This window comes from Anoplophora glabripennis, unplaced genomic scaffold (assembly GCF_000390285.2).
Source record: "Anoplophora glabripennis isolate ALB-LARVAE unplaced genomic scaffold, Agla_2.0 scaffold42, whole genome shotgun sequence".
In the NCBI taxonomy this organism is placed as follows: Eukaryota; Metazoa; Arthropoda; class Insecta; order Coleoptera; family Cerambycidae; genus Anoplophora; species Anoplophora glabripennis.
The window spans coordinates 1,570,688-1,684,018 of NW_019416219.1; the positions used below are offsets into that span (position 1 = coordinate 1,570,688).

At 32.4% G+C, this 113,331-nt stretch overlaps 9 protein-coding genes across 15 annotated transcripts in view; 4 read left to right on the top strand and 5 right to left on the bottom strand.

Moving 5' to 3' along the window:
• The first annotated feature begins 1,809 nt into the window (after positions 1–1,809).
• LOC108905369 (ectonucleoside triphosphate diphosphohydrolase 5) lies at positions 1,810–7,503 on the top strand. 2 transcript variants are annotated; one of them, XM_018708200.1, is made up of 11 exons: positions 1,810–1,856; positions 2,591–2,613; positions 2,773–2,893; positions 2,948–3,106; positions 3,165–3,244; positions 3,298–3,553; positions 6,051–6,338; positions 6,467–6,694; positions 6,770–6,826; positions 6,880–6,986; positions 7,113–7,503. In XM_018708200.1, the coding sequence occupies exons 2-11, from the start codon at positions 2,599–2,601 to the stop codon at positions 7,182–7,184; spliced, it is 1,383 nt and encodes a 460-aa protein (XP_018563716.1). In that variant the 5' UTR covers positions 1,810–1,856; positions 2,591–2,598; the 3' UTR covers positions 7,185–7,503. The 2 variants fall into 2 exon arrangements, with proteins under 2 accessions (XP_018563716.1, XP_018563715.1); XM_018708199.2 differs by lacking the exons at positions 1,810–1,856; positions 2,591–2,613 and adding an exon at positions 2,141–2,454.
• An 808-nt stretch (positions 7,504–8,311) lies between these two features.
• On the bottom strand, positions 8,312–9,878 carry LOC108905393. The gene is made up of 4 exons (XM_018708227.1): positions 9,350–9,878; positions 8,920–9,288; positions 8,801–8,860; positions 8,312–8,739 (listed from the first exon to the last, which is right to left on the bottom strand). Exons 1-4 carry the CDS (start codon positions 9,731–9,733, stop codon positions 8,482–8,484), a joined length of 1,071 nt encoding a protein of 356 aa, XP_018563743.1. The 5' UTR covers positions 9,734–9,878; the 3' UTR covers positions 8,312–8,481.
• Positions 9,879–10,753: 875 nt separating this feature from the next.
• Positions 10,754–12,141, top strand: LOC108905385 (60S ribosomal protein L27a). Its single transcript, XM_018708217.1, has 5 exons — positions 10,754–10,807; positions 11,010–11,073; positions 11,277–11,374; positions 11,546–11,698; positions 11,977–12,141. The coding sequence occupies exons 1-5, from the start codon at positions 10,805–10,807 to the stop codon at positions 12,103–12,105; spliced, it is 447 nt and encodes a 148-aa protein (XP_018563733.1). The 5' UTR covers positions 10,754–10,804; the 3' UTR covers positions 12,106–12,141.
• Positions 12,142–13,132: 991 nt separating this feature from the next.
• On the top strand, positions 13,133–19,233 carry LOC108905364 (cyclic nucleotide-binding domain-containing protein 2-like). The gene is made up of 10 exons (XM_023454034.1): positions 13,133–13,165; positions 13,475–13,660; positions 14,546–14,650; positions 15,104–15,359; positions 15,586–15,752; positions 15,897–16,059; positions 16,287–16,626; positions 18,061–18,109; positions 18,830–19,174; positions 19,228–19,233. Exons 1-10 carry the CDS (start codon positions 13,133–13,135, stop codon positions 19,231–19,233), a joined length of 1,650 nt encoding a protein of 549 aa, XP_023309802.1.
• Positions 19,234–22,623: 3,390 nt separating this feature from the next.
• LOC108905458 (vascular endothelial growth factor receptor 1-like) lies at positions 22,624–40,683 on the bottom strand. The gene is made up of 26 exons (XM_018708329.2): positions 40,602–40,683; positions 37,850–37,977; positions 36,660–36,837; positions 35,848–35,987; positions 34,864–35,026; positions 34,466–34,611; positions 34,222–34,381; positions 34,031–34,157; positions 30,538–30,722; positions 30,338–30,483; positions 30,090–30,231; positions 29,119–29,295; positions 28,901–29,053; positions 28,147–28,271; positions 27,929–28,091; positions 27,766–27,872; positions 27,258–27,408; positions 26,962–27,186; positions 26,673–26,841; positions 26,431–26,576; positions 26,216–26,376; positions 26,042–26,164; positions 25,372–25,583; positions 24,876–24,981; positions 23,431–23,638; positions 22,624–23,261 (listed from the first exon to the last, which is right to left on the bottom strand). The coding sequence occupies exons 1-26, from the start codon at positions 40,666–40,668 to the stop codon at positions 22,990–22,992; spliced, it is 4,080 nt and encodes a 1,359-aa protein (XP_018563845.1). The 5' UTR covers positions 40,669–40,683; the 3' UTR covers positions 22,624–22,989.
• Positions 40,684–41,485: 802 nt separating this feature from the next.
• LOC108905431 (vascular endothelial growth factor receptor 1) lies at positions 41,486–62,084 on the bottom strand. Of its 2 annotated transcripts, XM_018708275.1 has the most exons (26): positions 61,906–62,084; positions 61,433–61,554; positions 59,595–59,781; positions 58,750–58,883; positions 55,841–56,006; positions 55,284–55,420; positions 52,924–53,086; positions 52,740–52,869; positions 51,192–51,376; positions 49,454–49,599; positions 49,187–49,328; positions 48,302–48,478; positions 46,705–46,857; positions 46,370–46,494; positions 46,149–46,314; positions 45,986–46,092; positions 45,395–45,545; positions 44,391–44,615; positions 44,100–44,265; positions 43,865–44,019; positions 43,520–43,632; positions 43,341–43,463; positions 42,784–42,995; positions 42,453–42,558; positions 41,985–42,192; positions 41,486–41,724 (listed from the first exon to the last, which is right to left on the bottom strand). In XM_018708275.1, the coding sequence occupies exons 1-26, from the start codon at positions 61,979–61,981 to the stop codon at positions 41,642–41,644; spliced, it is 3,858 nt and encodes a 1,285-aa protein (XP_018563791.1). In that variant the 5' UTR covers positions 61,982–62,084; the 3' UTR covers positions 41,486–41,641. The 2 variants fall into 2 exon arrangements, with proteins under 2 accessions (XP_018563791.1, XP_018563792.1); XM_018708276.2 differs by lacking the exons at positions 61,433–61,554; positions 61,906–62,084 and adding an exon at positions 59,853–59,889.
• Positions 62,085–64,880: 2,796 nt separating this feature from the next.
• On the bottom strand, positions 64,881–87,186 carry LOC108905430 (vascular endothelial growth factor receptor 1). 5 transcript variants are annotated; one of them, XM_018708271.2, is made up of 26 exons: positions 87,040–87,186; positions 75,155–75,276; positions 74,849–75,038; positions 74,627–74,769; positions 73,280–73,421; positions 72,387–72,529; positions 72,138–72,297; positions 71,959–72,085; positions 71,125–71,309; positions 70,923–71,068; positions 70,675–70,816; positions 70,327–70,503; positions 70,103–70,255; positions 69,856–69,980; positions 69,634–69,799; positions 69,476–69,582; positions 69,238–69,388; positions 68,930–69,154; positions 68,670–68,838; positions 67,781–67,935; positions 67,543–67,703; positions 67,365–67,487; positions 66,567–66,778; positions 66,332–66,437; positions 66,022–66,235; positions 64,881–65,809 (listed from the first exon to the last, which is right to left on the bottom strand). In XM_018708271.2, exons 1-26 carry the CDS (start codon positions 87,098–87,100, stop codon positions 65,427–65,429), a joined length of 4,188 nt encoding a protein of 1,395 aa, XP_018563787.1. In that variant the 5' UTR covers positions 87,101–87,186; the 3' UTR covers positions 64,881–65,426. The 5 variants fall into 5 exon arrangements, with proteins under 5 accessions (XP_018563787.1, XP_018563789.1, XP_018563788.1 ...); XM_018708273.2 differs by lacking the exon at positions 73,280–73,421 and adding an exon at positions 73,591–73,756 and having other exon boundaries at positions 67,781–67,881; XM_018708272.2 differs by lacking the exon at positions 73,280–73,421 and adding an exon at positions 73,591–73,756 and having other exon boundaries at positions 67,781–67,884.
• Positions 87,187–89,897: 2,711 nt separating this feature from the next.
• On the top strand, positions 89,898–101,918 carry LOC108905384 (phospholipase A1 member A). The gene is made up of 7 exons (XM_018708216.1): positions 89,898–90,105; positions 91,967–92,096; positions 95,546–95,768; positions 97,686–97,875; positions 100,150–100,341; positions 100,665–100,833; positions 101,337–101,918. The coding sequence occupies exons 1-7, from the start codon at positions 90,021–90,023 to the stop codon at positions 101,446–101,448; spliced, it is 1,101 nt and encodes a 366-aa protein (XP_018563732.1). The 5' UTR covers positions 89,898–90,020; the 3' UTR covers positions 101,449–101,918.
• A 6,498-nt stretch (positions 101,919–108,416) lies between these two features.
• The window catches only part of LOC108905365 (vesicular glutamate transporter 1), a 13,592-nt gene continuing 8,677 nt past the window's right edge, over positions 108,417–113,331 (bottom strand). Inside the window, exons 8-9 of the mRNA XM_023454041.1 lie at positions 109,513–109,686; positions 108,417–108,713 (exon numbers count right to left, since the gene is read on the bottom strand). Coding sequence (XP_023309809.1) covers positions 108,417–108,713; positions 109,513–109,686 — 471 coding nt within the window. The remainder of the gene's footprint in view (positions 108,714–109,512; positions 109,687–113,331) is intronic.

Genomic DNA, 113,331 nt, shown 5'->3' on the forward strand with positions numbered 1-113,331 from the left:
ATGGCATTGGGGATTGAGTAATATTTCTTTTGAAAGCTCTTATAATTCTCTTTACAACAGATTTTAAATTTTATAATTCCGCCCAATACTTTGAAAAAAAATACATTTTAAAATTTAAATTATGTTTAGTTGCTTACTTACTACTTAGTTGATTAAATGTTCAAACTGATGACCGCCCGCTTCCATACAAGAATAAAGATTTTGTTCGAAACGTTCGCGCACATTCCGAAATATTTCCGGAGTTATTCGACGGCATTCGTCGACGATTCTTTGACGCAAATCTTGCAGCAACGCTGGCTGTGTTTTATATATTTTACTTTTTAGGTAACCCCTCAAAAAGAAATCAAGGGGCGATAAATCCGATGATCGTGGAGGCCACTCAATGCTGCCTCTTCTCTCAATCCAATTCCGTAGAAAACGTTGGTCCAAATACTGACGGACAATTAACGCATAATGCGGAGGAGCACCGTCCTGTTGAAAAATCAAATGGTGTTCATCATACTCTGGAACATTTTCAANACTTCAAAGTGGAAAACAATTTTTGTCCATTGAAATAAAGAATATAAAAATTCCTGATACACGAATCCTTACGATTCAAGTTTGATTTTGACGCTTTGTATCTACCGGCAGAGAGCAATCTACTAATCTGTAGATAGAATGAGTCAGCAAAGAATGTCCCCCTTTCATCTAAAATCGACGGGTCTGAGCGTTTTTCTACAATCTTGACGCAGTTCCTGAAAATAGCTCTGTTTCGTTTTCATTTGGCCACCCTGTATTTATTCGCCGTTACAAAGTCTAACAAGCATAATATATGTGTCAATTAATGTGAAACCTTTAGACAGAATAATAAGGGTATTTTATAGACCATTTAAAGTTTTATTTTCCAGTCACCTCTCAATATGTAGGTTTAAACTAAGTGCACATCATCATGGCTAATTTCGTTACTATTAATAATAGAAAATAAAATAAATTGTAGTGACCCCTGAGATAGAAGCAGTCAGTAGCCGATTTATTTTGATAATCTTTAATAATAAACTCCATAAAAAATTCTTCGAATAATACTATAAATTATAAACTGTAATTTCCATGCGTACAAATATGCACATAGAACGTATAACTGGTTGCATAATATTTAAATTTTCAATATTTTTTTAAATAGTGAAATGAGGTCTCAAAATTATAAATTAAGGATTAAGGATATTAGATCTTATATGTACTTATATTTATTTATATAGGATGTATTTACAACGAGGAAGTGTACCAGATAATCTTGAGGCCAGGATATGATCATCGGGTCAAATATGCCCTTGTTCAAGGGTCAAAAAGATCTTATATGTACTTATATTTATTTATATAGGATGTATTTACAAAGAGGAAGTGTACCAGATAATCTTGAGGCCAGGATATGATCATCGGGTCAAATATGCCCTTGTTCAAGGGTCAAAAAAATTATATTTGTTTGTAACTACTAAATTAACGAAATATTTCTGGGCAAAATTTCCTATATACTTATTTATATATTTATATTTTAATATATATCAGTTCTAATATTTTGCGTTTCTACAATATTTGATGTAAATAAACACGAATCAATGTGAAAGAAACTTATTTATATATTTAAATTTTAATTTGATATTATTGTCCCATGTCCAGCCAAGGCGGTATACTTATTACTTAGCCTTACCTATTATGATATATTTTGGCCTCAAGATTCTCTACTAGAATTCATTTAAAAACACTCTGTGTAATAAATAAAAGATTTATTGGTATTGACACTAAACGCTAATACCAGTAAATCATTTATTGTAGTGTAGGTATATTTCTAGTTATTGTATTATTAAGAAAGTGTCAAGTAGGTAGAACCTTTTGTTAGTTTTGTTGCCTTCTCCTACCTCACAAGATAGGTACCTAACATGATTAATTACAAAAGATTACAAAACATTGTGTTTTGCAGGTTATTCATTATACTATTGCAAATTCACATGATTACAAAAGGTTACAAAACGTTGTGTTTTACTTGTCATTCAGTATATTAAGCATTTTTTATTTTACATAATAAAACCCATTTTAATGATTCCGATGATTCGCCAAATACTAATTAGTTGTTATCTTTTCGTCACCGATTGAGATATCTAAAATATTATAAAGATTGTACTTAAGCCATAGAATAGGTATTATTCTATTTTGTGTCTAAGCAAAGCAAACTATTTAGTTTTGGCTTTAATGTTTTATTTTGATTGTCATCATTCCATGATTATTCTATTGAGTTAGTTGAGTGTTGAGTTGAATCAGTTTTGGTGGTTTCGGTTGTAAGTGCGCGAACGCATCATGCTTTAAAAAAGTTTAATCAATAGTAATTTATTTCGCCTCTACCTACAGTTTTATTGTATATAGGTTGTAGGAAAAGTCTGATATTCACCAAACATGAGCAACAGTGAATTACGCAAACGAAAGGTATATCTAATTTCACATTTAGTAAAGCTAGTTTTGATGTATTAAAGTGGTAGTACATATCTTTTTTTACCCATATTTATGTTGTAGTTTTTATTTTTTTGATAGCTCTATGATAACTTTATTTAATTAATTTTAGGAAGTCACATGCATTACACTTTTGTAAGTTAGTTTTTGTAACAGATTTCCATTATATTAATTCTTACATAACCTAACTTTTTCATTTAATTGCATGATATGTGAAATGAACAGAGTGTAGCTTTAATTATGCAATGCAAAATGATAACCAATGTTTATTTAACTTATTACGTATATTTTTAGAATAAAGAACACAATGAAAGGCCAAAGACGAGTAAAAAGCGAAAAGATAAGGCCGCCTCTTCAATACAGACTTCTTTACTATGTTTAATCCTTAGTGGCACAATTCTGACATTATTTATAAGTATGAATTTCATTTACAATACAAAATAAAGTGTCTATAAAGCATATGTTTTAGTACTCTATACTGACCAAATTCCCTGGCATATAGGACATAGGGTTTTAGATAGCATTGCAAAGAAGTTTGGGTATCACAAACCAGTACATGCAATTGTTATTGACGCTGGAAGCACTGGGTCCAGAGTTTTAGCTTTTACCTTTCACGAGTCATATTTAGGTAAAGTCAGAACATTAAAAAATTTGCAATTTTCTGTTACTAATTTTATCCCTTTTAGATGGACATTTAGTGCTAGATAAAGAATTGTTTGTACACACGAAACCTGGCCTTTCTTCCTTTGCTAAGGAACCAGAGAAGGTAATTGCACATACATATAAACATTCCATAATTGTTACGTTGTCAAATTTTAGGGTGTTGCTACTCTAGAAGGACTTTTGGAGCAGGCTAAGAAGGAAATTCCAGAGGAATATTGGTGTAGAACTCCACTAATATTGAAGGCTACGGCAGGTCTCCGGTTATTACCCGCAGAGCAAGCCGAGAAGTTGTTACAGTCTGTTAAGGAATTTTTCGAAGATGCGCCTTTTGTAACAAACGACAAGTCTGTGGAGATTATGGATGGCGTCGATGAAGGAATCTTCTCGTGGTTTACTGTCAATTTTTTGCTGGGTAAGTGTATATAATTCATTGAAAGCAATAAAAAGCATGATATAATGTTTTAATTTTTAAATACTGTTGAAATTTATTACTTGTGGAGTTAATTGCCCTGAAAATTGTATTTCAAAAGAATCTGCTCCCTTTCTTGTTTTCTGGATTTTAAAAAATCTAGTGTAAAGGTCATTTTTCCCTTAAGTATTATAATATTTAAAATTAATATTGTTTTGCTTCTTTAAACTGTTGTCTATCTAGAATTTTTTATTACAAATTTTTTTATGATAACCGTGAAACTAGAGATGATTCTTGTATAGCCAAATGTGAATGTAAGCTTTATTTAAGAATATCTTTTTGTTTTTTTTTTCTTTTGGTAGATTTTTTGAGAAAATGCAGGTGTGTTCTGAAATATCACAAATACTTATTATTTACTTTAGTGCATCATTTTTAGAACAGAAGTACAAAGATACATTTTATTTAAGCAGATTTAAATCGAGATAAAACAAAAATTTTATTGAGACTGATTTCAAATGACTAAGCAACAATATATATTTACACAACTCGACAACATATATTATACAATTTTATGTAATAACCTTCAACATGTTTATATATATCTGGAAAGATAAGAATTTCACATTTCGATAAGTATGTGTGTCTGTATTTCATACTTCAAAGTGGAAAACAATTTTTGTCCATTGAAATAAAGAATATAAAAATTCCTGATACACGAATCCTTACGATTCAAGTTTGATTTTGACGCTTTGTATCTACCGGCAGAGAGCAACCTACTAATCTGTAGATAGAATGAGTACAAAGGTCTAAAATAGTATCCCAGTAGGCGAAATAAACTTTTTAAAGATAATTAATAGTCATGGGATTCGCGATCCAAAATTGCAGATGTGGTAGTTGAAAAAAACCAGCTAAAATATACAGGGGTCCCACTAAGGTCGGCGAGGAACGATATTAGAGAAAATATAGGCCCTAGAGCTTCGGGAAAAAAATTTTGATTAAATCAACCAAGAGAAATCGCTGGAAATAGTTTTTAAGTAACACAAATATGGATAACAGGATTCATTGCGCATAACTTTTGTCATTGAGATTTAGTTCTATCTCTCGACAGAAAGGGTGGGGGAAGCCTCTAATGTCTGATCAGAAAAATGCATTTTTATAAGGATTGGCTCATCAAAAGTCCATAGTGTTATACCTCGTTGGAAAAGTCTTTTCATGCTTTATCTCGTGGTGAATGCGTAATGTTATTTACCTCAAAATAGAAACCTATAGATGGCATTATTTCAAAAGAATGCCATTTTATGGATTTTTCTCAAAAATTTTAAATTCAATGCTATAGTTTTCTTTACATAAATGAATTCAGCACAAAAAATTAATAGATATAGTATAAGTTTGAAATTTCTAACGAAAGTGTTGTTTATTTATTGGCGCTATTTATCCAAGTTTAGGTTGTTTCACATTTTCCTAAAAAAGTGAAATTGCAGCGTAAAACTTTTTATAGGTTAGTTTGAAGAGCATAAAAATAGCTACATTTTGACGCCAAGGGTTCGATATCTTTTTTTTGTTATCAAGTTATTCACAAATTAGTTGTAAGATGCGTTTATAAAAGAACCTACCTAAGCATGCAGAGAAGGTTAAATTCCTACACTGAAAATAATTGTATGCATTTCGAACATTTATAAACATCTTTACTTTTGTTGAAATTGAATTGTTCTTTCGTTACATAATATCCATATCTGTTTGTTATTGTTTTTATTATTTTCAAGATTGTTATTGACTCACTCATTTGTGTGGGTTTGGGTAGGTTCTTATATAAACGTATTTTGTCAATAACAAAAGTTATGCGCAATGAATCCAGCTACCCATATTTGTACTATTTTTAATATACCTCAATAGGAAACATTTGTGAGAAACATTCAACTCTATGTTTTGATATGTAGATTGCACCCAGCGGCCGAGCTACGAACTTGAAAACTATTTCCAGCGATTTCTCTTGGTTGATTTATTGATCAAAATTTTTTTCCCGAAGTTCTAGGGCCTACACTATTACTTTCCATAATATCGTACCTCGCCCACCTTAGTGGGACACCCTGTATAATAGGGATATAGAATCAAGAATACCCAAGGTGTTCTCATGTAAACAACTTACAACATATCTTATCAAAACTGTACTAAACAGGACTTGTAACTTTTTTTTTGTAAAGAAATAACTCGTAAATTATTTGCGTATTAAAAACTGAAATTTTTATTTTAATTTTGTTTTTGTAAAAGTAGTGTCAATAAATTAAAAAATGTATTCCTCAAAAATGTAGGATGCTATAAATAGCAGTTACTCAAAATTTATTTAAAAAATTGATGTTTTAAAAGTGGGGTTTGGATGTTGCCGATAAATATTTCACTTGGATGATGCCGAGTTAACTAATGATATTGTGGGAAACAGTTACCCTGTATAATATATGCCCTTCCAAAATTGAATTACACTTCATTCATTCTTTTATTATAGAAAGAATTAATGGTAATCCAGCCAATACAGTGGCCGCCCTAGATCTAGGCGGAGGCTCAACCCAGGTTACATTTTCTGCTATAACTCCAGCTAGCCTTAAAGAAACACAGTATATACATCAAGCCGTATCCCCAAGAGGTCTTATTCCAGTGTACACACACAGTTTTCTAGGTCTCGGACTAATGTCGGCGAGACAGGCTGTCATTACGTTGAACCAACCGAATACAACGAAAGTCATAAGTGAATGCGTAAATCCCATAATTAAGAATAAGAAATTCCACTATCATGGTGAGCATATAATTTTTAAAATACAGGGTGTTTTTTAAATTGAGTTCACCTTGATTGTGCCATAACATTTAAGAATTTAAGAATAATTTATAAATTCTTAATTGTTAATTTTTTCTTCACAATTGTAGGTACCGACTACTTTGTCAGTGGTCTTCAGGAGAATTATCCGACCTCTAGAATTAAAGGTACCGATATTCAAGTCGGGGAAGTAGTCCCAATAGTGAGTTTCCAGAATTGCTCTCGAATCATAAACAAATATGTAGAGGGTAAAGCGAAACCCCCGGAAGAGTTACCTCTGAAGACTATTTTCGCTTTTAGTTATTACTTTGATAGGGCCACCGAGGTTGGACTTATCGGTAAGTACTTGTATTAATGCGGCAGCCCTGGTTTAATATTGTTTACATGTTTCGATTAATATATTTTTTTTACAGACGAAAAGACAGGGGGACAAATTCGAGTGAAAGACTTTAGAACAGCTGCTGAGAAATGTGAGAGTACTGTATAATAAAAAATTGCGAAACAATGTTTTGATTTGTTGTAGCTTGTCACGAGGCCAACGCCGAGCAGCCATTCATGTGTTTGGATCTGACCTTTATCTGGGTGCTGCTGGAGAAAGGTTTCGGATTAAAAGAAGACACGAAGATATTCGTAAGTGTAAAAATTTGAAAAATATCATCGGGAGTTAATTAAAAATATTTATTTTAACATTAGCACAACCAAAATTACACAGTTTACAGATGGTTACTAAATATTACATTTAGAATTTTTTTTTAGCTTTACAAGAAAATCGATGGTCATGAAATCAGTTGGGCATTAGGAGCGGCCTACGATTTACTCAGGGGATAGAGTAATGAATAATATTAGCTGTTCCAGATTAATTGTATTAAAAGCACATTTTATGTAGGGTTTTATATTTTTTTTTACTGTAAATGTGCCTTAACCTCGTCCTTTGTTTAGAGGCTGTGCAATAATTTTCACTTGATTGTACTGTCGTTACTCGAGAAACTGAATTTATTCCACTTACAGATTTGACACGTAAAAAATTGTTTCTGTCTTAGTTGTATAATATTGTACACGCAAAATATGAACAAATAAATTCAGTTTTTCTGTAATCGTAATATTTATCATTCCTGCGCAAGTCACCAATAAAAGTTTCTATTTTTAACTTGTGTTTTAATATCCGTTAATAAAATATAAGAGATTAGATTAATTTATCGTTTAATGTAAATTTTAGGTATCAATATTATAAATTTTTACGTTGAAACATAATTGTAATGAATAAAAAATAGCATAATCATCAAATCGAAGGGTGTAGCTACAACTTAAGCTACAAAAAAAAAAAAAAAGGTCGCAATTAGCGACACAATATCAAAAATAACGCAGTCACCGATTTACCGATATGACAAATCCCTGGCTACGCCCATGAAAATCGTAACTGTTACATTGTCTTAATTTGTAGAGATGGGCACTTTTCGGAAAAGTGGGTTACGGACATGTCGGGAAAAGTACTTTTGATCTTGAATCTAATAAGGCACCTATGAGTGATGTCACGTTTTCATATACAGCACTATCTAGTGCTATATTTGCACAGGTCACTGCTTGTGGGTACACAAAAGCAAAATATTACATTTATTCTAATGAATATGTGTCGATATATTTTACTTAGTACCTACCTTCAGATTTGTTTATAAACTGGTTTCTAATTTTCCCCGGACAGCCAATACACGTATTTAAATGTTTTTCCATCCTACTGGAATTCTTAAAAATTGTTTTTGAACAGAAGTTACATTTATAATGATTTTTACTCAATTCGGAAAAATATAACCAAACTGTTGATTTTGGCGTCATTCTTCATTTATAAACTATTTGTGTAAAATAATTAAATTAAGAATCAACTGATTACTATTTACTAATCGTTAACTTTGCCAAAAATAATAAAATATGGACATATAATAAAAGAGGTTATATTTTTATAATGTCAGTTTCAGTAATTTAATATTTAAAACTACTTAAAAGCATAAAACTGTACAGTGTTTCTTAAAGCTCAGGTTTTTTAAACAGCAACCTTTCGAGATGTAAAAGTATATTGATGCAATATACAAAAATACATCAAGGATCAAATAGAAACAACCTACCATACCACCTAAAAGCCATGGATAGTTAATTTACTAGCAGCAGTCAAGTTTTCCATTTGGCCATGATACATTACTTCATTGATCAATCTTTCTGCGTGTATTCTCTGATCATCGGTCATATCTCTTAATTTTCTTGCTACATTCTTGCCAATTGTATCATACAGATCGTCGAAATCATTACTAATATCTGTCTCATTAAGGGACTCGTTTCTCTCCATTTGTATATCATATAAATCTTCATCGGTGTCAACCTCTTCTTTGACATCCTAATAAATAGGAAGTTGTTAAAGTACTAAACAACAGTAAAAAAATAATAAAAATCCTTACTTGAAAATCATCAATATCCGAATTTAAAGAAGGATCTGTTTTTACTCGATTACTTCTTCTCTGCAAAAGATGAATTACAAAAAGGTAATGTTATGACACCAAAGTATTTTATACCATACCAAAGAGTTTTCGGAATTATTCGAAGAATAACATTTATTTTTAAAGATATGTACATGCCCTTTCAAAAAGTTTAACATATCAAAACACCATAAGTTGGGTTTGTACGGATTTTTTGATTTTGATCTCTTGCTTTCTTTAATTCTTCTGCACTCATATCTATATTGTCCTTTTAATAATTGGATTTTTTTTCGAATATCATCTGCCGTAAATAATTTTCCAGTGATTGTGTTCATATCTTGTGTGATTTTTCTAATAGCTGCATTTCTTTTAGCTAAAGTACTAGGTTTATCGCTAGCATATAAATATGGCTGTTTTTTCAATAAATTAATCAATGCTGTTGTGTATTCTCTACTCCAAAATAACACTCTCTAAAAATAAAAAATTGCAAATGAATGCACAACCTCAACAGTACAAACCGTTTGGAATTACCGATGTTTCTTGAGATTTAAATTGATCATCAGAACATTCTTCTCCAACAGTATATAACAACAAATTGTAATACCATAGGCTAGGCTTATGTATATCTTCTGGCCGCTCAGCAGATGCTTTAGAAAGACAAACTTTATTCCATTCCTTCCTGAAGCAAGCTCTCATAGAATCGATTTTAAGTTTGACGAAATCTTCATCAGCTTCTGGAAAAAACTCTCGACATTTTTGCAGCAACACATCCAATGCTTCGCCTCTTTCTGCTCTATTTCTATAATGGGGATGATTCTTGTCCCAGAGGACAGGATACTCTTTATATAAAGCCAATAATTCCTTTACAAAACGAGTTTGGTCAGTTAAGGGATGCACTGGTTCCTCCATTGCCATTGTGTAGGTATTTATCTTTTTCAAATGTATAAGTTTTACAAAACTTCTAATAATTATAAAACACTTTCATTGAAAAAATATTTATATTTATTATTAATTTTCTTTATCTTTAACCTAACCTCAAACACACAAAATTCAAGATCAACAAAATCACGAACCACATATAAATAGAAGAAGTAACTAAGCAGCCATGGACTACTACTACAATCCTAAGACTGGAAATTAATCGATTGTTGAGCATAAATCATTTACTCCGAGCACAAACCCAGAAAAAAATATACTGTCAATAGGAAATTATGTAAAGCGACAATAAAAAAAAAGTTGTAATATGAAATCCTTATATCTCATCTGCAAATCCAATTGAAACTCAGAAAAAAATTTTTACTACATCAGCTGCAGATGGCCGGCATCCGCAAATTTAGGCTAAAACCAGACAACCATGGCAAGAGGAGGTCCCTCAAAGCGCCTACACCGGCCATGCTTGTGGTCGGTTGCTGCCCAGGTCTATAAAGATAAGGCAGGGGCAGGACGAGGGTAGTTCCCCTCGGTTCCAAATTATAGAGACCACTTTTAACGTCAAAAATAACGGCGGGTCTAACCAAGAAAATCTTTGTACTCCCTTTTCGTGCCGATATATGATGATTATAATTACTCACAAATCTAGCTAGGGGTTAACAGTGTTAACAGCATAGATTGGAGAAGTATCGTTCGTCGTTTTAACCAGGGATACTGTGTAGTCCCCATGGTTTTAATCTGGTTTTAATGTTGGTTTCTTTGATCTCGAGGTCAAGAATTTGTTTTCATTATTTTTTTTTAGATGACCACATCCAAAATTTAGAACTCGTTGCAATTTTGTAGTATTAACATAAAACATAGTTTATAATAGCTAATAGCTAATAAGAGATAGCAAATAATTTTATTTGCTTTCTCTCTTGCACGTCTGTTCGCTCATTTAGCATTGAAAGCTGCCTCTAGTAGGTATATGCTCGAAGGTTCGTCCCATTGCATAATGATCATTGATTCTGTTTCAAATTTGTTCCGTCGTTTTTCGTCCTTCATTCTCTTTCCAAGATGGTGAGTGCTCAGAATTTGTTTTACTAAAGTTATTTGAAAATGTTTAAAGCATCTTTTAATATTTTGCACTTTTCTTTTTGATACAGTATCAAGTCCATTTAAACTTTTGGTATTAGTTAATATTTGTTGTTAATTTTGTTTGGTAAAAATACTTTCAATTCGATTTTGTGGTTGTGTTTTCAATATCCAACATGTTTTTTAGTCGACCCACAAAAAGAAAACAAGGAAGCTTAGGGGACACGTAAGCCACGGACATGGACGTATCGGTAAGATAAAAAGCCCGTTTAATTTTAATTGCTGTATTTTAAAAGGGAAGTTGTAGTGTCACTATTGAATCTCGTATCTTTGGTCGCAGTAGTTTAGAATAATAAAATTGTTGTATTTCATTAAAGATTCACAGTTCAGTGATTTAACAGTGGCACAATTTACAGAAAAATATTTTGTTTAACAATATATTTTGTCATTTAAGGTAAACACCGCAAGCATCCTGGAGGTCGCGGTAATGCTGGTGGTATGCATCACCACAGGATAAATTTTGACAAGTACCATCCAGGTTACTTTGGAAAGGTATGTAACCACAATATAATTAAGCATTTCTTTTTTCTTATAATTAGTATTTTCTTAAAAAAGTTTGTTATATTTTCACCGCATAATTACATCTAGACTTGCACGGCTAATAGTAATCTGCAGATTCAATTCTCGGAAATTGTGTATTATATGTATATATTTGTTTTCCAGTTGGGTATGAGAAATTACCATTTGAGAAAGAATTCAAAGTGGTGTCCCTCAATAAATTTAGACAAATTATGGACTCTTGTTAGTGAACAGACAAGATTAAAATACAAAGATCACCCAGAAGGAAAAGCACCAGTTATTGACATCGTTAAAGCGGTAAGTAATTCGTAATTTGAAAAAATTGTATTAATTTCAGAATTGACATTTTTTTATTATTTAATTCAATATTTAATTTACACCTAAACATACCTTTTGTAAATCTGAGATGTATATTATTGTGTGACTATAAATTATTCATCGATTCCTTAAAATGATGATTGATATGAACGGGCGGTCGTAACAATTTTGACGAATGTTCATTTCTGATTACAATATTTTACAAACATGTAACTTTTTTTATATAGGTTGTTTGTTTACTTAATTTTTGTTTTCAGGGTTACTATAAACTTTTGGGAAAGGGTCGTCTTCCCGAACAACCCGTTATCGTTAAGGCCAAGTTCTTCTCAAAATCGGCAGAGGACAAAATCAAATCTGTGGGAGGAGCTTGTGTTTTATCCTCTTAATTTTTATTATTAAGACCAATAAATTTATTTAAAAAATAATGCGTTTTTGTTAACTCAAATTTTATGATATTGATTGCGTTTTAAAAATTTTTTATAAGTTTCAATTGATTTTAAAATGAAAAAGGAAAACGGAAATATTTATTTGTATTTTCAAGCTACTGAGGGCCTGTATTTTTTTTATGATGAGAATATTTTAAAATATGAAATGAAATACCGACGTTTCTGACTACGTACTCTCATTTTCAAAATTCAGATGTGTAAATTATTAATGACGGGCAAATCTTGAAAATTGTGTCCAAACATTTACAAAAAATATAGGGACACTTTAAACAAGTTTAATGAAAATAATAGTACTTTAGATGCTTCTTTATACAGGGCGTTATCTTAAAAGTTTTTGTTATTCCTTGGTTTTTGAGAAATTCAGCTGAAATTTTGTAGACTTACTTTTTACATCAACTTTGGTAAAAATATTGGAAGTATTCTTATGATCCTTCTGTCGAGAAAATAATTAACTTTTTTTATGTGTACGGTTAAAAAATATTGCCTTTTTTGAAGATTAAGCATTCTCTTTGTGCTTGTAAAATTTTGATGTTGAACAAAAACATTGCAACTTTGGATGTTATGGGAACTTTTGTTGCTACGTTATACTTAGGGCTAGGCTTTCTTAAGAAGAAATTAGGGAAGGAAAGAAAATGGGAGAAGGAAGTGCTTGATTTAAGAACAATACATGTGAATCATAGGTACGCTAAAAAAAAAATTGTTGGGGTACTATAATTTCCATTCTTCCATTGGTCTATGCAAAATTTCCACCTTTTTGTAAATTGTGTCTTTGACACTATCCATCACCAAAAAGAGATTTCTAAATGAAATGGCAAAAGAGAAAATCCCGTTATTTACACCCGGTATATTGCATATATTAGACATCAGTGATACGACTTTCGTTTATTTTTTATTTAAAATTGAAGTAACTCATTGCAGTTGACATTTTTTGTACATCAGTGTTGTGTGTGAAAAATAATCTTTGAAAATGTCCAAGAAAGCAAAAAAGGTGCCATCCCTGGTAAGGTACAAAACATAAAAATAAAAATCTAGGCTCAGGTACTCGGGTATAATAAATAACAATTTTTTTTGTTCAGACTGAGTGTTGTTAAAGGTGTACAAAAATATTGCAGATGTACTATGCAGTTGATTATATATTTCATAACAGTAACTAAGTATTTCTTTTTTGTAATCTTCCAAACATGAAGTAAATATTTTGTAACTACAAATTAAGCTAACAAATTGTAGTAGAATTGAGTTGCCTCTGTTCACGACATAACTAAATATATTTATTATCTACTTGTTTGTTTCCACTTTTAATTTTCTCTAGACTCCAGAGGAGAAAGAAAAGCGACACATCAGGGCTATTATGAGATTCAAAGCAATTGTTAGGCTGGTAATAGAGAATCTTCCTTGGCTGCAAGATACAGGAGATTTCAAAATCAGTGACAACGTCATGAAGAATATTCAGTTACTGACCAGAAAAAAGGCGAAAACGAGTTCCCTAACCCTTCAAGTAAATGATAGGTTCAATTTTTTTCCCTTAATTGTTGTAAATTTACAGCAAACCTTTTATTTGATTATTTCGTGCATATTAGCACGGCTTAAAGTCTCTAAGCTGTGACATTAGGTATAGGAAATTAGGAATAAAGGTATAGGTATAGGTATATATAGGGTGATTCACGAATGGTGACCAAAAATGAAACAATATTCTTTGGATGTTAAACTTCAAAAAATATTTTTCATTTTTTTAAATAATTTAAAAACTAATAAGTGAAATATTTTGAAATTGAGTACATGTATTTATGTAAACATTGTCCAAAATCTGAAGACTTTTCCTAAATTTTACATGCTCCAGTGGCGGAGATACAGGGTATCGGTGGCATATTTTTCTAAATAAAATAGTACGCCACTGCTTTACGGTAACAACCATGATATTTTCGGATTCGTCTTTCAATTTTCTACAAAGTATCACTGTTTTATGTTTTTGCAAAAAGCCTGATTTTCGAGAAAAATGAACTGGGAGCACACTTCGATATTCGAATATAATGCTTTTCAAAATTACATGGTGGGCTGCGATAACAACTTTGACATTTTGAGCAGTTAGTTACTATTTTATTCAGAAAAATATGTAAATTTTAGAAAAAGCCCTCAGATTTTGGACAATGTTTACATAAATACATGTGCTCAATTTCAAATTATTTTACTTACCAGTTTTTAAATTATTTAAAAAAATTAAAAATATTTTTTGAAGTTTAATATCCTGTAGGTATCTTTTTAACGAAGCATCCTAGGCAAAAACTTCATAAGATTCCCCTTAAAATTCACCAAAGAATACGAGGTTTCATTTTTGGTCACCATTTGTGAATCATCCTGTATATATGACTGTTAATCACTTCAGGAGAAGGCAATTCTGAATAAACGAAAAGAAGACCGTACAGAAGAGGATAAACAAATACTGAATAGGGCCATTGGCGGCTTAAAGTGCTTCAGAAGATATCCACCGGTAAATATACCAATACATATATATTTTTGGTTTTAATACGAATACGTCCATAAAATTGTACAGACGGGCGACGTCCCAGAAATTGAGATGATAAATCACTGATTCTTAAAATCAAACAGATTGCGAACAAATTTGGGACATTAACATTCATTTTAATTTTAAACAACCTCACGATTTTTCTCCAGAAATTTAAATTTCCAATCTCGAACACTTTCATATTTAGAATATGGAAGTAATTTTTAATAAGTATTGCTCATTTTTTTGTAATTTAAATTTTTTGATATTTTTTTTTATTAAAAAAGGTAGTTTATCATTTTTTTATTAGTTGAGTCCTAATTTTTCATAAATAAAAGTGCATTATCGATTATTATTTAACCAAACATTTTATTTGCACGCTATACTTCAGTATAGGCCGCATATAATTAATTTCGGAATGATCAATTAATTTTTCAGTACGTCAAAGCGCAGCTTGCAGCAGTTACATATTTCTGCTTCATTCCTCCCGGTAGACACATCGTAAAGCAGGACCACAAAGCCCATGCCATGTACTTTATGTTGTCTGGCGAGGCTGCAGTAACTGTTAGGCGTTTCGATAAGGTCTTGAATGAAACGGTAGATCTGGATTCCGGACTTATTGAGCCAGGAACGATGTTTGGGGAGGTTGCCCTTATCCACGACATTCAGAGACTTGCCACTATCACCACCATAAGTTAGTACGAATTCGAAATGTTCCCAATTAAGCTCCTTCCTTTCGAATACATTTTATACGTTAAAACTGTAGCGTAAAAATTTTACGCAAAATTTTATTTTGCTAATCTCCTTCCCTTCCACCTTTCTTGGGTCTCGTTACGCCAGTGCCTTTTTCTGGTGATCATCGATCAAACATTGTACAAGTACCAGTTGTATGTATATACTCATATTTATATCGATTGTAGCGCCTTGTGAATTATTGATGATAAAGAAAGAAGACTTTGATATAGTACTCAAAGACACAGTCATGAAGGCTTGGGAGGAGATACAGAGAATTTTGAATAAGTTTTCATATTTCAAGAACTGGGATAACGTCGTGAGGAGGGAATGCAGCATCATGTCTAGGACAAAGGCAAGTATGGCATTGTATAACATCTGTATTACCTACACGTAAAGTAAAAAATAAAATAAGGAACTGGGGATAATATTAGAAATAAATAATTACAGACAAAATAAAGTTAAAATTAATGTACGCATGTAACACATTATTTTGTAGGTCTACTTACCTGAAGAAACCATTCTGGGAGATAGTTGCGGCTTGCCAGATTACGTCTATTTTATATCTAAGGGTTCTTGTTCGCTTATAGAACACATCAAGCTGAAAGTTTATTCTGCCAAAGGAATTAAAAAGTACCGAATATACAAACCCGAAAAATCAGGTAGGTATGTAATATGTGTAGAGAATTTTTATAGCGTTCAGCAGCAAGTGACCGACCGAAGGTATTTAGTGTGTGAAATTTAGCTGATTTTCTTCTAAAAGTTGCCTCTAGTTTACGAAATGTTTTACAAGGAATTTAAAATGGTGACGTGGCAACTTTCATATTTTTTTGTCGCCTGATGTTTGTCGTGGTGTGGACTCATTTCATTTCACAATATTTTCTTCTAGACAGTAGACTAGACCTAAGACGCGGTAAGAGTAGAAGTAATCTGGGTAAGAGCCTGGCAAGTTCCTCAGATCTCGTTAGAAAAAGTAAGCTGAGCTCAAAGCCCTCCAGTCTCATCACGCCTATTAGTTCGGAGTGTACTGCAGAGAAACCTATGAAAAGTGAATCCTACGTGAGCACTACTAAAAGTAAGAGTATTTTGCGGACGGCTACTTACAGGCAATATGACACGTTTCCGTCGGTTACCAGCAAGAGCAAAGTTGCACTTAATGTAGTGCCAACCGTAAAGGACGAGGGGCCCCTTTTTAGATCGGCGTCTAAATATTTGTCAAGTTCAAGTAGGTAAGTCCATACAGGGTGGTCTGGTAATGAATGAGACATAGAGTAACTGTGGATTGTCGGTATCATTACGCCACAGAGGCCTTAATAGGCCAGGAAATATAGAGTTGGACGCGACTTTTTGTTTCGGCAAGCTGAATTTATCACTATAGATGCTAAATATTATATACAATAACGTATTAGTTTCCACAGTCATAAAAATGGGGGGAAGATTGTTTACAGGCTGGTTAATTGTATAATTTTTACGTAATTTCACGTTTTATAACTTTTTTCCGTTCATTTCCACGAGAAAACAGTATTTTTTTTTCGTCTTCAAAAGACCTGCAAAACTAGCCCTCGAACGTCAAAAAATATTGATTGTATCAAAAGTTATAAACAGAAGAAGTCTATTTATGACTTTTGAGTTAAACATTTATAAACTGCGTTATTATTACCAGAACGTTTTGGCATTGCATCCTCTCATTCCTCATCACTGCCTAATAACTCACACGAAATCTGGAATCGGTAAGTCGAATAGTTTACAAGTTATGCCCTTATAAACAAATTAACTAATTATTAGTCTGGACGATCCCGAGGATCTCCCACAATCGCACTGATTTTCTTCATGGTAGATTTCATAATAGTACATTACAATCTATAATTTTTTTTTTAATTTCAAATTTGNGGCATATATTTAAAAATGTTCTTATACAATATTTAACTCTTATTCAATGCCAATTACGTTAATGTCGAAAATTTAGAATCACCTTGTAGCTCGAAAACGATAAAAGCATAAAAGATATCTCCTTGTATACAGTATGTTCACAGTTATAATGAATAAAAGAACTAACCTTTTTGCTTTGCATTTTACACGAAAAATAACACATTTGATAAAAAGCTTTTCTTGTATTTAAAGTTAACATTTCATATACGGAATATCCAGGAAAAAGTGTCACTAGGAAACGTTGTTGGGAATTAAAAATTACGAAAGGATTGCAATTTATGACAAAATTGATCGACTTTGGCTGTTTAGAAAAAAAATATGTTCACGATTGCATTGAACAGGGTGTGAAAATGTGGAAAACTGTTTTTGTTATCAAAACTATCTGCCTGCCGTACAGATATAATATATCATATAATATTTATTCTATTTTTACTTACCTTATCGTTGAGAATATTCAACCAATAGCAATCGAATTTAAGCAATTATTGGAAACTCGCCCTATCAGATTTCTTTTTATCGGAATACTTTTCTTGATCCAAAAATTAAAAAAAATGGGATCCTTTGAATAAATGAGCATCCTGTACAAAAGTCAAGAAGACAGTAACATATTTGAGGGTTTAAGAATAAGTAAGAAATGTATATTTTTTCATAAAGTTAAAAATAAAACATTTTTCCTCTGCGGGTCACAATCTTGAGATGCACTGTATATAATGTGTAAATATTGTTTTTTTTAGTTGTAAAATCAACACTGACCCTCCGGATGTAGAAACCCATTTTATTAAGGTAAGCCAGACATTTAAAATGTTTAAGGTTATTATTGCCACAATTTTCTGCTACTAAAGAACATAAGCACATAGGAAAAAATTAATACTTAGAATTGCTTGTTTGTCATATAGAATACATTTTAACTGAACCATAACAACTATTGCTCTATTAATACTTAGATACAAGGATTTTGATTATTTTTTTTATTGAAATTGAAACGAACTCTTCTACGTGATAAACACCATTACCATAAACTTACTGTCATTTCAGAAAAATCCTGTTTACCTTGAAACGCTCGTAATTCTTCTACAACTTTGCAACCATTACAGATGATTAATTTTGAGTGCAATTAAACATATTTTTGATTATATACAAGGTGTTTTAGATCCAAATACACAACATATATAGAGTTATGAAAATTCAGTTAAATTTTTAGTTGTAGTTGAAGAAAATTATCTTATAACAAAGCTAATTCCTTCCTCTGTCAAATTTTGTGTCGAAATTCAAAGAAATGTGGAATAGTACTAACCTATTTAAAAATAACATTGTCTATTAACTAATTTTTCACAAACTACTGGCTAAAAAGGAAACTTTCGACATTATAAAAATATAAGAATGTGCCATTTACAAAATATCTTTACTTCGGCACTTATTCAATATTTTTAAAATGTGGACCACCATAACCACCATAATGTGTCAAAATAAGAGTATAATGGTTCTAAAGGTTTGACCTTTTAGGTTTGTGATATGATCGAAGGAGCTTGCTTCAATATAGGCGAAAATTTCATAAATCGACGTGTCGTCGCGAAAATTCCCACAAACTGTTTGTTAATTCCAAGATACTGGATACTAAGAAACAACCAGGATAATATCTGGAATAAAGTTCAACAGTTCCTGAATCAACATATCCCGAACACGGAGAAAATATTTCAGAATTTCCTGCAAGAGCAGAAGTTCATCAGGTACAGGAAGAGGTTAATTAGAGACCTCTTGGCTGAGAAGAAGATACCCAACAGCAATTCAATCCATAATGTCCCTTACAGTATTCGTCTGAGGGAGGGTGTTGATGTTGACTACCAGGGTGTGAAAATGTGGAAAACTGTTTTTGTTATCAAAACTATCTGCCTGCCGTACAGATATAATATATCATATAATATTTATTCTATTTTTACTTACCTTATCGTTGAGAATATTCAACCAATAGCAATCGAATTTAAGCAATTATTGGAAACTCACCCTATCAGATTTCTTTTTATCGGAATACTTTTCTTGATCCAAAAATTAAAAAAAATGGGATCCTTTGAATAAATGAGCATCCTGTACAAAAGTCAAGAAGACAGTAACATATTTGAGGGTTTAAGAATAAGTAAGAAACTTTAAAATGTATATTTTTTCATAAAGTTAACAAATAAAATATTTTTCCTCTGCGGGTCACAATCTTGAGATGCACTGTATATAATGTGTAAATATTGTTTTTTTTAGTTGTAAAATCAACACTGACCCTCCGGATGTAGAAACCCATTTTATTAAGGTAAGCCAGACATTTAAAATGTTTAAGGTTATTATTGCCACAATTTTCTGCTACTAAAGAACATAAGCACATAGGAAAAAATTAATACTTAGAATTGCTTGTTTGTCATATAGAATACATTTTAACTGAACCATAACAACTATTGCTCTATTAATACTTAGATACAAGGATTTTGATTATTTTTTTTATTGAAATTGAAACGAACTCTTCTACGTGATAAACACCATTACCATAAACTTACTGTCATTTCAGAAAAATCCTGTTTACCTTGAAACGCTCGTAATTCTTCTACAACTTTGCAACCATTACAGATGATTAATTTTGAGTGCAATTAAACATATTTTTGATTATATACAAGGTGTTTTAGATCCAAATACACAACATATATAGAGTTATGAAAATTCAGTTAAATTTTTAGTTGTAGTTGAAGAAAATTATCTTATAACAAAGCTAATTCCTTCCTCTGTCAAATTTTGGGTCGAAATTCAAAGAAATGTGGAATAGTACTAACCTATTTAAAAATAACATTGTCTATTAACTAATTTTTCACAAACTACTGGCCAAAAAGGAAATTTTCGATATTATAAAAATATAAGGATGTGCCATTTAGAAAATATCTTTACTTCGGCATTTTATTCAATATTTTTAAAATGTGGATCACCATAACTACCATATGTGTCAGAATAAGAGTATCATGTTTCTAAAGGTCTGACCTTTTAGGTTTGTGATATGATCGAAGGAGCTTGCTTCAATATAGGCGAAAATTTCATAAATCGACGTGTCGTCGCGAAAATTCCCACAAACTGTTTGTTAATTCCAAGATACTGGATACTAAGAAACAACCAGGATAATATCTGGAATAAAGTTCAACAGTTCCTGAATCAACATATCCCGAACACGGAGAAAATATTTCAGAATTTCCTGCAAGAGCAGAAGTTCATCAGGTACAGGAAGAGGTTAATTAGAGACCTCTTGGCTGAGAAGAAGATACCCAACAGCAATTCAATCCATAATGTCCCTTACAGTATTCGTCTGAGGGAGGGTGTTGATGTTGACTACGGTATCTAAAAACCGCTTTTCCTAGATATTTCTTTTAAAGCAAAGAGTGATTCTTTTTTTTTTCCTGCTTCTTTACACCTTTTGCAGATCAGAAGAAATCAATTTCATTTCAGAAAGATTTATTTCAACATAATTTTAGTAAAATACTGAATCTGAGAATCATAAATTTAATTTCAGAAACGTACAGTTACATTTTAGAAAGCCTAAATTGTTTTTTAGGAAACATCATTTGTACTTTGAAATAATAATTATTATTGTCTAACATTTCTCGAATTTATTGAATGAAGCCATACCAATTAATAGTGAAATTTATTAAAGCGTTTATTCATTTTGAGAATTTAATTTGAATTAGATTAACTCTTTTAAAATGCAACTGCTGCTTGCTGAAATTTTTGAGACTGAAATGATATTAAAATTACGCTTTTTGAAATAAAATTGACTAACCTGTCTCTATGAAATAAAAATATTGTATCTGATTCTAAAATATTCCGAAATATATATAGAATATATCTACGTACTTCTCTAGTTGAAAAATTTTTATGTCTATTTTAAAATAGAATATCGTTGACGTTTTATTTAAAAAATCTGGGCCATACAAAAATAAATTTATTTAATATACTAATATATCATGTATAATTAATAATAATAATAAATTAACTAATTTCTAGTACATGGGAACTCACAGATTATGTTTACTGAAACATCTTTAAATTTTGTTTCCATTTTTATAAAGTGTGCTTTGGAAAAAGGTACCATAAACATACAAAAATATGACGATTTTTTCTTATAGCACCTCAAAGACAAAAGACGATAGGTTATTATCTACTGTCTTCTATTTTTGGATAGAGAGCTTCAAATACGACATTTTAAAAATAAATTTCAACCATATATTTTCCAAAAAACAACGTAATGTATTGAAATTTAGTACAGATAAGTTTTAGTCCAGTCAATGACAATTTTCCCGTATAATTTTGCCAAACAACGGCGATTTTCATAAAAATTTTGATTTAGGTTCTATTTACCCTCTATTTCAAAGTTGACCTTGTACTGGGGGTTGCTTTTACCCTGGGGGCGGATGCCACCCCCTCTCAGGGGTTGAACATGTTTCATTGCTAATAACTCCGTGAATGGATATATTCAGTAATTCTAAGCAACTTTGTTCTATAAAGTTTTTTCTGAAAGTCAATACTTTTCGATTTTTCGTGAGTGAAAGTGTAATTTTTTTAACCAAAAAAGTAATAAGTATTTTATCAAAAAAAAATAATTATAAAAAATGTAGTTTATAAAAAGAACAAAAAGAATGGTGCATTTATGGCGTCTGTAGACCCAATACAAGCGGAGTAATAGATCGTTGAAAGTTGGTTCTTATCCGTCAAACGCCAAAATTGAAAGTTTGAACGTGAAATAACCAAAAACCAATGCATTTTTCAGGGAATACTCATAGAACATTTTTTAAAGTGCTTGAAAAAACCTATTTTTATTTTTTATAAAAGTCCCTAGCATCAAACCTAAGCGAGTTATGACGAAAATAAAGTTGGTCCGTATTGTTTTCGGCGACAAAANTTTAAGGTTTGATAAAATAAATACATTACATTTTAAATAATAAAAAGATCGTATTATATTTTGAACTAAAAACAAATTTTTAACTATAATTGTTCGATTTTTTTTCCAAGGGGTGGTTTTTATAAGGGTTGAAACTTATAAATAAATAATAAAAAATGAAAACAGTAAAGAAATCTTAATTTAATATCACTATATGATTAAATTATTCCAAGTTGCTGTATAATAATTTTCAACATTATTTTTTAATCATTACTGTCATAGGGGGTGGTTTTTAGGGCTTGACAATTTTCAATTCATCATAATTACTTATTTAAAGATAATTTCAACCTATTACACGCTCGAATCTACAATTCTATAATTATTTTCGAATAGGGCTAGTTTTCACCCCTAAAAAATAAAAAGCAACCCCCGGCACTGGGTCAACTTTGAAGTAGATTATATAACTTTAGAACAAACAGTATTGAATTATACCAGCAATACCTAGACTTAGAGATAGAGAGATATACTAATTTCCGACAAAGAACTACATAATGTCAAAAGTGAGACAACAGATGAATGATGCAGCAATTTTTGATGTCTCAACTACAGACATTAGTATAGTCAGACGCTGCAGAGCACTACATCCACGTATTATATATAGTACAAATTATTTTATGTTAAAATGTAAGCATTTTATGAGGAAACAATTATTTCAGATTTTACACTGCCCCAATCTCATTCACATAATGTCCTTTGAAATTGTTTTTTAACTCATCATTTCCTCCTTACTTTGGGGTACGTTCACGTAATTGTCCTGCGACTTCACTATTTTACTCGCTGCGTTACTGCTGCCTTTGTCTTCGTTCCCCGCGTTTGGAATAATAAGGTAACTGGGATTCGAGACACTGTTTGGCGTCATAGGACTCTGCAGCGTTGTTTCGCAACCGGAATCGCTGTCTCTACGAAGCATTGGCGTCATTTCCATTGCGTTACCTTCTTCCGAATTTAAGTTCTTCACCTTGAAGTCGAATACGGGACCTACAGAAAGAAAACACCCATAATTCCGGCATAATAAAAGGTTGTTCAAACGTTACTACAAACTGTGGTAGCTCCATGTATACGAAATATTGGAACAACCTGTATAATTTATCCTTAAACAATAATTTCGAAGAGTGTAAACACCCAAAAAAATTGTTATATTGCAAACCTTCTTCCACCCGTGGACTGAATATGGTGTTGGGTCTCATGCTGAGGTAACCAGAGTCACCAAACAGTTCTTGGCCCACCATCTCGTTTACGTAATGAGGCGATGACAGTGCCTCAAAAGTAGGGGAGTTGAGCATTGCTAAATAATCAGTCTGACCCAGGCGTTGAGTGTTCATCACTAAGTATGAGTCGTTTAAATCAATGTAATGCTGAAAAATCAGTCAAAGTGAATTTTTTTACGTTTCGTTACAATGAAGAATGGAAATGTTTTTAACTATGGTACCAAATAATAGTGGTCTAAGCTTAAGGACAGTCACATACAGGGTGTATCGTGTAAAAATTACACTACAGCTTCCTAACGATATTTGTAATAGAAAAGTCTTATACGAAAAAGTTCTATTTTTGCGATTATTTGTCGTAAATTAGGTTTTTTGAAAAAAAATCTCATGCTCCTTGAAGGTGATTCTTAGAACAACAATTGTTTATACATATTTCCTGAGTCATTGATTTTACGTTGTATTATTAAATTGTTATTGCTGTTTGTTTCTCAATATTATATATTTATTGTGTATTACTTTGTTTGAAAAACTTAACCATTTCACAGGTAATGAAGAGAGAATAGAATAAACCGCTATGTAAAAAAATATATTAATTTTGATAAATTTCCAGTGGCGTAGAAATTATATTAAAAATAGGGGTAATCAGGGCCCCTTACGGACGCCTATGATTGATCTATTTTCACAATAATTTGTAAAATCGATAAAGAGTTTCATTCGTACACTGTATAATAAATATAAAACAAATGGCTTTCATAGTTTAAGAAAAAATAAAACCAAAAAAAATATTTTTTTTGAAGATATTATATCTCTAAAAGGAAGCCTTCGGAAGAAAAAGTGTACACTTCAAAGTAACATTATTTAGATAAAATCTATCGATGTTTCAAATCCAAATCATAAAAAGTGAATCATCCTGTATGTTTAACTCATCAAAACAGCAACTATTGTATAATACACTTTTCTGAAAGCTCAGATTTTTTTCCGGTTTTAAAATGGTGCTATGAGTTGCCTACGCATTATGGAAAAAAAATTAATAATCTATATTATCTTTAAGATTAAGAGGTTTTAAAAAAGTACACAAAAGTTGTTGCTTTTGATGAGTTAACCGCATGATTCAAATTTTGGTTCTTATTCCTGGAACACTCTGTGTTATTGACTGCAATAACTTTGTGAGAGACAGATTCTCCTAATTCGCAGTGGTGGAGGTGCTGGAGGTAATAGAAGATATTAATTCTTATTTAACAATTTTCGTTTTTCTTTTAATAATTCATAAAGAAGTCTCCTCAAATAAACATAATTTTAGTGGACACCGATAACTGCTTCATTTTAGGGAATTGCCAATAAATATTTGTATGCACTTTGAGGACAATTACATTTTTACTTTACTTACGTTTTTTATTGTGTCTTCTAAAAGACTTCCTAATCGCTCTGATAACTTTTCGAATGAGGGTCGGGCTAAGGGTGTAGAAGACCAACAGTCAGTCATCATCTTGTACCTGCAAAAATGTAATAGTTCAATGATCAATCCGGAAAACCAGTGGCTTTAAATCTTTCATTCACTCATTGGTTTAAATTTATCCAAAAAATGATCTTCTAAAACCCGACAACAATTCAACATAACTATCTTTGTTTATCATACGGATTTGCGTTAATCATTTCTTTGTCATTATAGCGCACTTTCCAGCACTGTAAAGCAACAAAGAGACAGATGATGAAGGTAAATATCATCTTGTAATTCGGAACCCAATTATTAAAATATCAACATTCTGGTATGATGTTGAATATGTCTTGGAAATCGAGATTGGGAATGTCTCTCTTGTACCTGCAGTGGTTTTTTTTATAGTAGCTGATTTTTAATTATATGGAATATTTTAACAATGACTTACACTTCCTTTGGAGCGTAATGCGGTGATTCCATCCTATATCCGTCCAATAGTTTTTGATATAATCTTTCATCTGCCTCCATGCCTGGATACGGAGTTCTGGCTAGTGAGAAAAATTCCCACAGGACTATACCAAACGACCACACGTCAGACTGAGTAGAAAACACTCGGTCCCTTATCGATTCTATTGCCATCCATTTTATTGGTAAGGGGCCCTGTTCGAGTATAAAATTACTTCTTTATGGATTCTTTAATTCAAATGTTTTATTTTAAATTAAATATTGGTTGAAAAAAGTGTGCTGTTTTTTATATGTAGATTAATTACTACCAAAACAAAAAATAATTATAAAGGTTGCCACACAAGGAAGTGCTCTAACTTTGAGAGAACATTCCTCAGGCGAAAATAAGCCCAAAAAAGATTTACACCTCTTCTAGAAATGAACTGAATGATTTTATGGCCTAGTTTGGGTAAAACTGGTGTCTAATATTCTTTAAATACCCAACTGAATACAATAAAAGTTTGAATTCAAGATTTTCAGGTTCAGTTTGAATGTCCAAGGACCAACAAGTTTTGAAAGTTTTAAGTAACAATAATTGTTAAAGACGTTATAACAATGTTGTTTTCGTTTAATTGTTTAGGAATTAAAAAGGTCATTAAAATAATTAAACCTACATTTCCTTTTTTCTTGTAATTGTCATTTTTGTACATGCTCTTTGCCAGTCCAAAATCGCATATTTTGACGACGTTGTTGTCAGCCAGAAGTATATTTCTCGCTGCTAAGTCTCCGTGAAGGACCTAGAAGGGTTTGCGTATAAATATGTTGTTAAATTTTTAACCTTTTACTACCTTTCTAGAAGCTAAATAGTGCATGCCTCGGGCAACCTGAAAAGCCCAAGCCAGCAGGTCCTTCGTGCAAATCGGCTTAACGTTGCCTTTGTAGTCTCCTTTGTAATTGGACCGCCAATCTGGTTGAACGCTGTTATTGCTTATAACTACTCCTTCCTCACCTATTGGAAAATTCTTGTTGTAGATTTAAGATTTGTAGAGTCTAAAAAAATTACCTTGCGATGATGTGGTGATGTCCGTTGTAGAACATGGATCAGAGTTAGCTTTATAATATCCATTTTTGGAAGGAGATAGAACTGTGCGATTAGTGATGTTGGAAAATGTCAGTGCAGCATATTTGAGCAAAGGAGATTGACCGTTACTACAAAAAAAGTAACGATGCATTCATCTTATCACATTAGAAGGAAGTATTAGTTTCCACATAATCATTGACCAAATGACAAGGACAATGTGTTACCTTCTGTCACTTGATACCGAGTAGGTTCGGTCAAAGAGTTCCTGGCCACTCGCGTAGTCTATTTTGCCTGTTTTTGGGTCTACCTGATCTATATAATTGTCCCTGTGTTTAAAGAGATAGTTCTGTAGGTTGCCAAACCGACAGAATTCCACAATCACTAGTAATTCCCCTAAAATGGAATAAAATTAAAACCTGTATACAGGTATGAGATACTCCAGAACTGAGAAACCATAGGCAAATTTCATTCATGTACTTTTATTGCAACAAGCTTCTTACTTTAAGTACTTACTTTTAGCAACATTTTTTGTACAGGCTCCTAGCAGGTTAACGACATTTAAATGTTTTCCGAGATGAATCATTATCTTCAGTTCAGACACCAATGCCTTTATGTAAATGTGATCTGTATTCTTCTTAACCATCTTGACGGCTACAGGAGTTTCTTCCTCCCCTTCCACGATTCTTTTCGCTACACCTTTCATGACTACGCCAAAGGCGCCTGACCCTAGTTGTTTACCTGAAAGAATATTATCAACAAAAAATAATAGTTTCCAATTAAGAAATAATTAGTTAATATAAAATTATTACCTAGTTTTAAATGTTCTATTGGAAACTCCCATTTTTGATCATACGGTAAAAGTTCAGCTTGTTCATCGATTCCGAGTTCAGGATTTATATTTTCTACGGCACCTTTTTGAAAATTCGCAAGTCCCAGTAATTTAAGCTCCCTTTGCAGTAGCTGAAAATTAATTTATTGGGTATACTGAACCACAGAATGTGCCACTTAACATTTCCGGTTTCCACTTAGAAAGTAAAAGTAGTATTTTAAATTACTATGAAGAACAGAAGGGGGATTTAGTAGAGACCAGATGTCAGAATTCATATCGAAGAGCAGTTCCCGAGAATTGGGGGAGCTACCATGATGCGGGATCGAACGTCTACTTTGGTAAATTGCAGTTTGATATATATCACCCTTTGCTATTCCCTCACACGTATTTTTAGCTTCTAGGGAAACGACGGTGAAAATTATAAGTGGCATATCCCATACTTTCACTGTTTGCACATTCTGCCGAAGAAAATAAAAAATATAATATACCTTTTCTTTTCTGATTTTAATGACGATAAATATAAATGTCCCAATGGATACCAAACTGAGCAGTATAATGATAGTAAAAAGCATGCTATAATCCGCTTTTAGTACATCTAAAAATAAAACATTAAGAAGTTAGTTGTTTTTTTTTTTAAATTATATGAAATACTTTTGAATTTTACAGTTCCTTGTTTCTGCGTGCTGCCCATCCTGTTTGTCGCTTCGCACTTGTAGGTACCTTGATCTTGTACTATAGTTTGCAAAAATGTAATTTCCTCGTTATTATCTGAAATCTGGATTCTTTTTGTTTCTGTGTGAAAAGCGACCCCGTTCTTAAAAAAAAGAATAAGATCTAAATGTGGTAACATAGAGATATCATCATTTTACCTTATACCATTTCACAACAGGTTTTGGTACACCAAATACCTTACAATACAACACTAATCTGTCGGGAAGGTTCATTTCTTTTTCATCTTGCAAAGTGGAGTTAATGATTTGTGGTTGTTCTGGATCTGCAATGGGTACATTTAGATAAAAGGGCACCTATGGTAAAAGAAAATCCGCAGGCCACAATATGATAAATAGGTCTAAACCGCTTTCTTTGGGAGTTAAAGGGTGCTTTACACAGTCCAAATAAAAGTTAATATTTTCGTATGAAGCTGCGAAAACAATAAACCAAGAACCAATTATCTCTTGACATGTGCTACAATTTTTTTAACACAAAGTCTTAGTCCAATACGTAGTGAATTGCTAATCGCAAAATGTTACGCTGCAGACCAAAATTACTCTAAATTACTGTAAAATTGTAACTAAGAAAATTAAGTAAAATTTTTTAGAAATTGGTCTGATGATAATAACATGTAGTCTGTCAGTGGAGCTACATGTTAAGCTGAAATTTTATGGTGTGAATGATTATACTGCGCTATTTTTAGTAGTAATATGAATGTAAATACATATCTATAATAACGGTAGCTGTGGTTTAATTATCGCTACATTGTATTTCTATTTTATACAAGGTGGCCCAATTAAAACACTGAAATATTTTCAATGCAACAGGTTTTTTCGGAAAACCCCGAAACTGGTCAATTTCGCTTTCAAGCGGGGAACATAACATAAGAAAATATAATCAAGTAAAACTCACTTGCCACATTGAAAGTCATATTTCGGTATAAGTATTTTCCATTCTTATCGAGAACTCGACAGCTATACAATCCACTGTCAGAAACATCTGTCTGTTGCATTTGTAGTTCAAGTTTGTTGGAATATCGGGTACTACTATTTGTAAGTCGGTATCCTAAAATTGAAGAAAATATCGTCTCCGATCTACCTACTTTTTAAATAAAAGAATAGCATACATACTATCATTATTTGTTAATACTTTATTTTTAAAGAACCAGGTAACATCAGAATAATTCTGGTCTGACGCTCCACATATTACTGAAGTTGTGTCGCCTTTTATGATGGTTACTGAGTTGTCTTGTTCATTTACATCCACATCCTTGTCCAAACTAAATACGGCGAAACCATTGCTGATGTCTGAAAATAAGAAATATAAGATAATTTTCAAATGAATAAGATTGTAACGACAGAAGAAGGAACATTATCAAAGAAAGTTATTTTCAACCAAAACTTTTGAGCTTCTTAAGTTTTCCTAAAATGCACTGTTTTCGGTTAAAAGTCCGAAAACCATGATATTAGAACCATGCACAGCAGTTGAAATCTAGTTAACTTATGTGAGTTTATGTTAGTTAGGTTAGGGTAGGTTATATTCGTTGTGAGTGGACTAATAGCTAACCCTCCAATGAGACCTTATGACACCGTCAAATGAGTTGGTAGTTCTTGGCAGTATTCAAGTGCTGTTCTCTCCAAGTCAGGAAAGCTGTTTTGGCAATAGCCGGAGCTATACTAAGGATTGGATCTGGTCTGATAAAGTTACAGGCTTTCGCTAGAGAATCTACAAATTCATTCCCTTGTTGGTCTGAATGACTAGGTCCAGAGTCACCTTGTTATTATTTCCTTCACGTTAAAGCCTTCTGACCGTTCAAGAAAAACACCAAATAACATTTGAATAAGATTCAGGAGTTTTTTTTACCAACTTAGCTGTTGGTAAAATCATATGCAAAATTCTATTCTTCCAGGAACAATTGTTAAAACAATAAAAAAACAATAAAAGTAACTGTGCAATCTTTAATCTTTGAAAGATCTTTATGGAAATACAGAAAAAATATTAATCTCATGTTCATCAACATTTTAGTGATTGATTAGTTTAAATATGAAATCGTTCATATAACAATAATTGTGTGAATTGAAAAAAACTGTTTCGGACTTACCCGAGACGTGAAGTCCTTTTATAATCGATGAGTTTCCTTGGTAATTCCTTGCGTGGCATTTGAGATATCCAGACTCGTTGGCGTTGATGGTTACTTCAGACACGAATTTGAATTCTCCGATTTTAGAATTTTTTCCATTTACCTGAACAATCAAATTTAAATCGATTAATTGTTGTCACGTTTTCGAATTTGCAATTTCCAATTCCGATGTTATTTACCGACGTTTTATCTAGGATAAAGTAACTTACTGGAACATAATCGCAGGTAGTGGACTGACATGGTTTGAAATACCAATGGAACTCCGGTTCTGGATTAGCGGAAGCGTAACACTTTACGGTACTCTGCGTATTAACTGGCAGAAACGGCTTTATCTCTAGCTCTACTTTTGGCTTGTCTAGAATAAACTTTTTGTTCCACTAATAATAACTACACTTTTTTTTTTACCTACCGGTTACATTTAAGAAAAATTTCTTTACTTGGGTCCTCTTATTCACGGTCAATAAAGTAAAGTTACCGAAGTCATTGATAGTAATGTCTTTTATTTTTAAAAACGCTCTATTTTTGGCAGAGTTATAGTATGCTTCATATTTGGTTCCGTTTCCCATGTATATTGTTTTGTTTTGAGTGTCCAACCTAAGAATATAACAATATCTTTAAAAAGTCAAACGAAAGACATTGAAAATGAGTTTATATTAAAGTTAAAAAAAATTGTATAGGTATTTATTTTGAAGGAAAAATACGTTCATAGTTAAAGTTTTGATGTTAACGAAAGAATAGACTAACTTTTGGGAATATATAAAGAATTAGGATTGATTTATTGCAGGGATGCACAGACTTATAGGGAACAGGGGCCACTCGGGAAAAATATAAGCCAAGGACGGGCCACTACAAACAATATTTATTAACACAAAATTTTTTATTTTTAAATAGTATGAAATACAATGATAAAAATAAAATAACCTTCAAAAATGTTCGTTGTAATAATTATGTAATCATTACAATGTACTATTTCATGTTTTATTATTTTGATGCATGACATTGCATTGAACTAACAAGTTTTTTTATATTTGGCTCCACATTACTTGTAGCCACACGTATAATTGCTTCCAAATTTTCATTTGCCAGACGGTTTCGGTTTTTCGTTTTGTTAAGTTTCATCACTGAAAACGTTTGTTCACAAATATACGTCGATCCAAATAAGCTTGCGCATTTCAATGCATTTATTCGCAACTCTTTATAAACGTTTTTATCAACGCAACGGTAGAAGTTGAGTAAATTACCTTTACTAAATTTGTTTCTTAAATTATCATCGTTTTGCATGTCTATTAATTCCAGCTGCATTAATTCCGGCGCATTTTCGGGTGAAATGTTGAAAGGATTGCTGAAAATGTCCAATAGCGGTTTAACTTTTTTGAAGTCTACAAAACGATTTTCAAAAGCTTATATCAAAATATCAATTTTTTCAACATGAGCGAAATTGACGTCAGTTTTATTGAATTTCTCCATAATTTTTTTGTAGTTCGGAAAATGGCCGTAATTGGCTGAATTGATTTGTGTCCTGAAAATACTCAATTTGCATTGAAAGGACGAAACATGAGAGTATAGCTGCGAAATCAATTGATCTTTGCCTTGGAGTCGCGTATTTAAGACATTCAAGTGATTTGTGATGTCTACAAGAAACGCTAAGTCACACAGCTAATCAGGGTTGTCGAGTTCGGGGACGTTGTTTTTCTTTTCCGCCAGAAATAGTTGGATTTCTTCAATCAAGTTAAGAAATCGATGTAGTGTCAACGCACGACTTAGCCACCTTACTTCAGTGTAAAACAGGAGATCACCATATTCGCTTTCAATATCCTCGAGAAATTGTTTGAATTGTCGGTGATTGAGACCTCGTGATTTTATAAAGTTTACGGTAGGTACTACAACTTTCATAACATTTTCAAATCCCAATAATTTTGAACAGGGGGCCTCTTGATGTATAATACAATGAAACTGCATTAATTCCTTGGTATTTATGTTTTTAGTTTGTAAATATGTTTTTAACAGAGTTACTATCCCAGATGAACTTCCAACCATTGAAGGTGCTCTGTCAGTTGTAATTCCAGATAGTTTCGTTAAATCCAAATCCATTATAGAACATTTTTCTAGAAGAGCTTTGAGCATGTCACTTCCCCTGGTTTGACTTGTCAAAGAACTCATACCAATCAGTTCTTCACTCACTTCAAAATTTTGCGTTACACCTCGTAATAATATTAATAGTTGAGCAGTTGAACTTATATCTGTAGATTCGTCGAGCGCTATAAAAAAATACTCAAAACTAAAACGATTTCGTAGCTAATTGCTCTTCTATATTATCTGCTAATGCGGTAATTCTTCTTTGAACAGTCATCCGATTTAACTGAATTTTTTTAAATTTCTTTACATTTTCCGGACACATTTTTTTGCGGCGATATCCAAACATTGCTTAACAAACTCACCATCTTTAAAAGGCCGACAAGTTTTCGCTAATATTCGAGATATTTCAAAGCTAATTTCAGTGGCTGTTTCAGCATCTTGAATTGGCTTTGTAAACATAGATTGCCGGCCTATTAGTTCCCGTTGTAAAGTGGAAATTCTTTGCGTTCGATTTTCGTCAGTTAATTTGGTAAAAGTTGGATGCTGGGTTTCATAGTGCCTTTTCACATTATATTCCTTCGGAATAGAAACACTACTCTTGCATATTAAACAGACAATTTTGTTATGCGATGAAATAAAAAAGTATTTTTCGGTCCAAATATCATGAAACTGTCGATTTTCATCTTCAACCTTACGACTACGTTTCTTACTGGGGCCTGGTTTATCCATATCAAAATTAATATTATATGTTACAGTCGGTAAAAGCCAAGTTCGAACGACGAAATATTTACTCGTCACAGATTACAGTTATCAAACAATAATAATAACGTTCGCTTATCCGTAGTCAAAACTTAACTGCCCCGGTAGCCGGCGATGCGTCGTATTTATACGAGTTACCAAACATCGAGAACCATCCGCTTTGTTCGGGGATCGACGTGTTTCGCGAATCTGTAATCTAGTTGATGCGACAGATTTCTAGTCTCGTAATAATATGTTTGGACCGGAGCGCGGCGAGTAGAATACTTTTAAAATTCGTTGGCGGGCCGCATAAACATCGACAGCGGGTAGATGTCTTTTTCTTTTCTGTTTTTGGCTCGTTTTCCCTGGGAAGGGAACAACAGAATCATAATAAAATCCCATATTACTTGGTACCGACGATTCATTTCGTTGGTATCTTGCTGAAACCGTCCACTCTGTTTTTATATAGTCTCTAACATTCTCCGGAAAGTAGTCAAGATGTGAGTTAGGAAAAGTAATTTCAAGTTCATCAGGCAACTCAACTGTCTGAAGTTTTCCAATTCCTCAACTAAATTCTGGTAATCCTCACTTTTATGATTCCTCAGGAAATTCAGACTGACTTTCTTGAAACTCAGCCATGCTGCTTCTTCAGTATCATTCATTTTTTTCATAAATTTTTCGTCTCAACATCGTACGGATTTGAGAACACCTTCTTCGAGTAAAGCATCACGTATTTCCGGAAACAGTCGCCATCTTTGTCCAAAGCTTTAACGAACTGTTTTATGAAACCAAGTTTGATATGGGTAGGTGGAAGCAGAATATTTGAAGGATCAACTAAGGGTTTGTGATGTTTTTCAATCCTAGATGGAAATCTGTCCGTTTTGGCCACATTATGTTCCTAGTGATTCTTTCTGTCTCTACAATCCCATAGTCATAAGAAAAAAGGGGGGGGAGGAGGTAAAGATGAAGTTGGACTCACTCCAGTTTTGAAAATATATTTTTTTTGTATTTAAGGGCGATTTCTAAGTAAGTGGTTAGAAAAACAGTTTTTTACTACTACAGGAACAAAATATACAATACATACGTACCATGTTACATAGGGTTTTGGGTGACCCTTAACTGTTACGTCCCACTGAACTGATGGATCTCCCGCAGATGCTAGGACTGAGTATGCCTTATTCTCTTCTTCCACAGTAAGAAAATGCTCATCCACATCTAATGATGAAGTCACTCTTATTGTTAGTCAAATGATTATACAATTAAAAGATACCATACTTACCAAAAATGTTGACAACCAAACTGCCCTGAGAACTATGCTGCTGGTTATCCGTAACATTACAAAAGTAGCTTCCACTGTCTAACTTTGTAACATTAGGTATGGTTAAAGTGTCCACCAGAAAGTCCCCCTTTTTTTCGTAATGTGGACGCATTATGTTCTTCTAAAAATTAAGTACTGGTAAATTTATCAAAATTGTACAGCCTACCCTATGTGTTTCAAAGTTGACTAATTGTTGACTACTTACGTTTACTTCTTTGGGTGTTCCCCAATGAAAATGTACATCATTATTTATCATTTTTATGATACATTCCAGAACTAAGGTCTGTCCAGTTACACTATGACCTTCGCTTAAATCTCGTATATGAGGTATTGCCAAGTGGCTGATGGGTCCTAGAAATAAATTAGATTTAAATGTAATACCTTTCCCAAACCACGTAAAAGTTATTGTCTGCTTTTTACATCATTTCTTTCAATTTTAGGAGAACTAGGCAAGAATAGTATTGATGTAAAAGACATTAAATCTTTTAAGGGACTTAACAAACTGAAATTTCAAATTCGTAGTATGTGCTTATAAACTACTAATATGCAGGTATTTTGCTGTTATTTTGTAATTCTGTTAATAATGTAGAAAATAGAACTTACTTTCAACAACCATTTGAACATGTGCCTCTTGTATTTCACCACTTCTCTGGAATTTGCATAGAAATAATATTCTGTTCAGAGTTTTTGTGTTATTTGTGATGAATCCATACTTGGGGTCATAACGGTAAACAGTTTCATCTGACGATTGAATGTCCATTTTTATCTAATTCGGGAAAAAAGACATATGAATATCCACTGCAATGATAACTACTAAAACTGTGAAATATTTAAATAACCTGCTTTCGGTTAGTTTATTGAAATGTAAATGATTATGAACGTTGGAAGGGACATTTTGATGATAGGACAGATGAGTCAAAATTTAGTAACAAAGGTATTTTTAATAGACACAATCGACACTTTTGGTCATCAGAAAATTCACATGTCATACCTTAAAAACTAGAAGAGTTAGGTATAAGGAACCATTATACTATTCGAAGGAGAACAAAAGTGTTCATCAAGTTGCGCAAAAATATACAGGGTGTTCCATTTAAAAAAAAAAGCTAAGATGGTTTAAAGTTGACTAAATTCGGTATTAAATTTCTACCACTCTGTATGAAATTAAGTCATTTTGGCAGGGGGGCATGTCCCCTATAAATTTTATTGCTCTAACTACACAGTGCTTTTTAAATTTTTTTTGAAAAAAATTAAATACATATATCAAAAACGGTTAACTTTAAGAATAGGACACCATTATGAAAGTTCACCTAAAAACTGACATAGAATCTGAAATTGCAATAATATACAGGGTGTTCCATTTAAAATAACGAAGATGACGTCAACTTCCGGTATAACCGGAAGCATTAGGTGGACGCCATTATTCTAGTTGAGAAGGGCATACCCGAAAACATTATTGACCAAATATTCAAAATTAAAATCGAATTAGTCTCTGAAATATGTCTTGTCACTGTGGGACACCCTGTACGTAGGTACATACAGAGATAGAGTTACCTGTTACTTGCAGATTATTATTATTTTATTACTTACATCATCACCAAGAGCATTATCACATAATGAAACACGTATGTCGGGTGAAGTAGGTTTGCAAGGTATAATAGCTTCTTGAGATTGTACCACGAAAACACCCTTGACAGTGTTTAATTCCAAAATAGTTAAATGATCGGGGTCTGTAAAAGTATATATTTTAAATTTAATTTTTAAGTGACATTGCGGTAATACCTAACGTTATTTATATTCATCCTTTTTTAAATGATTCTGCATTTGCTATAAAAAGGAAACTAAATTATCCATTATCGGGAAATTGCAACCGATTTACAAAAATGATTTGTAAAGTAAAACCTTTTTTATTTAGAATTGAACGTAATTTAATAATTTCCAGTTAAAAAATTCAAAATTGTAAAATATTAAAAGTTAGACATATTTTTACATTACAACTAGCGCCCCACTATTTGCGTATTCGTATTTGCCGCCTCAAAAATCGTAAAACTACAAATTTTTAAAACAATCGGTACATAAAAACTTAGAATATAGCAAAAAATCAAAAATATTTTTTCAACTTGAAAACCCCGTAGAATGAAAAGGAGCAGCAATTGATTAAGGTATGTTTGGCTCAATCGCTATATTTTGACGTTAAAAATCTGCCATTGAGCTGTGTACCATTATTAATTAAACACCCTGTAGGTATATGCGATAATTTTTTTTAAGAAAAAAATAACTTAATGAGAGAATATACCCGTAATGAATAAGAATCTAAAGTCATATTACGATCAAACATTGTATTAAAAACAATTAAAAGAAATAAAAGAAGAAGAGAGAACTACAAATTAGATTGTACTTACCATTAACATACAAATATATACTTTCGTTGTCTGTATCTGAATCATTATACTGACAATAATAGAAGCCAACAAAAAGATAAGTCATGTTTATAATTTGAAGTTTGCTGCCGTATTGGTAGCTGCTGTTCATCAGTTTCTCAGATTCCCAAATAAATTTGGTCCAAGACTCTTTACCTTTCTAAAATTGAACATTACTTGAAATATTTGTTATATACGATTTAAAGACTAGCAACTTTTTTATTTATTGACCGATTTTAACGAACTTGTTTTTTTTTGTTAAATAGACTCTCGGAAGCGTTTCTATTCACTAGGATTCTTGTCGAGGAGACCAAAACACAAATGTACCTACCAATGTATGTAGTGTCAGTATACAGTGTGTTTCAAATAATTAGGGACATGTTTTTCATCCACAATATATGTTTATAGGCAAACACCGATGTTGATTGTTTTTGGTCAACACTTACTTGACTTGATTTAAATTAATTTGTATATAACCATTATTATAATTTTGACCAAAGTAAAATTTCTTCACATAAACATATTCCTGATTTTAAGTTGTATTTAAATTTTTTCTAATTGGCTTTAAAAAAGTTGTTTAGACCATTCAATAAAAATTAATGCAAGAGTTGCTGAAATAATATTCAAGAACTTTAAAAATATGTTATGGACCTATATTATTATTTATTTGAAACGTACTGTATACTGGTATTACGAAATTTACCGTACTTGAATTTTAGGTCACTTTGAAAAGAATTCGTTGGAATTTTTTCGTTAAAATATCCTTAAAGGAACGCACTTTCATGCCATTTATTTAATAAGAAAAATTAATTAAAATATTTAAAAAAATAAAAAAGTTACGGAGGTGGCTAGTTTTAATAGCAACAAATGTAATAGTGGTTTAAAGACCGCTGACATTTAAAGTAAGTACGCTGGGTTTTCGGGTTGCTATCCCTGACCACCGCTAGATAAAGAATTACATTGTACTACCTGCTGGAGATCTTTTACCTGCCTGTTCTCGCGCAAGGCTCTGTGGGGTCAGACCTGCAATATTCATTTCAGTTCTTGTTGGTTCTAAAAACAGCTATTAATTTTTAGTACTTAGACCATGACATAACAACCCAAAAAACCTTCGTGCTCTTACCAATTAATTGAGTTAATATTTTCCCATAAAAAAATTGTAATTTTTTCACCTGTATTGGAGGTGTCGTCCATTTTAAGGGTCTATTTCCCTGACAGAACACTGTATGGTTTTCGTTTGATTCAATTATTGTCTCGAACGTTGATGGTAAGATTACAGGTTTTCCAATTCCGGATGCGACTGAAAGTATAATTGTTATTAAATTTAAAATTGGGCTTTTCACCTAACAATACTTCGCATTTTGCTTAGTGTTTGTGATTTATTATGTGATTCATAATTATAAGCTCATTATTTATTTAAAGCTCTGTTAAATTGTTGTTATTATACATTTTTATCTTTTTAAAATTAATGTGAAATTGGGAACGCCTAAATTTGTCATCCGTATTTCAGTTACAATGTACAACATGTAATAAATCATACTAACAATAATAAAAAGAGTAATATCACAGATAATATAGCTTATCGCCTCAGACCCCGCTTTAAATGTTGGAAATTGGCAACCTAAAAAGGATGCATGGTAAGAGTTAGTCAGCATCTAGCAATAAAATTTAGCGTGGTAACTCTTCTACTTGGTAATAGGAGGCAGTTCTAGCGGTGGCTTTGTTGCCAAAAATAATAACTGCCAAATAAATTCAATGCATTTAGTTACGTTATTGAAGAGTTATATGGAACTTATCTTTTATTTGGCAATGACATTTTGTGTTAAATGCTAAATAAAATAAATCAAGTTAAAATTAAAACTATGAATTTACCTAATTAATTATTTATTTCAAAGCAATTAAAAAATGTAAAATATCCTTAAGAACAGTACCTTAATTCTTTATTTAATATAATTCTTAAAAATAATTTTTCTTCTAAAATAATTCTTTTATTTAATAAATTGCTGGAACCTCAAGGGGTGATTGATACGAAATTTATTAAAAAAAAAACAAAAAATCATCAATCAATGAGAGACTTCGCTACTGCTGTTGCAATTATTGACTAACTTTTTTGTTTTTCGACAGACAGACCTCAGACCTTTTCCATTCAACGCAGACTGGATAATCACAACCTGGGGTGTGGGGAGTTACGAGCAAAAACCGTTTTTTTCTCATACGTTGTGACGTAATAGCTCGATGACGAAGGTTAAAAAGGCCACGCGCTCTACCCCACGCTCCCTCCCTAGGTGTCCTGAAGATGCTGGTGAAGTCCCAGAGACTCCTGAAGACAGCAGAGAGAGAGGGAGAGAGAGAAAAGTCCTCTATGAGGACAAAGTCTCTCTGTCTCTATCGCACACAAACAGACAAAAACGACAGAAACGAACCTTCCTTTAAAAATACACGGGATTTATTATTATCAGGATAACCCATTTTAATTTAAAAAATTAAAAAAAAATTAAAGTGGGTTACTCTGATGACGAAAAATAAAACATAGTTAAACTGTATTATTCAAATATCAATAATGTGCAAAAGTTCTTCAGGAATATCGGCAAATTTATTTTGGTGGATGAATTCCGTCAACGAACACCGTAAAAAATATTATTAGAATCCTTAGATGGCCAGAAAAATTCGTCATGGTGATTCGTATTTCCTAATCAAGCAAAAACTTTTACCAAGAATACTTTTTTTCGTATCTTTCTTTTTCTGGTCCATTGGTCCTCTTGAAAACTCAATCCGCCAACATACTGTATATAATTTAATGTTTTTCAGTTTATAAGAAATTTTCTTTTCATTTTGTATGCTATATTTAAATGATTAACACGGTTATATTTATCCAAATATTTTATTTACTGGATTGTATTTAGATTAAAAAAAAAACAGGCAGATATACCGACAGCTGATAATTGCAACAAAGGATATCCGATTTTGGTTAAAATACTTTGATAATATTTAAGAAATTTACATAGATATTTATTTAATAGAGTGTGGTTAAACTTCATCCTGTGTTATTTATTTTGCAACATGTTCCATGAAAATCTCATAAATAACTCTGATATAACTAATATTGCAGTTTACTTATATCACATTTTTATTAAGGCCGGCATTTTATATACAAGAAATCGCACTTTCGTAAAGATCTCTTTAATCGATATGTTCATATTCGTGGGAGATTTGCAGGTCCATTATCGCCCAAAGTGATTTATTATTACTACGACTATTTTCTGCGCAGCCCTCATAATCCTCATTTAAACATGTCATGCAAATACCTCTCAAAAGTGTTAATTGTCGGTCTAACCCTGGGGGACAAAAAAAATTAAATTTTTGATAACGACCTACAGCGACTACTTTCTTTTCTATAGTACCCAAACTAAAGAAATGTTGAAATGCAAGTATTTCTTTAATTTTTCGTTGTGAAAGATCACATAAATCATGTAAATATCGAAAAATATTTTCTAAAACTTCCGACAAACAACTACTTCAGTAGAACATCAATTGAAAATTACGCATGAAATGCCTCTCTTAAGAGCTATCTACGGACGATTTGTTTTAATCCTTACTTTCTTAAGGTTCAACCAAAAAAGTGTTTATGGATAACATTTCAGTGCAAATCACATAAGCTTACAACTACGCTATGTAGTTAAAACAGAAATAATGTTTGAAAGAGAAAAAGCAGAAGCAATGAGTAAGTAACAAATAAAAAATGAATTGTTTTATTTGTAACTGATGCAAAATCGTTTTATATGAAGAATAAACGTGATTCAATGAAAATAATTTAATGATATACCTAACAGCGCAATATCTTTCTTTTACGTTATTCTTATAATTACAAATTTAAAAGCGAAATTAGAAAAAGTCATTAGTAAAATAACTTTGTTATTTACTTACCCACTTTGCTGTCTGCGAACAACGTGCAAATATAAAGAATTGAACCGAATTTGAGAATTAAATCCATTCCAGTAAATTTCAGCGACTACTGCTGTAGATATTCTGTAAAAGCTTTTAACGACGGTGGTAGGGGCGTATTTGTTTAAATAAATTATAAATCTAGATACATGCAACCTGCAATGCATCATAACCAATAGGGATATGAAGCTACCAAGCATGTAAAAGATAATAAAATTCTATAGGCCTACAAAAAAACAAAAAAATGTTTTGTTTGATGTTTTATATTTTGGCCTAAAAATTTCTGTATTCACACATGCCTTTAGATGAGCACTTTAATTTTTTGACAATTTTCGATTTTATCAAAAATTTTTAGGGTTCAGAAAAATCTAAAAAAATTCCGGTAGGCAATAACGGCCTTGAGCAATCCAAAACTTCATTCAGTTCTTCTGTAGCTCGTTCTGGTTTTTGATATTTTCGTTTTTTTCCTTAACGGAAGCACTTGCACAAAAACAGACCGTCCCAGCGTGTTCGGCGAGCTCAGGTGCGTATGGTAATGGCTTACAATTAGATGAGTCGCATCTAGAGGTTAGTGCAGTCGATGCCGTCAGATCTAAGGAATGATGCTCCAACAATTTATTTATTTATTTATTTATGTATTCATTTATTTTCCTTTCATGACTATAAAATTATTGTATAGGAATGACCATAAAAAAACCTTAGGTCTAATACTTAAAACAAACAAAAAAAACATAAATTTAAAACACATTGCACACATTACACATTACCTTACATTAAAATGGGCATTTGTTGCTTAAATTGCCATAAAAGTAATAAAGTGAGTTTTTTATGTATGTAGGTAGATAAAAAAATAAAAAATCTCGTTTCAGAATAAATTTATTAATCTCAAAATTACATGTAAAAATTACTGGTTGCTCTATAATTAAATGTACTTTAAAATCTACTATAAAATAATACTTTAACATAATAGATGATTATGTTCCATCATTGATGAAATTTTATACTGATTTATTCTACTACTGCTAGTTCATCGCTGCTGCATTAGCAGCAGTTGTATTTCCTTCCTCAGGGTTCAGCTTGGGATCACTTAGTTCGATCATTGGAACTAAACAAATAATTGTATTAATAAAATTACAGTTTGGAGAAAAAATATTTTTGTCTCTGTTTTATTAAACTTCTGATTAGAATAATGACTACTAATGAACTACTAACACGTATCTAAAATTATATACTCGCATATACTTTTTGTAAAATTTTGAATCTGAAATAGCTTTAAGTTAATGAAAATTTTTTGAATCAGTCACCATTTGTCGAGATGTGATAACAATAACAGTAAAAACAATATTAGTTTATAAAGTTACAAACCGTCTTCCATTAGGCCCAATCTTGCATTGGGCTTCATACAGACGTAACCTGAATCTTCGGATAATTCTTTGGTCGCTATTTCATTTACATAAGGAGATGAGGGGGTCCCAAATGTAAGAGGTCTTAGCATAGCTAAATAATCGCTCTCACCATCTCCAAGACGTTGAGTGTTCATCACCAGGTATGGGTCGTTTAGGTCAATGTAGTGCTGAAAATCAAAAGTGGTGAGTGAGTGAATGAGTAGAAAAATTAGAAAGTAGTTTTTAAGTGTAAATTGTCAATAATTTTGCACGAAATAAGTATAAAGGTTCCATTAGTAGTAGTGTTGATGTTATCGATACTCTCTAGTTGTGCTATCTCAGTACTACTTGGAATAGCAATATAATTTTTTTATTACATCATATTTTACCCTGTTCATTTTATTATAATATGGAAACATTTCAAATACGACAAAATAATTCAACTTACTTTTCGCACTGTCTCTCCTAGTAAATTCCCCAACAATTTCGACAATTTTTCGAATGAAGGTCGATCTTCAGGCTTATGAGACCAACAAGCTGTTATTATTTTATACCTACGAGAAAATATAAGGAAAATAATATTTTGTAGTACAAACCATAACATTAGTTATGTTTAAATTAAAATATGTATTTTTCGTTAATATTCAGTTCACAGTCAAATTGTCAAAATTTCCTTCATGCGTTTTAAAGTCTCTTGGATAAAATGGAGAGAGATGGGCTAATTTAAGACGAAGGAAAAGACAAAGTGAAGCTAATTTTTATTGAATGGAATGTCTTACACCTCTTTGGATGCATATTGCGGCGATTCCATCCTATACCCATCCATCAATTTTCTAAAAAATATTTCATCTGCTTCCATGCCTGGATAGGGAGTTTTGGCCAATGAGAAGAATTCCCACAGGACTACACCAAATGACCAAACGTCAGATTGAGTTGAAAATATTCCGTCCGTTATCGATTCCACTGCCATCCACTTTACTGGTAAAGGACCCTACACAGAAGCAAGATTATTCACCCATTGTTTTTAAAAAATCCCAATTGCATTATCTAAACATTGCGTCTTTTAGAGTGGATAAAAACGTAACCTTTACATTGAAGCAAGTTATCCAGTTACACAAGGATACTTGTTTTCTTGACATGGATGAACGAATCTACATACAAAATCGTTTGTGCAGACAAAAAGTATGAAACCATTGATTGATAGTGAAAATATTAAATTACGTTATCTGAAATACAATTAATACTTTGTGAAATACATCTATAAAGGGTAGAGTATTGCTTCAGTTTTAACTAATATTGATTAAATAACTTAGGTAGGATTAAGCAATGAACTCACATCGCATTGTTTTTTGTAATTCATATTTTTGTACGTGCTTCTTGATAGACCGAAATCGCAGATTTTGACAACATTGTCATTGGTCAGAAGTATGTTCCTCGCTGCCAAGTCTCCATGAAGAACCTAGAAGAATTCAAATTTAAATAGCTTCCGATAATTGATCAGTACCAACGAATTACCTTTCTCGAAGCCAAATATCCCATGCCTCTGGCAACCTGAAAAGACCAAGTCAGGAGATCTTTTGTGCAAATTGTTTTGCCAGTGTCCTTGTTAAGAGTTATTCCATCTTCACCTGCATGAAAACGAACTAATTGATTTTGATTGAAGCAACTATTATTGTCGAAAATGTCTTGGTAGTTTTATTTGAAAGTCATATATAATTTCATTAAATCATATTTCTATGCCACATTTTAAAAATTTAGAATGCCTAATAATGATGATTTACTTTACATTTTCAATTATTCAGAGGAAATCTAGCTTCAGGATACAAGAAGAAAGACAAAAGATAATATTTAGATACTTACTTTGGTATATTTCAGCCATATTTGTTGTGGGACGTACATCAATATTAGGATTAGTTCGATAATCAGTTATATCACAAGAAGTTGGTACAACTGATTTCTTATTATCTTTGGATAATCTCATATCAATATATCCGAGTGAATTTAACTGGACGTTACTAAGGAAAACATATTATCAACCAACTACACATGTCTGTATGACTATGGATAAAAAAAATATATAAATGCAGATTCTTACCCTTCGTTATCAGAGTCTGAAGTCCAATTTAAACATTTCTGGCTAGTCACATAATTTATCCTACCAGATTTTGAATCTACTTGGTCTAAGTAATTTTCTCTATGCTTAAGAAGATAATTATGCAGGTTTCCAAATTGACAGAATTCGACGATTACCAATAATTCTCCTAAAAGTTTGTATTTGTTTGCCATTCCCTTTCGTATTTTTTTAAATGTGTATTTAATTGAATATTTTACTGATCTTCTGCAATGGCGCAGTTGTTTTTTGGGAAATAAACCAAAAATAACTTACTTTTAGCGACATTTTTCGTACAAGCTCCTAGCAAGTTGACGATATTTAAATGTTTTCCTAGATGGATCATTATTTTCAGTTCCGACGCTAGCGCCTTGATACAAGCATGGTCGGTATTCTTTTTAACCATTTTAACAGCCACGGTAGTTTCGTATTCTCTTTCCACAATATTTTTTGCCACAGCTTTCATCACTACACCAAAAGCACCCGATCCTAGTTGCTTATCTGTGAAAGTGAGCAATTTAGAGGATAAGGTTTATGAATTTATTAAAATATACAAGGTGAAACCTATGTTGGACATTTTTTGTAGGAATGTGTAGATCTGAAGAATAGAAGATATTTTTTTTAGAACTTCTTCCCAGAAGTCCAAAAATGAAAGAGCAATTAGAGATCCAGTCCCTTATTGAATTAAAAATAAATATATAAATAAATAATGAATATGCAGCAGCTCGACTGTAGAAATGTTATTGTTATTATTCATTTTTATTTCATGATTTCTCAGCAACATGGATTTGCCAAAGGCAGCATTAACTAACCTGCTTCATTTTCTAAAAGTTAGCAGTGATTAGAATCTGGTAGAAATAATTTATCTTGATTTTTGACAGAGTTCCGAATCGTAGTTTTTTTTATATAAACTGAAATACTGTGATATTTGAATATTTGACAGATAGATATATTAATGACAGAGTTGACACGGAATTCTCTGAAGGCCAGTAACGCCACAGGGTTCGGTTCTTGGCCCATTGTTGTCTATTATCTATGCCAGTGATATTCAACACTGCCTCGAATTCAATACAATTTTTCACCGACGACCCTTAAATATTTGCTGACCCTACAACTAATTAACGTTCAGAACAACATAGATCCTTTCTAGCGATGGTACTCAGAACCTTGAAAATGTTCCGGACCTCGCCCAGATCTAGGGATCTACACTTTTATTATGTCCACCACAAAACAGATCCGCTCTGGTCTATTAATAAAATGCAGAAATTTAAAATTCTCACCCAGCTTCAGATGTTCCCTTGGAAACTCCCATTTCTGATCATAAGGTAGAAGATCAGCCTGTTCATCGATACCAAGCTCAGGATTGATATTTTCCACAGCACCGTTTCGAAAATTAGTCAGGCCTAAAATTTCAAGTTCCCTTTGCTGTTGCTGTAAAATGTGAATAAAGTTAACAAGGAAATTTGAACTGATGAAAATGTAGATTTAATGAACTCTTGATTTGCCGTATTAGCCTGCTGTGGATAATTGAAATAATGAATTGGTGGATATACTATTGAAGTACGAAGTACGGTGAATATAGACAAAATATTGCGGTAGCAGAACCTATGTACGTAAATCGTTTTCCACTTCGTCATACTCTGAGTATTGGAAGATTTGTTAAACTCGGTCAACGAGCATCTGAGGCGGTGTAACCTCAAATGGCAAAATCCAGCACTTAACTATGATATGTTATGTGAGAATAGGATGGTCTTTCCCTCTAGACTCTATCGGTTCTCAATATGGTCGCATTTTTTTTAAGTAAAGTTAGTGTTTCAACTGACAGAATTGTTGTTTCCCACGTTTCACTGATGGATATAAAATAAGATTACCTTTTCTCTTTGGATTTTAAAGACGATAAATATTATGGTCCCAATGGATATCAAGCTAAGCAATATAATTATAGTTAAAAACCAACCATAGGCCGCTTGAGGAAGATCTAAAAATGAAATATTGATTAAGGAGCGAAGGAACTTTTTTAACTTTAAAAAATACTTTTAAATTTTACTGTTTGCTGCTTCGTGACACTGCCCAGTCTGTTCTTTGCCTCACATTTGTAAGTGCCCTCATCTTGTGCTGCAGTGTGCGCAAACGAGATTGTTTCCTTATCTTGAGAAATGTGGATCCGTTTTGTTTCTGATGTTTGAAAAGCAACACCATTCTTAAAGCAGAAAGCGTAAAATAATTCTACTAATACCGAACTGAGATTAATTTACCTTATACCACTTTATAGTAGGTTTTGGAATTCCAGAAACTTTACAAAATAACACTAGTCTGTCTGGTAAGTTGATTTCCCTTTTCTCTTGCAATGTTGTATTGATGATTTGGAGTGGCTCTGGACCTAAAATATGCAGGGTGGTACATAATACAATTTTGTGAATTAGGAATATCGTCGCTATAAAAAAACTCTTCAACTTCATTTAACCTATCAAGTGAAGTTTTTATTTTCAGTTTTTGGTTTGGTTGTGAATGGGAAGACGATGACATATTAAATTTAAGTTTGTGACAACATTAATTAGTAATAAATATTTCTTTGTTCAATTGCACTTACTTGTTACGTTGAAAGTCATCTTGTGCGACAGATATTTTCCACTCTTGTTAGTAATCCTGCAACTGTACACTCCGCTATCAGAAATACTTGGATGTTGCAGTTCCAACTCAAGTTTGTTGGAATATTTCGTACTACTCTTAGTAAGCCTGATTTCTGAAGTTAATACAAATATTGTTTCATATTCAAATCACCACAGTTTTTCGGGTTGTTATACTGTGACCTATCTATCTGGTCGTCCCCAGACCCGCCCCTGTTGTTCTTAGACTAGTCTTTACGGAGACCCCCAAACTTTCGCCGTTCCTCACCGTCGGCATATCCAGTGACCATTGCAGATGCCTTATTGCATGAGTCCGAATCATAACAACCCGAAAGACCATGAAACTATAAATATCAGCGCGTGGTGCAGAAGCCTTAATTTAACTAATTTATTTACATCCATGATAATCTACTACGTAAACGGAAAATCGAAATAGTATATTACGTAATAAGTGCTGTAAAAAGCATTTTACGCACGAATGGAAAAGTTACGCACGACACCGAGTAGCGGCGACTGCGTAATTCTATGAGTGCGTAATTGCATTACACCACGTATTACGTACTATACTTTACCTACAACCACTACTGTAAATACTTAAAAACACACCGTCTGCGATCAATGTAAGATTCCTATTTTACGTACGGTAAAAAAATCGCACAGCTTGGTAAAAAAATCGTACAGTTTTCCTAGCAACGGTCAATACAAACAGTATTGTATTGACNACAAAACTTCCAGGAAGGGTTTTATTAACAATAAACAAAACAAACAAACAAAATAAAAACACAACGGCTCGACGACATTATTAATTAATTGATTCAATCGCGACAGCGTACCGAGATTCAGGGAATGCGCGCTCTATACAAAATTTAGAAAAACTATCAAAATTAATTAATTAGCCCGAGACTTTAAAGTTAATAATTAGTCTGCTCAATGTGAAACTTAAGAACGAACTGACTTTTTCGAGATCCTTCCTGAATTCCACAATTCGCTCTGACCACGCCCATTTCTTGGGTCCAGAAGTTTCGGTTCTTATCTTATTGGCGGGGACCTGAATATCGGGATGCTTTAATAATTATCTAATTGACTGGATTTACATTTATAACAATAATTATTATATGACTTCTAGTGACCCTAGCCTTCCCCTATGACTCCGCGTAGCAATTACGGGACGGATTAGTCGATCTCATTTAATCTACTCTTATAGCTAGGAAAAATCCGTCAAAAAAACCCAGCTGCTTAAGTATACTCGCTTTTCGAATTACTATCAATTTTACAATATAATTTTATTCTAATTTGAAATCTCCACGCTCTTCTTGTGGTTTCGCGCGTTACTAAATATCGATTTTTTTCTCATACTAGACGCTTAACACATGGCCCCGACAGTTTAAGTAAACTCGTTAAAAAATATAGGCAAACTTCTCCGAAGGACGATCTTGGCGACCTACTTGAAACCCATTAACCCTCCGAAAATTTGTGACGACTGAAATATCTTACTTTCCGTTCCGGGAACTAATAAATAAATGACTGCGCGTCCCGCCTTTTGTTACAAAGTATATTTACCGTCATTATTAACCAATAGTTTGTCATTAAACAACCAGTTAATATCAGAGTACATTTGATTTGAAGCACCACATGTTACCGCAGCTTTGTCTCCTTCAGCAATGGTTACCACTTTATCTTCCTCATTTATATCCACATCGCTGTCCAAAGTAAAGACATCAAAACCATTTTTAATATCTGAAAATGCAAGGATAGTATATTCTGTAACTAGGTTAGAATGAAAAAATTCGATACGAGTGGAAGATTCCGAACGCTAGCTTTAGTGAGCGTGAGGAAGTACATAAGGTTGAAAATCGATCTAGTAAAAATATTGAGAAATAATACATAAATAATTAAAATATGTTATTGGCCAAATGAACATCAGCTCAACATTTTGTTTCCATCGCCTACTGACCTCAAAGTTTTAAATCCGTGACACTGCTATGCAAACCGAAACATACAGACCTGCAAATAATGCCATTTTTCTCAAGACTGTCTTTCTGTAGGCGATTTTCTCAAGAGACAATAGTTTTTTAAATAAAGCGATCTTTTTAATGTTGCTGCTCGTTTAAAAAAGTACGACCAGTGTAAAAGTTTTGACCGTTACAAGGGAGAGGTAACCAGAGAAAACTGTCACCCAGTATATCGATTTGACTAAAGTTTTAAGAAATAATACTCTATAATAGTCCAAATAAATATACCAAATTTTAATGCGATCGGTTATGAAGTTATTAATTAAATTACTTTTATTTTTGACAACTTTGAAGGCCTGTAACTCAAAAACCAACTTTTTTTTCGTAGATCGTATTTATTTACCGTCGTGAATATGCAGTCTAACGTTGTCGGTGAAATTTGCGGACACCCTGTACATGCACCTTACAAAATAATGGATGCAAAAAAACTCACCTGATACGTAAATTGTTTTTGTAACAGATGAGATTCCCCTGTAATTTTTTGCTAAACATTTCAACTGTCCGTTTTCGGTTACGTTGATGGCTACTTCAGATACGAATTCAAATTTGTTAATTTTAGATACCGTACCATTTACCTATAAGCCCAAATTTTAGTATCTTTTTCGACAATGCATGCAATGTTAAATCATTCATCATATTCAAAAATATCTACTTTCTTAATAACTTTGTTTGACAGATCAATGAGAAAATGTGTAATTACCGGTACATAATCGCAGGCAGTAGATTGACAAAATTTTAAGTACCACTGGAACTGCGGTTCTGGATTAGCATAAGCGTAGCATTGCATTGTGCTGCTACTATTGAGTAAATAGAAGAGCTTTACATTTAAAGACATTTTTGGTTTATCTGGAACAAACATTATTTATCATAGTTAGCTTAGTAAAAAAACTAAAATATTTTATCTGCCCCCATTGTAATAAATAGACTATTAATACATTGTTCTTAAGGAGGTAAGTGGATTTTACCGTAGAAGTAGAAGTTGCGATGGACAACAGGAGGTGAGTGAGGTAACTTACCTCCCTAGGGAAAAAAACGATTTCGAGTTATAAATGCATATTTATTAACAAATAAGTGTCTTTTGATTGCTAATACATCAACTTCTGTATTAGCCAGTAATGTTGCCGATGTCCTTCGGAATGAATGGCCTGTATATGTTTCAGGATGTTCTAGTTTCAAAAACTGTGCAGCCTTATTAGGGATCATAGAAAGGGTATTCCTGTCGACTGGTTGGCTGTAAAATCTACCTGCTTGATAGCGCATAAAAAAACATGAAATTTCAGTTTCAATTTTCAATCTAATCTTGATATATTTCTTGAGAATTTCTAGGTGGGAAACAGAACCAAGACGAGAAGTAATTGTAAACGTCCATGACATACCATTTTAAGAATCTGGAATTGTAACTACAATATGTCATCGAAATTTTTGAAATTGACGTCCAAAGTAAATTTGCATAACTCATCAGAACGGCATGCTCCGTCACTACCTTCATTAGCAAATATGTGTTATCGGGTGCCTGAACGAGAAAATCGTTGACTCTTGTAAAAGCGTTTGATTTTTTAGGTGTATAGCCGTTGTTCTCACGTTTCAAAAATTCTCTCAGCTTGGGGTATTTTGATATATCCACGTTCTCCTCTGTGAAAATAGTTACTTAATCATTGAGCATTCACTCCACAAACTCGCCGGTGACTTTAAAGTTCTTGACTTCTCCACGAAATATGCTAGCAGTGGCATTTCAGAAACACCAGTATTTTTGTTCTGGCACCATTCTTTGAAATTTCTATATACTCGTTCATAGCGCACTTTCGACTTCTCGGGCAATAAAATTCGCAGGCAGTATTTGCTGCACTTTCTATTTGAAAATCACTCATTTAGAAATAATAATCAAAACCAGCAAAATTGCAACTTTTGTGTAGCTTTATTTATACCTTAGAAACAACAAAATCCAAACAATCAAGGCGCTTTTGTAATATTTCGAATAATGTCATAATGAATTGATTATGAAATGTCAAAAAATAAAACCTAGTCTTTATTTCATGAACCATAAAGTGGGAGCAGATAAAATGTTATACACCACGCAGCTGTTAAGTATAATTTACCTGTCTCGGACTCTATTGCCAGCCCTCGCTCCGCTCGGGCGCAAAATCGTCATCGACTGGTAAATAATACTTACCTTCTTTTATTATGGAGTAAATAACTATTAGGTCTATTACTACTTATATGTTACATTTAGTTTTTATGTCGCAAAGTTGTTAGTTAACGTTTTTCCTTCATCTTGGTCTAGATCCTAACCACCTATTTTAGGTTGGACCCCTATGTAAGGTAAAATATTTGATGGTTGGTTAGTTTTGATTATATCAATTTTAAAACAACATCAAAATACATAGAAATTCGTTAATTAGCTTTCAAATTAAAATAAAAAGAATACCATTTCCACTTACCTGTAACATTTAGATAAAAAATCCTATTTTCACTATCTCTACTAACGACCAACAAAGTGAAATTACCGGTATCAGTAATGGTAAGGTTTTTGATTTTCAAAATAGCTCTACTCGCAGAAGAATTGTACCAGGCTTCATATTTGCTACCGTATTCCATTGGTATTGATTCGTTTCTGTTGTTAAACCTAACAAAGTAAATTTTAATGTTAAATATGTAGGTTACAAATTTGATTGATAATATTGTGGGAAACAACCAATTTGCGAGCTACATACTTCGTCCAGCATTGATTTACTTCCCCAGTATCTAGGAATAGTAGTAGTTATAATCACAAGATTATAAGAATATAGTACCTCGATAATACTTCTTCTATGACCCGTACCTTAGACATCACTTTAATAAAGCTAAAGGAAAAATATACAGTGTATATCAGCCAAACATTAAAAAAAGAAAATTATTTGATTCCAGAAATTCGCTACAACACACTCAAAAACTAATAAGTAATATTGTTTATTTATTGAAAAGCAAAAAAAACATTAATGTCAATGTAGGAGATGTTCAAAATGCTCGCCACGTCTTGGCAACATTCTAATTTTAAATAGAAATTTCTTCTAACATTTCTCAACATCTCAGGTGTGAGCAATCTAATCGCAAGTGTTACTCATCTTCTTAAGTCAGCGAAGTCGAAGGGTTTAGTTTTGTATACAATACTTTTGACATATCCCCATAAGAAGAAGTATAACGGTGTCAGATCAGGGGATCGTGCTGGCCATTCCATCGATCCTCGCCTCCTTATCCACCGATTTGGAAATATTCGGTTGAGGTACTGCCGTACATTGATTTGGTAATGGGAAATAAGTATTGAGTGTGTTGCAGCGAATTTCTGTAATCAAATAATTTTCTTTTTTTTTAATGTTAATTTTTAATAAATCTGAAAACACTTAACATTTCCGAAACAATTGAAGATAGGACATTGTACATGAAATTTGTCTAGAATTTTCTGAAGAATTCAAAAATTGAATAAAATATAAGGTGTTGCATTTTAGATAAGAAAGTTGGTTTTGATCATTATTACATGACACACCTTGTATAAAAAGTTTCTGTTGAAAAAAATGCGCAACTAAAAATACCAATCGACGTGTCCGAGTGTTTTTTCGAACACGCCCCATTTATTTGTTACTGAAATTATCCCATTTGGCTAATGCACACTGTAGGTATATCTAATAATAGTAAAAAAACACAAAGAAAAAATCTACGACTAGGCGGAACTTCAATAAGTGGAAACCGACTGGAGAACTTACAGAAATGGAAACTCTAAATTGTCTCTGTATATTTTCCTAGTTCATCTCTAACAGAAGAAAGTGAAGAGGTGTTAGGCACAAAGGTATTGACAGAATTGAAAAAGCAGACGGATTGACAAGAAATATTAAGCTGGCAGCGGTTGGCATTCGTTACAATAGTATCAGGTTATAGGAGATTTGTGCGAGATATTGTGAATAATGGGGTTCAAAATCAAAACAAATTCAAGCGAAGAAAATGTAGATACATACCATTTAACGATGGGTTTTGGATGACCCCTAACTGTTAAGTTCCACTGAACTGGAGGTTCTCCCGCAGATGTCAATGTAGAGTTTGCAGTGCCATTTTCTGTTTCCACAGTAAGAAAATGTTCATTCGTATCTAAAAATGAAGATAACTTTAATCAAATTCATTATGACAAAATACTGTTCTTACCAAAGACTTTGATGTCTACTTTAGAGTAAGAAATGTGTTGTTGATTATCGGTAATATTACAGAAATATGTTCCACTGTCTGATTTTACAATGTTATATATTACTAAAGTTCCCACTGATAATTCTCCCTGTCTCACTACTTTTATGACATGCGTTCGGAATGCCTAAAGAACAAACAGTATTCAATAAGCTGCAACAGATATGAGGAAAAATTTTAAAATAGGTGTAGCAAAATCTAATAGCAGACAGAACTTGTTAAAATGGTAAACAAATTTCATTAATGTTTGTCGATATGTACGTTCCTCGTAAATATTAACTATAAATTTTATAGGGTGTCCCAGAAAGACTGGGACACCGCTAGAAGCAAAATTAGGTAATTATTAATTAATATGGATGAGGTATTACATGTAAACTAGATATTGTGGGTGTAATTTAATGCTGATTAAGTATTGCTACATAGTTACTTCACATAAATAACTTTTCCTTTGTAATATACATAAATAGTTCTAATTTAAAATACTGTGAATACGGGGTGTTAGAAATTTAACTGCCTTAATTTTAACAGACGATAGAATACATTAAAATAAACAAAAGAACCTTATGACATGGGTCCTAAACTCAACCATTTCTGAGAAAAAAATTATCAAAATCTCCAAGTTGATGTACAAAAGTTCGATTAATTAGGGAATATTGACATAACTGCGTACATAGGATACCATAAAATACAATGGTTATCACTTTTTTGAACTACTTTACGCTTAATTCTAAAAACTAATTAGCGTTGTAATAAATTTAAAATTCGATAAAATTCATATCGAACAATGTGTGCTTAACACGAGGTACGAAGCAGTCCAACAACCAGCAATACGTAATTCAGTTGGTATCTGGAATTGGCCCGTGTCTGAATGTTTTTTGCGTACTACTATTTCCTTTTCTTGCTTGTTTTCCAGCGTATGCGCGAAAATTACTGAATTTTACTTTTTGGTAAGTACCTAAATTATTTTTAATACGTATGATTATTTGGACGACGTGAATTTTTGGGAATTTTAATTACATATTTTTCAAATTCATAATTTGATTAAAAGTTCCTGTTTCAAGAGATTCATAATTACTAAAATTCGAGCTAAAATTTAAGCACAACACTATCTTCGTACTACAAAATCGATACATTTTATTTTATTTATTTAAAAACTGGAAAACTATTGTCTTGAAACTTAAGAAATGTTTCACAATACTAGTTAGATATTTGTTATTCCGAAGGACAAGTTTGCCACGTACACACGTGGTGTGCATCAGCTGTGTAACATTAGGTTAAGCACTGTTGTCACGTTGTGATGAAACTCCCCAGTAACTCGCTGTATTTTGAAAACTTTTAAGCTTACGTCCCAGTAATATAGAACTTTTTTGTCCATTTATGATTCATCTTTGTCATACTAAAGTAATAGCAGTCAAACTTCTAACACCCTGTATATTGGGTGTCCCAAAATTCACGCAAGATTTGAATTTTGCGCCATTTGTGCGGTTGACAACGAAAAAAAAGACAACGTGATAGCTAACAATTCAAGGTTATTAAAAATTAACAACGCGTTTTCATTGTTGAGCAATATTTTAAAAATAATGAAGGTTTGGCCACTGAAGTTTGCAATTTTCTCACAAAATATGGTCGGAATAGTTATTTAACTTCATCAACTATGAAGAGACTAGATCGATTAGTGATTTTAGAGACTTTGGCCATCTTTTAATAAATTGTTCAACATAAAACATCGAAGCAATTCGTGAGAGTGTTGCTGAGATTCCAGGAACAATTAGATACCGTGGTCAAGAATTGGACATTTCGACAAGCTCTCTATAGCGTATTCTCACAAAACATATGCATTTTCATGCTTACAAAGTTCAATTGACTCAAGAACTGAAGAGGGATTATGGAAGAAGTGGCTGCTGATTTTCATCTTGATGGTTTCGTTAATCGACAAAATTGTCGCACTTCGGGTGAATGATGAGAAACAAATGCGTACGCAATGTGCTAGTGTTTGGTGCGGATTCTTCTTCGAAAATGCGGCTTATAAGGCAACATGTAGTTCCAACAAGACATACAGCCCGAGAAACGATACTATTACATGGGTCATTTCCTGGTCGTGTAATTTCCCGTTATGGTGTTCAGAATTGACCGCCCAGATCAGGAGATTTAAAGCCGTTGGACGAAACCATGGATGCCATTTACTCGTTATGCTATTTCATACGTAACCTTATACTGTGTACTCTGAATCAATAAAATAATTTGCAATTTTGAATTGAAAACGTGTGTCTTCTATAAAAATTACTTCTTACATGAATTTTGGGATACCATTTAATTACATCTACCTGGCTTGGTGTTCCCCAGTGAAAATGTACATCATTTTTCGCTGATATGGTACATTCTAGAGTTAATTCTCCTCCAACATCTGTGTGACCTTCGTTCAAGTCTTTCAGATGTGGTGCTGGTAAGCGACTGATAGATGCTGGAAAATAATTTTATAGGCTTATTAATTTACTGTTTTTATATATATTTTTTTTTATATCAGATGGTTGTAAAAGGTTGAACTAGAAAACTGGATTAACAATAACGTAAAGTGGTATGGAATTTCGAATTACTACTTTTTTATTTGAACCGTGCAAATCTAGTTTAGTGAAATACAAACAGTTAAAATATTGAAATTTATATTGAAGTTGCTATAACTCAGTACATACATACTGGTAGGTAAACTAGATTATTAAAGAGATTAAAAACAGTATCTAAAGGAAATAAAACAACTGTCACGCTTATCTATTCTGGATTGGATTTTTGAGAGCAAAATCTACAAAGTTTTACATCAAATTGAGGTGTGCTGTAGTGTTTTCAGGGCAATGGAAAACAATTATGTCAATACTTTTTCACTTACTTTCTATGGTCACTAGAACTGGAAAGTATTCCAATTTGAGTTCCTTCAAAAACCCACAGTAAAACGATTGTTTGCCAGGAGTTTTTGTATCCCTTGTGAAAAATCCATACTTAGGATCATAATCGTAAAGAGTTTCATCTGGGACCGTCTTCTGCAGTAAGGCCACCTTTTAAATTGGTAGAAGAATTAGAGTGATTTCCAGATTTTACCAACAAGTAGCGGTAAAAAATATGCATATGAATTTGAGTAAAATTATAAAAGTATTAAATTTAAATAAATAAAAAAATATACAGGGTGTCCCGTAAAGTATGTTACAAACTTTGGGTGGTGATAGTACATAAAAAAATATGACTAAAAACTCTAATAAACATAACCTCTTAAACGCACCATTTTGAAGTTACAGACCTTCAAAGGTGCAACTATAAAAGTAGTTTTTATGACGTAACTCTTTGTTGGAAAAAGAAAACTTAATGAAATTTTTAGGGGCTAATCAGCTTTAGGAAGCCAATAAATAATGTGGATATTAATAAAATTGAGAATGCGGAAGGGTGTTTTTTTATCACCCTGTATCCTATTTTTTGCCAAAAAAAATTTTAGATACAGCAAATATCATAAGATTTTTAGAAAGACCATTGAATTTAGAAATTTTTTTGTCTCTTGCATTTTTTATGTAAAATTATTAGTTTTCTAATAAATTTACAAAATGCAAAGGGAGTTTACTCACCGCTAGGTGTTAAATTTGACGTATTCAAAAAGTAGGCGCCTGTCACTTTTAACATAGTTGACATTTGTTACCATATTTTAATCATGTCTGTTGACGAATTATTAATTTGTGAGTACAATGGCGGATAACAATCGTTTTACTAATCAAGAATATGCCGAAATGCATTTTATTTATGGATTATGTAATGGAAATGCAACAGCTGCTCGAAGAACATACATAGAACGTTATCCGCAGAGACGTCAGCCGTCTACACAATTATTTACTCGGATTCACAGACGGATTATTGAAACTGGTAGTGTGGTACCCCGTTACATACATTGTGGTAGAATTGCTAGAAGACTACCCGCGCAAGATGAACAAATTTTGAGATCTTTTGAACAAAATCCGGGAGAAAGTGTGCGAAGGGCAGCTAATCAGTTACAGCTTTCCAGAATGTCAGTTTGGCGTGTTTTGAAGGAAAACGGCCTTTATGCCTACCATCTCCAAAAAGTGCAACATTTAATGCCTGAAGATCTTCCCCGACGCCTAGAATTCTGCCGAATAATACTTAACCATCACCAACATAATGTGGAATTTATTAGCTCCATTTTATTTACCGATGAAGCCACCTTTACACGAGATGGTTTACTGAACTTGCACAATGCACATGCATGGTCAGACGAAAATCCTCATGCTACCATTGATAGTCATCACCAACACCGATTCTCAGTCAACGTATGGGCTGGAATAATAGGTGACTATTTGCTCGGGCCTTTCTTTCTACCTCAAAGGCTTGATGCAGTAGAATATTTAAACTTCCTAGAAAACCATCTCCCTGAGTTAATGGAAAATGTTCCTTTAAATTTGAGACAATACATGTGGTACCTCCATGACGGGGCACCTGCGCATTTCAGTGTTCATGTTAGAGAGTATCTACATATGCGGTTTCCTAATCGATGGATTGGAAGAGGATATAATGCACCAATAGCCTGGCCACCGCGATCACCGGACTTGAATCCTGTCGATTTTTATCTTTGGGGACACGCGAAATCTCAAGTTTATGCAACCCCTGTTGATACAGAAGATCAACTTAGACTGCGAATTGTAGAAACCTTTAATTTAATAAGAAATAGTCTATTCATATTCCAAAGAGTCAGATTTAACTTTATAAAGAGACTGACAGCATGTATCGATGCAGAAGGAGGTCAATTTCAACATTTATTATAATAACATATTTTGTTTTAGTTCTGTTTTGGTTACTTAATTAAAAAAATTATTTTGGAAATTGATTGTATTCTTAAAAATTCACTAGGCTTAAGAAATGTATGTAAATAATTCGGAAGCACTCATCTCTCTGCATTTTGTAAATTTACTAGAAAACTAAACATTTTACATAAAAAACACAAGAGACAAAAAAATTTCTAAATTTAATGGTCTTTCTAAAAATCTTATGATACTTGCTGTACCTTTGCAGAAAAATTTTTTTTAGCAAAAAATAGGATACAGGGTGATAAAAAAACACCCTTCTGCTTTCTCGATTTTATTCATATCCGCATTATTTATTGATTTCCTAAAGCTGATTAGCCCCTGAAAATTTCATTAAGTTTTCTTTTTCCAACAAAGAGTTACGTCATAAAAACTACTTTTATAGTTGCACCTTTGAAGGTCTGTAACTTCAAAATGGTGCGTTTAAGAGGTTATGTTTATTAGAGTTTTTAGTCATATTTTTTTATGTACTATCACCACCCAAAGTTTGTAACATACTTTACGGGACACCCTGTATACGAGTATATAAAAAATCCTGTCAAATGAGGTCTAACAATGTTTTTCTCCGATACCAAATGTCTAGGCATGTAAAAGAAAACTAACATTGAAGTTAACAATTACATAGCCCCACAAACAAAAATGGGTCCGAAAGACAAGACAATGGGATCTACAGGGTGTTCCTCCTAAGAGGGATTCTTCTGTAACTCTGCAACTGTAAAATTTTACAGTTACAGAGTTACAGAAGATAAAAGATAAAGTAAAGCCGTTTTTGTCTAAATAAAAACTAGATAAAATCGAATACGTTGTCAAACACGTGCTTAATATCCACTGAAATGAAATTTCAATGCAATCTTGTAATTAGTGACAAAAGGGACAGCTTTGTCGCTGGTGAAAAGTAATACCAACAAATTAAATATTTTCAAAATATACTGTGACTTACATTGTCCAGAAGGCTACTGTTAATGAGCCTAACTTGTACATCAGGCGATGTTGGTTTGCAAGGAATAACGGCTCCTTTATTTTGAGTCACAATAATCGGTTCTTTAAGTTTCCTCACTGCTAAATGTTCGAGATCTGAAAATGTATACCTAGTTCTAAATATATTTATTTATTATTTATTTTTTGATGAAGCAGAATAGTCATTTTAGTGAGTTGGTTTTATACAGGGCGTTTGACTGCCTTAACTTAAACAGACGATAGAATAAATTAAAATAACCAAAAAATCCTTATATGGCATGGGTTCTAAACTCAACCATTTCTGAAAAAAAATTTATCAAAATCCCCAACTTTATGTACAACAGTTCGATTAATTAAGGAATATTGACATAACTGCGTGCCTAGAATATCATAAAATACAATATTTATCACATTTTTGACCTTCTTTATGTTTAATTTTAAAAATCATTAGCGTTGTAATATATTTAAAATTCGATAAAATTCATATCGAGCAGTGTGACCACGGCGCGGAGATTGACACGAGATACTCAGCAACCAGCAATACGCAATTCAGTTGGTATCTGGACCTTGACCGTGTGGGAGTGTTTTTTGCGTACCACTATTTCCTTTTCCTAAAGTCTTTCTCCTTGTTTTTTTTTTAAATGTTTACCATACGTTCATGCATCGAAAATGGTGGTGGACATTTTGTTTTGTACTTGTGCGTTTAGAAATTACTGAATTTTACATCAGAGACAAAAGAAACAGAAAAATAAAGTTGTTTAATGTAGTATCTAATAATTTTCCGGGGAAATGATGATAACCTATTGTTCCGTATTAACATATACTTACCATGGACAAATAAATATGTACTTGAACTTTCTTCCTCCGTATCACCTTTATCTGCGTAATGGCAGTTGTAAAAACCAACAAAAGGGTAAGTCATGTTAATAATATGCAGTCTGCTGCCATAGCGATAACTGCTGTTCAGTGGTTTGTCAGATAGCGTAATCATTGTGGTCCATGACTGTTTGTCTTCCTTAAATGATTCATAACAAATTAATTTGCACATACATTTATTTATTTTCCTATTGTACTTAAAGTACCTACCTCAAAATAATATCAGGTTTTAGGTATATCCTAGCCTAAAAGTGTTGAAATCGATTGCTTTATGTCACGAGATAATATTTCTCCACAAAACTCGTTATGGCTTCTACATACAAGCACTCACCCTCTTCTCTAAAATCCATTTTAAGTCGTTCGAATATCTCTTTCCCTCTCTCTAGCGGCCCTTCATAAAGACCTTAAGAACCAGTGTTTATTTTTCTCTCTTTTTTTCTTTTTTCTTTTTTCTCTTTCTCTCTGAGGGCTTAGTCTTTACCTGATGCTTTTCAATTTTCAAATTAATTAGTTTCAACAACGATTTGGAAGAAATAAGTTATTTGAATGATTCAAAATGTACTTTGAAGAGGACTAGTAGTACTTTCAGATGCCATAACATTTTTTTTAGTAGAGAAAATTATCCCATGATATAATATAACCTCAGATACAACTGAGAATCTTGTTTTTTGAACGTTTAGGTTAGGATGTCTCGAAAAGATATATAATCTGGTTCCTGGTTTAAAATTTTGTCGGTGTATTGTATTAAGCCATGTTCTCAGATTCTTCATAAAAAAACATGATATCAAGAAAAATCATAATCAAAGAAATCATAGCAAGTTGTGTAGCGGTATCATCGCTATGGTACTTGGTGCTATAGATAGTAAGACAAGTATACAATTTTCCACAAAGCTGTCACATATCGTTTGTCATAATTTTTCATTTGTCTATTTTCATAAGGCATAGCCTGCCTCGTTATGGAAACAATAATCCTTATAACTACTCAGATATTTGGAATTAATAAACAAAATGAATCATTGCAGCTATCAAAAAAATTTCAAAATATAACAAGTACTTTTTTAAAGATAAGCTTGGTATAGTTTTACAATTTAATTTAGGCTTGGACTATGTCAATGTTATTTAGAGAACTAAACAAAGGAAGATGTTCTAGCAAAACTTCACTATTTTAGCAATAACTTATAAATGGTCTATGAAGCCATGGAAAAAACTATATCATTGCATTTAATTTTTAGTAAGCGAAGACAATTACAAAACTTTTCTAATTAGCGTCATCTATTTCCATATCATAAATATATATTTTATTAATAGTTCTTTAAAATAAGTCGTCGTTTCCTAAAATCGATTAAGGCATTTAGAAGTTATGACAATTCAAAAATTTCAATATGGCGTTCTTCATACTGGAGTTGCTATGATAATAACAAAAAAAAAAAAACAAAAATTGTGAGGGGTCTAACAGTGTATCTAAAAAGTGTATTTTCAACTTTCAACGAAATTTCGAAAAAAATACAAATACAAACTTGAAAATATTTTAAATCAATTTCTTTTGGCCTTTTACCCCATCATTGTAGCACGTCTAGTTTTCTATATTCAGCCGCTCCGTACCGTTAATGGATCACCCTGTATATATAAAAATAATAAAATAATAAATTAAATAATAATCGAAATCGTACCTCACAGTAAAATTTGACAGAATCTGAACACCCTAAACATCAATTAAGTAAATGTAGGTATAAACCTAGATTATTTGAAGTCAAATATTTCTTTTAAAATCTGTGAAAACTTTTTTTTACCTCCACCACAGGCGTAGTCCATTTTAAAGGCCTGTCTCCTTGACAAAGTATAGAATGGTTATCGTTTTTGCCAAGTACTGTCGTGTACGCTGATATAATTTCTGGTTTTTCATAGCTGGTAGCTGCAACAACAATTTTTATTAAATTTTTTAGAGATACAGAATAATTTCGACATGCAACAAGAATAAAAAATGTTGGAAGACATAGAGAGACTACAGTTTATCTGCTCAAAAACTGCCGTTTTGTAGTATAACTAATTTAATTATCTTAAAGTTAAGTTATATTGATGGGTATTATTTGTCTACTCTTTTCAGGGTGAGATTTTTCATTAAAATTTCGTTAAAACAACGCTTTTGGCTTAAGACAAAAACTAAAATTATGATACAATCTACATACAATATAATTCGCGATATCAAATTAATTAAACAAAAATTTTAGACAAATAAGTAATATACATTTTTAAGAATACTTACAAGGGCCTAGCGTATTAGCCGCTTCTAATATACAAATGCATACAAAAATAAAACTTAGTTTTTCCTTTAAATACATCACATATATTTTCGAGACAGTTGTGAGCACAGTTAATATATTACAATTAAACTATATTTTAGAAAATTATATGCATATGTTTAATGATATTGCGAAGGAAGTTAAACCGCATCAATTTAACGATTGCAACTTTTTATCTTCAATTCTTTTTACAATAGAATGTGAGTAATTTCCCTTTATTTGACTGCTATTTAAATCGATATTAAGTATGCAGGGTGTCCCTGAAAAGGATGGACAAACGCTTGACCACAGGTTCCTTGGATGAAAATAAGACTATTTAGCCTAACTCACTTAAATACAAAAGTGCACGCTTACTAAGATATAGCCTTCCAAATATATAGGGTGTCCCATAAGCACATGATCAAAAAGGTATTGCGACAATCTTTGGCTCAAAAGAAGACGATTTGACCTAACTTTCATTAAGAAAAAACGTCTGTATCCTCTGCTATTGACTGTCAAAATTCTTGAAAAAAAAAATATGTTTTTTGTAATATCTGGAGAATGTTACGGTGGATTTTAATGAAACTTGCTGTGGACTTGTTCCTAAATAAAACTCATGTTTTGATGAAGCAACCGCAACTGCATAACAAACAAACAAATTCATGACAATAATTAAAAGGTTCAGTGTCAAGCTAGGTGTCATTTAATTTTAGCTTACTTTGTTTTTTAATATCTTCTTTATTATGGCTGCAATTTATACTTTTGCTTAACAAACTGATATGTTACTAGTTTTAGGTTATTGTGAAGGAAATTGTTGTGCTAGTGTTCGAACATGTGCTGAAAGATTTCCTAATCGAAGAATTCCAAATCACAAAACATTTGCTAACGAGGAGAGACTACTTTGGGAAACAGGATGTTTTCTACCTGTAACATTAAATCGTGGATAACGTACGGCTAGAACTATTCAACTCGAGGGCCAAATTTAGGTACAAAAGCTGCGAAATAAAATATTTCAAAGCACTCTCCATAAAGAATATATATTTTCATAAGAAAAATCGTATGAGCTGTGTTCTAAAGAGCCAGTTTTCGAGATACAGGGTATTAACATTTTCGAAAATAAATATAACATTTACCCCAATTTAGTATTCAACTGTGTGGTAAGCTCATTTTCCCAACCAAATGGAAGAAAGTTGGTGCTGACATAATTGTATTCAAATGTAGAGAATTTCTACCTTTTTTTACTTACATTACTAGCTCAAGTTTTATCAATCCACGTCTAACATTTTCTGAAAAATGTTCCTCTTCTTTAAAGAATTTCTTTTTAATGAGAACAGGTATGTAAATGAAGTATTTCTTTATTTATGAAATAATAAACTTTGCTCCATAATAAATTTATGAATAAAATTGCTTACAAAAGTACTTATACACGACATGATTGAAAATTAAGTACCTATTATAACAAAATTTACTGTAACCTATTTCCCAATGTACTATATCAAGTTTGATATGTTAGATCACTTAACTTTGTAATATTTTGGCGGCTGAGCTTATAAATAAATGTTTTGAGTTACATACGGTTAAATAAATAAGTGTATAGATTAACAACTTCAATACTTATACATTTATAAAATGTTAAATATTATTTTGTACGACTTAACTGAATGAAACGCTTGGGTACATTGGGACGTAAACTATATACCCCCTTCCAAAAGTAGATACTACTTTTAATTCCAATTGACAGAGAAATCCATGAAAAATCGGGCACTTCACTTTATTACTTATACAAAAATAACCTGAGATAAGTTTTTTGACTAGAATTTCTATTAATATGCATATTTACTTTGACTAGTGGCTAATGGATATTGTAAAGATCAAAATATACAAGCCAAGGTAAATTAGTGACTGATTCATTGGAACTATATTTTTTCGGAAGGGGATACATATTACACAGGGTGATTTATTGGAACCAAGCAATGTTGTAAAGGCAGATTAGTCTGTAATGTGAGAGCACCCACCTACTGTAAAATTTCAAGTCAGACCGAACTCATTAACTTAATTTTTTTTATTCTAATCCCCAATGTTGCAGGCTATTGATTATGCCATATGGCATGGAACTACAACGTTGATGGGTTTTTATTGCATGAATCGTTCAAATGGTTATTTAGAATGAAAAAACCGCGGAGTGCTATTAAATTAGAGGGTGGAAATTGGAGATAGGGGTGAAAATGCAATCCTTACGGTTTTTTAAGTATATCTCGAAAACGAAACAAAATTTGCGGGTATTGCATAGGAAAATTTTTGTAGATAATGAGATTTTCTATCGAAATAGCTTATTTAAAAAATTTATTTACTGGAAAATATATTAAAAACAATTTAACAAAAAAAATGCAAAAAAGTCAATTATTTTGTTTTTTTTACTTTTATGCAAATAACTTTTCTGAGCAGATATAGGTATAGGCATTGCTTCATAAAAAAAATTATATACAATTTCCTACAAAATGATGGGTTATAAAAGTTTTTTCGATGAAAATAGACTGAGTTATGGTCGTTCAAACTTTGCCTTTTTTTGGGTTTTTACTGAATTTATGACAATATCATATTTAATTTATAACCCATCATTTTGTAGGAAATTATATATACTTTTTTTCAGAAAAAAGTTATTTTATTAAAAGTAAAAAAACAAAAAAATGAATTTTTGCATTTTTTTGTTAAATTGTTTTTAATATATGTATTTTGCAGTAAATAAATTTTTGAAATTTTTTAAATAAACTATTTCGATAGAAATTCTCATTATCTACAAAATTTTTCCTGTGCAATACCCTCAAATTTTGCTTCGTTTTCAAGATATACTTAAAAAACCGTACGGGTTTCATTTTTACCCCTATCTCCAATTCCTACCCTGTAATTTAATAGCAATCCGCGGTTTTTTCTTTCTGAATAACCATTTGAACGATTCATGCAATCAAAACCCTTCAACGTTGTAGTTCCTTAGTACCCTGTTTTTTAAGACATAATCAATAGCCTGTTAAGCCTGTAAAGTAATTTCAGTCAGCTGATATCGATGTAGGTCATGAAACCGAGGATTGCGTAAGTGTTATTGAAACTCCCATTTATTAGTTCAGCGCATTGTACCATTCAGTGCGTTCAATGTGACCAGATCTGTCAAATTAGCGTGTCGTTTGATTTCGGCGTTTATTTTTTACATTTTAGGCAAATGGTATCCAGAGGCGGCACATCTGCGGGGGCTCTAATATCTGTACCTTTTGTTTTCGATATCAAAACATCAGTTATTTTATCTTCATCATGTTCAAATAAATCACCCTAATAGTTTTTCAACAATATAACCTTTTAAGTTTCTCTTTGTAACATTAAATATACAAAGACATACAGGTACGTATTATTACTTTTTAACATAAAGTTAAAAACGGTTCTGTCCTGTATAATGGAGATCCTATTTGTTACATGTATTAAAAAAAATGTAAACACTATAAAATATATAATAGCTTTACACTTTGACACTTTCCCAGTCCTTGCTGGAGCTGTTCACGTAATGCGCATTGCCCTTTTCACTGTCCGAATCTATGAAGGGATTGTTCTGATTTGTAACTTTGTCCTTGATAAAAGTTTTATTTTGGGGCATGTTGACGTAATTGTCCTTTGACCTCACTATTTCACTGTTGTTGTTACTGTAATCTTTGGTTTCTTCCCCAACGTTTGGAGGTATGTGGTAACTGGGGTTCGAGAAGCTATTGGGGGTGACAGGACTTTGCACTGGGGTCTCGTAGCCCGATTCGCTAGTCCTTTGCAACATCGGCAACATCTCCATAGTGTTCCCTTCCTCCGAGTTCAAGTGTTTGCGGTTGTTCACATTGAAGTCGAACATCGGACCTGGAGAAATTGCAAATATAATACAAATAATGACAAATGTTGCGGTTTTTTTAAAGAGTTTGGTACTGAAGTAAGTAATTTTTGACGAATCTGTCACACAATGAAGCATAAATTGTAGTTATGATACACATGTCATTTGATATTTTATCATTTCAGGAATTAAACTGTTCGAAATAGTACTTCATTTTATTTTAAATTTTAAAATTACTAACCGTCTTCCGCTCGTGGACTGAATATGGTGTTGGGTTTCATACTGAGGTAACCAGAATCTTCCAGTGATTCTTGTCCGACCATCTCGTTCACATAATGAGGCGAAGAAAGGGCTTCAAACGTGGGCGGACTTAACATCGACAAATAATCGCTTTGGCCATCCCCAAGGCGTTGAGTGTTCATAACCAAGTAAGGATCGTTTAAGTCAATATAGTGCTGAAAAATGAAAACCATTAGTTTAAGATATTATGAAGCTATATCCGTGTATACATAAATGCCATTTCTTACTTTAAGGTGTCTGACCTTACTTACCTTTCGTATTGTGTCTTCTAGAAGACTTCCCAATCGCTCTGACAACTTTTCAAATGAAGGTCGTGCCAGTGGTTTAGGAGCCCAACAGTCAGTCATCATTTTGTAGCTGTAACGATAATACAGCAATCAGTGGGGAACCAAAAAAATGTTTTGAAATAATTTTGTTGATTTTGATAGTAGTGTAACTTATTCTAATGTAAAATATTCTTACCAATTCCATACTTTGTTTACTTACATCTCTTTTGGAGCATACTGTGGCGATTCCATTCTGTATCCGTCCACCAACTTCTGATATAGTCTTTCATCTGCTTCCATACCGGGATATGGAGTTCTTGCCAATGAGAAAAATTCCCAAAGGACTATGCCAAAGGACCACACGTCCGATTGAGTTGAAAACACCCTGTCCCTTATAGATTCTATGGCCATCCATTTTACTGGTAAAGGTCCCTAGATGTGGTTTAAATTTATTAATAAAACATTTAAAAACTGAACAATCTGTTCTGACAACACATATCTCAAAAGGAATGGGTATATCTGGTCAAAATAGGCGTCAATTGCTAATAGACCAGGGCGGATCTGTTTTGAGGTGGTTGTGAGAGGGGGCAAGCAATTCTTTTCTGGATTACATTCAGTACAACTCACATAATAAAAGCGTAGATCCCTAGATCTGGGCGAGGTTTGGAACATTTTTAAAATTGCAAAAATGTTTAAAAATTTTTAAAAATACCTGTTTTTTCTGATTTTTTTTACTTATATCTTGGAACCTATGCATTTTGGAAAAATATTGAAGGGGAAAAAAGTTTTAGAATTGAATTTTGAAGATAAAATAGATATATTTTTAAATTTTTTTTAAATTTTTGCAATTTTGAAAATGTTCCGGACCCCGTCCAGATCTAGGGATATACACTTTTATTATAGCGAGTTGTACTGAAGGTAATCCAGCAAAAATTAGCTTGCCCCCTCTTACATCCAAGAAGTGGAATATTTGGACAGATACGCCCTGGTCTATATAACATAGCACTGAAAAACTTACGTCTCCTCTTTTCTTGTAATTGTCATTTTTGTACATGCTCTTTGCCAGGCCAAAATCGCATATCTTGACGACGTTGTTGTCAGCAAGAAGTATATTTCTCGCAGCTAAATCACCGTGAAGTACCTAGAAGAATTAAACGCATAATTGTTTAAATAATCAATCAGTACCATAGACATACCTTTCTGGAAGCTAAATATTCCATGCCTCGAGCAACTTGAAAAGCCCAAGCCAGAAGATCTTTTGTACAAATAGGTTTGACGTTGCCTTTGTAGTCTCCTTTGTAATTGGACCGCCAATCTGGTTGGACGCTATTATTGCTTAGGGTTATTCCATCTTCACCTAAACAAAAGGTTGTCAGATTTTACATAAAAAATGAACTTGTTTCACAAACAGAAACTAAGACAATATTTGCTTACCATGGGATACCGTTGTCATATCCGTAGAAGGGCATACATCACCATTAGGATTTGCTCGATAATCTCCCATGTTATTAGCAGGCGGTACAACTGCCTGGTTGCTGCTGTTGGAAAATATCAATGCAGCATATTTGAGTGAAGGAGACTGAGCATTACTACAGAAAAAATAACCATGCACTAACTACGTCATATTAGTATAATGAAGTTGTTGCAAAAGAAGATCAATTTCGATGTCTAGTAAACAAGTATAAGGCTGATTGCTATGTTGTCGATTTAAATTTCCAGCCATTGTTCAGAAAAAAATCTGAAACTTGAGATTGTATTCTTTGATTTGAATTTATAACTGTTGTGTCTTAGTTCCCTGTTTCTACACCTAGGGCTCCATAATTGCGGATCCACGTGCTACTCTGTCTTCCTGTTTATCCAATGCTGTATACACCGACACCTAGCAGTATGCCATTCTTGCAGTTCGTCTTGGAAGAGGTCTAATGTAAATCCAATATTAATACCGTTGGAGATTTCTGGTAAGAGAAAGAGACGATTTTGGCCAAGATTATTCAGAATCAATAGAAGAGAATAGAACAGAAAAGGTAATTTCCACGGAGATGAGGCCAGTGGCTTCCAGCTAGGGAGGATATATAGAGCAAATACAAATATCGGTTTGTTCGTATAATCTCTAAACCGACGACGTAGCAATCAACCCAGGAATTGTTTAATCGCTGTTACCTGCGACGAAAAACTTCAAACCAATCTAATATCTAGTAAATATGATTTGAAATGCAAATAACTCTTCCAAAAAGGTTATTTAACCACCTTGCTACACAAAAGCCTTCTTTTGCAATCTGGTTTGTTAAAACCTTCACCAAATGTAGTAATGATATGGTCCTACCTTTTATCACTTGATACTGAGTAAGACCTGTCGAAAAACTCCTGACCAATCACATAGTCCACCCTACCCGTTTTGGGATCTACTTGGTCTATGTAATTGTCCCTGTGCCTTAGGAGATAATTCTGTAGGTTGCCAAACCGGCAGAATTCAACAATAACCAGTAATTCCCCTAAAACCAATATGAAATGTTTTAGATTTTTTTTTTCATTTTGCATTTATATACCGCTCTATGAATAAATATTGTCAAGGACGAAACTTACTTTTGGCAACATTTTTTGTGCAGGCTCCCAACAGGTTAACAACATTCAAATGTTTCCCGAGATGGACCATTATTTTCAGTTCCGATGCCAAGGCCTTGATATAAATGTGGTCCGCATTTTTTTTAACCATTTTGACAGCTACTGTAGATTCGTCTTCACCTTCTATTATTTTTTTCGCTACTCCCTTCATGACCACACCAAAAGCGCCTGATCCCAATTGTTTACCTATGGAAAGGTGTAGATTCTTAGTAAATTTATTTACACTTAGAAGTGACAAGATTAAGAATTACAGAATATAAGATCCTCACCTAATTTTAAATGTTCTATAGGAAATTCCCATTTTTGGTCATAAGGTAAAAGTTCAGCCTGCTCATCCAAACCGAGTTCAGGATTAATGTTTTCGACAGCACCTTTTTGAAAGTTGGCAAGGCCCAGTATTTTCAGTTCTCTTTGCAATCGCTAAAAATTATTAATTAGGTAATGTAACAACAGAAGTTGATTTGTCGGAAACGAGTAACAAAGTTAAGTAATTTAAAACTAGTTTACCTTTTCTTTCCTTATTTTGATGATAATAAATATTATTGTACCAAGGGATACTAAGCTGAGCAATATAATAATAGCTAAGAGCCAACCATGAGCTGCTTTTGGTAAATCTGGAAATGAAACATTGAAATTACTAGTTTTTTGAAATTATATAAACTTACTCTTAAATTTAACAATCTGTTGCTTCAGTTTACTTCCCATCCTGTTCCTTGCTTCGCATTTGTAGGTGCCCTCGTCTTGCGCTATAGTATGGGTAAATACTATTTTGTCATTGCTCTCAGTGATAAAGACCCTTTTTTCGTCCAATGCTTGAAAAACAATTCCATTCTTGAAACAAAAACTTTTAGATAATTTTAAAACAAATGATTTTAACACAATTTTACCTTATACCAGGTCAAAACAGGTTTTGGTATGCCAGAAACCTTACAATATAACACTAGTTTGTCTGGTAGGTTCATCGCCTTTTCATCTATCAAGGTTGAATTGGTGATGTTTGGTGGTTCTGGACCTGAAGCATATTATTCTTTTAAGTACACTGTAAATAGTAATATTTATACTAATGCATTTATCTACATGAAGTATTACTCAAACATTATCTAATAGTAACACAATAGAAAAACTAATACTCACTGGCCACATTGAAAGTCATATTTTGAAATTCGTACTCTCCATTCTTGTTGATAACTCTACAGCTGTACAATCCATTATCAGAAACATCTGCACGTTGAATTTCTAGTTCGAGTTTGCTGGAATATTGGGTACTACTCTTAGTAAGTTTGTATCCTGAAATTGGAGCAAGAGTTATAAGGTTTCAGAACTAATTTCTGAATAAACAAGTAACTAAATTTACTTACTGTCGTTTTCCGTTAGCAGTTTATTATTATAGAACCAATTGACGTCAGAATATTTCTGATTTGAAGCACCGCATGTTATTGTAATCGTGTCGCCTTCGGCGATTGTTGCTACTCTCTTTTCCTCATTTACGTCCACTCCACTGTCCAGACCAAATATGTCAAAACCATTTTTTACATCTGAAGGTATAAGAAAATTATTGAGTTGGTATAGTTTAAATGATACTCTTGTTGACACGTATGGTGTTAATAATTTTATGTTAGAAGAAGGTTATAAACAGCAAACGCTTAGTGATATATTTGAGCAAAATGATATTATAAGTTAGAGACGAGAACGTATTTCAAACTTACCAGATACGTAAAATGCTTTAAATGCTGAAGAATTTCCTTTGTAGTTTCTTGCAAAACATTTCAGGAATCCAGACTCAGTAGCGTTGATGACTACTTCAGATACGAATTCAAATCCCTTGTTCTTAGATACTGTTCCATTTATCTAAATGAGTTAATATCGGAAAAAAATTGTTATATAATTATCCCAAAGCTTTCTGTCTATTTTCTCCAGTAAGTTCAATTAAAAAAGAAACTGAAAAAATTCTTACCTCCTTAAAACTACAAGCAACGGATTGACATGATTTGAAGTACCATTGGAACTCTGGTTCTGGATAAGCATAAGCATAGCACTTCACTCTAGTCTCGGTGTCAATCAAATGGAAAGGCTTTACGTCTAACACGACAGTTGGTTTATCTGTAACAAAACATTGTAAGCATACTGCAATTATAAATATACTTCGTTTTCCGTACCTGTTACATTTAGAAAGAAATCCTTTTTCTCCGTTTTGTTGTTGATAGCCAGCAAGGTGAAAAAGCCAAAATCTTTAATTTCGATGTTCTTAATTTTTAAAAATGCCCTATTTTTAGAAGAGTCGTAATAAGCTTCGTATTTGCTTCCATTTTCCATGCGAATTGTTTCATTTTTGTTGTTTAACCTACGAAAATAGAAAATCGTTGAACTGTCCTTTGTCCTTACCTAACATATTATACAGGAAGGTTTGGAAATCAGGTCAAAAGGGAAGTACAGTATGCGGAAATAAATAATTTGCATTAAATAAAGTGTCAAGTGTCCAGAAAGTTAATCAAGATTGTAAGGTGAAAGAAGAAAAGACAGCAAGGTATCTTAACATAGGAAGGAAGACGTTTTATACCCTGCGCTTGGAACCCGAGCCGCAGTACCCGCGATATTGCACGTGAAAATGGTACTTCAAATATGTGGCATGTGTTACGAGATAAGTTAGTACACCCTGATCATGTACTACTATAAATTATTTTCAGTAGAGTGTAGAATTTTGTTGTCGGTTCCAGCTCCAACAGCCAAGCACCAAATTATACAAACACAATACTTTTCACAAACGAAAGCTGTTTTATAAGAGAAGGAATACTGACAATGTCCTTGAAATTATTTCGTGCACTCTACACAACAGAGCTGGTTTCAAAATTTCCGATGTCTTTGATTTGACTTGAAAATATGACATTTTAAACCACAGGTTGTTTAATGAAGATTTGTTTATTTTCACGACCTCTGCTACCCCTTTGAAAGATCGTACTAATTTCAGAAAGACCCTATATATGTATACTCACCAAGTTACAGAAGGTTTAGGATGACCCTTGACTACAACACTCCACTGAACTGACGGTTCTCCCGCGGATGCTATTATGGAGTAAACATCGTTTTCTTCCTCCACGACAAGGAAATGCTCCTTGACATCTAAAAATGAAGTCACTCGATATCTTTGTGATTAGTAGAATATTGAACTCACCGAAAATTTTAACATTCAGGCTAGCATGAGAGCTGTGATGTTGATTATCAGTCACATTGCAGAAATAGGTTCCATTATCAGACTTTGTAGTGTTATATATTGTTAAAGTTTCCATCATCATGTCATTCTTCCTCTCCTTACGAGTACGCATTCGTTCCTCCTATACCAAAATATTTCATGTACAATTTATTTAATCAATTAAAATTTCTTAATCAACTCAGTTTCTAAAACTGGAAGTAAAATACTTACATCCACTGGAACTGGTGTTACCCAATGAAAGTGCACGTTGTTTTTCGCTATTACATTACATTTCAGATTTAAATCCTTCCCGACAACAGTATGACCCTCGCTCAGGTCTTGTAGATGTGGTATTGGCAAGTGGCTGATGGGTACTAATAAAAATTCATGGTAGGTTATTGCACAACAATTTCAAAACTCACGAAACTTACTTAAGAAAACAACACAGCCAAAGAAATTAAAATTATTGTGACGATAATTTTTTGTTTATTAAAAAGATACAGGATTAGGTATAACATAAAGTAACTGGAACTTAATTTCCCAAAATACGTTAATTTGATTAACAAAAACAATTAATTTTTAAATAAAAATTATTGTCACTTTATTAAATTACTTATTCTAATTTTAGACAGAATTAATTAAAAGCATTTACAGAGACATTACCAACACCAATAACTGGACAATGCATGAAAACAGAAGATGAATGTAAGGAAAAAATAGTTTTAGTGAAGCACAGAAAAAACTCAATATATTAGTTTACAAATACGGTGTCTTCGTGATACAAGAAATACAATAACAGTGATCTAAAGTAACCTCCAAGTGCTGCCAGGTTATGTATTTGTAAAATGCCAGTGGACATCTTTGGAAAAAGAGAACAAATGTTTTTAACGATTGCAGTTTTAGGTAAATTTTGGATAAGAGAGTAGCTTTAGACTTTTTACGATTCACATGTTAGTGGACATACGTGAGTGGTACACCAAGTGCATTTTTATCTATTGTTAGAATGGAATCAAAACATAATAAAATGAAAGAAAGAAGGGTAAAGAATTTATTAGTTCCAACACACCAACGAAGGAAAGAAGAAGCATGGACTACCACCAGAAGCATTTCCGTGCCTTACTTACGACTGGGGTCTATAGTCAAATGGACCAGAACTTCAGCCGAATTGGAATCTTTGGAAAAATTACATAAATACATTTGTTGTTGGCTGAGATCTGATACAAAAAAGCTAAATCCAGTTTTTGGATCGTAAACAGCGTCTTCTACCTGTAAAATAAAGTTAGATGTAATGTAACAACAAAAACAAATACTACATTTTTTTTTTAAATGTTCTATGTCAACGCCACTACACAGTTCAGAATTACGTTCAACTGTAAATGTATTATTTGTTCTTGTATCTTTGTATTTAGGCTAAACAGATAAAATAATAACCTACTTTCCACGATCATTCTAACGATGGACTTCTGCATAATGCCATTTTTGTAGAACATACATTCGAACACTGGATCAATGTGTAGATTTTTGGTGTCATTTGTAAGGAATCCGTAGAGACGATCGTAACGATAAAGGGTTTCGTCCTGATTTATATCGTCTAAAGACACCTTTTAAATTTAAATAAAATTAATAATTTGTACAATATTAATGAAAAAAACAATTAAAGATAAAAATCTTATGGAACATAAAGTTACCGTATTTAAATTAATTGATCGTGAACTATTAAAGCTACTAAGATGATTAAATGTTATACATATTTAAAAAATATGTTTCGAAATTCTTCAGTGTAAGAAATAACTTGTTATCTTTTGTGCAAAGCCTCAGATCAACGGCAGACATATACATATTATTAGTATGGGCCTAATGCGAGGATACAAAAATTTACAGATTACAAACACGTCCTGTCTTTTTCCAATAGTCTGTAGTACAGCTTCAATTCGAAGTGATAGTTCTTCAACATCACCTTTCCTATTTTACACTAAATTACTTAAATATTATCAGCAATAAAAGTGCAAGAGGTTTATGTCATGACAATTAAAAGGCCATGGAACGGATCCACCTATCAGGAAACTCAGGAGATTTAAATATTTTTGTAGATTGAAAAATAGTACAACGCGTAGTCTAACCTCTGTCCAAAATTGTAGCAGAGAAGTTTCGGTGTTGTTGATAATTTTTTAGTAGCCAAAATATTTTTTCTGTCATTTCTAGGCAACTTTTATTAAATATTAAAGTAATTTTCAGCAATCAGCTTCTTTAGCGTGTTGCATCAAGATACACAGAATACATTTCTGAGTTTATATAGAAGCAAATTTCATTACAGCACATGCTAGATTTGTCGTTTTTACTATTGGTATTTCAAGATTTTTTCACTGATTCGACATAAATACAAAAAGCTAAATCTTCTATAATAATACAATTACAATTTGAAACCTAACCTCTTGAAACGAAATACATTTACTATGTAATTTATTACTTACATTAAAACCATCAGCTAAGGTTGAGAGTGTGACATCGACATCAGGTGCAGTAGGTTTGCAAGGTATAACAGCTTCTTGGTACTGAGTGACAATAACTTGCTCAATGACGTTGTTCAATTCAAGAGTGGTTAAATGATCAGGATCTGCAAATCGCGATTTTGAATGTAATCCCTCCATTTACGTTTCAGAAAATCAAGAAGTAAAGTTATTGAGTATGCTTACCATTAACGTATAAATATACGCTTGTGCTTTCTTCAGGGTTATCTATGTCTGCATCTTCATAGTGGCAGTAATAAAAACCAATAAAAGGATAACTCATGTTAATAATTTGCAGTCTGCTTCCATACTTGTAATGGTTGTTTATAGGTTCCTCAGACACGGGGATAAATGTGGTCCAAGATTGTTTGTCTTTCTAAAACGTTTTATAATTAATGAAAGGTTGTATAAAGTCGTAAATTATTATGTTTGTTCTATAATTATTTGCAATCAATTTCTAATTTCAAAATCAACAAAACTATCTTCTCTTACTTTTACTTTAGGCACCGTCCATTTCAGAGGCCTGTTTCCTTCACAAAATAACGAATGATTGTCATTTGCCTCAACCACTGGCTGTAACTCTGATATAATTTCTGGTCTTCCTCCCGGTGAAGCTGAAAGCATAATTTAATTAAAATATTTAAAACATTTAAACAACATTCATGTATAGTTCTTCACATTTCTGTGAAGAACTATACATAGTTCTTCACAGAAAAGTTTCTACATCAAAACTTACTGATTTGTTACAGAGTAATTGAAATTATCTTAAAATCACGAATTTAATCATTAATAACTATTAACTAAGGTTTTATTGTTACAAGAGTACTGAATTTAAGACGTAGATTAATTATAAATGTTGGAAGGAATGCCTGTGGTATCTAATTAATATGTGCTTATAAGTGAACAATTGCCCTTGTATGTGGCATTGGCATTAAAATTTAAGATACGTTCATATTAGTCATTGCTAATTAAAATGGAAAAAAAAATTTTTAGAAAACTCGACTTTTTTCCGAACAAAACATATGATAATGAACTATTGACTGAAGAAATAAAAATGAAATAATACGAGGAAATAAACTCTAGGAACTTTAATACAAAATATATGAAAAATTCTAATACAGACTTTGATCTAGTATGTTTACCACACCATCAAGTATTACACTGAATTTATATAACGACTTTTTGAGGAATGCAACTATCCCCAAACTGGAAGACACAAACAAATGAAACGATGCTCTTGACAACTATTAATTTGCATTCAATTTGCGTTTAAAAGTTGAAAACAAGATTAACTAGTCATATCGTCAGTACTAGTCATGTTATTTATTTGTTGCCATTGTCATACTCGAACTGATTCACCAGAGTACCTGAATAACCAAAAGCATATGTAACAATTTTGAACTCAACTCGTCAGCAATTTCCAAATTATCTTCCATGATCACTTACATTAATTATATAAAGTGTCAAAAGCAGTATAGGAAAAAACAGTTTTCAAACAAATTAATTTGTTGTAATTTGTTTGGTCCAATTATTTACAACCAGGATGAATACCAGGTACAACACAACATGTGCGGCAGAACTAATATAATGAAGGCGTAGAAGCCACAGATGCAACAAAAAAACTCTTCAATGTCAAATCTATCTTAATGTTTTCGAAAAATTTATATTTTTACAATTTATATCCTCTACTATAAACAGTTTAGTAATATATTAAATTTTAGTGTAATAGATCTTAGCAGTATTTTAAAAATTAAAATGGAAATAAATGTGTATTTTGAGATATACAGAATGTGTCCGAAATTAGTGCTATCTTCAGAGAACTAATTATTTTAAACAAAAAGGCTTATATGATGTTTCTAATGTGCGTAAGCCTGATTATTGGATTTTCAAACCAATGAAATCAATTTTCTGTAACTTTTTGAGAAGCCCTTGCATTGTTTCAAGTTGCTGAAGCATCCGAATGAAAATGAAATAACAGACAATTCATGTTATCCAACTTATTTGGGACACTTCAGTGGAAATACCTAAATAAATTACTATTTTCTTGATTCTGATCATGGACAAAATGTCCACTATCATACTTTGGACTGATGTATTATTAACACAACCTAAGAATGCGTTGTAAATAAGAGGATGTAAAAAACTATCGAAAAAGCGAGTAGGTTTCAACTTCCTCTTGATAAACGCTGGGTTATTTGTATAATACGGTTACGGACAAAATAGAACGTACTTACTATATTCTTTATCAAACAGAATAGTTTGTGGCGAAGCCATAACCGATCGCATAAGATGTGTAAAATTTCAAGGAAATGGTTTTATCGACGAAACGTACTAAAAAAATAGCTTCGATTGTGTAAACGTTTCAAAAATCATCATCCTCCCGTGTTTTCCTTGCTTTGTGATTCTGCTGTGAGTGGTCTAGGTATAGAGTATTTACATCAGGGTTCAAATAAAGTAAAAAAATTGAGTGTATAAACTCTTATTATCATCAATCGACCTTTCAAGGGAATGACCAAAAATCTTTTACTTTATTTAATCTATTGTGAGCGCAAGTATCTCTAAATTCTTTAGTTAACGGGTATTTTATTATCACCATTAGTGTATTCTGAGATTTGTCAAAATTATTAGTCAATTTGATTCAAATTAATCATCCCGTATGTTGTATGTTTATCTTATTTCATATTTTATGACCCATTACATGAGTCATACATGTAAGATCACTATTTATTTAAAGCTTAAAATTGCAGTGTTCATACTATTTTACATATTAAAAATTAGGATAACGAAAATGAATATTTTAATTTAATAACTGTACAATTGAGGAAAGCATATTTGTAGCTTACGATTTCAAATATGTACTTCATTTAAAAATATATTTTATTTTTTTGTTTTCGCTTTATATTTGATTTATCGGAAGCATAAAATTCTAAAAAATAAAACTGAACATCCTTGCTATAAACTGACGCTATGGATTTATATTTATACTGAAAAAGTGTTATTCTATCGTAGCTTACGTCAATAAATCCTATTAAGATTTTCGCGATTAAGAAACAAATATAGTAGGTTTATTGTTTGATATTTATGAAGCATTTTTTCATATTTCTAGTAAGAGGTTTATTTTTGAATATGCATGGTAAATACCAAGTAACTGAAATCGTAAAAATTTATAGCAATCTTGCTAAATCGTTTACAGTTTTCTTTTATTATACAGGGTGTCCGCAAATTTTACCGACAACGTTAGACTGCATATTCACGACGATAAATAAATACGATCTACGAAAAAAGTTAAATAAAATTTTTTGGTTTTTGAGTTACAAGCCTTTAAGCTTTAGTCAAATCGTTATACTGGGTGATAGGTTTCACCAGTTACTTTTAGCGATCAAAACTTTTACAGTGGTCGTATTTTTTTTAAAATGGACAGCAACATTGAAAAGGTCGTTTTATTTAAAAAAAAATATTGTCTCTTGAGAAAATCGCCTACAGAAAGCCATTCTTGAAAAATGAAAATTTACAACTCCGTTCCTTGTTACACAAATTTGTCAGTACAAAACAATTTTTGAAGCAAATTATTATCTTCTGCGAAGCCATTCATCAACCAGCAGCAAAATTGTAAACGTGCGTTGGGATCTAAATTTTCAAGTTCTTGAGCAGGAGTTAAATGAAATGGCCGAAGAAGTTGCTTTTTAAAGTTTTGTGAACATTAGTTTACATACATTTAATAATTGTCTTGATACAATGCGGACACTTCACAATTTGCATGTGTAAAGTGACGAAAATCCTAAAGAAACACGACAATAATGACATTAGCTGATAGCCACAGCAATCAACATCTTAATTATTATCATCGCTTACTGCAGTCAAAGTTTTAAATCCGTGACTGCTACGCAAACCAAAACGCACAGATCTCTTCTGTAGGCGAGTTTCTCAAGTGATAATATTTATAAAACAACATTTTGAATGTTGCTGCACATATAAAAAAAATTCGATCACTGTAATAGATATGACCGCTAAAAGGGAGAGGTAACCGGAGAAAAATATCACCCAGTATATAGATTTGACTAAAGCTTTAAGAAATAATACGCCATAATAGTCCAAATAAATGTGCCAAATTTTAACGCGATCGGTAAAAGGGTTATGAAGTTATTAATTAAATCAATTTTATTTTTGACAACTTTGAAAATCGTCAATTTTTTTTCCGTAGATCATATTTATTTATCGTCGTGAATATGCAGTCAAACGTTGTCGGTGAAATTTGCGGACAACCTGTATGTAATTTTTGTTTCATGACCAAATGTGCTTCAAGAATTGTAAAATTGTTTTATATATTTTTCCATTAAATAGTTTATTTTCTAAAAATGCCTTTCTATAAATCTAAAAAGTGTTTTTTGGCGAGAATTGCAAATATTTAGGATACCACGTATAAAGCCAATAATTCATGATAGTTTTTTGTACTGCCGGTTGTACATATGATTTATAACAACAAAAACTATGAGCGTTGTTTTTTTTCAGACGCAAAGGGGTATGTAGTAGTTATTAAACTCACAACTTTTTCCTATGCATGCCTATAATTTAAAGCAGTAGTTTTTCAGATCTAAAAAGCACGTCTTTTTTTATTCTCAAATCTTTGATGTAAGGATTGGTTTTGGAGAAGTTGTACCTTCTTCGAATGCCTTTGTGATGGGATCTGTTTTCTTTTTTAATGGCGAAGTTTAAAATAGAATTGACGAAGATTTTGTTTAACCGTACTTCTAAATCTATTTTAAGATATTAGGTTAATTTAAAATAGTTGTTATTTAATATTTCAATGAACGTCTTAAAAACAACAGAGTACCTAACAAAAATATATTTTCAAGTTTCATTTTGACGCAATTTTTAAGAACGTGTATATAGGGTGTTCGTTATTATTTATCCACACATCCATAAAACCCTTATTCTTCAAGATAATCGACTCAACTTTTTTGTTTTAGTATTTTTCAAATTTAATTTTGTTCAACTTTGAGATCATGTAGATAGAAACACCTTGTATGTTTGTTTGGGGGTACCGAAGAGCCCCAATTCGCGCTATTGTGTCAGATTTCAATGAAAACAATCGCTAAATTATACTTAAAACCAAAAATGTTTCGATTATTCGAAGAATAAAGATTTTACGGATTTGTACACAAATAAAAGTAGACGCCCTGTATACAAAGGAAAAATTTCTGATTTTTCTGGGCAATTTAAGGGATTCCAGAAGTAGTTCCTGGTCTGCATGTCACAACTGAATAAAGTCCCTGAATGACCGTTCTAAATAAACGTAGTAATACTACAGCAATTCATCTTGGGAGATAAAACAAAACAGGTATTTCACAATGACTCGAAGTGCGCGGTCGATTAGTCATCGCCAGAGGTAAGTCAGTCTCCGGATTACTAACAAAATAGTTTCACGTGTTACATTCATGAATTCACCTGGATATTCAAACGCTTTCTTAAGCCTCTTCAGATCAATAACGGGACATCCGTAGTGTATACTAATGTATTTCATGGAAAATGTCTTAATAGTAAGAGTGAAGCAACCTGGCGAGAATTTTAACGTTGCTCACATTTTCGATTAAATAAAATTATCGGTATCGCTGTTTACGATCTCGTACTTGTTGACAATAAGTAAATTGTTCGTAAATGTGTGAATCATTATTATTCAAGGTATGCTCCCCAGCATTTTGGCCCATAGGAGAAACGCGCATTCCTCCCATTCTTTTTTAAATTGTTTAAATAATAATAAACGATTGTGAGTTCGAGAAGAATACCAGGATGTCCGTATTCGAAGGCATACAACGCAGTAAACAACAATAATGTTGGGACATATCCAAGAAATTTAATTAGGAATGAGCTACAAGCACATTACAGCACCTGGGGTCAATATCTACACAATCTACAGCGTAGGGTGTTTTTAAAAGTTGGTTGATATTTTATAAACTATTACACCCATATATTTCAATATTTTAATAGACATGCTCGAGGTGATTTAAATAAAAGTGTAAAACGAAATTCTTGCATGAGTGCAAGACTTCTTACACGTGTAAGAAATGATAACAAAATAACAACAAAATAAAAAACTTCTTTTTCCATTCCTGGACAATATTGCTCGCCGCTAACGAGTGGTATGACGTCACAACATGCCTTCCCTGCTTTTTCCCGCACTCTATATTTATAAATCATTTTGGGGAAGAATTTTATTTGAAAAAAAATACTGATTATCGTACATTAATTAACTATGACGTACACTTTCTGAATGTGAATTAGAAAATATGGTAAATGAGCCCATTTCTGTATAAACACCCTGTATAAACGCATGTAAAGACGCCGTAAAAAACTTTGACGTCGATATTGTAGTATTGCCTCGTTTTAACATTTAAAATTAAACTATTCCAAGTTTGACCTTGACAGAGACGCGCTTAATGTATATTTATTTTATTTTTAATGAAGTTGTTCTATCATGAATGCAAAATAAACAGAGCAGAGGAATAGTTATTGATAAATTCAGCTACTGCATTGCCTTAGTGGTATGGGAAACACCGAACATAGAAAATGAAAAAGTGAAATAAATTTTGTTGGTTGTAACGTTGATTTTTTTCATGTGGTCATTTTTCCTTGGAAAATCCAGTGTAAATATAATACGTCGTTTAGAGAAAAGTAGCGGCGATATGCTATCTATCATACCGGCAAAATGATAACACCGTAAGGAAATTGTGGTAAAATGGCTTCGACTGTGTTATTTTTTAGAAAATTACGTTTTATTTCTGAGAAATGGTCAGATCGAGACACAAAAGGGTTGTGCAAAGCGGAATAATGGTTTCCTCGTGATTGCATCAAATAAAAAATACCAAGAAATCAAACTGAATCTGTTTTAAGAAAAATTAAAGTATATGAGGCGTTACAGATTAGGTGGGGAATCTTTGAGGAGACAATAAATCTCGTAAAAATAAGACAAGAAGTTCATAATAACATCTGTTCTAAAATCTCCCGTTTTCCAGATATGCTGCGGCAAATGTAGGTACCTACAAGTGACATTTTTTTATAGCTTTGGAAATCGATTCGCATAAAATGACCCCGCACTGCCTTTATGAAAATGTGGGCTCCGTCAAACCGACTGAAATTGTGGGAAGTTGTTGGTTTTGTGTTACTGACCAAAAGTCTCCACAGTACTTCGACCCGAAAATCAATTCATTCCTAACTTCCTCAGTAGTGCGAGTAGAATATTGCAATAAAAATAGGAACTTCTGTGAAATGTTTATAGAAAAAATTAATCGGATGACTTTGAAAAGTTGCTAATTAACATTATCATCATATACATAAATAACCAAGCATCTGTGTGGTCCTACGTTCATATGACTTTTGTGTATTTTTGATCAAAATATTGAGACATACTGTATAGTAAAATAATTTGAAATATATTTTTTATGGTTGTACTTTAAAGGTTAACCTCTACACATTTGCTTACTGCCTTTACTAAATATAAAATCTTTTATATAAAAATAGGTACTTTTAACTTAATCTTATCTGCAAAAATGTTTACCTTTCATATATTTTTGTTGACATTTCTGTATTTTTTTGCAAACAGAAGAAATTCAGTGTAAATCTGATACACTCGTCAAAAATGTACCTAGATAGAGATAAGTCCCAGAGAATTAGCACGTATTTATACTTCTTTCACATATTTCTAAAAGAAGACTAACAATAACAAAAGATTTTGGTATGCTGTTTTGTTCCCTCCACATTAGCGAATAGGTCGCTAAAAATATTTACTAAAAATACCTAAAGGCAAAGTTAAAATTTTTAAGAACATTCATAATAACATTTGCATCTGGTATATTGATACTAATGTTTGCGTCAATGTAGACTCGGATATAAAATAAGAGATTCAAAAGTTAATTATTTGCATATCAGGGATATTAAAAATCGTTAATAACCTTATTACTAAGGGAAATAGTCAATTTAGTTGATAAGAATAGCCATAAACACTAAGGTAAATATTCATTAGGTAATTACCATATTAAACCAAATATTTTGTGGATATATCACAATGTTTTGAAACACCACATTTTTGATAAGTTTATTTGATGGTTTGTCATTTAATCATCTTAAAAAAAGTTGTCGCAAAGAAAAGTGATTCACTTCAGGTATATTAATATTATTCGAATTCGAACTATTTGATTGCTGCTGTTAGAAACAATTATATTTTCGTAGAACCAACATCTATTTTTTTTTACATAGAACTCTTTAGGAATCTTGATGCTCTTGCGCTAAGAAAAAGCTAGTCTATATGTATATATTTGCATATTTCTCGTAATATAGCAACGTCACGTAAAACAGGTTTGAAATTATTATCAGAACATTCTTCTTCAATGAAATTAATTTTCAAAATCAATAACCAATGTACAGTTACAGCGGAGACAGTATATGCAGCGGTTATTATAAAGTTCTGTACCCCCTATAATGTTTAGATTTCTTGAAATTGTAATGAATAATTTCACCTTGTATGTACATATTTAAAGCGAGAAGAAAACATGTCATAGCTACTACTATCGAGAATATGTCAAGGCAAGTTCTACCATATCCGCGAAAATTACAATTTCTTTGCTGTGATTGCTCTGTATACATATTTGCAGCTAAAAAGTTGATAGAAAAATAACTCTATAAGTAACGTAAGTAATGTTTTATTTATATTGATAAATATAAAAATTAGGGAAGTGTACAAGTCTTAATAATTTTATACAGGGTGTTAATAAACTTATATCAAAAATTTAAAGGGGTGAAAAAGGAGCAAAAACTGAGTTAACTGATGTCACAAACTAAAGGTCGTAGAGAAAAAAGCTAATTAAAAAATTTGTTTAAAACTGTTTTAGAACTGCTGAAATACATGTATTTTATCTCGACGAGTACCCACAAAAAATTCTGCAACACTTTTTACGAGTTTATAGATTTCTTATGAAGCCGGACTGTATTTCGTGACTTTCTAAACATTACTTTTCCCGATCGCTGGATAGGCCGCGGCAGCCTAGTTAGATGCCCCTCCGGTCCCCGGACCTCACCCCTTTAGACTTCTTTTTATGGAGATATGTGAAAACTGTTGTGTATTACACGGAAGTTCGTGACATCGACCAACTGCGACATCGTACTGCCGAAGCTTCTAATACGGTTCGAGAGGACGTGGCAATGTTGCAACGCGTGCGAGCGAATTGGATACGTCGCGCTGAAGCTTGTGTGCAAGCAAATGGTGGATACATGGAACACCTTCTATGACAATCAGCACTTCTCAAAAGGTGGCTCCTTGCAATGTTTAGGTAAGTCAGATTTTAAAATTGCATTTTTTTGACATAACGGAGATGTGACAAAAATATTTGACATAAGTTCATTAACACCCTGTAGACAGTGCATTCTTATTAAAACACGATACATTGAATTAATTGGCCATATTTTGAATAATATTTCGAAACGTTAAATTTTATTTTTAATAACAAACTTTTATTATAATGTACATTATAATAAACATGGGTACGTTACAAAAACTGTTACGGCTGTGTCTATTTACAACTGAAGTTTGTGAAGGACAGTTACTGAACTCAAGTCGACGCAGTTAATCATTCTCATAAACTCATGAACTTGTTTAATGCCTCTAATGCCTGACAACGTGTAGTGTGAGAGAGAATAAAAAGGTAATAAACGTAAGTGGCAATTATCAAAATATTATTTAATACTCAACGATGTCTGTTTATATCTTCTAGATTAGTGGCTGATTACCAATGCAAATATTTATAGGCGAAAATATAACTAATTTATCATGGGTTGCTCGTAAATAGGATAAGTTGCTAATGAATATTATTTTACTTTCTCTGTTAATTAGGAAAATTAAGGTGTGGATTTTTCATTAGTGATGTGATACTTAGAGGAAATAGAATATACCTTTATTAAAACTTTCCACGATAACATATTTTACCTAGCCTCTGTACAACTAGATGGGGACGCTACAGATGTGCTTGCCAAAGACCTAAATTTCTCCATAACACCTAGGATAAATCCAAAAGAGAAAATCGTTAACCCTCTGGAAACCACTTACCCCCAATAAGTCGCGAGAGAAAAAAAGGTTGAAGCAGTACGTATCAGGAAATGTATAAGTCATCAAAGAACTTAAAGAAAATGTAGAAATGACTATACTCGCGGACAACAGAGCAAATGCAACTGTTATCTTGGAAATGCTGCAGGACCCGGTGCATAAGATCAAGGATAACCCAATCAAAAGAGATGAGGGAGAGGTGGCATTTGCGATTCCAATATTCTCAAGGAATTACATAGGGACCCCTATTTCGAGTGAATCAATAACAAAACGTGTTAGGCCAAATATTTAGAGGGAAATACCAGTCAAAAACAATGGAGACTTCAGCAATATCAAATCCTACTAGATCCAGTTGATATGCTAATGAATTTTGACCTAATGTCGTTGTTCACGAAAGTCCAATTAAATCAACTCATTCCATCAGAATAGTGTTTGTATAGCGTTCAAAAATACGAACTCGTATAGACAGACGTGAACAAACTAATCTCTTTAGTAAAGTAACTAAACTAGAGGAACTAAATAGAAATGTTCTGAATTTTTGGGTTGATCTATATTCAATTTTAATGTTTAATGTATACGAAAACTTCCTTATTATTATAATTATTCACACAGTATTGCATGGAACATATTCCTTAATATTTCCACTAATTTTTCCTAGAAACAATTGCTTTGATTGACGATATCAGTTTTTCTGAGTTTGATTAGACCATTTGTGTATGATATTCTTCTGTTGTAATTGCCTTTTCTATATTAATTTTTAGAATATCAAATGGGTAACTTTCCAAATGGATCTATCGACTACGAGAATTTTTAATACAGTTGAATAAATTAGCTAGGTAGCATTGTATTTATTTAGTATTGTATAATATTCGGTAATGTACCAACGCAGCGCAACCAATTGGGAATACCTTCTGATTTCTAGCAAACACGGGAATTCCTTTATGTAGATAATAAATTTATCAGTTACCCATATTTATTTATTTAACAGAATAAATTGTTATAAGTATGTAGATAGTAATATGTATCGGAGTACATTGAAGTGTTATAGCATCGTCATTTTTTATAAAAGAAAAGTTTGGCCGCTCTTGGCTTTGAATCATTCATTTCTATATTTCAGATCAATTGTTTTGCAAAGACGCAGCATATTTCTTTGGCTTAATATCCTACATTTAGTGAAAGCAGATGTTCATACCGCTGCTGCTAGATTTTACATTACAGCTTTTGATATGAATCAAATCATCATTCATGTCAACGTGTTATTTGTTTACTGTTTCTCTGGTAATTTTAGTTATGGGTTTTTTGGTTCGTGGACAGTTGAAAAAATTGGGAATTATTTTTTGGTTACGTTGACGATGGCCAGAAACTAACCAAAATTGAGACTGAAATAAGTTTGTCGGAAATTATTGCCATTCTTCAGACTTATGAACAACGAAAATAAAAGAGTAGCTGGATTAAGTCACATTATGGATGTACCAACTGGTTAATCCTGATTTCTCGTCCATTAGGGAGTTGTAGTATCTTTTGGAGAAGGTAAAGTTAAGTTAAAATCAAATTTATTTTCCAATGGAACCAGTGATACTATTCTTTATATAGATTTTGATGCTTTGTTTTTCGAAAAGTAAACAACAACAATCACAGGCGAAGATGATCTAACAGTTACTTAATTATTGTCGCTTGAACTTGAAATTAGACTGTTTCAATTAATTCCTTATTAAAAACTTGCTTCTACTTATGTCGGTTTATAACATTCCTCATAAATAACTGTGATAAAATTATCGTTGGCAATGCGCAATTATTTTATTGCCATACAAAACCACTCATGTTTTTGGACTTGTCTAAAGACATTATTCAAATCATGCTTTTCATTAACTGTTTCTTTTTATTTTCAAGAGGATAAATGTCCATTTTTATGACAATTTGACCAAAAATTTGACTTCAAAATTGACATATTCATTGAAACTATCTATATATAACAGAATTCTAAGGTACCATGACATTGAAATAAAAATTTAAGTAACAATTTATGAATAAAATGTATCTTATTATCTTATAAATCACAGATCGTGTTTATCTCACTTTCATCAAGATTCAGCTGACTGCTGACTCAGAATTGTTACACATTCAAGATTAGAAGGCTATATCGTTTTTCAATAATAAAATGATATAATAAGTACCAGCGCACAGTTATTTATAGTTTATTTCCACATTTAAATAATAACCTCACATTTTTTATCAAACTGCGAAAACCGCGAATTGATAACCGTCAAAAAAAATTACATTTACTTACCAAACACATTTAACACAAAATAACACACAATCAACAACAGTAGTTCCTGAATTACGTTCATCTTAAATCTCAAGAACGTATGAATAAAATCATTGACGCATTTTAAACGTGTTCGCCTTCGCGCGAATTCAATAAAGACTGGATAAATTCAGTCACAGAGTGACTGACGATAATGGGAGGGGTGTAACCACTTAGTTTAAACAAAATATAAACCCGGCCTAGGCGGATGGTATACGGATTTGATGTAGGCAACCTGCAACGCAGGAGTGGTTGCGACGATAAGAGATAATATTGTTTTGTTTATTTTATAGGATATAACTGCCATCCTTTGAAAAAGAGATACAGAAACGTTAAAACTATTTTGTTTCTTGAGTAGGTAATCAAGACAAATAAAGTAAAAAAAAATACGTTTTAGCTTTTACAAATTAATAATCATAAATCAATTCAAATTTTTTTAATTATTTTCAGATCTTTTTGTGACTGGTCCGTAAATAATACATTTCAGTAGGTAATATTTTGGAATTGGCTTTGAATAATCTCACCATGCGTCAACATTTCATTATGTAAGTAGGAAATTATGCATAAAATAAACACTATAACCATTTTCACTTGACGTGAACATGACAGCAATGTAAACAATAACAAAGACTTGTGCCCTTCCTGGGACAGATAACTCGTGTTGTTCCTCAAATCGGTTCAATAGCCATCGCTTATCTTGTTTGTCCAAAACATTTCGTAGATAACTACCAAAACAAAACAAAACAAAATCGCTTCTGGAAGTCACTATTTTTTAAAAAATTGTGTAAAAGAGAATACATTTCACTTGCATAAGGCCAAGTCAGTTGAATTTTTTGCTTGACAGGGCATAATTCAATAATGGATGTACACATCCTCAATTCATATTTTATGGTGATATAAATAATTTCCTTTATTAATTCTGAAACACGTTCTTCAAACCCCAAAGATGTGATTATTTATATGTATTTTTGAATTCTTAAATACATCGTCCATAACAATTCTAAAACAGAAAAAGATGATTTAATTTTAAGTTATTCTTTTGAGAGTATTTTGATATACCTACTATTTAAATCGGTGTTTATGTCCTGGTTTAACAGAGTAAGATAATTGAGTGTCGTCAGCATAACATTGGATTTCACTATATCTGAATGAAAAATATCTGCAAAGTATATAAAAAATTGCACCGGTCCTAAAACGGATCCCTGGGGAATACCAGATGTTATAGGGGCAATATCTGAAAATACAGTATTAAATAAAACTGTCTGTCGGTGGTTAGACAAGTAGGTATAAAAAAAATTTACAGAACTTTAAGCAAAGCTGTAACATTTGCTAAAATTGCCGTGGTGCGAATATGAGAATGATAATATAAGTAAGCTTAAGATATGTGCTTTATAATTGCAGTGTATGTAATCTTACTAGATTTTAAAAAATAATATGGATATCACACTCTTCAAATCGATATATTTTAAGGTTTCTAATATTCCACTAGACAAAGAAACGATGCAGAGCTACATTTTTTTCATTCACATAGTTCTGAAAACAGTGACTGGTGAACACAAGCTTTTAAACTGAAACTAATCTTGAATTTACATAATATGTATACTGCGTTGCATACTCTGCATGTATAGCCATTACGTATATTTGGCAACGTATTAAAATAGTGTTAAAGTTCTCGAAAATTCATAATTTATCATGAAAATCAATACGTTTCTTTCATTTAATAATTTCTGGATCTAGATGTCATTGCCTGTTCTCATTAAATTTTGTCAAGTTCATTTAATAGGTATTTGCCTCAGGATACTAGAATCACGGAATAATAACAGACTCTTGTAGTCCAAAAATTTGTATTCCATTTCATTAATAATTGATTGAATTGATGATTTTGTTCATAAAGCACGACGATTGAAATGTTGATAATGTTTGTCGATCTCTTTGATCCTTGAACGATTTATCGTCTTTCCTTTTAAATGAACAAAAGAGAGAGAAATATCCATTCCACTGACTGCTGTGGTTAAATTTTAAAAGCTGCCTAAGATTTATAACTTAGCTTATGTTATTTTTATATAAATATGCATTCACTTAAATACGTTTGTTCAGCTTTCGCGTCTAGTTGCTTTGTTTGTAGAAACTCGATTTCATCCCAAGAAACAACAAAGGAAGTGGAGATTGTCCAACAAACATTGATATAAACAGTCGTTAATTATAATGAAATTAATTATGATAGATCATTTTTGGGACAAAATTAATGAACTTTAAACGATCCTAACTTTCATATTGAATTATAATTTTAGGAAGTTCAGCTTAACGCCTATATTGTCTGTGGTAGGTATGCGCTTTTTTCTTTAGTAGGTATCTAGTATTTTGATAATAGTGTATTTTTGATTTTAAATAATTGTTAATGACAGCGTGCCACAGTCTTCAACATATCATTGTACTGGCGAACATATCACTGCAATAAATGGTCCTTATTGTGATAGACTGTATAAAACCACCCTATTTTCTTTCATTTTACAGCGTTAAATAGTGACGTTACGACATATTTCCAGGACTAATTCTTCTCGTCAAAGTAAACAAAAGATGGAAGATCAAAAACTGAATTATTTATATCTAGGTTACTTGAAAAAAAAAATAATAAAACTGAGATCATTTTGAGTAGGATAAATTTTTTTTGTGACATTTTCAAAATTTTTGATTGCATAACGGCGATGATTCAATGCCAATGACGGCAAAACCTAGATAAGATCCGGCTCCCGCATGCCATCGGAATTTCCATCAAGAGTAGATAGTGAGAGTCTGTGTTGGAGAGGTTGAAAAGTGAATGTCGAAGAAAGAGCTTATGGACGATGGCACACAGTTTACAGTTTCGTTCTGGCGCTCGATGCACGAGCAACTTTCTCTTGGGCGGTCTCGGTTTCGTCGTTGGAATCGTGTCAAGAAAAAAACAATAACAATCATCACCGACGATGAACCGGCGCGGTGCCCATGCCATCGTCAACCGTGAAAGTGCCTTGTTTGTCTGCTATTATTTGTTATTAATCACTTTTACTGGTAAGTCAATCATGTATCAGAATAAATTAACACTAAGTGCAAAAGGGTAGAGTTATTTTTAAATTAGTACAAACGTTTTTTTTCCTAGTAGTTTCAGCTACCATGCCTTCATCAGGGAAAAACTAAATATATTAAAAATACAAACTTTAACATATCAAAATTAGCGTAAAACAAACGTTCAAAATTTATTTAAAAAAAGAACAATGTTAAACAAATAAATTCATACATCGAAATTATGGCCTAGTTACACTTACAAAAACTATCATTAGTAAAGAATTGGCTAAATAAAACTGCTTACAAATGATGCTTTTTTGTAAAATATTGAAAATATCAAAAATGTTCTTTCAAGACATCGTATCAAATTGAAAATGAACACACGACAGACTTGGAAGAAAGAAAATTGTCGATATTTTCATTATTTTTTACAAAAATGTTTACAATGTCATTCATTAGCAGTTGTATGCTTCCATCTCCTTTCCAATGCTTGCCATTGTGAGTATTTCTATATATGAATGCATTTCTTTAATATTATCTGTTTTTTACATATAAATTTTGAACAAAATAACAAAATAATTTATTTTACGATTAGTTTTGTCCATATGTGGAAGTTTGTTTTTTATATACTGTAGTTTCTTTTCTCCTGATGATGGCATAGTAGCCGAAACAAGTAGGAAAGGAAAATAAATGTTTATACTGAAAAAGGACCCTAATTTAATCCTTCACACTTACCATCATTCAGTATTACAGTGAAATTGCTGTTGTACTTGCTGTGCAATGCTGTAACATTATTTTTAAATATTTCATGGTGATCAGCTGGTATTTCCAACAGATGTTCCAAAAGACATTCAATGAATATGTTACTTACCTATTGTATTATGTTTTTTAATAATTCATTATTGAACCAATATGAAAAATACTTGAAACTAGTCTTTTGAAAATAATTTATTTCAGCCTATCTACGATATGTGTGATAGAATAGAGTGAGATATTTGCGATAGAGTTTCGTTGCAACTAAATTCAGTCTTTAATATGAAATCTTGAAAATCTTAACTCTATCGTAAATATCACAATATGTACTTCATTGTGTAAGGTTCTACAGCTGCTTGCATAAAAAAACTAACTAGCGTTTTAAAATATGATTGATTAGCTTATTAATAAGTATATTTTTATAGCAAGAGCAGTTATAGATATAAAAGTAGGTAATTGTTCTAGAATATTAACTGCATTTAGATATAAGAAAATCTATGTGTTATATCCTTGGGTTAATAAAATATTCTAATTAATTTTTTCTGTTCGAAACTAACTGTTGATATAGATACATATTACGACATAATGTACCACGTACTTAACTGTGCTTATAAAGACTAGAATATCAACAGATTTCAATGTCACTAGCATTTTTTCCAAGTTATATTTAGTTTCTTCAACAGCTTTTATTAGAATAGGATTGAATAATATTTTTAATGTTCCTTGTGATGCAAGGCTATCCAGAAATGTAATATTTAATAATATAAGTACAAAAAGATTACTGTTGTAATTTTGAAAAGGAAAAATTAAATAAAAACTACTCTTCACAGACTATTAACCACTTATGATGAGATTTAATATCTGTGTCAATGAATATAAGTGTTATTTTATCTGACACGATGAAATTTGAATTCTTTTTATGTTTGAAAACAAGGTTCTAAATTCTGGAACGTCTGGACTAACTATATTTTTCAACTATGATGATAATGACGATTTCCCAGGTAAATTATACTTATAAAAATACAATATTAATATACAATTTTGTCCTGTTAGCATTTTTAAATATACTGTTTATATGGGGTTATTGTTATGTAAAAATGCTTTTTTTTTCCAGGAATATATGCACAGCGATCCAAAGGTCGGAAAAAACCGGAGACGGTCACCGATCTATTCAACACCACTTCCTGTATCCCCAAACCATACAGATGTCCACATAAGCAAATACAGTTTTACTTGTATACAAGGTAATAAATGTAATATACAGGGTGTAAGAAATTCAACTACCATTACTTCACCATGAGATAGAGTAATCACAAATGAACAAAATAATTGTATATTACAAGGACGTAAGATTAACAGTTTTCAAAATACAGCGTGTAGTAATATTTGGGAGTTTCATCACAACGTGACAACAGCGCTTAACCTGCTAATGCACACTTTGTGTGCACGCGGAAGACTTATCCTATGGAAAAAATGTAAACAACTATTATTGTGAAACATTTAGTAAATTTCAAGACAATTAATAATTGTTTTCCAGTTTTTGAATAAGTAAAATAAAATGTATCGATTTTGTAGTACGAAGATAGTGTTGTGGAATTTTAGCTGGAATTTCAGTAATTATGAATATCTTAGAACAGGAACTTTTAATCTTATTACGGATTTGAAAAATATGTAATTAAAGTACCCAAAGATTCACATCGTCCAAATAGTCATACGTATTAGAAATAATTTAGGTACTTACCAAGAAGCAAAATCCAGTAATTTTTAAACACACAAGGACAAACAAACTACAACATATGCTTAAAATGTCCACCACAAGAAACACCTCAAGAAAAGGAAATAGTGGTACACAAAAAACACTCCAACACGGTCGAATCCAGATACTAACTGAATTGCGTATTAATATCATGTTAATAAACTGCCGCGCCGTTGTCACATTGTCCGATATGAATTTTATCGTATTCTAAATTTATTACAATGCTATTATTTTTTAGAATTAAGCATAAAGAAGTTAAAAAAAGTGATAAACATTGTATTTTGTGGTATTCTATGCACGCAATTATGTCAATATTTCCTAATTAATAACTTTTGGAAGAAGTTTCTCGGAAATGGTTGAGTTTAGGACCCATGTCATCCGAGGTTTCTTTGTTTATTTTAATGTATTCTATCGTCTGTTAAAATTAAGGCCGTCAAACTTCTAATACCCTGTAGATAGATATGACAATTATGTGTCATATTTAGCAGATTAGTTTATTACTTTCATTTTTATTGTGATTTGAGTTTCCAATAATGTTTCATAGAATCTGAAAAACAATTGTCAGTTTTGTCCCATCTGATATATTTTTTTATAAACTGTTTGCTTGTACCAATATTTACCATTTTTCTTTCCTAAGGATCAATTAGTAGTTTACCTAATATTTGGAATCTCTTAGCCAACATTTTCGATAATAGACGCACTGGTCTTGACACTGTTTTTTTAACTGAAATTTTGTCGCTTTCTTGTTTTGTAAATGTTGTAATATATATTTTTAATTTTATGGTTCCTATCACTTAAGTGAATAAGATATAAATTTCACATAGTATCGATGGGAATCGATCTAATCTTGGTCTGTCAAAGTGCACGATTTAGTTTTATGCGTAATTGGTTTGTGCAATAAAAAGGAAGATTTTCCTATTATTATACTTTTGATTCAATGAAACAATTAGTTTAATTGAACCTATATTTATAATAATTCTAACTAATTCAAAGGGAATTCACTGAGAATAAGATACCGTTTCCTATACTAATTTGAGGATTTTTCACGACTTTCCTTCATTATGTCCATTTACATCAATATAGAAGTAGGTACAAGTTTGTTTGAAATCCAAAGTCCATATGAACAACTGCAATAGATGTGTCGGCAAAGGCAAATATTCTAATGAATGTGTGGCTACGTATTTATTTACGCTAATCGATATTGCAACCTTAATTTTACGTTCGACAAGTTATTAGACTCATCATTATCACGGTCGAGTAGGCTTTGCATAAAAAATTACGTGTGTTACATCGTTACGACACTGTTTATCCGGAGAAAGTACTAAATATAGACATAAGTGACATCCGTCGGTGTACTTAAAAGGTATTTAATTAAATATCCAATATAGTCCTCAACAAATGACTATTTTTAATGATCGTTGTTATTCTACCTGAATGCGCGCATTGTTTTACATGTTTCAGAATTTGAGGTCAATAAAATATGATAATTTTAAAGAAATAAATAGTTTTTGCGAAATTATTTTCAAGGATGTTGACGTTCCCGATGACTAGTTCAAGTACTGTTTTGTCTCTTTGTCGTCAATGTCGCGGAATTTGACGTGTAATTGTTGTCCCTAGGATAATACTATATAACTCATCACATTATTTTTTTCACAAACGAAACGTATAATTACATTTTGTTTGAAAAGTAATACATCAAAAGTCTATAAATATCATTGATTACACAGCCCCACAAAAAAAAAAGGATCGGATCTGGTATTCAGACCCATGTATTTTTTTTCGCTGAATCCGAATCTGCCTTCAGATTTGGCCTAACTGGACTGAGTTTTCGGGAAAATTCAAAAAACAGGTCAAAATTCACAAAAACGTCGACGTATGATTTTTCACTCGTTTAATTCCAATTTATCATCATAGAGTCAGACAAGCTGGTCCAATTTCATTCAAGTTATGTCAATCTTACACACTTGGACACAAAATAAATGTATAATGAATATACTTTTATTTTGCACATAAAAAGTTTTTATTATTTCGGTCGATTTATATTTGTCTTCGGCTAATCCATGTAAACGTTTTATGCAATAACGCTGTTGAAGACTGGTCAAGTAAAAGTGGTATTTATCTTTAGTAAGTCAAGACCGTTTGCAGTTAACCTGAAATAGCTAGACTACACTTTATTTTGCAAGACATTTTGTTTGTAACATTGGAGCTCAACAAGGTCATCGATCACAATAGGCGAAAATTATGAAACGAAGAACTTGGCAATGGTATCAGTATGAATGAAATATTATTTTTAAACGAAAATAGTAAACGAAAATGTCCTGAGCCCAGGAAAGAATTGACACTAATGGAAGATATTGATACAATATCTTCTTACTCTAAACGTGACTGTATTCTGTTTATTCTACATGTTTTAGTAGTAAATTTTCTATATTTATTTTTAGATGTGTACTAATATGAATTATTAAATAAATTATGGCATTTAGTAATACTTATATAAGTTAATATACTTTACCATTAGTGATAGAATATTTTTTACACACTTTCTACTTGCTAATAATTTGCATCAATATTTTTAAATGTGAAAGTGTTTTTAAATGAAAATGTTTCACAATCCTGAGAATTAAATGTAGAAACAATCCTATTTTAGTGGAATCCGATGACACTTCGTCGAGTTAGACTTTTAAGACTCAATTTTCTTGACACTTTCGACCACTTCTGTATCTTCTATATCTCTGCCAATAAAATAGTGTAACAATTAAACTAAAAACTACCCTACACGGAGTGCTCCAGTTTGGGCGAACCAAACTTTCATTCAATAATTCAATATTACCACACAGTGTTGTGGTATTACATTAACTTAATTATTCCTTTCCAAATTTGCGTGAATGTTTTTAAGTTTAATTTTTGTTAAAACATAAGAATTATTGCTGTTTTCAGAAGGACGCAACAGAATCCTGAATTGCTGGATACAACCAAACTGGATTCTTTGTACAACACTCAATTTAACAGAGCTTATCCAACGAAGATAATCATCCATGGCTTTGGTGGAGGAAGGATGTATTCTCCAAGTACCGACATGAGGGATGCATATTTCTACAGAGGAAATTACAACGTCATCATCGTTGATTATGGAACGCTAGTTAAGGAACCGTGCTTGAAAGTAAGTACAAATTCTATTATAGTAACAATACAATAGTAACATTTTCAATAGGTTTTTCGAAAAGTCAGGTACAATAGTAGTAGCATAAAATCTGATTAACCTTGAAAGGTTATCTATTAAGAAATGTTGATATATTCAGAACAACTATTTAATTTAAGGAAAACAATTACATTGAGGCATGCCGTTACTTTCAAACTGTTTTTTATAGAGTTGTAGAATAATCGACGATTTGGTTATGCTTTTTTTAAGGCAAAAAAACAACATATTGAATGCCACTGACCTTGTTCACATTTTAAAATTTCTCTGGATATATTACGTAGACCCCTTGGAATGGGTATATCAGTTATTCTAAAATGATCTCATTTAGAATATAATAAGTTTAAAGAAACTATGAGAAGTATATTTAAATAAAAATGGATTTTTTTTCTGAAATTTGTAACCTTTAAACCTTAAAAATATTCATTATAGTTTTTGTTGCATTCAATAATAATTATATGAATTACTGTTACGCTTGAGTACCAACAATATGTACAAATAAAATAATTATTAAATTGTGATATCCGAATTTTGTAATAATGTCGAAAACTGATTCACAAACCATTAAACAGAGAACAGAAAACGTAATATATGTTATATAAATTCATTTATTTCGGCCATTCTTCATTACATGAAATTGAGTTTACTAAAACATGGTTACGTTTGTTAGTAAGAATATTATATAATTGGTAATTTCGCGCTTAGAATTGTGTTATAACCATGTAAATTACAATTTGTTTAAACGTGAACTTATTTTTGCTTATACAGAGCAGACATTCAAGTACATAGATTTAAAAACTGTTTGTAACCCTGTTTACACAATGGTATTTTGTATATAACATTTTTGAACATATCTCAAAACAAATACTTTTCCGACATTTGTAATACACTGTCATTTGAATAGCCTGCTTCGTTATAGAAACAATAATATTTATGAATACTCAGATATTTGAAATTAATAAAAAAAATGAAAAATTTTACCCAAATATTAAAAAAATTTCAAAATAAAGCAAGTACTTTTTAAGGACAAGCTTGGTTTTAAAATTTAATTTTGGCTTGGATTATGTTAGTGTTATTTAGCACAACTTCACTGTTCTAGCAATAACTCAAAAACGAATAAAGATATCGACCTCCGGTTTGTGTATTAGTTTTCCTTAATAAATGGTAGATATATCAAGCTATGAAAAAAATATCGTTGCATTTAATTTTTTAAGCAGACGGAAACAATTTCAAAACTTTTCTGATTAGCTTCATCTACCGTTGCGCAGGAAAATCATATTCTTATTCCCATATCACAAATATAAATTTTATTAATAGTTCTTTAAAATGAGCCATCGTTTATTGAAATCGATTAAGGCATTTAGAAGTTATGACAATTTAAAACTTTCAAGATGGCGTCCTTCATACTGGCGTTGCTATGGTAATAACAAAAAAAAACTTCAAACAAAACTTGTGAAGGGTTTAACAGTGTATCCAAAAAGTATATTTTCAACTTAAGTTATATAAGCAAAATTTCGAAAAACGACAATTTTCCGTAATACTATAGCAGTTGCGCCCCCTAGCGGTGAAGTTACAAACTTGAAAATATTTGAAATCAATTTCTTATGTTTAATATACCGAATTTGTTTCAAGTTAGTGACCTGCACTGTATATTCATACCCATCATATAGTTTAACATAAACAGACAAACAATAATTCGAATTTTTATGAAACGACTGATCTAGTGGTGAATTTTCATATACCTGTTTCTTTCAAGACATTCTATATGTCACAAACGACTTATGACAATTACTTTAGCTCACACCCTCGTTTGTTCTTTTAACCTATTATTGTAACCATTCCCGTAATTAGCTGTTAAACGGACATTCTCCTTTCTTTCAGCAAATGGAGTGGGCTCCAAGGTTCTGCGCCAAGTGCATAGCTCAGTTGATCCATTATTTAGCTCAGCATCCCAGAGGGGTACGAGCCGACGATTTGCACGTGGTAGGGTACAGCGTGGGGGCACATATTGGAGGACTGGTGGCCAATTATCTCGATCCCGAGAAGGACGGCAAGCTTGGCAGGATCACAGGTAAAAACTGTGTAATAGCAAATAAATAAAAATGTTGCATTGGACCAAACAAATTTTTTATCTAATATATCCTTTAAACACGGTCGATAGCCGCACGATTTAAGGCGTCAGTACTTAAATCGATGTGTCGATCTGCCCGGGTTTCGAATCCCGCGGCCGGTAGACCGTAGATTAGCTATGCTTGTACGAAGGATTGGCACCCTCTGTGCAGATATGGTAGGGTGGAAAAATGTTGGCTTGGGTCAATGTGAGAGATTGACACCGGTTGGCATTTGACCGCCCCCCTAATTAATGAGGTTTTCCAGGTTTCCCTCATTCCTGCACTGAATGGTGGTTAGGGCCTACCAACATAAGTCGTACCTGGGCGCAAATGCGGCCTGAGTAATAATAATATGCCGGCTCCTCTCCCGCACAAGTCTCCGACTTCTGGGCTAATTCTCGTAGTTAGAATGAGGAGTAGAGATATTACATTATTATTATTATTATTAAATACACTGATGTAAATAAAACATATACAAAACACTTGCAACTTTGTTTTCGATTGTTTTATCCACAACTAAATGTCTGCCAGGAAAGCAAAGAAATCTAAAAATACTCAAATTTCTCTCATAGGCAGATTTAGATATCTAATAAACCAAAGCCTCGATCAGCACTTAAGCTCCCTCAGTATCTAGTTAATAGGCCATTCGTCAGTAGTACCACCAGACATAGACCGGATCGAACTTAATTCTCATCAGTAAATATACTCACTAATGATCTATTATGTCTATTTATCGACATGGTTTGAGTATGAGTGAGATAAAAATCTATTTCGTACTCTCTGAGCTTGATTTTGTTAAGAATCAGGATTTTATTGTTCTTTTCTGCAATGAAACTTCAACATTTTCCTTGCCTAAATCTGGGGTGCCAGTATTTAGTAGGTGTCAAAAATTATTGTGATCTTGTTGGATCAGAGGTTCTTAACCTAATTAGTTTCTTTATCATCTTCCTTCAAAATCAATTATCAAACTGAATTATGATTTTTATTATTTCAAATTCTCATTAACGGGACTAAATATTATTTATAGCAAAATTAAGGAATTTTATTGGATATATTAGTAACACTATAATTTCCTCAATTTTTATAAAAAGGAATTGCGTGTGATTTTATGCAAATTGATAAATTTAGCTATTAATTTTAAAACATAAATATGTTTCTTTGTTAACAAGCAACATAAAAAATAATAACAGTTACACTGTTTTTAGTTGTATGATGCCTACGTTGTATTTCATCGAATTCTATATCTGTCCTAGACATCATATTAAAATGTTGATTTGAAGATTATATCAATGCTACACAGTAGCAAGTTAAATTTTAGCTAATTTGATTTGCCATCTGGGTATTTTTATGTATTAATGCGTCTTTGAGAAAATGGTGTCGAGACCAACTTTCCTAAACACTTTCTTCAATTCATTTTAGGACAATCTTCTGATTAATTGATAAATAACATTTAACCCAACTAAATATTTGAATGCCGTCCTTACTAATAATAAATAACCATATCACAGTACGAAGTGCAGCAACTGTAATAACAATTACAACCGATTGTTTGTTAATATATTGTTTGCATCTCGTACGCGAACTACTTTGGTGGTCTCGAATAATTTTTTAACTCGGCTTCGCCTCGTTAAAAAATTCAATTCTCGATCACCAAAGTAGCATTTTGCGCACTAGATAAAAAAATAACTATTCTACAACTAGTAAAACAATAATGTTGTTGTCTTACAGTTATATAACATTTCCTGTATAGTGAAACCATTTGCATCGCCCACAATAAGCTACATTTTCATTCCACGTCCCTACTATTTATTTTATCTGGAATGAATGCAGCGCAGTTATGATCCTGGGAAAATTATTTAAAAGTGAAAGTTTAATATCATACTGTGGATTAAGGACGTAATAATACGCAACCTATATGTAAATATCTATGTTTTCTTTGGAAAGTTGGCAGTCATGGCGATGATAAGTTTGAAATAAATTTGATATCAGAGTAAGGAGAAAGTTTTCGAGGAAACCTTCGCGTGGATACCCATATATCGCACCTACAAAGTGACAATTTAAAAAAGTTGTTTACTTTCCTTGAGGTAACTATTACAGCAGTATCAATATTTGACTATAATAAATTGTGCATTTTAAAAATGGTAATGAGGTCATAATCATGAAACAATGGAATGTCAAATGTTAGAATAGATACTCTCTACACTTAGATAATTTTGTTGTTTCGATTTCTATAGGATTAGACCCGACTATCGTATTTTACATGGGCCAAAACAAGTCTAGGGATCTGGACACTTCAGATGCACATTTTGTGGATATCCTGCATACAGGAGCCGGAATATTAGGACAGTGGGGTCCAAATGGTCACGCAGACTTTTACATTAATGGTGGATCTAGTCAGCCAGGGTGTGGAAGCGATACTGTATTTAGTAAGTAAATTAGTACTGTAATTAATTAATTAATTAGCTAAGTAATTAATAATAATTGAACAGTTAATTATTTTTAAGTTTATTACTGGCTATTTTTCCATATTGGGAAAGTACAATATGACTTTTTCACCAGGAATTCATTCCTTTTATAAAAGAAAGCAACTCTGTGTTTTAATTCTATTTAAAGGCTTTCTCAGGATTACAGGATATATGTGGTGTAACGAGATGGTACTTTTTATGGAACGTTCTACCTATTTCAACTTAATTCTTTCATTTTCCATTGTAAATAAATATTTGCTAATATTCATCATTACTATTCACAGAAACTTTAGCTTGTGATCATACCAAAGTGACACCCTACTTCATAGAATCCATTGTCACCAGTAAAGGATTTTGGGCATACCCCTGCCCAACGCTTATCAGTTTCATGCTGGGATGGTGCAACCCAGAAGATAACCAGTATGTTCTAATGGGAGAACATGTTAGCCATAAGTAAGTATTGCAATTCCACTTATATAACTTCTACTAGTCTGTCAAATTATAGTTACTATTACAAACTGCTAAATGATTGTCGCTTTGGACATAAATGTTCTATATCTGTATCACTGTCTAATGGTATAATACATTAGCTGTGTGTGTTGGTTTCATGGTTACACTTATGTCAGTATTAAATTGTTATAAGAATCACATGCAGTGAACTTTTCTAGCAGTCTGTCAATCTGTAGGTTTTCATTACATACTGCTAGATGGCGTCTGTTGTTTCTGATGTAAGTGTTCTGGTTGTAGTAGTATGATCTGCTTGTAAATGGTTGTTTGTGATATAGAACATTTTGTTCTAGTTCTGTTAATATGTAGGTACTGGTTCCATTTTTGTCAACATTAGGTTGAGTTGTCAGTACATATGAAGGTTGATTTTGCCAGAAATGTTTAAATTTTAGTTCTAATATAGACTATGCACTTTTATTTCCAATATCATACTGTTATTGTTTTTCTAGGGCTAGGGGTGTCTATTATCTCAGAACGAAACCTAATCCCCCATACGCTCTTGGCCCTCCAGAACACATTAAGCAAAAGGCACTACAAATTTTGAAGAAGAGGACAACCTGAAACTCTTCGGGAGTTGGTTAATTAATTTATTATGTATGCCTGTAAAAAGATTTGCCAAATACTTATTTCTAAGGGACATTTTTGTATATAATAGGAGATAAGATGCAGAATCTTAATAGTGGGTAGAACGAAAATTAGTTGGTGATAACGCTGCTTTTGTGAAGTACAGTTTTTGTATGTCTAGTCTAACACAAAATGATAAAGAAAGGTTGGAACTAAAATAAAGGTTTTCTACTTATCGCCTACAACTTTCAATGATACCTCTATCCAAAAGGATTAGTAAAATGATGTTTGTTTCTGTTTCGATCTATTATTAGTGGATTATTATTTCTGTGAATACTTGCTACATTTTTTTTAAGAGAGTTATAGTGTCCTAATTTATTCATTCTTATGTTAATAGAACGTTTGTAGCAGGGGATTGATTAAAAATTAAAGGTTAAAATATTAATAATGCAACTATTTGCCATATATTGCAAAAATAATGAAACCTTGATCACAGCAGTGCAACAAAAATTAATTCTGCACTTTCTAATGTGATATTTACTTTAATACACGGTTCACATGTTTCTTGTAATCGCTGGTTGCGCACGCAATTCCGATTTTTCTTTCTAGAGCAACCTTAGGACCTGTATGTCTACATGGTTGATTATATAATTTGTTTATTTTAAATTAAAACGTAATTATTACTAATTACGATAAGTGTGAGTGATACGGAGAAAGTACCAGGTATTTTTTATCAGTCATCTGTTTCGATAAGGATCCATTTGAAAAAATTTCTCTTTTAATTGCATTTGAAATTTCACTACACTTGCTAATTGCTTTTCATTATCAAGGAGAGAGGTAGATAGCAAACAGAATCGTTATCACAGTATTTAACACTTTTATTTTAGACTCGGCAGGAAGTTTCACTGAACTTCCGCTTGAAACAGTGGAATCATTTTTCAAAAATAACAGGAGATGTATTTGTAACATATTTATTTATATATTCAGGAAAGTATTTTTACATATATAAACTTTAATCATCACATTTTCAAACAAGGGACATTTAGTATTAACCTTTCTATAGAATCGAAATAATTTTCTTGTTCACAAATTATTTTTTGCATGCACAAATGTGTTTTGATGGGGCATCCTATAATAAATTTGAAAGATAAAATAGTTTTTCATGTACAGGGTGAATCATTAACAATTACCTAACAACCCCATGATTTTTTTGACACAATAGTCCAAATTAACTTCAATAGTTAATGAAACATGCATTAACGGATTATTAAATAAATATATCGTTATACTTATGAATAAAATATATGCAAATACTGACTGAAAAATAATAAACATTTGGTTACCCCAACCGTTACAACTCTATTATTAGAACACAGAGATATGCAAAGATATTAACATTAAATTTCATTATATTCGTGTTATTTTATTGCCTATACACTATTATGCCCTACGCGAAAGCAGAATCTATCGAAACCCGCACTTTCCGCTTTGCAAATTTCGATAAAGCTACCTTCGGGAAAGTTACTTTAATGTAAAATAAACTCACATCCTGCCTACCAAGCATATATTGCTTAAAGGAACTGTAGTTTATTATTTCGGCGGCATTCAAATATATGACGTATATTAAACTTAAACTGAAAAATATCTACCCACTAGATGATAATGAATTATTTTCTGAAAGAGGAACGTAGCATTTGTACAGACTTAACATGCCGCGAAAATAAGTTACTTACAATATTGACAAGTTAGAGAGACGTATTAGAGAAGGGAAACGGAATTTAGGAACACTTACGTTTGTTTCAAAGCTGTTGACTGGAATATTCAGGAATACAATTGAAGACGATGAAAAAAAATTGAAAATGGATTCTTTGATATCAAACATTATGTCTATCACCTAACCTTGGATTTTCCATCTTAATATTTTTTCATTTATATTGTGACATAGGCAGAATGTTTATTATAAGAAACATAGGAAAAGCGATAAAATTTTTGCAGATACAACTTCTTTTCAATTTTACAATAGGCCATCTACTTTAGTCCCACAATATAAATGAAACTGTACATTTGTAAGTAAATTTTTTGTTTGGTAATTTTCTAGTGCTTTTAAGCCTAAACACAAAACAATTGATAAATTCTTCTTTACAACAACTAACAATTAAACGAAAACAAAATTGCGAAAACTAGAATGAAAATATATAAAATGTTAAAATAATGCTCTTTTAAACAATCATGGAATACTAAAAACACTAAATATTCACTAACGTACATAATATATGAATGGATATGTATCATTTACTTTTCTAAAACTGATTTACAGTTCTATCACGCCATTTAACTTTTTTCAAAATCCAGTCAACTAGTTCTTTGAGAAAATACATAAACTAAGACTAGAATTACTATTACATCTGTACAATTATATTACAACTTTACTCAGAATTGGAAGCTACATTTAAAAATAATTTTTATGTACACATTTTCACATCAAGAAAAACAGTTGAAGATAATAAGGTAACAACGAAGCTATTAAATAATTTCTGAGGAATGTAAGATGAATTACTAAACAGTAAACATACATTTTTCTACCTTTTAATTGATGCGTTGCCTTTTAGGTTTAATGTACTTACTTTCTCGCAATAGTTTTTATACTATTAAAAAAAATGAATCTGTCTCCATGTCAGTATAGAAAGAATATTTATCGAAAATTAACTACTTTACTAGTCTCATAATATAGTAAGAATGATAACTTAAAAATAAGAAAGAATAAAAAGAGAGAAGAACACGTTAAATAGTTCTGGCTATAGTCATAAACAGGATATGAAAGAAAAAACACATTAGCCCTAAACTAGTATACTGAAGTGGGGACAATTTTTTTTATGAAAATGATTTTACTTTGACAAATTACATTTACTTTGACGAACAGATGGAAAGTTACAGAAAATAAAGATACAGGAGAAATTAAACCATCTTGTGTTAATTGACCGTTGTCTTTGTATAAACAGTAAACGTTAATCACTAATTAATGAGTGAGCAGATAATTTGTTTCCAAGACTCTAATCATGTTAACTGTGATCTAATCGTGACAGCTAACGGAAATGTGATCATCCTGGAACGCATATTACTAATTTTTCTCTTAGCAGATTCAAAACAAAAGTTCACTCTTGATTGTGTTTATTTTCCACTGTCTTTACTGTCCGATTTTTAAAAGATCAACCTGTGGGATGCTAACTGCGACTTATATAAATGAACTTGTTATCGAATGTAATTTTTCATTCCTGTTGGTCAGAAAACGTCGTTCATAAAATGGAGCGTTATACGACGAATGAGCGAGTGAAAATTGTGAACATTTATTCCAAGTAGGGAGAGTGTGTAGCTGAGACTGTGTAGAATTTTCGGCAGGAGGAACACCCTGAATGAAGCAACTGTGAAAAGATGTGAAGTAACTTTTGGACCCTTTCTAATAGTTAAGCTTCATTTAAATGAAGTTAGCACTAGCATTCCACAGGCCAGTCTTTTAAAATTCGGGCTGTAAATAATCATATTTTCATTTTAAGAAAAAAAACGAATTAGGTTCGACTTTTGTGCTGTCAAAATAATATTTCGCGATTCCTGGTATAATATAATTAAAGTCTCTCATAAATCTCTTAAAAACATATTAATTTGAAATCCTATGTTCATGAAAAATTTTTGGCAAATTATGTTAACAACGGAAATAAAAAAAAACATTTTTCTATGATATAAATATTATTTACCCATTATTCTAGCTACCTAAGATATACATCAATTAAACTATAGACTGCACCAATGATCACAAGAACATAACATTAAATGTATGGCTAATACATCAGACCTACATAATTTTCATTACTCCTAAAATTAATGTACAGGGTGTCCCAAAGTTCGCGTTTTGGGCCCATAACAAACGAACGAAAAACGACAGTAAAAATCTGTTTAGATGGCTTGAATCGGGACTCACTAATGTTCGTTTTGCACTTGAAAAACATTTTTTTCAAAATTCGAAAAATAAAAAAAATTACGTCAACTTTTTTTTCCACGAACATACCTTTTTTATGATAACTAAAATTATCTATTTTTTATGAACATTTTTTGTGTAGAAATTTTTTCTCTATCTCTTCTCGTTGTTTTTGTTTGTCTGTTATGGGCCCGAGACACGAACCTTGGGACAGCCTGTATATAACTGTTGTTTTTGTGATCAGTGATACGTCATCGATCAAGTTTCAAATTCACACATAGAATCGTACTTTAATATAGTAATTCCATATTATTATCATTATTATTATCAACGATTGTGGCGGGTGGTAGCCCGCCAGTATTATTGTCAGCACAGCCTTGAGGTAATAGTACCTCAAATTCTTAACACTATACCTAGCGAAATTAATAAAAAAAAACTTAAAGACGCAGCAGTAACGAGCTTTGCACAGCTTAAAATCCGTTATTTTATCATTTCAGCTTTAATTTTAATATATTTTACAAATACAAAACTTACAAGGCTTCATATATTTTCTTCGAACCAATTTTATATGGTATTAAGCAAAATATTTTTTATAAGTAATTTTTATTTAATACTCAACTGCCGCTAAATACAATCAATCTATATTGAAATATTCACAGAAGGTTATAAATAATTTTCTTTTTAAAAGAACAATTAATATTTTCATTCCATGAAATTGAAACAGTTTTATATTTCTTTAAGAATTAAACAATTTTCAACAAGGATTTTTCTTGATCCATACACAAGTAACTAATATGGATTATGAAAATTAATATACTCTATATCCTTAACTTTCTGGTATTTTAAAACTACTTTGATGGCTTCGTCAAACGAATGCACTATTATTTGACGAGATCATATTACATTTTAACACGAAACACTCGAATATTTCTAAAGAGCTAATTTAGTATACACATTAATTCATTTGAATAATAGTAACAAACAGCTGTACAAATTGACGGCATTGGTATCTAAATATATTTTAGATTAGTGCTTGATCTAACAGTTGCATTCTTCTTTGGATTATACTGACACTTGAGGAACTAACGATAATAGTAACCAACACAAACACGTTTATGTATTTTGTACAATTTTAACAAGCCCTAACTTATACTTTTATTGAATTCAAAAGATCAGCGAAAATTAAATTAATTCGTATTATTATTACCAACATAAGTCTTGATAATACTATTCCATTATTGTTTCACAGGTAAGGCAATGTTCTCGAAATTAAATTATTTTATTTATTTAAACCTCAAAAACTCAAATCTATTCTAAAGTGGTCTTCAAGTAAACAATACTTTTATGAAGTAAATAGGTGCCATGTTGTCTAATAAGTGCATATAGGCACTGTATTTAAGGAAAGCAACTCTATGCGGAGAATAACTGGAATTTAAACAGCACTAGACTCCCAGAAATTCTTTTTCTTCTTTGTAAGACCTATACACACATACCCATCACTTTTTGACTACTATTTTACACATTTTCTGAGATTCAGCAACTCATGGCATAAAAAACGTTCTTAAAAAATAGAAAAAAATTTGTAAAAACGTGACTTATTTACAAAATAAGATCTAGTAAAGTTTATCTTTACATTATAATTCCCTATTTGTTTTGTTATTACCTAAATTTTTTTATAAAATCTGTTCTTTCTTATCTCATCTATCTAAAACAAATTTAGTTTAAATATAAAATAAACATTTTACTACCATTTCTAATGTAATTTTAAAACCATTTTAAAAATTTAAAACAATGTGTTCCACTTTTCATTCAGGTTCCAGTTTATTTGAAAAAATTATTTATATACAGGGTCGGAAAGTCCCCATGGTTCATCGACCGTTACGTGGGAGCGATAAAGTAAGTCATAGAAATCCATGCAATAGAGAAGGATGGCTATAATGAAGGCGTCTCATAGTCACCACAATTCCGACTTCGTATTCCGATATGTTAATACAATCCGTTAACAGAGGGCAGCACAATTTGTCTAAGGTGAGACGCAGCCCTAGAAAGAGTGATGCCAGATCTACAAATTTTTTTGGAATTGGGGAAATAGGAAATTTTGCTTTATTTACAGTCATTTTAAATGCAGCTGAGCACTATACTCCATTTGAATAACTTCTCAGTAGGGGAAACAAGGTCACTAGATTTACAAACAGAGGTATCTACTAGCTACTGTAAAAAGTTTTCTTTCTCACGCGTTGTGCTGCCCTCTGTTAACGGATGGTATTAAAGAAAAGCCAAACGACGAAAACAAAGATGACCACCGGTCGCTGAATTACAAGTGGAAGTGGATCTTATTTGTGGAAGGGCGAAACGGGCGGTGATTATGAGACGCCTTCATTATAGCCATCCTTCTCTATCGCACGTATTTCTATGACTTACTTTATCGCTCCCACGTAACGGGCGATGAACCATGGGGACTTTCCGACCCTGTATATTATGTCTTCATTTCTAGCGATGTTGCTTTTAGCTGTCAGATTTTATTTCACCAAAACATCTCCATGAAAAACAATAAACAGTGGTGAAAATTTCTTCAGGGTTTGTTATAGATATTTCTTTAAATTTTTTACAATAGTGTTGTTTTAGATAAAGTTTATATCTGAATAAATTCAAAATTGGGAAGCGAGTAGAAAAGTTGAACAGTGTTGTCACTTTACTGCACAAATCTTACGACATTAATTTTTGTCTGTTAATTCCATTGAAATTGAATATTCTGCTAAACAAAATGTAGAAGCTTGTGCCACAAATTTTTTCTGATAGCAACTATCACAAAAACTGTCATATACGTAGCGACATGACCAACTTAGCAAACCGATCCTTGTGACCCTAGCACAGATTTGCCTAATTGGTTATAAAATGAATACTAGATAATGGATATAAAACAGTAAGTATGACTTCCTGTGTTAATTAATCAGTTTGATAGGTCAAATTTTCTACTCGTCCTTACGCAAATCCCTTAATAAGTTCGATCGTCGATGGTACCGTGCATGTAGGTGTCCTGAGCAATAGGCTGCACAGGTTCCTGCCGGAATGGGTTCGAGGATGACCTGAAGGGGTTGCCTGAGGAAACAATTGGCGCGGGATGAGGTGATTGAGCCGGGTATGGCTCTGAAGGAGCAGTTGGGGCCTCCTGGGAGTACAGGCGTGGCGGTGGGGTTGGTCTTGGTGGTTTGCTCTCCAATGGCGTCTCCATGGCTCCGTAGTTTGTTATGGCGCCGCTTGGCTGTCTTTGCAGTAAGCCGTTATTCTTGGACTGAAAATCAGTGTTTTGAATATTTTTTTTTAATCCGAAAAGTTTGTACAGGGTGTTTTAAAATGAAGTAGTAAAAATAGTACCAGTGAATGTAGAGCCAAAAATAAGAGGATTGAAGTAAAAATACCTTATATGAAAGTTGCACCCATGAGGCAATATACCCTCTTAAAGGAGGGGATTGAAATTCACATTTTAATTTTTTTCTCTAACATGAGAAATGTTAGAGACACGAAACTTGGTATAAGCATCCTACTAATAAAGATACCACTTTTCAATATTTGTTCGATCGTTGGCGTATTTTATGAAGGAGTGAAACAGTCAACCCATTGCAAAATTGTATTATAAATTTTTTATATGACGCAAATTATTTATTTAAAAATATTTGTTGGGAAGACTGATTTATTGCGCAACTTTTTTACCTCTTGTAATTTTTCGATAAAACCGATTGTTTTCTAGTAAAAAAATTAGATGCGTCATCGTTCACTAAAGGGGTTATTGCGAAAATTTGTAAAAATAAAGTACCTAGCAGTTTGCAATTAAAATTTTTCTGATGGAAAAATAACTAGGAGATTCTCGCAAACATTTGAATAGTTCAAATCAAATCAAGTCAGCAATTCCCGTTATTTAATGACTTCCTCTGGCCTTTTAAAATCATTAATATTATTCAGAATTAATAAAGTATCCGCATAGAAACTGAAATAGTACCCTGGTTACTTTGAGTTCAAATTTCTGTATTTTCTTCTTTTTTTTATCACCAGACAAACGTAAAATTACGGGGAAATCAACAATTTGTCCTTACTGGCGATTTCCTGACCGACATAGCTTCGTTCATCTGGTTCCATTGTTTTTTTTCTTCCAAACTTGAATCAGCCCATGGTTGCAGCTCGCCAGATGCGAATATGCCGTAGAATATTATACCGACGTAGTGTATTAAGGCTGATATAATGAATACTATCTTCCACTCCTGCTTTTTCTGCAAAAATAAAAGTTAACAATTGAAAATTTGCTACCTCTAAACGCAAATTGCATAGAAAAATGTTTTTATTCAATCACTTAAATAATTTTTATACAACTGCCTTGCAAAAGGGGGTTTTGCGCACGGAAAACACGCTCTGAAAACGGTATTTTGCACACGCCGTGTGCTAAACATTTTGCACACGGTTATGTCATCTTTGCACACGCGTCTTCAGATTGTGATTTTTGTTTGATGTTGTCACCCAAATTATGCAATGTTTCAAGTTGGCTGAGTTTCATAGCAACCGTCACGGCTCCTTTATTTTGTTGATTAGATACTTCAAAAATTGTTGAATTCCCGAAGTTTGGGTGTGAAAATGTGTGATTCTGAAGAGATTTTACAGAAAGCAAGCGAAATATGTTCGGAACTGCTGCCCACAAAATCCAGAAGCAGGTATGAAGCTGAGTTAAGCCGATTTATGGACTGGCGACTAGCCAAAAATGTCCAAACTTTCTCAGAAAACGCAGTAATGGTGTATTTTGAAGAACTATCTAAGAAATATAAATCTTCGACGTTGTGGACGATTTTTTCGATGCTCAAGTCAACGTTAAGTGCCAATCACAACATAGATCTTGGAAGCTATAAAAAGTTGCAAGCGCTAATCAAACGAAAATCCGAAAACTACGTCCCAAAGAAGTCCCAAATCCTCACAGAAGATGATTTTTGCCGGTTTTTGACGAAAGCATCAGACGACAAATATTTACTTATCAAGGCGGTGGTGGCAGTTGGACTATCTGGGGCATGTCGAAGGGAGGAATTATGTTATCTCAAAATAGAAGACACCAAAGATTTCGGCAGTGCTATGCTGATTAAACTGAAGAATACAAAAACAAAGGTACCAAGGTGTTTTACAATTACAGGAAACCTTTACACTATCTTAAAAAAGTACTGTGCTCTTCGTCCTCCTAATCTGAAGACAGGCAGGTTTTTTTTAAACTATCAAAACGGAAAATGTTCAAGCCAAAACGTTGGCATCAACAAAATTGGAAACATGGCTAGGGAAATCGCCAAGTTTTTGATGCTAGAGAATCCAGAAAGTTACACGGGACATTGTTTTCGGCGTTCATCGGCCACAATTTTAGTCAATTCTGGCTCAAATCTGCTTGCCCTCAAACGCCATGGAGGGTGGAAATCCAGTACAGTTGCCGAAGGCTACGTTGATGACTGTTTGAGAAATAAAATGGAAGTTTCGAAAAAGATAGAGTCTTCAGTGTCTTCTGCTGCCACAGAACCAGAACAACGATCGTCTACTGGAATACAACAAGAAAACAACGACCGCACGCTGAAAAACTGCACTAAAAACACGACACCAAAAATATTCTCTATTACCGAAAACAAGGTGCACAATAATACTGCTTTTCCCAGCGTAACCTTGAAGGAATGTTCAAATGTTACCATAAATATTAAATATTAGTTTCTTTTGTTAATGCGTTAGCAATTTTCTTAATAAAAACGAGTTAAATTAAAAGTTGTATTTAATTTATTTTGTTAATGCGTTGGCAATTTTAGTAATAAAAACGATTTAAATTAAAATTTGATTTTTGTGGTCTCTGTTTGCAGTCGTATAAAAAGTATCGTAAAAAACTCGTTTGAAAACCTCTTTGCACACTCGCTCGACTTGTGGACCTCGCCTTCGGCTCGGTCCACCAATATGTCTCGCTCGTGTGCAGAGTCGTTTTCAAACCTTGTTTAATATATTATTAACTAATTTACCATTCGTTATTTTGTTATAAATTAAATGGGTCTAGCTTGGAATTTAGAGGTGACTCATATGTAAAAATCAAGGACCGTTAATTTTTTTAATGAATCAGAAAGGAAAGAATATCTTGTGGAAGCACAACCAAAGCTGTTGTTTCTGATTGAATATAAAAATGTTGGCATATCAATCTGTGAAGAACAAGTATGACGACATGTTATTTCTATCTCTAAACATTCTTGTAAAGATCTACTTTAAAAAATATTACAGCTCGTCTACGTATCTGAAATTAAAGTCAGTTCTAGACACCCAATTGAGTTATTTGTCTCGGCTGTTACTCCAAATCACAGAGAAATCCTTCCCGAGGAGTTTTTCAAATTCGTAACGCTATTTATTCATTGTTTCTGTGTCGGATCCGCACGAACGCCTCGTTCGCCGCCTCACAACAATGGTATCGCTTCCGAGCGCGAGGGCGAAATGACGTGCATACCGAGAGGTCGCTTTCGCGAGGGCAGCCGTGTGTGAAAAGTGGGGGCGGTGTGCGGCCAGCCGGGATATGAAATATAGCGTGTCCTGCTGCCACTTAAAACTGCGAGATGGTATTGCCTTCCTGTGCGGAATATTTGATGACCGTTTCTAAAAGTTAAAGCCACTACGTACAAGCCTTTAAATTCTCAAAAAGGGGACCGTCAATTGCATCCAACTTTTCTTTAACATAAGCCCACTTAAGGAGGTATATCGGGTTTACTCAAATGCACAGATGTACTTGAAATTTATATAGCGTATTAGCCAGTGCTCCCTCTGTGCGTCATATTTTTTTGAAATTTTTTTTGAATCTAGATTTTGATTGAAAGTTGTTCATTTTAACATACACTGAGAGAATTTCTTTGTTACGGTTAGTAAAAATCCATTAACCGTAGCAAAATATCTGCATTAAATAGGCGCCAAGTGAGTTGCCTTCCTACCAGAAAAACTGCTTTGCTGGAAGGAACTCACTTGCAGTAAGTAGACAGTTTTGCTATAATCTCTTTGCTACCTCAAGCAAGTGAACTCATTAACCACAAACGACTCAACTCATTATCCCCAAACGAGTGAACTCATTAAAAGCTAGTCCTCATTAATCCTAAGCGAGTCAACTCATTAACCCCAAGGGAGTGAACTCCGTATTTACTATTTTTCGGTGTTGTTGGCTCTCCTCACTCTTTCGTGCACCATGCAATGCAACTTAAATGTTGTACATATTTTCAAACAAGCATAAAATGAAAATCCCCATTCGAGAAGTAAAAATTTGTATCCAACCTGCATTGTGTGCATGTAATCACGCATGCATATAAGTATTATTGCATACCTACGCAAATACCCTAATTGAAAACTTTCTGTCGGTTGTTAGACAACTGAAAACTGACTCAACACACGATCACAAAACATCTATTTATTATAAAGGACCCATCGACTAACGATTGACGAACGTATATCCCAGTGTTTAAGTGTTACAGCAAAATGGCGATACATGGTCAGTATAAGGCTCGCGTAATCGCGCATGCGCACTGAGCCGAATTCCGGTTTATTCTGGAAATTAATAAGTGAGGCCTCAGGTACAGTAAGTGAGCCCTAATTTGCTACAAATAAGGACTGACTAACCCCAATTGGATCAATTCTAAAAAAGTACATTCACTTACCCGAGCAAAGCAACTCACTTGGGACAGATAGACAGTCGACTAAAATAAAATTTCAACTGAACTATCATATAGCCACAAGACTTTTCTTTGTTGTGGTAGCAAACACGTTTCAGCAAAACGTATTTACTTGTGGCAGCATGAATTTTTTTCTGTGAGAGCAAAAATTTTACCTACTGTAGCTAAAATATCTTAGCAAAGCCCCTCACTTGGTGGATTTCTTTCAGTGTA

What these genes read in the sequence shown, in the direction of transcription:
- LOC108905384 (XM_018708216.1), top strand. Translation starts at nt 90,021, where the DNA reads ATGAACCGGCGCGGTGCCCATGCCATCGTCAACCGTGAAAGTGCCTTG. An exon ending in GTTATTAATCACTTTTACTG is followed by an intron (nt 90,106 to 91,966) that starts GTAAGTCAATCA and finishes TTTTTTTTCCAG; the next exon opens with GAATATATGCACAGCGATCC. An exon ending in GGAGAACATGTTAGCCATAA is followed by an intron (nt 100,834 to 101,336) that starts GTAAGTATTGCA and finishes TTGTTTTTCTAG; the next exon opens with GGCTAGGGGTGTCTATTATC.
- LOC108905458 (XM_018708329.2), bottom strand. Translation starts at nt 40,668, where the DNA reads ATGGATTTAATTCTCAAATTCGGTTCAATTCTTTATATTTGCACGTTG. An exon ending in TATATATTTGTATGTTAATG is followed by an intron (nt 35,988 to 36,659) that starts GTAAGTACAATC and finishes ATACTTTTACAG; the next exon opens with ACCCCGATCATTTAACTATT. An exon ending in AATAGAACATTTAAAACTAG is followed by an intron (nt 27,187 to 27,257) that starts GTAATAATTTTA and finishes ATATTCTTTCAG; the next exon opens with GTAAACAACTAGGGTCAGGC.
- LOC108905430 (XM_018708269.2), bottom strand. Translation starts at nt 87,100, where the DNA reads ATGAACGTAATTCAGGAACTACTGTTGTTGATTGTGTGTTATTTTGTG. An exon ending in GGACGGTGCCTAAAGTAAAA is followed by an intron (nt 75,039 to 75,154) that starts GTAAGAGAAGAT and finishes AAAACGTTTTAG; the next exon opens with AAAGACAAACAATCTTGGAC. An exon ending in TTGCTTGTAGTTTTAAGGAG is followed by an intron (nt 70,817 to 70,922) that starts GTAAGAATTTTT and finishes TAACTCATTTAG; the next exon opens with ATAAATGGAACAGTATCTAA.
- LOC108905385 (XM_018708217.1), top strand. An exon ending in CCACGGACATGGACGTATCG is followed by an intron (nt 11,074 to 11,276) that starts GTAAGATAAAAA and finishes TTGTCATTTAAG; the next exon opens with GTAAACACCGCAAGCATCCT. An exon ending in ATCCAGGTTACTTTGGAAAG is followed by an intron (nt 11,375 to 11,545) that starts GTATGTAACCAC and finishes TTTGTTTTCCAG; the next exon opens with TTGGGTATGAGAAATTACCA.
- LOC108905393 (XM_018708227.1), bottom strand. Translation starts at nt 9,733, where the DNA reads ATGGCAATGGAGGAACCAGTGCATCCCTTAACTGACCAAACTCGTTTT. An exon ending in TTAAATCTCAAGAAACATCG is followed by an intron (nt 9,289 to 9,349) that starts GTAATTCCAAAC and finishes TTTTATTTTTAG; the next exon opens with AGAGTGTTATTTTGGAGTAG. An exon ending in ATAATTCCGAAAACTCTTTG is followed by an intron (nt 8,861 to 8,919) that starts GTATGGTATAAA and finishes CATCTTTTGCAG; the next exon opens with AGAAGAAGTAATCGAGTAAA.
- LOC108905431 (XM_018708275.1), bottom strand. Translation starts at nt 61,981, where the DNA reads ATGTATTTAAAGGAAAAACTAAGTTTTATTTTTGTATGCATTTGTATA. An exon ending in TACATATTTATTTGTCCATG is followed by an intron (nt 58,884 to 59,594) that starts GTAAGTATATGT and finishes ATACATTTTCAG; the next exon opens with ATCTCGAACATTTAGCAGTG. An exon ending in ATTACAAAAAACAATGCGAT is followed by an intron (nt 42,996 to 43,340) that starts GTGAGTTCATTG and finishes GCTTCTGTGTAG; the next exon opens with GGTCCTTTACCAGTAAAGTG.
- LOC108905364 (XM_023454034.1), top strand. Translation starts at nt 13,133, where the DNA reads ATGTCCAAGAAAGCAAAAAAGGTGCCATCCCTG. An exon ending in CGAGTTCCCTAACCCTTCAA is followed by an intron (nt 13,661 to 14,545) that starts GTAAATGATAGG and finishes TAATCACTTCAG; the next exon opens with GAGAAGGCAATTCTGAATAA. An exon ending in ATACAAACCCGAAAAATCAG is followed by an intron (nt 16,060 to 16,286) that starts GTAGGTATGTAA and finishes ATTTTCTTCTAG; the next exon opens with ACAGTAGACTAGACCTAAGA.
- LOC108905369 (XM_018708199.2), top strand. Translation starts at nt 2,425, where the DNA reads ATGAGCAACAGTGAATTACGCAAACGAAAG. An exon ending in CTTTCACGAGTCATATTTAG is followed by an intron (nt 3,107 to 3,164) that starts GTAAAGTCAGAA and finishes TATCCCTTTTAG; the next exon opens with ATGGACATTTAGTGCTAGAT. An exon ending in TAGAACAGCTGCTGAGAAAT is followed by an intron (nt 6,827 to 6,879) that starts GTGAGAGTACTG and finishes GATTTGTTGTAG; the next exon opens with CTTGTCACGAGGCCAACGCC.